The sequence below is a fragment of the Anticarsia gemmatalis genome, chromosome 23 (genome assembly GCF_050436995.1).
Source record: "Anticarsia gemmatalis isolate Benzon Research Colony breed Stoneville strain chromosome 23, ilAntGemm2 primary, whole genome shotgun sequence".
In the NCBI taxonomy this organism is placed as follows: Eukaryota; Metazoa; Arthropoda; class Insecta; order Lepidoptera; family Erebidae; genus Anticarsia; species Anticarsia gemmatalis.
The window spans coordinates 4,730,649-4,874,827 of NC_134767.1; the positions used below are offsets into that span (position 1 = coordinate 4,730,649).

At 34.1% G+C, this 144,179-nt stretch overlaps 8 protein-coding genes across 8 annotated transcripts; 3 read left to right on the forward strand and 5 right to left on the reverse strand.

The window, feature by feature from the left end:
- Nucleotides 1-8,550: 8,550 nt before the first annotated feature.
- On the reverse strand, nucleotides 8,551-13,503 carry Mat1 (CDK-activating kinase assembly factor). Its single transcript, XM_076130059.1, has 5 exons — nucleotides 13,212-13,503; nucleotides 12,669-12,965; nucleotides 12,193-12,425; nucleotides 11,637-11,812; nucleotides 8,551-11,249 (listed from the first exon to the last, which is right to left on the reverse strand). Exons 1-5 carry the CDS (start codon nucleotides 13,333-13,335, stop codon nucleotides 11,150-11,152), a joined length of 930 nt encoding a protein of 309 aa, XP_075986174.1. The 5' UTR covers nucleotides 13,336-13,503; the 3' UTR covers nucleotides 8,551-11,149.
- Nucleotides 13,504-13,821: 318 nt separating this feature from the next.
- On the forward strand, nucleotides 13,822-15,815 carry LOC142983192 (m-AAA protease-interacting protein 1, mitochondrial-like). Its single transcript, XM_076130081.1, has 4 exons — nucleotides 13,822-14,261; nucleotides 14,485-14,649; nucleotides 15,192-15,310; nucleotides 15,609-15,815. The coding sequence occupies exons 1-4, from the start codon at nucleotides 13,950-13,952 to the stop codon at nucleotides 15,742-15,744; spliced, it is 732 nt and encodes a 243-aa protein (XP_075986196.1). The 5' UTR covers nucleotides 13,822-13,949; the 3' UTR covers nucleotides 15,745-15,815.
- Nucleotides 15,815-18,577, reverse strand: LOC142983191 (uncharacterized). The gene is made up of 6 exons (XM_076130080.1): nucleotides 18,417-18,577; nucleotides 18,004-18,344; nucleotides 17,614-17,803; nucleotides 16,745-17,022; nucleotides 16,439-16,522; nucleotides 15,815-16,300 (listed from the first exon to the last, which is right to left on the reverse strand). Exons 1-6 carry the CDS (start codon nucleotides 18,512-18,514, stop codon nucleotides 16,227-16,229), a joined length of 1,065 nt encoding a protein of 354 aa, XP_075986195.1. The 5' UTR covers nucleotides 18,515-18,577; the 3' UTR covers nucleotides 15,815-16,226.
- A 92-nt stretch (nucleotides 18,578-18,669) lies between these two features.
- mus312 (mutagen-sensitive 312) lies at nucleotides 18,670-24,868 on the forward strand. Its single transcript, XM_076129904.1, has 6 exons — nucleotides 18,670-18,966; nucleotides 19,250-19,447; nucleotides 19,524-22,492; nucleotides 22,763-23,151; nucleotides 23,515-23,667; nucleotides 24,051-24,868. The coding sequence occupies exons 2-6, from the start codon at nucleotides 19,428-19,430 to the stop codon at nucleotides 24,123-24,125; spliced, it is 3,606 nt and encodes a 1,201-aa protein (XP_075986019.1). The 5' UTR covers nucleotides 18,670-18,966; nucleotides 19,250-19,427; the 3' UTR covers nucleotides 24,126-24,868.
- Nucleotides 24,869-25,055: 187 nt separating this feature from the next.
- On the reverse strand, nucleotides 25,056-29,632 carry LOC142983082 (protein IMPACT-A-like). Its single transcript, XM_076129905.1, has 6 exons — nucleotides 29,493-29,632; nucleotides 29,162-29,394; nucleotides 28,529-28,658; nucleotides 28,153-28,256; nucleotides 27,349-27,555; nucleotides 25,056-26,623 (listed from the first exon to the last, which is right to left on the reverse strand). The coding sequence occupies exons 1-6, from the start codon at nucleotides 29,517-29,519 to the stop codon at nucleotides 26,530-26,532; spliced, it is 795 nt and encodes a 264-aa protein (XP_075986020.1). The 5' UTR covers nucleotides 29,520-29,632; the 3' UTR covers nucleotides 25,056-26,529.
- Nucleotides 29,633-31,028: 1,396 nt separating this feature from the next.
- LOC142983090 (uncharacterized) lies at nucleotides 31,029-84,246 on the reverse strand. Its single transcript, XM_076129916.1, has 5 exons — nucleotides 83,980-84,246; nucleotides 65,906-65,935; nucleotides 53,202-53,422; nucleotides 33,430-33,631; nucleotides 31,029-32,604 (listed from the first exon to the last, which is right to left on the reverse strand). The coding sequence occupies exons 2-5, from the start codon at nucleotides 65,916-65,918 to the stop codon at nucleotides 31,928-31,930; spliced, it is 1,113 nt and encodes a 370-aa protein (XP_075986031.1). The 5' UTR covers nucleotides 65,919-65,935; nucleotides 83,980-84,246; the 3' UTR covers nucleotides 31,029-31,927.
- LOC142983216 (uncharacterized) lies at nucleotides 58,413-59,564 on the forward strand. The gene is made up of 2 exons (XM_076130115.1): nucleotides 58,413-58,614; nucleotides 59,099-59,564. Exons 1-2 carry the CDS (start codon nucleotides 58,515-58,517, stop codon nucleotides 59,299-59,301), a joined length of 303 nt encoding a protein of 100 aa, XP_075986230.1. The 5' UTR covers nucleotides 58,413-58,514; the 3' UTR covers nucleotides 59,302-59,564.
- Nucleotides 84,247-122,514: 38,268 nt separating the features above from the next.
- Vajk4 lies at nucleotides 122,515-129,756 on the reverse strand. The gene is made up of 2 exons (XM_076129806.1): nucleotides 129,626-129,756; nucleotides 122,515-124,163 (listed from the first exon to the last, which is right to left on the reverse strand). Exons 1-2 carry the CDS (start codon nucleotides 129,635-129,637, stop codon nucleotides 122,967-122,969), a joined length of 1,209 nt encoding a protein of 402 aa, XP_075985921.1. The 5' UTR covers nucleotides 129,638-129,756; the 3' UTR covers nucleotides 122,515-122,966.
- Between the last annotated feature and the right edge of the window lie 14,423 nt (nucleotides 129,757-144,179).

Here is a 144,179-nt window from a genome sequence, read left to right on the forward strand (position 1 = left end):
CGTGAGTGACTAGCGCGACGATATGTGAGACCAATGAACTTGTCATTAGGTGTGAGCTGTGCCGAAACGTCGAGCGAAAACCGAGGTACTATAGACAAAGATCGCAAATAACTAAGTAAGGTAGTCCGACATATTGATAATCGCATTTGCAGCGTCAAGGAATATTCCGTTTGTTGACAAAGGACAAGGTTTTATGAAACGTAATTAATCGCCAGGTAAATGCGACTTTCGGTAACTGAACCAGTGTTTACTCGATAGTTACAGTCGATGTATGTAAGTTACTTGTTAAAATTAGTATTTAAACTGCTCATCATTTACTGTCCGAATTTATTTATTAAAGTCAAATTACATAATATATTGTTTATCTCCTGCCAATCTTACACGCTGAATCTTAACCGAAATATTTCCTCTTTCATCACAATCTGACTCAACCAATTCGAAATAGAAATATGAAGAGCACTGCAAGAGTAAGCACAGTTTTATGTTATACAATGTTCACAAACACAAGTTTTACGGTGGCCTGCTTCATTGCTACGTATGGCCCAAATAATAACACGCCTCAGGTAAACGCCGGAGTTTACACTAAACTGATTTTTACGATAGTGTTGTGGCGATAGTCGATGGTTTGTCGATAATGTCGATGTTTTGCCATTACCTACTTTCATTTTATAGAGATTATTTTTTCAGTTATAGTTGTAAATGAGATTGAGTAGTAAAAAGTTGAGAAAGATTTTTGAACCTCGATATAAAATCTCATATTTCCCAAACACAAGTTAAGTTACCATACAAACATTGATGATTGATGTGTGATCGGTACTTGAAATTGTTTTTAATTTATGTTATAATATTTGTGTTTAGACATGTGTATAGAAAGAAAATATAACCTATGATAATAATAATATACCTGCACCGTAATTTTGCAATACAGTAACGTATTTTAAGTTAAATACTGATATTTATTCAGCATTTATAATGTAAGTAGTTAAGTACCATTAATTACTAGTTACGCGGGTCCATTAAGTTTACGTCACATGTAATCTAAGCTGTACAAAGTAATCCCTTTATTGCCTCAGTGATTTCACATACTATCATAAAGTTTACCAACATTTTATTGCATCTGAGCGTCTATGAAAGTTGCCAATTAATACTTAAATGTATTTCATGGTAATTAAAATATTTGCTGGCAAAATAGGTTAACGAATGGAATATTCTGTAGAAAGGTATCTTATTTTAATTACATATTTATTTCTAGTTGCTGTAATTGCTATCTTAGTGCATATGCAACTGTTTATAATCCTATTTTGCTTACACTATTTCCTTTTCGCAACTGTTGTAAAAATAAATAATAAAAACACTAGCGAAAACGCTGTCATATGTATATTATTCTTATTAAAAGAAATTGAATTCTAAAGTAAGAAGACAATAAATTCATCGATATCAAAGTCTGACGAGCGTAAATCATCGACTAAACGTTATCCATTTATTAATGACATAACACGTTATAGTTAAGATATAAATCATAAACTATCGACAAAATAATAAATCTGTTGGCGCGCTGCACTAAAGTGTATTTATTTATCAAAATACTGGCTTGTATCAGTGGTCAATCATCGGACTGTTTTCCTATCAATCAGCGCTCGGAGCCAGACCCATCCGTCTTTATAAAACACACGGGTAAACTTAAAGTGTATATTGTACGTTTTTACAGCCAATTAATATGTTTATCCTATAAAACCAAAGTAATTTACGGCTATAATAAAAGTCGTCGAGAATATGTTCGGCGGAATTTTTAGCTTTGTTTATTTTTTTGCGATGATTAGGATGACCTTATTAGTACCTTTGCTTACGTTGGTCTACGTATAGACTGCTTTGCGAGGAATTTGCGCGGGAAGATGGTACATTTGTGTTAATCAGATTTTTTATTTAACTGCAGAACTTTTTGTACTTACTATAAAGTAAGTATGTAGGTATTTGAAAGTATTGGCTTATATTTTAGTCGAAATTAACTTAGTTATAAATACGGAGTGTTAACTTAAAATCTACTCGACTCTACTTATGAACATGTCACACTTTTGTTCTTAAGTAGAGTCAAGATAAAAATGGTAAAGTAAGTCTTTAGCCTTTTCAGTAAAGTTAAAGGGGAGAAAGGGAACCGCTAAGATATTTTGTCGTTCTTTCATTTAATATTTAGTGTTGTTGTTACAACATACTTTCAGTAGACTTTTTAGCTGAATCTCTGTGCATGTATAGCCTTACTGCTTTAAATAAATCTCGTACTAAACACACTACCACAAATCATAGTGAGTTCGATTCTTGGTTATAACAACAAAGATCTCGATAAGTTAACCATATTCCCAATATAACACGTGAAATCCGATTTAATTTATACTTTAGTGGAAATGTATGACTAAGTCGCCTTCAGCCATCATTTAAATTTCAACGTCAGTCAAACGGTTTGTTTACTTGATAATGAAAAGTTCAGAAATATAGACTAAACAATACTAAAGTGAAGTTTCCGATGAATGAATGTTTGTTTACAAGAATATACGCTCTTTATCGCTTTTATATTATTAACTTCTATAGTTATCTAAAGTCCCCAATCCCCACTTGTCCAGTGTGGTGGAGTAAAGGCCTAACCCCTGCCTCATTACGGGAGAAAACCCTTGCCCAGAAGTGGGACAGTAATGGGTTAAATTTATTTATTTATGTAGTTATGAAAAGTAGAGTCACAGGCACAATCTTTAGTTTATTAATGAAGTCATTAAGAAATTATTAGCAGAGACTGTGTGTTAAATATGTATGTACATAGGTATGTATCACGAAAATCTTTTTTAACTAAGTATGAGTGTCAATTCTGCAACAGCCGATAATGGCCAAAAGTAGAGATGACGTGTCTACTGCTCCTTTAACTTTTGCACAAAGCAGGGTTAGTCCTTTGTGCAAAACTAAACGGAATCATTATTATAGCAATTTTATCACACACATATTATATACCTAAACCTTATTACGATCCAAGTGTAAATTATAGTAGTGATATACCTATAGTGATATGTAGAGACAGGTAGAAACTGCCAAAAAATAAATAAGGGAAGCCGTTATCACAATCTACCCGCATTCACGCCGTCTGCACCAAATAACCTACACAGTGACATCATTTCCTCATTATGTATGTTAAACTTGATAAAAAACGTAATATACTGGCTAGTAGGTCATTACCTTTTGTCATACAACCCTCGTAGCTTTCTAAAAATATGCAAACTGATTGCAAAAACATTGGTGTTAGTTTACGCCGGCTCCAAACGTTGGCCCCAATATAGGCCACAACACTATTCGTCTAAAGTGTGGACCTAGAAAATGGCATTGGTCCCAACGTTGGGCGGGCCGAGGGTTGGTAGTCGGCCGGATCGTGTCGGTTTCAGCAAAGGAATCTGCGCCAACGCTCGTGATCTGACGGGACACAATTAGTTTATTAGCCAAAGTGTGTACGCCTCACCGAGTTTGCAGTCCAACGTTGGTACGAGCGTTGGGACCAAGATGTGGAGCCCTTATAGTACACAAGAACTCTCGTCATTTATATAACCCACTGAATCATTCAATAACCCTCAACGCTAGTTAAAAGCAAATTCAAACAATAACGGCTCAGTCGGCCATGATGGTTCGATGACGTTTCCCGCCATTCTCCATCTTGTATCGCGTTGCACTGCACCACGACAACAAAGCACTTCGAGTTTCCGCACAATAGGACGGTAAAGTGATATGTATGTGCACTAATTTGATGGTTTGAAGACCACACACGCATAGGTACTAAGACAATGTGGTATGTAAACTCAAAAGCAACACAAAAATTGTAAGTAAGTATTTCAATAATTTCACAAGGATTGTAACTAAGGGTACTAGTTGTTTCCGATTACAAGAGCTGAGAGCGGATTGGTGTAAAACACCATCACAGGATGACGATTGTAGAGTCTTGGTCTAATAGGGTAAGATTTTCGCAAGTCTTAGTTTTATAAAAGTTATTGTCCTATCATACTGACCATAGTATGTATAACCGCTGAAACGTTAAGCAACCCAAGGTAAAATGCATGTCTGGACTAATTCTCGTTTAATACTTATTAGATAATAAACATGTATAAAGAAAGTTCTAATTAAATACTTAAACTTCGACTAATTCTTCTAATTAATAAATTAATGGCTATCGCTTCACTAAGGAACGTATGTATAAATTTAAACAAACCAACTTCGTGTTATAATTGGTTACCTAATTTGCGGAGCGTATCTAATAGAAACGTAACAACGGTTCCTTAATAAGGCAGAGTTAAGGATCTTAATGCGCACATGTAGGGAATGTTCGAGCACTTGGAGATAACGACGCAACAGGTACAAAACTTTGTCATTTATTTACCTCTTAGGTACAACGTCAAACCTCCTCCGGGAATATGTTGAGACGGCCACGTACCGGGAACAAATAGGTAGGTAATATTCATAGTTATATATCAAAGTTAATCATAGAACTATGTTTGGATTGATCAAAGTACCAAGGTACTTAACTTGATAAAGTTAATAACATATTTTACTCATAACCTTTTTAGACTTTCCTGATTCTTCCTTAATTACTTTTCTACTTTGTAGACAGTGGTTAGTAATTATCAAGAAAATTAAAGAAAACCACATTTAAAATATTGAATTTCGATTTTCTTAAAGCCAACCAACCACAAAAATACATTCGCATCAAAAATATGAAAACCAATATTTTCTCTCACAAACGATTATTACGAACAATGTAAACTTCAAAAACAAGCCAGGATGCAATTCAAGCATATTTACATCTTAACTTTCAGGTATGACGGCGAAACCTAACCTGAAAAGTTGTCATTAGATTGGTTGAAAGTTTGAGCCCGACATTAATAAAATACATAGGTTATTGTCCCGGACGTCCCTATCGGCGGTAACCCACCGCTCGGGCGGGCATTATCCGCGCAACACCCGTGCGATATCCGCATATCCGCGCGACCGCCGTAATAAGAAGTCAATATTAGTTGGGCGGGCGGATTTGTGGGTGCGTTGTGTGGAAACGGATTCTGTTTTGCATTGTTGTATTTTTAGTTACGTTTGTCATCGAAACGGTCTTTCTGTCGTATTATATATAACAAATTTCTAAAATTTACTTAATACTCTCTATTACCTCTATCAAAAATACAGTAAGTACGTGGGGATGTTTAAAGAGTACCCGCTAGTTTGTTGCCGGCTCAGTCGCCCTTACTTTCAAACGGATAAATTAATTTGCTGAAGATCCTCTGAAATCATAAAATAATATATAATATCTAAGGTAGTTATATTTTTTTACACAGTCAAATCGCGTAAAATTTCCTTATTTAAAATCTAGTACCTATCACACAACATACTACTACATACACCTTCTTACTCAAATAAAGAAAACGTAGTTACTGTTAATAATATTTGTTCCATAATCCTACTCCACACAATGTATTTCAGTGGCTCGCTCGAGGCACCCCGATAACAGGGCAAGTTTACACAGGGCCAATTAGACTGGGCCCGCGGCGCCACTGTTTTCACATGCTAATTGTATAGTACCCGGCTCCACCCGGCTACACCCGGCTTCACCCGGGTGCACCGAGACAATTTGTTTACCGGTTACAGGTATATTGCGTTTTACGGTTATTATTTATTTGTTTAATGGCTATTAGGGGTAAACTGAGAATGACGTCATTTAATCTTGAAACGTAGAAGCTGATTCATGATACTGCGTATTAATTAAGAATAATTAACTCTGGTTTTAACAAAAGTGGGACCATTTTCCATTGTTACAGATAAAGGAGGCTTACTCTTGGCGTTTGAAGGCACAAAAAGTAATAAAAAATCGAGACTTCGCTTCCAAGAAACACCCTAATTTTATGTATATAGAAACTATATATTGTAACTTAGGTTTGTTTTAGTAAGTAGGAAAGTACTTACGTTTAATGTTATGTCTCGCATGAAGTACACTTAGTATGACATCTAAGTAAGTATGGAGCCTTACCTATGCTCAATTATCAATTAATCCGTTAGTCTGACTTTAAGCTAGACCTAACTGTTCAAAACCTACTGTAACATTTCATAATACTAACAAAAGTCAGCACCCACTGAAAGTAATTCCTTCATACAAAGCTAACAAGTCGCCCAGCCGCAAGACAAGTGACGAAGCGAGTCTGTCGTCCGTAATACCGACAAAGCAAACATCGGCGTACTCGCACACAACTCGTTAGAATAAAGCTCGCTTGACTAGTATTTATTACAATACACAAAACGTTTCACGTCACTAGTTTAGTGTTTCATTTGTTTGTTTGCCGTATACTGGACATCAAAACTATTAATAACTTGGCCAAAATGTCCAGTATAATACATATACGCGTTTTTTTAAATTATTTTTTCGTATCCTAACTGTTCTTAGTGAAACAGAAATTATTTATTGTTTGCCGTCTTTTCTTAATGCCCTAGGAAGTTTTAAAACATGGATAATTCATTTGTTAGTTAGTATTAGGTATATGCGAATATTTTCAGTATGACCCTAATTTATAGGTATAGTTAGCAATTAATGAAAATACATTTTTGTTTTAACTGTTTTGAAATACTTAGTTGTTTTTAACTACAAAAGGTCTGATTACGATTTGGCATAAAATTGGGTCAACATTATTAGTTTATCGTCATAATTAATATTTATAATTGATGTCTAGAATAGAGCTTTATACAGATCTCTATACTTAGTTGATTGTGGTGTGGAGTAAACAGTAAGAGCCCTAACATTTAATTTTAGTATATCGATCGTTTAGCATCACCAAACATTTTCGGCATGTAGCTTATTGATCAAAAACATTCCCAAACATTAAAGCCGCACTATATTATAACAAGTGCACACACCACACAGTAATATAGATAACGTGTAAACCAAAATACACTCGCGTTTACTTGAAAGTGCATTTCTTTATATTTGTCATAGTTTAGTGCGTGTGTCGGCACTTTTACACTTTATCTGAACACCAATATTTGCTTATTCGCCCTCAGTGCACACAGCGGGCCGTGCTTTCGATTATGACCGTGTAAGTATACGTATTAGCTGTGGGCTTGTATAGAGTTATCGCTTTTAGGAATTTTAGATATAGGTAGGTAGTTACTTTGAAGTAAAAGTAGGTTTCGGTTGAGGAAAATTGGATAGATTTGGCAGACTAGTTTAAAGCTCGCACCTATGTGGCTATGTCCGTGTGTCCTTTCACGTAGTTACGGAATATATTTGTGTTTTTCTGAAAAGTGCAAGTATATTATATTGAAAGTGTAACTAATACTTTTTTATTTGCTGCATGGTCAGTCTGATGAGTTTAGATTGCAGCCGAAATAATAGTTATTTGTACCTATGACTTGCAAATTGACAAATAGATTAAAAATTTAGTTTGTGAGAAATATTGCTCCCGGCTCAAGTATCATCTTAATATACATAATTCTTCTGTAAGTGTGTATGTCACTGAACTTCTCCACGTTCACTGCCCGGGGGATTTTTACAGTGCCCACAGAAACCGACATTCGTACAGTGCCCCGGCCGCACTATTGTGTCCACGATTTTCCCTTGCTGTGTGCCCGAACCGCATATACGCGTTTGTAGAGCGTTTGCTATATGCCCTTGACGCGTCTGTGCGTTTGAACAAAACAAGCATAAAAATTAAAATAAGTATCCAAACTTAGGGTCTGTGCCCACTACAACGAACGTAATGAGTACAAATATCGATCTAAAGTAAGGATCTAAATATATGTATTTTTTTATTACTTTGCGACTCTGGTATCTCCTCTTCCCAAGTATAGCGGGACCTGTAGATATACGTTTCTACGAAAACATATCAGTTTACATATAAATATATTTTATATTTAAGTAATTGGCAAATGAAATAAATATATAATATATTTTAGCGAAATTAGAAATCGATCCTTAGTCTTAGAGTAATCGGGGAACATACATTTTTATGAATCCGACGAATTGAGAACGTCTTTTTTTAAGTCGAAGTAAGATTGTTTAGGTGAGCACAGACCGTTACTCATTATATGTATAACAAAATGTACCTAACTATGAATAGGTTGTCCGGAACAATAGACGCACAGTTGCGTCGGCGGCACTCGGTTATGGCAAGAGCAAAATGTATGAAACGCGCATATGCGTCGAGGGCACCTAGTGTTGCATTACGAAACGCACATAATTATACGCGTCGGGGGCAGTGAATGCGTAAACGACTGAACCGATTTTGGTGAATTTTTTTGTGTGTGTTCAAGGGGATCTGAGAATAGTTTAGATTCACAATTTTGTCCGCTGGACAATGTTTTTTTATTTAATTTTTATGGCAAAACAACGTTTGCCGGGTCAGCTAGTATTGTATAAAATATTTTTTGTTGTAAATAAATAATGACGGCGACATCTAGTATAAACAGGGGGCAACACTATTTACATTAGTGTTCCCTAGATGGCGTTAGTAAAGTATCTCTAAAAAAAAGGTTCACAGCTTCAAAATAAAATTCAAAATGCATACCCATTCACTTTAATAATACTATCACAAAACAACAGCCAATAACAATGTCTCTTACATACATACCGTACAAAGTATTTAAACTAGTACTTAAGTTAACAAATGTTCCACACTTATGTACATTTTATTTACATTTGCAACTCTTCAGAACACTTTCACATCGGGTTTTTCAGCATATATTTCTATTTTCTCCGGCTTTTTAAACTTAACAACAGTTACTGAAGGAAAAGAGCGTTATAGGACTAAATCGCTCTTAGGTTTTCTTTTCTCCTACGCTGGCACCGGTCGAACACACGATTAAACACAATGCTTTATGGTACACTGTGGATAGACTCCGACATCTGCGTGGGAGAAAAGAAAGCCTTACGACTTAGACAGACGTAAGCATAAGAAAATAATGACATAGTTAAAACGCTGTCTTATTTTAACTTGTTTTACGTAACTATTAACAAACTACGAATATAAAAGAAGGTATGCTCACAATTCTTCAACGGCGATTTCTACACAATTCTACATTCACACTTTATCCCTTCCATAGTCGGAATAGGGAATACCATCACAGATTCACCAATTAGGTAACGAAGTAACAATATAACTATGTCATTATTTCCTCAACCACATTTAATTACAACCAGCTACTTTTAAAGGCTTTTGATAACAATGAACTGACCTCCCGAAATTATAATAAATCGAAAAGCATTATGCCACTAAAGAAAGTACCATTTACTACATGTTTCAAAAGTGATTTTGTGCGCGTGAAAAGTAAAAAATATTTTCAAAGTAGCCAGTGTGTTTGTACTTGAACTGTTCATACAAAAACTATCAGCAGCGTTTCAAACATTCTGTCCTTTTCTACATTATATTAAATGCCCAACAAACGAAAGAGACGTCTAGTTCAAACGTCACAGTTATTCAAATTCGTGTTATTAGCGATACTGTATTGTATAAGCTGTTGTTCACACATACTGACACATTTTCTCAACAGGGTCCTACTGGCGGTAGTGTGTTCATAGCTTTGTCTTCAAATTCAACAGTTTATATGAGATTCTAAGGGATTTCACAGCTTTTAAATAAGTATAAGATACCTTATCCGATGGATAATGTGACAAATATTGACAATATTCCTTCTGATAAGCTAAAACCAAAACCTTATTTAAAACTGGTGAAACCCAGGATAAATAAGTAACAAAATACATATTAAGCTCTGTTCATATCTACAGACAAACATATAGATATAAAATTGCTGTGCATAAGTGCTATAATCACTCAAAGGATTGTCATACACAAACTTATAATCTGAAACGTTAATGATAATTCAATAATATAATATCCAACAATGGACACAAAATAAGACGCAGAATACTTGGATAATCCGAGATTTCCCGGCCCCGGACAACATACGTCTTTTTTTATAATAATATGCTGGTGACGTGACTGTAGATACGAACGGAGCAGTAACATACAGACAACGTGAATTGAAAACGACGAACAAAGCTCAACGTGAACTAATCTAATTTCTAAACGAACTTAGATATTTACAAGCTCTTAAAATCACATACTTTAACAACAATTCCTAAATTAGTATCACAACCTCTTTTATCCGAGACAGCGATGGAAAACAGTAAGGTTCTTCGTATATAAGGCTATGCAAATTTTCGACACAAATAAAAAAGTTTTCAAGGGACTACCACCATACAAATTCAGACGCAGGACAATTGTCGGCGACGCGATTCGTGTACGAACCACAATGAATTTGTATAGCGGTAGTCGCTTGGATACTAAAATCTTTCAATGTCGAAGATTTGCATAGCATTATGTACGAAGGACCTAAATTTACAACAATACTATCAACTAACTTATTCTTATAGAACAGAAATGTACCAAACATATAATTACACAATAGACAACAAATGTAACGAGAGAATACGACACAACACACTACTGCCGGTATATAATCCAAATCGTACAGGTATAAAACACTCACAAGTACTAGACAACGACATAAAGAAAAACTTCAAAATTGTTAAGTGTATCATATCTCGAAAGATAGACTTTAAAAGTAACTTGTTTTATAGAGCCTATTATTACCGTTTCATAGAATACTCGCGCTGATCTACAAGCGCTTAGCCTTTCAACCTTCGACATTGTCGGCTACGGCCTTTTTCGCCTAACTAGCATCGATATTAGCCGACAAGTACCGTAGGCTTGGGCTGACCTCCTATGCGACAAGCGTTCGAAGATTGGCCAAAGTAATTTGTGGTGTAAGATACCATCCACCAAAAAACAACGAACAACTACCAGTTACTGGTAGCTACTACAATCAGACATACATTATTTTGTACTAATGATGTAGTGACAAAACATAGATTTTTGACATTATGACTAAAATTTTCTCGTTTCTAATGTAATTTACCTACCCATAGATTCTGTAACCAGCGCACTAACCTGGGTTAGAGCTCTTTATAGATTGTTTATGCGCGTCCATTAGTCTATCCTGCGAATGTTATATACCATGTACAATACTGGATATTGTTAGACCCTGTACCTCAATCATCTAACTCAATAACAGTATCGCTTATATACAGCGGTCAACTGGCGTGGTAGAGGCCCGCCAGAGCGTCTTGAAGAGCACGCAGGCACGGCAGTGTGGACTTGTAGCCGCCAGCCTTCTCTGCATCGTTTTCTGCTCTGTGGAAGAGAAAAATAATATTAAATGTATGCATTTAGATCAAAAACATTTTATGTCCCAAGAACCTCCATTTGTTGACATAGATGTAGACTTCAAAATTCTTCTTTGTACTTAAAATATTCAATTAACTATTGCAAAATGCGTCAAATTTCTAAACATTTGAAATCTTCATTTAAACTGCTTGTGTAGTTTAAGTGAAACAATATTCTCTAATAGCAAATAGTTTATGTGAAATTTGGATCAAAACCAAATTGTATATAAGTACGTAAACATATTTCATTTTTAACAAAATTATAATGTGCAAAAAATTAGAGCAAAAAATTTTTTTCATATTATGTATGTGAAATTTGTTGCAAAAAGCAAACACTTCAGTCATAGGTACTAACCTGACATGCTGCAAATAGCCACAATTAATAATGTCTGCAATAGAAGGTGGGTCCGGACCACACCGGTCCGGTTGAACAGGCGGCTCATACTTATACAACGGACCTTCTTCTATGAGCAGTGTTTGTTGGTGTGATGCACCATGGTTGAATTTGATACCCGTTGAGAACTGAGTTACCTGAAAAGTGTAAACACAACATGATTATTTTGTCATGATCAAATTTGGGTGGATGGTACAAAGTGATAAAGAATATAATATATCAAAAGCATTTAGGTAAGAACTTTGGCCACTAATGAGACAGCACTGGAGAAACATTTACTTAACTTTCAGAGCAAGTAAATGGATTTTAGAGGATATGTGAAAGAAGTTCTTGTACCGCAAGGATATATTTCAATTCAAAAACTGTTAAATGGCAATTGGCTTTATTCTGTTTTATATTAAGAGTAAATGCAAATGCATAGGTACTCAAAGCTTACAATTGCTATTGTCTTTGTCAATTATAATAGAAAAATGCAATAATGTAAGATGTAACCTCAAAATATAAAAAGTTGAGTTACCTTTGGTACTGGAGGCAGGATCTCTTCAGGCTTATTAGCTTTGCTCTGTGCAAAAGTTGTAAGTATATCTTTGGCATCACCCTCTGCAAACATCAGCTCATCAATGAGAGCCTCCTTTTCCCTTATCTTCTGTTTCTTAGCTTCCTGCTCCATGCGAAGGACTTCCGATCTACGTAAATCCTCCATTTGTTTCTCAATTTCTAATATTTCTTCTAATTCTATTTCTTCCCTTCCTGAAAAAGTATTTTAATATTTAAATGAGTAGCCAATCTAGTTGGTTGTTGAATTATGGTGTAACATGAAGCTATTTGCTTTTGTTTGGTGCCTAGACATGTAATATATTTAATTCCAATCATAATGATCCTGGTTTCAGTGGCATAAATGATATTTATTTAATTTAAAATAATATTATTCAAGTTTTTAAATGTAGCTTTTTAAAAAGTATATGTGCATATGAACTATAACAAAAATATTACCTATTTTAGCCTTATTCTTCATAATAATCTCCTTATTATCTTTTTTGTACTGTTCTATCCTTTTATTTGTACCAACAATATCTATATTATTTGTTAAATTGTAGACAATTGTTTCTATCTCCTCCAAATAATCATTGTATTCTCTTAATGTGGCAAAGTCTTCCTCTTTCTTATTATAATCTTTTAGTACCCTTTTCCTAATGTCAATTTCTTTTTCTACCATAGAATCTTCAAAAAGTTGTACTCTAAAGTTGTTGCGGCGAAGAGGCACATTGCAATCTGGACACGATCCCGATCCTAGAGCAAAAACAAAAGTTTTATCATAACCTATTTACCTATTTACTTCTCAAACTTACTGTGATTAAGTTACAATGTTAAAACCAAACGAAGCAGTACTTTTGAGACGGCAGAACTAACTTTTTTAAAAGCGGGAAAGTATACAAAACATGGACCTCCAAAACAAAACTTTCGCATTCGTTCCAGTGTCTTTAATTGATAAGTTCTATACTGCTATAGATAAGATATAATATTATGTTATATTACCTTTTAAAAACAATAAGTCAACGCAGCTCTCACATAAAGCGTGGCCACATACATTTACCATCAACTTTAGTGATGGATTTCTATACTTTGTTGTTTTACACCGAGGACACGCTTGGTCATCCATGTTGCTGTGATGAAATATAACTATCAGACAAAATATCAAATACTTTTAAAACGAAATGCCACTAAAAACACTTAATACATCGCTATCGGCTAACTTTTCTCCAAATCAAAAGCCGATATCGATTTTTTTAGAATGACAGGTGGTCCGAAATGCTTTCCTGTCAGATTTATGCCACAGACAACGAAAAACTACGCTTAAGCATAGCTAAACCTGAGCATGGCCATTTACGACTATCTACGAAAACTAGAAAATTAAAGATCACTCCACCGTTTTTTCCTTATTTTTATATACCATGCTACAGTTACCTTAAACAACTATTTGTGAAAATCGTTGATAAAATTTTAGCTGTAACTGATTACCGAACGTAAACACTTTCATTTTTCCAATTTCATATTTTCTGGACTGTCAAAGATATTGCGAGGAACCAATAGGATTAAAGTAAACATTATTCATCAACCAATAAGAAAAACCAGAAATGACAGTTAATTATTTATCAGTTTTGTGAAGAGCAGAACGAAATATTTTTTGTGTTATTTGTCAAGTTATATATAAATGTTTTGCATTATATTTCTACATAGAATATAGCGTAGTTCGGTCAAAAAAAGATTATAAATATGAACTTAGCTTTAAGGCAAGTCTTTAGGTCGCAATCATTTAGATTATGTGACAGAATTTCCCATCGATATTTACCAAAACAAATTCCCATAACCTCAACATGTCCTGTTATACAATTTCGGAGTTATTGCGAAGAAAAAGTAGAGTCAAGGAAGTTGCTGCCACCACTTATGGAATTTCCGCCTATAGTATGGCCTTCCTTCTTCAAATTTGTAAAGAATTGGATGTTTGCTAACTTTATTATTAGACCGTACTTTGAACAAGAGTTTAGCTTGAACGAGTTCATTGAAGCTTCCAAACATGCTGTCCAGGTACAGAAAAACCCCTTCACTTGCGATTTATCAACATTTATACTAGCATTAAAAGTAGCTTCTTCATTTTTACTGATAACATCATTGTTCATAGTTATAGTTCACCTCTTTATTTTCCTACTTACAAGACAAACTCTTTGTTGTGATTATATCGTCATTCAGCCTATTTATGTTATTTTTTTCTTTTATTTTTTTAGGCATTGCCTCTAATGCCTACTGTTAGGTTGTTTCAGATGCGTTACACAATAGTGATTTCAAATCATTAGAAGGGATAGTTGAGAAAGATGCCATAGATGCTTTAAAGACTGCAGTATCAAAGCTATCAGTGTCACAAAGACAACTATTGTCTATTGAAAAAGATGATATATTTTATGCCTTCCCTTATCAGGTAAGTAAAATAATTTTTAGAGATTTATTTTATGAATAATAGAGAGATGCTCATTAATTAGATCTTTTTAAATGCTTCACAATTAAAGTTATTTTATATTGTCAAAAAGTTAAACCTTTTGATAAATATAATTACTAAACCACCGAGTGCAATACTGTAGTGTATTGCACATAATAAATCAACTGGTGACACCTCTGACCTCATTAAATGTGTTTCTTCCTGATAACATTGTTTTTTTCAAGACCTTTCACAGTATTGTGATAGGCATAAATCTTCAGATATATTTTAGATAGTCCATTTTTAATATTGGGCACTTACAATTATTGGCCCAAGTTCCATTACTCCTGAATAAATACTGGCCTATCAGGTGTATGATAGCTGTTTTATTGGTCATACAATTGGAGTTACCTTATCTATTTGATAGGCTATTCAACAGTTATCCATAAGTTGTGAAATTAGCTCTTACTTACATAATAAATAACAAGTATATAACTAAGGTACTCTTATGAAATATTCTAATTAGCTGTTTAACAATTTTCCAGGTTGGTGTGATGTTTGATGACTCAGATAAGAGATGGGTTGAGATTACAATGTGTTATCATGTCCTCAGAGGACTCAAACATATGAAGGATTCTGGTGATCTGCCTCCTATATCTTTAGGGTTTGTATATACTTTCTATTGGTTTTATGTGTTCAGTGGTTGCAGTGTTTATCTGCTTGTAGGCCTATTTGGTCATGAGCAAAGATGTTCTTTTGTTGGATGTATCCCCTAATCTGATGCCACCTAAATCATCTTCAATTAAAAGATACAGGACATTGGTGATGGTGATTATTTAAATGACATTCACTGATTAAGTTTAATACAAAAAAATTGTAGAACAACAAGAACTGCAATGCCCCTTTTTTGTTTGTTTGTCTTTGGTACTTACTAATTACAACTTGTCTTATTTTCACTACAGTGTACAGCCTGAATATCAAGACAAGATATTCATTCTAAACTACAGATTTATCAGAGAGTTCACTAAAGGAGTTGAAGACAGTTGGTGGGTGAACATAGTGAACCACTTCCAGCCACATACTTTAATGAAGAAATAATATGCCTATATTGCCATCGGTGTGATAAATGCTTCAGTCAACAGTAATAAAATCGCAGTTTATTGTTCATATATTATGTTTTATTATTATTTTTGTATAAAAATGATTTATAAAACTATTAGTAAGGCAAAAGTGTTTTGCATTACAGAGAAGCAATTTTCTGCTGCTATCAACAACCGGCTAGCTATAGACAATTCTTGAATAAAGTCATACTTTGCAAGAACTATTATTTTCCTATAGGACATTTTAAACGTCAAAAGCTCGCGAGTCGATTATAGCGACTGTAGATAATCGCGCTACAGATTTGTTCCCTATATCAACTGAGGGTATAAAAATACACTTATTCTTAACTACCACTTAGGTAAGGCACAACTGGTAATTACCACTACAGAGGTGTGGATTTGGCAAGATTTTCGCCTTTAAATAACTCTACATTTAGCACCAAACATCATCATGAATCCTAGTTCTTACACAATTAAATCTTAAAACACTGAACAGCTGTCTTGATAATCTTTTGTAGCTTCTCTCAATGTCTCTAAAAGAGCTATTGCATCTCCTGGAAATAAAACAAGCACAAATAAAACAGCTTTATGTATAATATCACCCACTAAACTTCTTACAAAATGACAACTAACAGCAAAAGAACCTTTCAAAATTCAACAAGTTTTACATAATTTTATATACTTATACATACCTTTAGGAGGATCATACAAAGATCTTTTCTCAACACCACATTGAATCTTTATTGGTCTTTGTTTCTTCAATGAATGTTCGATATCTGTAAAATCAAAATGAAATCATAATTAGTCTTAAATTGTCTTCAATTGCGAACCAGAAAGAAGAATGTAGAGTATTTAATTTTTGTGGCATTATGCTCTTCAGTATGAAAAGCTTTAATACTAATACATAGTCCTTATTATTGAAGGGTCCAGGATGCAAAGTTGTTTGCAAAGAATGGATATACGTAAACCTCCTATAGTACTCCTCAGGCCTTTCTTACCTTCATGAACTTTATCCAACATACTACTAACATCTAAATCGTCAGTGATTCTCGTACACAACACATTTACATACTGACTAGCGCCAGGCACTATTCTATCTGTATCTCCAGTCTTCAGTTCATATGTAACTTCATTGTCAATGGTTGTAGAACATTCTATCTGTAACACTTCATACGCAGATTGTGCTGACTGAGTTGAGTATGCAACAAGAAGGTTCTTGTGAATTGAATATTCTTCTATTGTATGGATAGAGGCGTATATTTGAGGGTTGGATTTCCTGAAAGTTAAAAAAAAATTACATAAGTAGTTGTGGACCTATGGTTGGGTGTTCATTGACTACTAACACTGGTAACAGAATTTTTACATCAACCAAATATATCTATAGTAATATTATAAAGCTGAAGAGTTTGTTTATTTGAACGCGCTAATCTCAGGAACTACTGGTCCGATTTGAAAAATTCTTTCAGTGTTAGATAGCCCATTTATCGAGGAAGGCTATAGGCTATATATCATCACGCTACGACCAATAGGAGCAGAGTACGAGTAAAAAATGTTACAAAAACGGGAAAAATTTTGACGCATTCTCTCTTATGTTGCAAGCGAAGTTGCGCGGGTCAGCTAGTAAAAAATAAATGTTTTGAAACTAGTCAATAATACATTTACATTGTAACTGATTTTTTTTAAAGCACATAAAGAAAATCTTATGGCCTCCTAAGGTTTAGCCTATTATTGACAAGCAAAAAAGATCTATCACCATAAAAGGCTCATACCTCAAGCCTGGGTCCGTATGCCCACAGCACATAGTGGAAAACCGACAGTGCCAGAGAAGTATACTCATAAATAATGTATTTTAATTCTCAATAGGTACCTGTCTAAGTATATTCTGCACATATCCATAATAAGAATACAAAGGTCTTGCTTGCTTCTTTCAGCCTCTTTCAAGATGAAGTTCTCAGTGACACAGTGTTCTAGCTGGATGTTCTCTGTAGGACAATCTATACCAAGCATGCACTTTGTGTTGCATAGCTGGCAGCCATGACCAGCATAGAAGAAGAAACCTGAAGAAAAACATTGTACAGTTATATAAAGTCCTACTACTGGAGGATTGCTGGAGGAAACGGGGACAGGGACCCAACAGTGTGACAGTAGCATAGATCAGTAAAAAATACAGAGTACAACATTACCACAGGATATTAATCAGTATGAATTTATAGGTTTCTTAATTATTCATAGTTATTAAGTATTACGACATACTCACAGTAAGAATTTTCCTCAAGCACATCAAAAATATCAGACAAAATACTTGTCAGCCTTCCACTTGTAGTATTTCTTATAATAATGACTGTAAACCCTAAGTTTTTCAGGTTTATGGCTATGGAATCACAATCTATAGATGGAGTGGCTAATTTAGATAAATATATGTATTTATCATTAGCTACTAATATGGCTACTTTTGACTGAGGTTTGTAGTAAGTGGTGATAACTTTTACGTTCTGTGATGTAGTCACAAGCTTCTTGTAATGTTCCGCAGAAAATCCCGCCCGGTCTAGCAATTTTAGGAGTTGCTCTCCCGGTTTCTTTGAATCAGAAAATGTAATACTGAAAAGAATAATAAGTTTTGTTATGTATTGAAAATATTTTACACTTAATATTGTAACTTAAAAAACTTACCTCAATTTAGCTAATTTTGCGATAACTTCACACTGTCGTAAACTGAAATCTAAACCTTTTTGATAATCTTTGTAATCCAAATTCTGGAGAAGAGACATTGCAAGATTTTATTTTGATTATGAGGAAAACAAACATCTAAATCCGTCAGCTGGGCTTGACGTTTCGTCTGCAGTAGTCAAATGCACTACTTGGCATGCGTTAAACTGAACGTCGTTACGGCGCGGCGGCGGCGGTCCCTTTTTAATTCTTTCAATATCTCTTCATACCAGTTTGCATATGTATAACGTGACAGCACTTTAAATAACTTACAAATATTTAAAAGAACGAAATAAATTAACTTGTTTGTGTTTTTTTTAATACATTAACAAAGTGGAAATCGGAACAAAATATTTAGCGTAAAATGGATAGGACAAAATTCAAAAATGGCTATCGGAGTTGATACGTCAAAATGGAAACCTAGAAAAATAAAAGGGACACCTGCAGCAACATTTAGAAATATACTTGGTGCAGGTATAATAGGCGTGGGATTAGTATGTGGCGTATTCTTCCAGTAAGTAGAACTTTATATTACACATTTGTATACCTAACAGGGCAGTTTTGAGGTTAAAACTTTTGAACCAACTTTAAGTTAATGTATATAATATGTATCGTATCCAGTTATGTTGAGCTCATTGTGTATTTTAAAAACCCTTGACAAACCAGATGAAGTAGATATCTTAGCGTAAAATGCTCTCAAAATGTATGTCGTAGATTATAACCTAAGTTTAATGTTTACATAAACATTGCTATATCTTGGACGTCGTTATATTTTAGTATCTTACTTTATTTTTTAGCTACACTTCAGTCACAAAGAATTTACGGGAGGCTGTTGAGGGATTATATGAAGATCCGATAGAAGAGGTAGAGAGGAAACTAATGATTGGCAGTGGTCTCCCTAACAGAACAGGAGATACGATCAGAAAACTTATAGAAGAAAGTGAACGACCTGACCTACCAAACAAATAAAATATTATGAGCATAGATAGTAATAGGTAAATCTTATTTTTTAAATTATGTAGTCAATAAACAAAGTTCAGTTTATAATTTGTTTTATTTTTCCCATTTCAGCCAATGTGTTAGAAGTAAATACTTTGCCGGGAAGACTGATATGGATGAGAGTCTTTCCGACTTTAAGGAGACTAAGCAGAACTGTAAGGGCCCTAAAACTACTCAAAAGGCAGTCAAACCTAAAGCTAGAAAGCCTACTAAGCGCATCAAAGGCCAAAAAGACATAAGAACAGCCTTAAAAGGAAAGAAAAATGAACTAGTATCTTATACTAAAGAGTTTGATACAGTCTGTAAAAAGTCTGGCCTTGATGTAGACTCTGAACAGCTGCAGCTTGCTATTGCATTGTCTAAATCACTACAATCAGAAACTTGTGATGATGCTTCTACTTCGCAAACTCCATCAACACAAGGGAGAATAGCAAGAATAAGAAAAACATTACAAGAATATGGTTTTAAAGTCCCAGAAAACAAAGTAACAGTTCCAAAAAAGAAGGTAAGAAGGTCTCGCAAGCATTACAAACTTCTAAACACTTGTGAAGAGGAAAGACATCAGAAAATAAGTAGTAAATATTCCCAAGTATTATTTGGGTGTCTTAGTCACTCTCAAGAAAGTAAACAAATCACTGATCAAGAAGTTGATACACCAATTTACAATATTGGTACTAATTTACAGTATGAGTACATGAGAGATAATAATATTTTTTACATTGAAAACTTAGTAGAAAAATCAACCACCTCAGGCTGTATGCTTAGAGATTGGTCAGACATTCCGGGAAGACCTGTAAGTCCAGTTCTATTTGAGACAAGTACAATGAATATTTCGGAAATCAAATGCTCACAAGATGAGCTTGATATCATTCTTAGTGGACCAATCAAATCTGCCAAAAGTGTCATAGCTAGTAAAAAAGTTGAACATGAAAGTAGGCAGGTCATTAATACTATACCTATGATTGAAGTAGATGATTGTAAAGAAAATGAAAATACAACAAATTTTGATAAACAGTCAATTCCTATAATACAAGAGAAATTAGATCTAACTATACCTACATCACCCAATAAAGAATATAATATGGATGAACCAGAATTGGTCAATGCAGAATCGAATAGTACTCTCTCAGTGCGAGAACAGTATAGAAGTGTATCTCCAGACATATTTGATGATGAAGTCTCATGTGTTATGGAGACATCTAAACCAATACTATCACAAGGACAGAAAACTAAACTATTCACAGAAGATACCAATTACATGGATTTAACAGAATGTGCTAATGTTCTTTCTCAAAACTCAGTTAAAAGTGTAGCTATCTCTCAAAATGTAACTAAAAGGAGATCAGATGATTTCATGGAGATGACCGAGTGTGCTGTTACAGCATCACAAGGTATCAAAGAAGATGTAAAAGAAATAGATCTTACACAAAGCCCAGAAGAAAATTCTGTAATATTGGGAAAGAAATACAACAATGTTGATCCTAATTTAAACTTTATTCCTGAAAGTCCTGATAACAGTTTCAGTCAGAATGATAATGAAATAATAATAGCAGGTCAAAAATCAAATGAAGACTTAGAACATGAGGACATTGACCTGACTCATTCAAATAAAGAAATTACAATAAGAGAAAATAGTCAAGATGTATACAAAGCTACAGATTTTTCAAAAGATAGCAGTGACTTACATATTCACAGACCTAATCAAAATGAATTTGATCTAACACAAAGTTCAAGTGAGGAAAATGAAAAATCAGTCATTATTGGAAGTCATAAAGCAAAAACATCAAACAACGATAGTGTAGACTGCGTAGATGGTAATGAATTATCAATAGTCAGCAATTTGCTAGATCCGAAAAATCATGTTGCTACTAGAAATGATATTGATCTTACACAAAGTTCAAATGAAGATACAGATAACCCCAGCTCATTAAAAAATAATACAATACCTAAAGAAACGGAATCCATGGATTTAACTCAGCTATCCAAGTCAAGTATTGACACAGACGAACTACCTGCAGTTAATATAGGTAATACACAACTTTCTCAATCAAATGCTGATGACACAATCATTCTTAATGAAGAAGAATATTTAGGTGCTAATGGGAAAGTCAAGAAGTCTACAGCAGTTCAGGATGATCAAGTATTTGATCTAACACAAGCAAATAAGGAATCTCCAGAATCTAGTAGTAATAAGAGCTATGTAGCGTGTAGTTCAAGTTTCTACGATGAATATATTCACAATCATTCAGACAGTAAAGAAAATTCAAGCAGTATTGAACCTTGTGTTGATGGTTATAGTGCTCATAACACAAGTAAAGAAAGTATTGACTTAGCAGAATCCGATTGTTCTGTGGAAGATTGCGTGTCGCCTAGACCAGTCACAGCTGTTGAGATCCCAAATAACAGTAGTCTTGGCAAAAAAGATGATGTTTCTATAGATTATGATGAAATTTGTGAATATAATAGCAATAAAGATACAACTAAAGAGAGTTGTGGTACTGTCACAGACAAGGAAAGTATCAAATATGATTCTTCGAAGTCCCAAGTTTGTAATGACAATGATTTAGTATCAAGCCAAACTTCTGAAGTATTTGATCTAACAGATAAAGAACTAGACTATTCTCTACATCAATCGAGATTCGAAGTACCATTGGATAATTACAACTATGATTTCGGCGGTATTTCTGTTGTGGATAATGATTCTAGCGTAAGAAGTTTCATGAGGTCTTTAGATCAAAGAAATTCAGTTTTACCTAAAAATGATACATTAGGAGACAGTTATCTACCTGAAGTTAACTTTAAAAAGAATGAAGAAAAAGTTGAAATTGTAGAAACTGATGTTAATAAACCAAATGCATTTAGTCCTAATAAAGTTGTTAGTGCTGGTGAAAGTGCTGTTCCTATAGTAACACCTAAAAATAGCGAATATATCGTCAAAACTGATGAAGTAACGCCAATGATGGATTACGCGTCAATGACAACACCTCAGAGAAATAAGGAGCTGGATAAATATGGACTGAAACCTTTTAAAAGAAAAAGAGGTAATTTATTTTACAAACTGATCTTTTATAATGTTTGTTCATTGATATACTAAATATAAAAACATTAAAATGCGAGTTGGACTCGCATACGAAGAGTTCCGTTATTGATAAAAACGGCAAAAAATCACATTTGTTGTATGAGTGCTCCCTTAAATATTTATTTTAATCGAGTTTTTAGTTAATTTGGTAAAATTTATACTGTCACACACTGGTAGCCTGATAAACAAACAGCTAAGTGTTGGTAAAACTAATAAATATTTTCAATTTCAGCCATACAAATCCTCACACATTTATACAACCAAACACATCCAATCGTCGAATCGTACTCCGAAGATGATCAAATTCAACCATCACCTTCTAAAAAGCCAAGACAAGACACCAACTTACCAACTCAAAGTAACCAACTATTAAATCCTGGAAAACATCAACCAAGTAATTTTACTTCACCAAATAAAGTGAAAATAGTAGGTAGTGTAATATCTCCGGGGAAATCAAAAGGCAGGAGTAAAAATACGAAGTCTCCAAGGAAAGATGTTGGTGCAGATAGTAGTAAGGAGAATGCAGTGTGGGCTTATGAAGTGAGCAGTAATGTGCCGGTTATAAGGAGTGTTGATTGCAGTCCTGATGATTGGGTGTTCCAGAAGAGAGAGAAGGCTAAGGTAAGAAAGAAATATTTTTTTTACTATAGTGTAATAACTTGCATGTGCATCTTACAGTAACAGCAGCTATTTGCATGGGCTATTCAGCTACATATTATGATCAACTACATAGCCAAATTTGAGACGCTAAATTGAAAACTAAATACAAACCCAAGCAACAAGGACAGTCAGTTTTATATATCCATTTTTTTATGTTGACAACCCCTACAAAAAAAATACTTATGAAAAAACCTGCAGCAGAAAATATAAGCAGTAGAATAGAAACATTAAGCAGCTCAATAGAATAAAGAACCTACACCAGTACACCCTACACCAGTTTCTTATAAAATCTGTCAAGTTTTAATCTAATCTTATACATTTTAGGTGCATTCCTGTCGAGTACCACTTCACATAGCATTCCATAACTACGTACTAAGTCGGCGAAATCTGCGAGAGGCTATACTCAAGTATGAACCAGTTAATATAGACGTTATACATAAGGATTTAGTCTCGTATGGACATCGATACGATCCTAAGGTAAACAAGAACTGTATAAAGCTAACTTAACTTTTGTTTATCACTCTTTTCTTGAAATAAAATCTAGATTTATTCTTCTAAATTGCTTAAGACAAAACTTGCTAGAGATATAAAACTACTTTGCTTTTATAATAATGGTATGGGTTTGTAAATAATTTGCGTATACGCTCGTCTACGTATAGTTGTTCAGCAAACATAACGTGTTTGTATACGCAAGTGTAGTGTAAACTCTTACAACAAATTGTAAACTTTATATCTTATTAAATAAAGTGCAAAATTATGCTTAATTTTACTGAAGAATGTTAGGGAATAATCCATTGAAACAAGAAAATGATTTGAGAAAAAAAAAGAAAATTGTTTTACTGTTTTTTTTTTTCTTACAGGATTTACTAAGATTCTTAGACAAAAAATGCATAACAGTTAAAACAACAGACAACAACGCGAGGAACAAAAGGTAGCACAAACAATAAATCATGTTTCATTGTAAATAATAAAGTATATAATATTTATATAATATTCGTTTTTGTTATAAAATAATATTCTTAATTCTAGAGATCTGTGCATCACATTATTAGAATAAAATAAGATTATTTTTGACTAGGCTGATTTTATAGTGAACTGTCTGAAGCGCGTAAAAGCGGCCAGTGTTTGTGTCAATAGTAAAAAGTGAAGGTGTCTATCGTCTTTGGAGAAGGACCGGCTATTTATACAGGTAGGAGTAACAAACTCGCCGCATGTTTAGTGATTTTGTTGTTTGAGTGTTCCTGCATTTGATCGTAACCTTCAAGACATTATTAGCGCGAGACATTATGATTTGAGGATGTCTTGAATTCGAATTTGTGATGAATTTCATAAAAATTGCAGCAATTAAATAATTTGCCAGATAATTAATGTGTCCTTTGGCAGTGATATCGACTTTTTTACATTAGTGTTATATATCAGCCCATTCTTTAAGTAAGATGCATAAATATTTAATTGTTAAACTAAATATGAACACTTTCGATTAAAAGTACAAAATGTACAATACAAAGGGCCAGTTCCACAGTTGAGGAATAAGTGCCAGATAACTTATCTACTAGATAAAGTGACTACATTTGCTGTCACTTTATGAACTAGTAAGCAGTGATAGCCGGGTGGTATAAGTTAGTACCTCCCACCCTAGTGCTCGAAGGTTCCAACTGGAAGAAACACTAACGACTTTTCTAAGTTATGTGTGTATAAGAAATAATAATCACGGTCAACGGTGAACAAAAACATCGCGATGAAACCTTGCATGCCTACAAATTGTTTAACACATTTCTTGAGGGCATGCAAAGTCCTCAACCCGCTGCTAGTGTGGTGGACTCAAGGCCTTACCCCTCCCTCGTTCGGGAGGAGTCCCGAACGAGGGAGGGGTAAGGCTTCGAGTCCACTGCGAGTATGACAGTAATGGGTTAAAAAATGTATGCACTGTCAAAATATCACTGATAAGTTATCTAACAGTTATCCAGAACTGGTAAAAACCGGTCCTTAATAACATGATGTCCACAATGCATCTAAAGATTTAAATTCAGATTAAGTTAACAGTCAATGTTTAATAAGGCTCAAGTTACAATATTATTACAACACCCTACTAGAAAGTCGTGTACAAAAGGCACTACTTGCCTTACAAAGACTATACAAGATCTATATAAAATAGATAATATTAAGGAAGAAACTAGCTTTACTTGATAATAGCTGCATTCCTATACTAGGTATAATAATATAACTATCCTTGAGCAATTAAATGTAGTTTACTGTCATTTAAAATAGAATAATATATTACCTATTACTAAATAGTAATATTACTAAATAAGGACTGCATATAATCTACTAGCTGACCCGCGCAACTTCGCTTGCGTCACATAAGAAAATCATAATTTTCCCCGTTTTTGTAACATTTTTCACTGGTACTCTGCTCCTATTGGTCGTAGCGTGATAATTTTTAGGTAGAATTTTTCAAATCGGACCAGTAGTTCCCGAGATTAGCGCGTTCAAACAAACAAACAAATAAACAAACAAACAAACTCTTCAGCTTTATAATATTAGTATAGATGATGAACTTTATCACCTAAAATGTTTAATTCATATATTTCGATTATTCATAATACATAACATTTCGAAAAGAATAGGCTATTCATAAGGTTAGATCTATATCTAGCCTCGATTTATATCTCTTTAATATCTGGTTAGAAATGTACAAGTTGTTAAGTTTGAAATAAGTTAAAAAACCCAATTTCAATCAAATTACATTCTTCTGAAAATCACTGGCAGCCTGCGACCACGGCCAGTACAACTTGCGCTGAAACGTCAGGCATTGTAAGGTAAAATGCGTGCTCACGTAAATTCCTGTATTCAAATCTATACTAATATTATAAAGCTGAAGAGTTTGTTTGTTTGTTTGTTTGAACGCGCTAATCTCAGGAACTACTGGTCCGATTTGAAAAATTCTTTATGTGTTAGATAGTCCATTTATCGAGGAAGGTTAAAGGCTATATATCATCACGCTACTACCAATAGGAGCAGAGTACGGGTGAAAAATGTTACAAAAACGGGGACAATTTTGACCCATTCTCTCTTATGTGACGCAAGCGAAGTTGCGCGGGTCAGCTAGTACATCATAAACATGCAACGCGAAAGTTTAAACTCTTTCGCTGCCAACAACTCATTGGTGAGTACAAAGTCAATGTGTAAACTGACTTGAGCACTAAAAGTGTTAAAAATTATGAAAATCACTAACATTTTCGCAGCAAAGTCAAAGGTTCTAAGTAAAGCTAGTTTCTCCCCTTATTCTATTATGAGACAGTCAACAACTAACAGTAAGGATAAAATTTAAGCTAATCGTCATTTCTTTAACAGTCCAGCTTGTTGTATAACCTGCCGTGTCGCGTTGTTAATGTGGCGGAAACGGTCCGGACCTAGTTGGATACCTCCATACCTGTAAAAGAAAAAACATTGTATTCAATAATGATCAAAACTAGGGCTTTTTGAGTGACAGAGAAAGAACTCTAACTTTAACATAAAGACATGATTAGCATAGAAGGCTAATGCAGTTAGGTTTTCTATTACACACATATTTGGTTCGGCAATATTCATCGAACAACAAAACCGACTCGAAACATTTACTGCGAGGCAAAGTTTTCCCCGTTTTTGTAACATTTTTACTGTTACTCTGCTCCTATAGGTCGTAGCGTGATGATATATAGCCTTATAGCCTTCCTCGATAAATGCGCTATCTAACACTAAAATAATTTTTCAAATCGGACCAGTTCCTGAGATAAGCGCGTTCAAACAAACAAACAAACTCTTCAGCTTTATAATATAAGTATAGATTTTCGAATGAAGACTGTTTTGAAATTATAATCGCCCTCTGACGCCATGCCCTAGTTATTCATATTATTCAAAATACATAAACTGACTCCTTGTTATTGTATTGTTGTTTGTGTGTCGTGAATATCTATGAAAATAGTATTCATCGATGTTGGAAGTTGGAAGACAATGTTACAGTTTTTTAAATAAATTATCCTATGTTTCTATTTTGTACGATATTAAAAAAAAGCTAGCTAAAAGTAGAGTGTGGCATAATTTTATTCTACAAAGAGAGGCATATACTCTTGGGCTACGACTTGGGCATAGTTTTAACTACTCTGATGTGTTACTCACCATCGCGACACAACTACAAGTGTATTTTTCTGGTCTAGTATCTGTAGTAGATGCAGCATCCTCCCACCAGCATGCGTCTCTCCATCATCATCACAATCCTGCAGTATACTCGTGCCCTTAGCCGTCTTGCGCTCTATACGATACGCGTACATGTTGTGTGTGGCGTTCAAGATCTTTTTGTTGAGCTTCAGTTTTGTGAGCACAGCACTGCAATAGATTGAAGATACATTAATTATTAGAATTGGGTAGTTGACTGTGTTAATACCTACCCAATTCTAATAATACAATTATTAATTTGTACTCGTAAAAGGGTCATCTTAAATGCTCAGGCTATGTAATTTTCCATAAATTTAATAATGTTGTAATTGTAAATAATACAGTACAGACTAAAACATTTTATTAGGCACTCGTTTGATACCAACGAAAATACGAAACTGTAACGTCACTATACCGTGTTTCTACAGTAAAATGTGTTTTTCACATTTCACAATGAGTAGCTGATTTAACAGAATTTATGGGTTTAGAATTTGTAAAGCAATATTATTTTAGGGAGAAAATTACATAACAAGACTGCTCTATCATTTTACCAAAGGGATTATCAGATAGTTCAAGGTCATAATGTGAAAAAACGATGTAACAAGTAAATAGGTAACTGAGATTTCAACATTTTTAGATATTAAAAAAACTCAATGTTACAGTTAAACAACAGAACCAAACCTGAAGAACTGGTAGCTCACCAAAATTTCAGTTAAGTGTAACTTATTTATTTAAAGGAATTGACTAAGCTATATAATGTTAACTTACGTGACGTCATCAAGACAGTGTACTTCAGCTGCATGTCCCTGGAATGAGCTCTTCCTGTCTTGTATCACCTCTCCATGTGTTATCTCTGGACAGTTTATGTCTAACTGTAAGGAAACAGGAACATTGTTTAAAATGAGTTAAGTTATATACTTCTATGTTAAACATTAATTCATTGAAAGATTTATAGTTCTGCGAGACCTCATTCAGTTTCCTGTTGCAATCTTAGCTGATGATAATTTGGTCTATAAAGGTTAAACTGTTTGAGAGATAAAAAAAAAATGAAATAAAAGCAACACATTTGTGAAATCAGTAAAGTTATTCTCAATACCACATGGGATTCATATAGTGGAAGAAAGAGAGTAAACAATATACTCACAAGTGCCAAGTCTAATGACTCCACAGCTTCAGGTTTTGGCTCTGGCTTCTTCTCTTCAGACTTAATGGCTTGAAGTACTTCCCTTATCTTTTCTACCCATTGAAACACCACCGTCTCTCCTATATTCTCTCTGAAAATATCATCACATGAATCTTACTTCAGTTTCATGACAGTGTGATATATGCAAGTTATAAAATAAGATAATGATCAGATTGTTTACTAAAATTGCACAATAATTTCAGCAATATTAAATAGTTTTTTGATGTATCACCAACCATTAAGATATAATAAATCTAACCTAAATTCTGAACATAATCATTCTAATGTCTTGATGGTTCTTTTGTATGTTGAATTAACAAATGAATATTACCAAATTCATTATACTTATTGATTAAATAGAATATAATTTAAGCATCGCCAGCATTATTACTTGTTTTGTAAAAATAGTAGCCTGTCTTTCTGCAAAATACAAATATTATACTGTTCGGTTCTGATCGATATGAACAAACGTCTAACAAAACGTAAAAAACATAATCTCACACATATAGATTAATGGTATAAAAAGTGAAAATTGCAATAAAGAATACACATTAATTTGTCACTGAAATTTCAAAGTTATCATCAAATACTTACAAATATACTTCGTCTAATTCTTTATGTAACTGTTCTTTAGCTTTTCTGTCCATCCAAGGAGCGGATAGTTCGTACTTTGGCGGCGATTGAGCCGGGTAGTCTTCAGGCATCGTCACATACAGTTTTACTTGGTTTTTATTATCCTCAATAGTAATGCTATAAGACCTTGTTGCTTCACTCTCTGTGACCCAATCTGAACCATAAATTGAGCTTAACGCCTCTACTTCCTCTGCCTAAAAGAGTAAATAATTAAAAAATGAAAAGAAAGTCCTTTCGCTTTGGATTTTAAAAATATCACGAATTAAAACAAACACTGTGAGACAAAGCATACCTGTTTGGTTAAATTATCTATATCCATTGTAAATTCGTTAGAAGAGACACCTGATTTACTTAGTTATTTTGAAATAAGGATAGAATTAATGTTCAAAACATTTACACGTTCAGAAAACTTCGTGATGACACTGGCTGACACTTGACAGTTGACTAGTATTGCCGACAGCAGAAACTTAAAAACCACTAACAAAAATTACCATAACGATACTAAAATACCTACTAATAACAAAAAAAAACTGGTCGAATTCCATCCAGAATCCGCCAGCTATCAAAAGCTGTATTCCCCTTGAAGTTACCTATATTTCGTTTTGAAAAGTGATCATATAGATGCTTGTCATCCAGAGATTTAGTGGTATTTCCACTAACTTGGTAACACTGGCAATGTCAGTTGCAGATTTAGTAATGTGACTATTTACTCCAAATTTTATTATAGGCAGGTATATCGAGAGCAACTAGAGTATCCGTCTGTTAGTATCGCTTACACGAATAAACGGGAGAACCGATTTAAATGAAATAATAATATTTAATAGATCTCTATCTAGTATTATGACCAGTCACAGAAAATATTTTTTGTAGGAATTGAACCTACGACCGCCGTGTGCAACTGGTGCACAGCATTGTGTGTAACATGCATTTCAACATACGTTCTTAGAAAAATAAACAAGCGTGTTCGAAATTCTCAAATTCATAATCATACTTACTAAAGTCTGTCGCATGTTAGTTTTACTTTTATAACTAAATTGCAGACAAGTAAATAAACGCTACTTAGAATTGAAACGTACACATGGAATTATTAATCTGATCTAATTCTGAATAAAAGTCGAAATATAAATATTAATGACTTCAATCACACAATAATCATGTAGCATTTGAAATTAAAATGAATCTTTGATAACAGGGCGCCTTCTCACTCCCTTGAAATGTCGCGTGAAATGACTAATTCAAGTGAAGCAAAACAAAATCTATGAAATTACCAAGTTTCCGGTCGACAGCGTATTTCCATAATACATCTATTACATACAATTTGCATACGACGGGGGTGATTACTACTGATTACGCATGGAATAATCTAAGCTAATGCTGCCAATGTGTGTCATTATTTCTTAGTCGATTTTAATTATTCCTAGTCGATATTCGTAAGACTTAAATAATAATTAAAGAAGTACCTACCGATAGCTTTATAATTACGCCGATTTATTAATTAAAGTTAATGCGTAGATCCGGTATTTAATACCAAGCTATGAGCATTCGACGACAAAGTCACGAAAGGAATATTACTCAACTAAAACCAGTTGCAGTAAATAGTAATGTCAGTATAAGTAATTGAGGGGAATGCCTGTATCTATTGGTTTAGCATAATCGAGTCTTCTTGTTTGATCTTGTTATTTTACATGCTAAAGCTCGGAAATCAGGAAAATGGTATAGACATTTGCTCTGCAGTGTAATGGCTGGCTTGCTACAAAAACCATATATTATCATACTTTAACTTATAGAAGCAATAAATAAAACTTCGTTTAATTTGTATTTGGTTTATTGTGCCATTTCATAAATAAACAACTACCGTGATTACCATACATACAATCAAAACTATAACTACAATACATAAACTACTGCTAAAATATTTAAGTAAAGGAATGATAATTCTTCAAGGAAATAGCTAAAACTAAAGTATACACATATCCTACGATATCACAGAATCATAATTACGTAATTATTGGGTTTAAAAGTGATTGCTCATACCTACATACACTAAACAGGAATATTTTTTAATAAGGACGATTTTAAATTATTTTCGGATTAGCCAACGATATACGCTCCCAATTAAAATTGTTTGAGTTTATTTGCAGGTTCAACTGTGTTTAATGGTGATGTGCAATCACTTTTCGTTATTTAATAATTATATATCAATTAATAAATGAATTTATAGATCTACTTACTCCTATTCTAAATTAAAGAACAACAAAATAATTTATTACAACATCATTACTTATTTCAAACTTAATTATTACGGTATATTATTATGGACACATACGTCATAATTTACAAAATATGGCAAATATTTAACATTATTATTGAATTATATTTATTTTTTACTTAAACTAGAGAATTTCAAACAGGGACTCCATTTTACAAATTATATATACTGGTTGTGTTTTACTATCGGTAGATGGCGTTACGATACATCGATAAGTATACTGCTATCCTAATGCAGTAGTGTCCAATGTTTTAAAATTGTTTATTAATGTATTATTTACAATGTCTTTTATTTTCATGATCTGTAATACCTAGTAGACATACAGAGTGAACTTTAGATCTGTTGATAAATCATTCAATATTTTTTTTTAGATCATGAGCAAAGATTTTATTAATTTTCGACCATATTATTTACAAATCTTATCCAAATACAGAGAATATTGGACTAGATTTTAGAGTCTAATTTCCCGCTTTAATTTCAGAGCTAGCTGATTCAGAGAAGCAATCATTTGAAACACCACTTTGAACGGAGCAGAAGCTTGCCGGTGAACTTCTATTGCTCAAGTCTTGGCTACTTTCGATCATACTGCCACTTGGTTGCCGGAGAAAATTCTGGAACCCGATAGGGTTTACATTCACCATCTTATCCGGTTTCTTCAAAAGCTCTTCTATTGAATAAGGATTCTTCTTCTTTTCTTTATCATGTGTCTTTTGTTCTTCGTCCACATCAGGTCGATCGGTGCTATCATCACTAGCTTCAACCGAAATATGTTCTGAATTCTCTGATTTCACTTCATCAGGATTTATTCTGTTTAGCAAATCGTTATGAAGATTCAAAGCGTAAGGGGAAAAGTTCTTAGTATCATGGTAGGGCATCATTATTCTTTGCCAAGGGTTAATAGGGTATGGTTTAAGGAGACCTTGTGCCTGAACTTGGTTTGCTAGAAGCCAAGATGTTGCTAGTCTTCTGTCGTAGAGTTGTGTGGGGTCTGTGTGCTGTGGAGGCGGGACCCTGACTGCTGAATGAGCGAAGTATGGAGGGCTCTGCTGCGTCGCCATCGGTGTTGGCGGTAGAGACGTCTTCAAAGACATGTACTCCATCATGTTTGGTGGCAGATCCGGTTGTTGGTAAGGCTCTGTAAAACAAACGAAAAAGCAAGATTTAGTCTTTATTCATGTCCAGAATTAATTCGCTTAAAATAATTTCAAGACTCAATTTTGACTTTACAATTCGAAAGAATCAATGGGTAAAGTAAACATTCTATAAAAAGTGGTTTAAAATGTCACCACAAAATAAGTCCAACGCCTACAAAGCTAGTGATTTAACGCGTGTTCTGTCCAATTATTTAAGTATAATTAAATAAAGAAAATAAACATATTTTATCACTATTTCCTGAGACCTGTCGCAGTAGGTGGCGACAATTTATGTGCGTCCGTACGTTTAATATGTCATTAATTGGTTAATGATTCAGTTTTTAATGCTGGCAACTCGCGTTCTTTATTTGAATTTGATGTTATGAATAACGATGCTTAAAGTCTGAAATGTTTTAAACTTCTAATGAAGTTGTGTTTTTAAATGAAGCGTTTTGGTCATTTGTTAGAAGATTAACACTGATATGATGGCTAAAAGGTTAAAAGCGAGTAGTATGGACGACTGACATTATATTTAGGTATTTAGAAATCATCTGATCCACCTATGAACTTCAAGATAGGTAGTTACTCATATAATAAACACAGGAGTTTGTGTCGCAGAGGTAAAAGCGATAACAAGAATGAGTATGATTTTTCTAGATAACAATTTCGGCCATAATAATGACAAACATATGCAACTTATACAAACGCATACAACCTTTATACTTACAACCATTCAAAACGTTTTACATTACGACCTAAGGCACGAACTTCTACAATCAACACTCAACAAAAACTTCAACGTAATATGCACAAAACAGTATCCTCACCATGTGCACTCCTAGTATCATCATCGCTCCACGCCAGGCCGCTGTTCCTCAGGATCCTGTTCACACTAGACACCGATGGTATGGAGTGAGGTTCACACACTCTCGCGCTGAGCAGTCTCTCGCGGATCTCCCACGCGAACATGCCAGGGTTCTCTTGTTTTAGACGGAGGATCTTCTTTACGACGGTCGGCGTTGCTACTTGCTGGAAAGAGAAGAAATTGTTAGTGATGATGTCGTTTTCTTAGAGAGCGAGTTGATTACTTTGGCTACTACTTCTTCATATTTTTTGTCCAGAAATTCGCTATTTACGAAAATGAATTCTAGGCATTTCCTTATTTAAAAACGGGAAAGATTAGAGTGTAGACTGATATTGATGTGATATTCTTTTTGTTGATATTTTAAATTTACTGCAAAAATAGTTCCTACGTCGGCGTTGATTCGATTTTCATACAATATGTCTCGATAGTTAGCCGGTTATCGATAGTCGATAATGGTAGAGAATCGCGCTACTGGTCTTCATTTCGTTTCATTATCAAAAGATCACATTAATTTTTCAACTGGTAGAGTCGTAGCAGCATATTTAAAACAACAAGTATGAATGTCTTAATTTTCATTTGTTTCAATCTTTTTATACTTTTTTAACTAACCTAACAAATACCTAAGTATGAAAACAAAATAGCAAAACGTTATGAAGCGCAGATTTCATAACAGGAACGACAAACAGTTAAAACAGTAGATGCGTGTAGGAAGCGGTGTGTAATGACGCCGTAATAACTCCGATGATACGACGTACGGGGAACTGCTATCATTTATATATCATTTATATGGTTTATACTGTGAAAGTCTCGTGTTTTGTGACAAGCGTGCTTATTTGACGTGGACGCTTGACGCTCGAGTCATGATGCTTGATCTTCGAAAGTATGTAACGTTACACTTTTATTGAGAGATATTTGTTGCAAGTTTTACTAATATTATCCAAATAGGTAGATAGACAATCAACTAATACTTTAAGGGATCGGTTTTCTTATTTTGAGGCTCAGAAACCTAAAGCAGTGATAGTCAAGCGGAACATTTGCCTTCAGCATGTGGTGAAAAGTTCAGGATACAAATCAATGCACAAATTACGTTCGTAAGTTACATATGTGTGAATAAAATAAATAATTATCACTAAATTATAAAGTCAAACAAAGCATCACGAGGAAACCTTATACAGCTGAGAACTGAGAGTCGTTTAGTACCGTAATTTGAAATTAAAAACAATTCATTGTAATGTAATAAACAAGATTACTTACAATAACTTGCAACGTTTATACGACTTTAAATAAAAATATTACTTAAAAGACTCAAGTGTTTATCCACACACAATGCTCAACAAGATAGGTAGCGTCGCACGCAATTAAAAGCAAAGCTTCGGTATTTTCAACATGACATTTGTTCTTATAATTGTTTTGTTAGACCACCCATGGATCAGACATTCTTTAGCCCAAAGTTGGAAAATCCACCATACAACAGCCTGTTCCGGTGTGGAATCTACAAAAGTATGTCACAACATGTAGGTTTACAGTCCAAATGACATTTTTTATGGCTTTTTGTTGGTTTTGTTCGGGATAAAATGGACAATCGAAGTTTTGGTAACTAAAGTAAGACAGCATTTGTAACAACATAAGAGCAGGTACAGTAATTAGTAGGTATAGGTATTAAATATATGGCATGTTGAATTTGAAGTTCTATTGAACGAATAGACGTTGCAATAAAACACCCTCATCCTTCTATATTGATTACTAGTGTAGAAGGCTAGACCTGAACGATTAGCTCCTCATTTACACCACGTCGTCTATGCATGTCATCAGTAGTTAGAAAGTTAAGTCGCCATAAACTATATTTCGCTATTATATCAATGTATCTATTTACTAGTTTCCCTATTCACCGGAAAGCTAACAAAAAAACAAAAGATAAGCATCATTTATTAACCGCCGAACCTCTCACGCTGGTGCAAAGATTAAACGCGATAGACCCCCGGTAGTCGAATCGAATCTGATATATCGAGCACTCGACAATCGACTAATGAGCAAAGCCATCGTACTAAGAGTCATTACTGCACACAGCTGAGTGTTCACACGGACTTTCATTTCGCTGATAGTCGGATAGTCGATATAGTGTTGTAATAAAAATTCCTACACTAATAAAGTTCGGTAGTGATGTTTGTTTATGGATGATGCGATAACGTCCTTAGAAATTGTTATGAGTCCTTGACTGTTGCCATTTTGGCATGGAAAATGCCCGGGATATTCTAGTTGCTTTTCATAATGGACGTGCACTTTCTAAGCATTTAGAAGATGTATTTAACGACCGCTTGATGATCAGAAGATAGGCTTCTAATATTTTAGTAAATAGCAGGCAAAAGCTCGATAATCATTAATAAATCATCAACTACTTTTGGTCTTCAAACCATATAGGTACTTTCTATAAGTTTCTATCGACCAGAAAGTTTCATCGAGTCCAGCATAATTTGCTATATAAACTGTCGCGAAATACACCGAAAAAGATTATTTTAAAGTCATAATGATACATTTTGAACTTACATTCTGCTAAAAGTTGTATTCTAAACACGCGCAAAAAAAAGCAAATTCGTTGCGCTTCAAAATCTGTTTCGCCTCAAGATTTGCAACAGACCTTTGATTGAATAATAGCTTACTATTAGCTGTAGGAATAGTGCGAAGTGTTCTTAATATTATGACAGAAGCATTTGAAACGCATCCTGTATAATTATAGGCGTTATAACGCACCCTGTGGTTAAACGCGCGCTTTTCAATAAAAAAAATAATTGCCGCCTTTTAACGGATTCCGGTATTGGAACTAACTTTGAATTATTGTTGTGTTCTATTTTGTTTAATGTATAAAAAAGTTGAAAAATAGATACAGCCACCGTTCCTGTACAATTTCCACAAGGACTAGGTATTACCTACTTACATACCGAAATATAGGCAAAATAACTTATTATGAGGACTTAATTATTAGTTATTAGCGCTAAAATATATATGTAGTGTAAGTATATAATTAAAAATTATGGTAAAAACACTAAAAATTTGTTTCCACTTTATACCAATTTTACAACAATTGACTTATTGCCATACATCTGAAACGAAAAAACGAACACCGTATTTTTAACGCAATTCTAAGTTTAAGCGTGCGTGCATTCGGAGTATAAAATCGATCGTTGAATAGGAATATCGATTGAGCTTCTAATGGCGTAATGATCGGTTTCCCCTTAAAATTGACGCCTTGCATTCAAGCGGAGTTCTTCGCCACACCTCTACGCCATAACCTACTATTTACACATTAACTTTGACAGCCTACTTAAAAGTCCTATAATTATTTTTTTAAACCACATGCGTGGATGTTGCGGTGAAAAAATAGAATAGAATTACGGTTTAATGGATTTCTGGTTCGAATTTAGATAATTGTTGAACTTATTGAATCGATTCAACAGATGCAGTGATGTTCCGGAAATTGACGTAATTATATTTTAAAAAAGGAGTTGATATAGAAATGTGCTACCTTATAATATGAATACATAAAACTACGCCCTTTTCCCATGGGGGGTGTTAAGTGTTCTTAGTAACTTATTTGGAAAATGTACTTTCAGTAGACATGTTACAAAGCCTCCGTGGCGCAGTGGTTAGGTCGCCACGCCGATACCACTGTGTCGGGAGGTCGTGGGTCCGATTCCCACACGGGACAATTATTTGTGCGATTCAGAAATAATTGTTTTGGGTCTGGTTGTGCTTTGTGTCCGTTATTTGTATGTTTGTAAAAGTCCCCGCAAAACAAGAGCAATTCCTAGTGCGGGAGTTTTTTTTGAAAAAAAAAAAAAGAACTTTCAGTAGGCGATTTCCTACTCATTAGAATAAGGTTCCAACAAAGTCATGTTAAATATCTTCTTAGATTTTCTATTGGCTTAACATTAGATACGTATGTATATACTGTGGTATCATCTCAAAGCATGATGAAAGGAAAAGGCACGCGCGCGTCTTCCTACATACTCGTAATATAGTAACAGTGACGGGAAATGCGTTATTTAATGGTATACGCTAACGATCAACTTCACATTGCGATATCCTCTATATTATAACACTCGTGCTATTGAACAAAAAAATATATCGATTTGATTCACGGTTTTTCATCTTCGTGTGTATATTATGTAAGTAGGTACCTAAATATTATTTAAATTTAACCTTTTTGGTAGGCCTAGCACACTGGCCACTATTTGTCAAAAAAATGTTTGGATGCCATTAGAGATTTCTTCTTAATATTTTTTCTTGTATATTAAATGGCTACTATTACAATTTTTTTGAGGTGTTTCAGCCGAAACTTAACTTTTTGAAATAAAACCTTTTTCGATTTAAAAACCGGTGTAATATAATATTTTCTGTGGAAACTGTGAAGCTCGAATCTAAAGTCGATGTAGAGACCCCAAACCTTTTTTGAATTGGTTCTAATCTAGATTTCTACGTCGGATTACAACTTTTATATTTTTATCTACCTTCTTATTTCTTTTGAACCTGAACCCTCTTATAATATGCATAAAATGGATCTTTATGATAATATGATTTGCAAAAAATGTGTAGTAGATCTGATATTATTGTGAGGCAATGAATACGTCAAGCCTTTAATTCGGTTGTCATGACCAACCTTGACTGCGGATAATTAAAGCTTAAATGATTTCCGGCGGATCATCCATCTTAATTCATGTGTGATTTATGATAACAGAGACATTTTTGCTACAGGCGAGGTATTTCCTATCATTTTACTAGTAACAAACTAAAAAATAAAACTGTCATTGAAGGGTAAAACTGTGCTACTGTTTTGTTTTAATCTAGGTACAAGTAATATCATAAAGGAATTTGAATTTGTATATCATTTGTTCACAACAATCGATCCACGATTTCTGAAAGCGTTATAAACGCAAGCACGACGAACAAATGAAGTGGATGAAGAGCGTGCAGTGCGCGCATGCGCATGCGAGCGCGGACGGCGGCGGCGGCGGGCGGCGCGGCGCGGGCGCATTCCCCGCCGCGTCACGGAGTGTTCCGTTCAACGCAGTTTTTGTCCTCTCTCGCACATCAATCATACCCTGACACATCCAATATAATGTTTTTGCACACCGCTACACGATGCCGCAACCAACCCAGTAACTGTCCAAGCCACGATTAGTGTTTCTTATTACCGATTTCTATTAGACTTTCCACATTTGATGGGGTGAAAGATAATTTACCGGGGCGTGAGACCCGTTGCTTTAATGGCACATTGATTTGATATTAATAAGAGGGAACACTGTTAATATTCGCTTAATGCAGCAGGTGTCTAGGAGTTGACAAGCGTTTTTTTTCTCGTGTAATAAATGGGTCACCGTAGTACTCATTAAGGTAGTATCCTATGAGGAACTAAGCCGTAATTATGGGGTATTGTACTTCAGAAGCTATCAGCTGCAATAGCGGTACTCAAGTAATCTATAAATCATTAGGTATTGTTTTTTGTGTGACGAATGGTGCGGGTAATGTTGCGAATAATTAATTTTGTAATGGACAGCTTGCTTGCGTGGAAGGAAATGTATTCGGTGTTTAAGACTTGCAACTGCTAAAGTTCGTAAACGTCTTAAATGATTCTGAAAACATTAAGACAAAGTTGGTTAAAAAGCGAGACGATGTTACGATAGAAAACAAGTTGGCTTGGTTTATGTTTGGCACTGGTATAACTAAAAATGGTATGCCAAAGGTCTTCTTCGATCGTTTTTTATACTATAGCAAAGTACATACACTACATACAGTTTTAATTCCATTATTGAAGTAAGCTTGGATGCGTTAAAATGTGTTGTCTTTTTCAAAACAGCTCAGAAACACAAATTAACTAAGTATTAGGTACTACATATCTAATCATAACTTACTCTACTTCTTATAATAAGGTAGTACGTGAGCGCACTCATTAATAACCGTAACAATATGATAATTACACACTCAAAACTATTTAAAAACTTCTAAACACTCAAACAAACGCACATTACCGCGTAATTGTCCGTGATTGCCAAGAACTTGTATTATTTCTTCAATGGCTTTCTATATACGACAAATACTGATCTCCTTTCTTGTAAACTAATTCTAAATGCAGTTGAAAGTGTCAAGAATGTTTATAACGAGCTCATTATCATATACGGATAGGTAAACTGTTTCATGCTTGAGATGGTTGGAGGAAAAAACCATATCCACACTCGGTGGAGAACGATTGCTATGTACGACGACTCCTGTTAAAGAATTTCCGTTTTGTTAGACAAGGTTCTAATTGAATAGGTAAAACTTGGACTCAACAAAAGAAAAGATTTATAGTTGATTGCCAAAACCCATGGCTTTGTAATATTATGTCGTGAGTTAAAAGTAAACTACACTGTGTTCTAACATATTTCAAACTCTATCTGTGTCTACTACTACTACTCTACTGAGGTCTTCCTCGTAGGAAAACCAAATTTGCCTAGATTCTTTATAAATATTTATATAATATTTCAAACTCCTTCTACATGAAATGGCTATTTTTTTAAAACATAAGTACTTTATACAAATGTGTTCACTTTTACTTTATCCTCATCGTACCAAAACAAATCGTACCTTTTACTCAGGGTAACGTGCTTGCCAAGGTTATGTGCCTTCACCAAGGTTGTGCAGATTGCAGCAGCCATCATTCAGTAATTATCAACTTAACGTGCCGTACCTCTTTAACGGAAACCCTTCGTAATTATCTTTTTTACGAGACATTAAAACAGCCATCTGATCTCCTTTGTGAATGAACTCTGGCGCCTAACTTCGTTGTTTATTTTTAAGTTTAAGGGATGTTGGCAACATTGCTGACAGGCATAATATAATTGAATTAAAAGATTGTAAAATAGAAATAAAAGTATTAATAGACAGTGGATACAGCTGGCGAAGAATAAAGTTAACGTATATTATCATATTTGTACAAGTAAAATGTGTTTAAATTTAAAATTATTAACTTGTGACGTGAAGCAAAACTTGTTAACAGTTTAACACGTGAAACTTTTACAAAGGATGAAGAAATGCTAGAGCTGATAAAATCTTTTTTTTCTTGTACATAAGTAAGGAACGTTACATGCTTGCAATGACTAATGCTTTAAAACATTGCGTAAATACAAAATTTAATTTATTGCCGATTCTACAACCAGAGAAAATCTCCCTTTTAAATGCGTATTCTTAAATAAACAAATTTATTTTTATATATCTATGTTTAAAAATAAAAATAATGTTTTTTAAGAAGGTACGTAACTGGCAGTGAATACTCTATGCCAATCGCAGTAGCCCTAACTATAGAGTTTCATATAAAAGGTTCGCTATCAGATAATAATTTATGGAGTGAGATTACGCGGATATAATCATGTCGCGCGAGTTTACTACTAGTCTATCGCGATTGCTTGTTTACAAGGAATCATAAATATAAGTACTTCTTATCGACTGTTGATTCTAGTTTCATTTCCCGAGTCAAATTTACTTTACCGTTGTTTGATAAAAGCTGCAAATGATGATGAATAACAACTCTGTTTGCAAGCGTTAACTATTTCGATTCTCAAGCTTTAGTTAAAGCGTTAAAACTACTTCAACTAAATACTATTTATTTTTATAGGGTAGAAAAGTCCATCTTCTAGTTTTTGTATGGTAAATGTCATAGTTGTTTACAACGCCCAACGTTAGTCAATATAATTAATAACAACCTAGATTAGGACTGACTTTTTAATGCACATCCTCAAGCGCGGAGATTATAAAGTTTTCAAAATCGGTTCGGTCCGGTCACAAATAGATTGTCCGAGGTGTAGAGACTTTTTTATCCTGAATAATCTATACTAATATTATAAAGCTGAAGAGTTTGTTTGTTTGTTTGTTTGTTTGTTTGTTTGTTTGTTTGTTTGTTTGTTTGTTTGTTTGAACGCGCTAATCTCAGGAACTACTGGTCCGATTTGAAAAATTCTTTCAGTGTTAGATAGCCCATTTATCGAGGAAGGCTATAGGCTATATATCATTACGCTACGAAAAATAGGAGCAGAGTACCAGTAAAAAATGTTACGAAAACGGGGAAAATTTTGTCTCATTCTCTCTTATGTGACGCAAGCGAAGTTGCGCGGGTCGGCTAGTTTCTCAATAAAATGTTAAACAAATAACAAAAGTCCATTCCCACAAAGCTAAGCATATTTTCAAACCATTTTATATTTCGCAGATCACGGAAAATTAGGTCTTCGTTGGGTTTACAGTTGTGCTGTCCTACTACGGAGACGTAGTTCCACAGGCTTACAGAATACATTTACATGAATGACTAATACCTAACGGTGCAGTATTAGTTGTAATCACATCGTTCAGTACATTGATATCTAAATCACATAACCTAACACCTGCGTGACTCGGCACATATAAGCTTTCATATTGAACAGGGTCCAAGTATAACGCGATGTGGACAATGTAAACTCATCTTTAATAAATTATGGAGAAAAGATCGATAAATTAAATTTAAAATTTGACTATTTGTATTACTTAGTTGCGGATGAAAATGGGTAAAATATATTGTTATAAATGAAGTACGTACTCTTTCTAATGGTTTGATAAATATTGTTAATGAACTATGATGACTATTAGTTATTTCACTGTACAACCTTTACTTTAGGCAGGTGACAAAATTTTATATGACTATTTTGTAGCGTTTTTTTCCGTTGCTAAATGTTTTACCAAAGGATTATTGCTAGATTTCTCAACAGCGACTGAAAGGCAGCAGTACAACGTCTTGGTTATTATATAAAGTCGTACACGGAGCCTCGCTACGCGTCTATACAAAGCTTGACTTCTACACCATACCCTAGTATTGAGTTGATCGTCAGGATTTTCGCAACTTAAGTCGGATTTGCACCGATAATATTCAGTTTATGGTTCGCTCCATGGATTACCCTGTCAATATTATTACTCGCCTCTTAATACCGTAAAGCTGGTTCATAAAACATATTGGAAATTATAGTCGATATGTCCACTTTATCATGCGGTTGAAATTGCCGCTTTTGTGTGCCACATGTATTTATTAGTGAGATGTCTTTATTCTGTGTGTGGGAGGCTTAGTGCCGATATTATACTGTTATTAGTTATAACGTCACTTTAAACTTCTAGTCATGTTGCTCAATCTTACTTTTGTAATCATTCAGCGGGCATAGTGTAGGATTTCTAGGCAGATTTTTTATCTTACGGTTAAGACTAGTTGATATGAAGATTTCATTAAATATTTTTTATAGTACAGAGTTAATTAATATCTACTCTATCGCTTAAAATCTATCACCAAAATTTTATCAACCTAAAAAAAAACCTAGCGATGAAACAAACAAACCAAAAAGCTTCAAATATCATCGCGTTAATACATTTCATACGACCAAATTCCCGTATCCTGTCCGTACTTCCACACGCGTGATTAAGGCTTTAACAGATAACAGTGGCGATAGTTTGACATCGGTTGACAGGTGCTCAGTCCCATGACCCGCTTGACCAATCGCACCATTATTGTTACAAATTACCCTTTGATCCGACCTCCGATTGTGTGCGGAAGACCTAATTACAACCAAGTATTTCGTGTAGTCGAATTTCGAACTTTTTTATTATCTGTCATTTTGTTAATCAGTATGTTTGATGTGTATCCGAACTAATAAAGTTGTAGCTGTCAATTTTTGGCGGGAATTGTTTTTAAAATGGAGGATTATTCACTGAATATTAATATAATGTTATTGGTTTTGTTTAATTGTTATAAATTTAGCAGAGTGTAAGTATGTTCAAAAAGCAATGAATTTAAACAAAACGAAACCAATATAATTAGATGAATGCGAGAGATAAAATGAATAAATGGAAATATATAGGTACCTACCCAAGTACCCACCGATTCCGAAATGAATTTTCTTTAAAAGGAAATAAAATAAGAGTAATTGCTTTACAAATCAAGACGTTTTCCTTATTCTGTCTTTTTATCAAAAGACCTTGACATTATCTTTCGGATTCAGAAGGATATCTTTGCCCATTTAGTTCGTGTCACTATCGAAGGCCGGAAAGGATTCAATATCATTTGTCACTTTTAATAAGTGGACAGTACTCCCGAAGAGGCGATTAGATAAAGGTTTTGCGTTTATCGAAAACCAATTTATGTAAGCGATATCTGCCTTCTGTTTTTTTATTAATTTGTCGTGGTTTTGTGAATTATTATAAAAAGGTTTTGACAAATCTTGGAAATTAATTATTTGGTTCTTTTGAGAGCTAATATAGGCTCTATATTTTTTTAATTTCATGTACTAGGAATTGCTACACGCTATATTCCACCTCGCTTTATCGATCGCAACGGCAATGTTTCGCATAAAAAACGTTTAGTTATTCTATGACGACATACGTTACACGGACATACATGCCTACATTAAATTACCTACATAACATGAACAGTTTTCCGAACAACTCTTTGGTGTTGCCAGATCAATTAAAAACACGTACGGGTAATGTGTTGCCATCGATGAATATTTAATATGGCCGCGTTATATTGTTTGACAAAGCTGTTAATGTCACTTTAGCATGTCATGGCGGTCAGGCGATGACTATCAGGTTTTTTTTCAATAATATACAATTATTATTAAGCAATTTAAATTCATAGAAATTGGACGGAATTCTAGTTAATCAGCTATTGTTGTTTACAAACTGTTTTCCGATATAATCAAACAATACAAGTCCAATAAAATATAAATATATTTTTTTAGTTGCGAATAGTTTTATGTAACAGAAATGATACCAAAGATTTAAATATACTCAGACGTAAAAAAGGTAGCCAATTTTCTGATGTAACCACATTTTACATCACCCGGGAATTTAATTGCAAACTTCCCGCTCCGCAATCAGATAACTAAATAGTCACTCAAATTGGCACATAAAAAATAATAATACGAATAAACTGGCAAAGTGACCATAAATAAAAAAGTAACAAAAAAAGAAGAATTAAAAAAGCAACAATCCCCATAGGTATTTCCGAGTATAGATCTAATAGAGATACCGCAAATGAGCGTTCACAAACCGCGCTCAGGTAAAAATTAACCCCCTGATCGCAATGGACGATGTATTAACATGTTATTAAGATAAACGGTGTCTCCCCTACCCCCGGATATTAGGGTTGATCGCTTGTATTGTATTTAATTGGTTCGTGAGGGTTGAATTTGTATAACGAACAATGTACTTTTGTAATACACGACACTTTTATAATCGATCTGCATTAATTACTACTTGGATTTACTATGGGAATATTGTAGGGCCGCTTTGTTTTAAGGGTTGTTTTGTAGGTTTATTAGATTTTATGGTTAATTAAATTAAACATAATGTTTGGAATAATCAGATGAGATACTCTACCATTAAATAAAACACATCCAAAAGAGGTAATATTTCAAAAAAATATTTTGTAATTGCTTAAGCACTTTATACTTTTACCTTCATTAAAGAGGCATTTTAAAAGAAAAAGACAGTGCAACACTTATTTCCAATTTTGAAGAAAAGGAGATAGCTTATTGAGAACGTTCAAAGTAACTAACTCTAAGAGGCTATACAGAAATAAAGACATAACTTAATTCTGCCAAGTGAAAACATTCGAAATCTGACGTTTCATATACAAGAGCAGTTGTAAACGTCAAGGCATAACGAAGTTCGCGAGTTTGCGAAAGCTTCCTAATTGGTCGTAAACAATAAAAGCAATGCACGTACTGCCATTACGAGTAACACTTCAACCGCAGTTCCCTATCTGTGGTTTATGATTAGAAATGGATGGAAACGAAGAAACATCGTGGGCGGATTTCAGACGGTAATTTTAAGTAGGAGGTGAATTGATTGTGTTGCTGTAAAACGGGAAGTTGGTGTTTATAACTTTAAAGAAACGAGAGGTAGAATGACTCTATACAGTTATTATTACAATTTGTTAATAAGTAAATTGACATTTAGGATTGTAAATGGATTCAGTACGTCGATTCTCTACCACTATCGACTACCGACAACCGGCTAGCTATCGAAATTTTGACATTTAGAATGTACTGCCAAAATATTTCCTACTAGCTGACCCGTGCGGCTCCGCTCGCGTGAATTTCGTACTGTTGCTTATTCGTTTGAGCACGCGAATTGCGAAGCACTCGATACATCTACACATAAAAATGCTAACAACTCTTTATCATCTAATGGTTATTTACGAAAGGGACACACAATGTGACACAGGCTCTGCCTGAGCCTGTGTCACATTGTGTGTCCCTTGGCCTTGTCCTGGCCTGATTTCCGGTGGTTACCTACCTTCTTTCCCTCTCTCGTCTGTATCCGTACCAGTTTACAGTGTAAAATATAATACCTTATTATAGACTGACCATTGCTTACCCGTCTGGATTCAGAATATTATTATAGCTACAGACAGACCTATCTGCGCCGGAGCTCTTCACACGCGTAATAATGTATACTTGCGTTGATACGTCCGAAACTGGGTAACCCGTAATTATTTTTTATATATCATCCGTTGTTTATTTTTTAAAACTTACCACATAGTCTGTTTCATAGCTATCCAATTTATTTCCTTAATGCAACCAATTAATTTGGTTATGTGTTACGAACTGAAACGCCATCTGTTAGTTGCGGCGAACAACGACAACAAACGAAATTACTCGGTTTGCCATCTAGGATATCCCGACCGCACCGGACCCACGTAAACCAACATTTTTGTGGAATATATCATGTATACAACATTTATGTTTGAAAATCTTATAAATGTATAGCCTGTTTCAAAGGTATTTTTTTTTACAATTGAGCCATCAAAATAAATTAATAAGGAAAAACATGCTTTGTCGCAAACTATAATGCCATCTATTGGTTGGTGTGACAACAGGTATCGATACGGCCGACGCCGCGTTCACTATGCGAATGTTGTGAAATGGATTGCAGCGCCATCTATGGTCTCTATAGGGAAACGCAGGTTCAAACGATTTCTACGTATTTTTTTCAATTTTCTAAAAATCTATGAAATTTTATGCGATAAAAAGTATCCTATAAGTTGCTCCACTACTTATTCTATGCATATACCAAATTTCAGTGCATTCTAATCGGTAGTTTTTACGTAGCAGCGTAACATACAGACAGGAAAAAATCTGACCTTGACCTCTCTACAGATTTATTATAAGTATAGACGACACCCACTAGAGGCGCTGATCAGATTTTCATACAAAATTTCTCGATGACAGTTCGGTTTTCGATAGTCGATAGTTGTAAAGAATCGAGGTACTGAATCCATTAACGATTAGTGTTAAATATGTCAGTTATTTTGTTTGGACGTAAAGGATTCAATTATAGCGACACAAAAATATTTTTTACCCTTCGACGTACGTCGTTTAACAAACCTTTGCTTAGAATTTGAGGAATGCATTGCTTACAAAGCACAAAACCTTCAGTATCCAGAAAGAATTTCCCAATTTGGCAATAACAGAATCACGGGAATTTTCAGTAATCCCTCATTTACTAAATTCTTTGAATTTAAATCAACAGTTGTAACTAATGTATTCTTTTGTTACATTTCTTCTTTTAAATACAACTTTGTTAGTAGGTTTTTGCTTGAACAGTTTTACAAAAGTTTCCTTTTCGTTAATCACGGAAAATGATTTACCTTATAGAGATTTTTCTCCATAAGGTAAATCTTTTTCTGTGATTAACATAACTAGCTAGTATACGTATTCACTGATTTAGACCAAAATAGATTTTTCTAGTTAGCCATTATTATAAAGTTATACATTTAAATCTCGACTGGGAACGGCTGGCGTTTCCAATCGAATATTGAAATCGTCTCATCTATTGGGAAAAAATAATGGACAATCGATTGAAATGTCTTGTCAGTGGCATTATCTTATAAGCTGTAAAGGAGGTGTGCACTCGCGAAAAGCGTATTCATCATATAAGTGTAACTCATATACCTCTTAAAGGTAGGTCTAGGTATAGGCATGATTTACTGAACCACATAAACATGTTGAAACCTCAAACCTTTCGATTCTTAGTCTAATAGGAACAGAAACATTTGCAGAACATTTGCGCAACGTCGATTCGTTACCATCACAGTGATCGGATTTCCATACAGTGTGTGGCAATGCTCTGTAAGACAAGGCCTCACATGGTTTGTATCGAGTAATAAATCTTTATGCACGTTAGATTTAGAACCCATCTTATTTTTATTTCATGTGTGTATTAATCTAGTTTTGTTGCTGATAGTTTGTTTGCATCCGTGTTTGAAAAAAAAACCATTATAGTCCTTTACTTAAATATAGAGTCGTTTTGGAAGTCCTAACGATAGATATTTGTTAGCCGATAGAGATTTGGAAAATATAAAATTCCGTATTTAATGAAAATCTTTTTAATGCTTACTTTTAAAAATGAACTTAACGATTGTGCTTTGATATAATTGACATCCTATAGTTTTTCTTCACCAGAGGTCGTTTCATCGCTTAAGTCTCAACGGTTCATGTCTATTACAAGTATTTCCCCACCCATACGCCCGCCAACGCAAAGCCAATCCAATATCCCTTCCATACAAGGCTCGTCTACCGTTTCAATTAAAATGTACCGCTAAACACCAAATCTTGAAGCAGAACAAATACAGTACCATATGAAACACTAAAAATTCAGTGTGAAAGCTTTGAATCGTTGCCGCTGCTATAAAGCGCGGTGGTGTCCGGCCCCTCTAATTACGGTCATTTGGCCATAAATACTGGCCATCGATCATAAAGGCCATAACTCGTGCTCGTAAACCTGATAGGGATATGTACTGTACATGCAAATCTTCAGTCATCCTAGCGAAGGGTTCACCTTACTTTTGGCACAGTTTTTCTCCTTTGGTGTGATGATGTTGAATTTATGTCTCTATAGCGATTGTAGATATATTTATTAAATCTTCGAAGGATTTTATGAAACGGCTATGCTTTTAGGTCATCACATCTTGTCGTACGTTGCATACGTACTCTACTGCGCTACCTAGTCTTCTTTAGTCGAGAATATACTTGTAGTCAAACAGAAGGGTGTATTTTCTCTTATTATTTCCTATGATGATAAAAATAAGCAATTGACACAGGTTTTATCGGAGAATACAAATATAATGAACTTCATAAGCACTAATTGTACTATTTTAGGAGGAAGATTAACGCGAACACGCATTTCATCCTGAAAACCTAATGTTTCGGCACAGCGTATATTCGCCGTAGTCGCATGCTGTTCCAAACTTATGATTTTTTAGAACTCAAATTATTACTAAGTTAAATTTCCGGTATCAAGCAAGAGTACAGCTTCCTTTTATATGACAAAACAGTTTTATTAATAGATAACAAAAAAGTCTCAAGATTTAAAGCCTCAAATGATTTATGCGGTTGATTTGGTTATTTTATGAGGGATTATCATAAGCCGCCGATCAGTGGCTTGATCACAACAATTAGTATTGATCCGAAACAGTCGCCTCCGCAATAAATGTGTAATACAAAAAATATGTTATAAATGTATTGAGTTGCTTTAAATTTAATTATTTTAAATGTCGTAGTTTATACTTTTTAGAGTGATCTTGTATTACAGCAACAGTAGGCTTTGGGCGATGTTTACTAGTTCTTTGCTAATGCGTGTTTTCAAACATTCGGAGTAATCGTTTTCGAAATTTTTAGCTGTAATAGAGTACGAAGAAGCCCTGTACATGGTTAATCAGAACAAGAGGATAATACGTAGGCAGTTGTCAATTTTTTAAATCAAAGTACGTACAATACATCATACATACAAAATAATCACCCATTGGAATATATTTTTTTAGATAGCGCAATTAAATACAAATTACTGCTTTACTTAATTACTTCCTTACTAATACACCGAAGCACATAAATTTAATATATGTAAAATTATAAATGAAATGGTGTGCCGTCAATTTAATACAGCCCTAAGCCTAAGCATAGACAATAAAAGGCACAACTCAAAAGCGATTCATTTGTTTACCATTTAGTATCCCGGGTCATTACCGATGGTAAAACTTTCGTGTTAAACCACAGTTAAGATTAACGAACGTTCGGAAACGGGTTGTAATCATTTTAATTTTAATTAAAAGTGGAAGCTAAACCGGCCGGTAAAACTTTAAAAATATGCTTCTGTAGTGATCAACAATTATTTTAGAAAAAGCGTATCATATTTTTATAATCGCTACACGGTATAATCGAGCATTTATCTCGAGTTTTCGCTATTCGTAACAGGTGTAATAACGGTAAATATTTGTTAGAAAAAATATCGTAAAAGCTAGCGTGTGTTCCCACACTAGTGGTTTGAATTGCTCAAATTAGTGGTAGTGTAGGATTTTGATATGTTTCACGTTTATGTTTAATGTTCTTACGTTTGAAGCAATTTGATGCTTGTACCAGTGGTGTTTGTATTTTATTGTTATGTACTGCGTGTAACATCACCGGTGAACACGTACCGTTCAAATAACACTTTGTTCTTTGATTGTTCTTATTTTTAAACATTGTAACGTAATTTATTTTTTACAAATGATTATTGTTCAGTTTCAGATGAGCCAGCTTTTAGAATATTATTTATATACAATTATATCTATAGCAACTTTTGTCACCCTGAAGATGTATTTCTTTTTTGGTATTATTAAAATGGATTTCCCTTTCGTCATCCTTAAAATAAAGTCTTGATAGCTTGAACCGAGGTTTTAACCTTTACCCAGAATTTAGGTTCATAGTAGTTCAAATAATTCAAGATCAGACCAATTAAAAAATCCTCAAATTAAAAGTGTAGGCAGCATGCACGTCGTTCTAATCAGTCAGAATGCTAAAATTCTTAATTATATCTGCAACCGCAAACAATTAATGCACCTCAATAATATTGACAGCGAAGTAACAAATAACACATCGAGATCTTTATTACTGTGATTCATTGAGGGATTGAAGGAAAACCGAATAAGAAATATGTTTATGATAAAAAATTGCCAAGGATTCGAGGAAATGTTTCTTTAAATGAAATAATTTTCGTTTTTAACCTTTATTTGATGATTGAAATGTCTTTGATCGATTGTAGGTGTATAGGTCAGATTTATAAGGGACATCTTAAATGGTACAGGACAAATTATATTCTTAGTAATGTCCGTTCAATCTGGCGGAATTACCGAGCAAATCAATGTCTATATCCTATAATATTCGAAAATTGTGTACAATTAAGATCTAAAGACCCTTCTTCATACTAAGAAAGAGAGTTACCTTTTACGTAATACTTTGCTATTAGGGTTAGATAGGATATAGAAAATGGAACGTTACACCCTCGGCTTCGCAGATAGCTAGCGTATAGAACCTTCCAGACGCCGTCTTGTATCAGTCGCGATTTATTCAAATGATTCCACGAACCTATTCTACATTAGGTACAAACAAAGTTATAAAATGTATTTTGAGATGAAAATAATTGACTATCATCCTAAATACGGTCTGCAATCCAAGGTGCCTTCGCCGATATTGTTTTAACCTTTAAGAACGAAGGTTGGGCTAATTGTCTAACGATCCAATCAAACGATTTTTCACAGAGAAATCGTTATTGTTTATACATACACCTTTGATTCAAATGTAGTGTTAATTGAGGTTATTGCACTGACGTAATGACTGTAGCGTAGTTTGGTAGACTATATTATTTTTGGGTTTTTTTCTGATGTCTGGTTCAAAAATAAAGTTTCAATTGCGATGTTTAACAGTTTAGTGCAATTAGCACGAATTAATAACTTATCTACATGACATCAAATAAGTATAATTTTTAATATTGATCAGAAAAATATTGTTTAGCAAGTATCGAAGTCTAAGTTCACCGGATGATAGTGACTTAATTATAGAAAATTAAGGGTTACTTGATACCTATTTGAAAGTCAAAGTAGGTATCCATAAAGTCCTACGTAAACGTGACTTTCATCTCAAAAATAAAAGAGCAAGAAGAGAAGTAAAGCCTGTTATATAATTTGCGTTAATTATTTATTACAAGTCTCCATTATGTAATGTGAAAGAAAGATAAATGCACTTAAATAATCAGTGCAAAGTTAAATGAGCACTTTCAATAGGCATGAAATATTATTTAGAATGTCCATGCAACCGAGTCTTGCAATTATCTCGGCATAAATTGTTACTTTATATAATAGATCTCATAAATTTACCGTTTACAATTCAATTTCCAAAGCAATTTTTAATTTAATTAATTGAACTTCCCAAAACGTTTCAGATATTTTTCCCACGTAATTAACATGTTTCGCCATTTTAAACATTTCTAAATGCTCGTGAAAGCATAGTTTTTTCACAATCGTCGGGACAATCAATTTTATATACAAATGATGATTTATAACTAAGAAACATTATAATAAAAAACTTTTAGAAAGTAAAAAATGTGGTCAAGTTTTTATACCACAGGAAAATAAATCGAAAATATGAGTAAAAGGCCACGCTATTATTTATTCAATCAACATATAAAACAGCAATATATAACCATAAAATAATCTGAAGAAACGCAAAAATATAATTACAAGACGAATGTTTTACATAATTCACAATCGGTGCGATGAGATCACTGTCGTATCGATACGATTCTCGATTATATATCGATGGAGTGAGTATCGAGTCGAACGTGACGATTGAGCACGTTGATTAGTAGTCAATTAAGTGTTCCCATAACACCGCCAATAAAAGTATTCGGTGATTTGGAAGTATTTTGTTGTAATCAATTTTTTGATGTCGGCGTCCGTTTGTGGAAGAACAAATGGTTGTTTTATTGGCGTACCGAATTTAGTGAGGTCGGTGTCGAATACGCTTACCGGACTTCGCTCTAGAGTACAGCAACTTGCGTCTAAAACGCTTACCCACGAAAATGGTACTAGTTACTCGTACATTTTGGGATAATCTTTCTTTTAGGGCTTAGGTAGAGTTAGTTTTTATGAAGCTAGACAATAAGCTTTTGCTTTTTAGTGAATTGTTTTCTAAATTTTTTTACTAAAAGAAACTAAATTTATCTTTAAAAATCACAATACAAAATCATCATTTCAACTAGGTATATCTGTAAAAGAACACATTTGCAAACATCGAAACCAAACTAAACAAAACTAATTTGTGCCATCATAAATATTCAAGACCTACTTTCCCGATAAGATCAAAAAGGCAACGATTTTCCTAAACCAATTAGCAGTGAAACCTTCAATCACAATCAAGTTTAATCTGCATACGGAACCCCGGTAAGGTTCCAATCACGCGGACCGCACCGTGTCGAAAGGCCATCTCAAGAAGCCGAAAGCCGGTGCCGGTAAAATTTTATAGTTTATAATTACTAGTGATTGCCGGCGTGACCTGTGATCCGCCAGATCGACTGTTGATTTACATTTTTTTGCCCCCAAACGTTTGCTAAAGGGTTAACATTTTTGAGAGATTTCTCGGATTTTTGTGTTCGATTTTTTATCTAGGACATGGGATAGTTTTGCTTGCTGTTTATCAATTCCAAACGTTTCAGAATACCTTTTAAACACTGCTAACATTTCCGAATAAATAAAGGAAAAATAATATACCTAATTCCACTGATACGTTAACCGTTTCCTTGCACTACAAATCTAAACAAGGTATATGCTGTCATTAAGAAAATATACTCTTGTGCTAAATAAATCCTTTACAAACTTACCTTAGTCTTACTCCCGCCGATAGAGCCAGGTCTAATCGACCCCGTCTCGTAGAACCTCGTGAGGATCTTGGAGACGCATCCATGGGAGACGAGCAGTTGCCTGCTGATGTCACAAGGCCGGACCCCCATGATGGCCAGCTCCACTATTCTCTTGCGGACCACGTCGGGGAGGGGACGCCCGTTCACGAACACTCCCCCCAGTTGGTTGACGCCGGCTTGGCCTGGAAAATATGAGTATTTGTTATTTGACATCGTATTTAAAGACATCTTATCCTCTTTTTCCTCTGTATGTGCGATGTACTTAGAGCGGTAAGGTTGACGTAGGTAGAGCTGCTTGCTCTATTAAAATAAAAAAATGGAGTATTGTACATAAAAACGTAGTATAATGTTATTTTGTATCTAACGCCTGTTGTATGTATGTACTTAAACCAAGACCTAAAAAATTGAACGTCTTTATTTACCCGCTCCGTTTATCTAAAAATCCTGCTTAATATTAAAGGCAAATCTTGCATATCTGACAAACATCAGCGCAAAAGGTATCTATAAATAGCACCCGAAAATCAAACGGCGAAACGATCATCAACGGTCTATGGGAAAAATCCTTTTGTTTTGATGTCGCCGGCGTTCAACACTCGCAAGATTTCAGTAGTCATTGAAATCTTAATGCTTGTAATAAACGTGAAGCCTCACTAATGGAACTTTGACAGCCACGGTAGTAATATGACACGCACGATAAGTGCTCATTACACGCTTGTATGAGAGAAAAATAATAGCTGACATGATAAACATATTTTGTTTTGTTGAAGACATATACTAATAACAATGAGAATTTATATTTAACAGAAAAACGTTTTCTTATTTTTTTATAATTAAAGAACATTATTATTTTCTGTCTGAACAATTTCGATAGCCAAGTGATTTCTCGGAAGAGGGGATTAGTTTTTCGTCTCAACAACTTAAAAATTTTGTCAATAGAAAAATGCACTTAAGTTTATAAGAATGAGTATTGAAGTAGATATGTGTCAGCTTAATATTATTAATTACAAGATAGTTTCTTGTGTCTAAAAGAAACCGCAGAATCTTCCATTTTGTTCAACTCAAACCATAACTTCATAATTACCAAACAAAAGTTACCATGCCCATAAATTGTTACAAACAAATAACGCAAAATGAAGCCATCAACTTGCAGTTAATCAGAAACAAACGTTTATATCTCAATTACGAGAACTTCCACCTGTCTTTCGACCTAATATTTATTTGATTGCCAAATTCATGTCACTCGAGCACTCCCCTAAAGACCGCTGCCCCTTAAGGCGCCATTTTGAAAAAAAAAAGCACCTTAGATATAAGATGTTGTCGTTGAAATTTATCGTCTATGTCGTTAATTAAAGAATAATGAGATGTGTTATCTATTTTTGTGTAATTATTAGATGTATAAAATGTCCTAATAGTTTTTGATGCGATAAAAAACTAAAGTTTTTCGAGCGTGTTTGTTTTATGACGGTTATTGGTTTTAATTTTACAATAATTTTGATCTTATCATACGTTTTTAATAATTAAGAGACATTAAAATTTTATTATGCACGTTCTTAGTGCTTTGCAAACTGTAAATCCTCTAAATTATCATTAAAAGTGTAAAGATTTGACTCTCTAATCTCTTTATTTTTATCAGAAGTATTATTTGATGGGATTGGAATGAGATATTGAGGAAGTTGGTACCGTATCATATTTCCACACCCATATGTTTCACAGTCATTTATCATCGAAGTATCCAATAATCTCTAGGAAATGGCTATCACTCAGTTATGCTATGATGAGCACGTTACCATATAAGGCAACTAATATGGAGATATAGTTTCACTACACATAAATAACAGATGCACGTTTGCGAAAACGTCTTCACACATCCATATCCGTCCGTAATCCGATTATAATAATGAAATCACACACTAATTCAGTAATAAAAACAACTTCCCGAACCATACATCACTAATGAGAAAAATCAATCACGTTTATACCAATCCCATTCTAGGCAACCGATTTAAATCCTGGCACCGACGTAACCGCTACTCTTGACTGACCATTATAAAGTAATAAAACAATTCGTCGGTGCCAAGCCGTTTACAATCTTAATGTACATAAAATTAGTGTTCTAATTTGTCTGCAGTAATTTGGGTTTATGACGTTTTGCTTTAAAGTGAGACACCGCACCCGCCTATACGCGATTTCACGGGTGTTGTCGCGTCGCCCGATCCACGGATGCAAATTACTTCCCTTGCTTTACGATTCCTCTTTCAGACGGCAACGTGTAATGATTATATCGGTTCAAGGGAAATTAGACTTTAGCGCTAACTATTAAACTTTAATTTTGTTCGGTAGGTAAAGCGTCATTAAAAGAAAAAAGTTGGAAAGTGGAGGTCTTCGCGATGGTCGATAGATGTCCGATGTTCTGCGAAACGGTTGGTTCTTGCTTCTAATCTCGTGTACACTGATTACTTGGCAATTGAAGGTGTTCGATACAAGAATTATTTAAAAGAAAAATTTCCTTTAGAAGAACTCAACATAGAAATCGTTAAGTCAATTTCTCAGCTTGCATTCTTGTCTAATTACTACATTTCGTTATTAAATTTACGATGTTATTTGGAATAACTTATTGCCACAACGTTTAATTTCTGATGCTTACTGGTTAATACAGCAAGCACGGCATCATTTAACTCATTATGATCGTATGGTGTTAAAATAGTTGTTAGTATCATAAAGTTTCAAAGCGTTACTCCGACATTTCTCTGTTTCACAGTCGGTGAGGTCTTGACGCACAAGAGAGTAAAAGTCTAAAAAAACATGCGCAGATAAAATCTCATTTAGTAAAGCGATCGTAAACATGTAAAAAGCGAAGCACACAGAGCGGAAAAACTGCTGATTTACCGATGACAAGAAAACTTTGACTGGTTTTTCTTTGAATTTAAGAGTTTCATTAGACTTTTGTAACATATATTATTGAACATCAAGAAAATTCGTTATTATAGGAACTTAAAATAGTGCAACCTCTTTTGAAATAAACATATAATCTCTTCCATATATTCTGCAAGCAATTTAAATTGTGTTAATACTAGTGAAAGCTCATAACAGAAAACGCATTACTGTATCAAAACTAACTATGTAAGTACCTACTTGTTCATAGAGATAATAGGTACTCAGCTTAATATTAAGTAGGTATGAGCAAACGGGAGCAACCAACCAAACATTTTTAAAGAAGCTACAATCAAGTCTTTCGTTAAACTTTTCTCGCATTTCAAACGTAAGTTCAGGCAGTTTTGTACCTCCGTGTGCGTTCTCCCCAAGCACACAATACCGGTAGCTTTCATTTCTCGCCAATCGAGCGCAGAGTCGGCCCTCAGAGGCTCGCCCGCCAACATTAATTGTATACTTTACAGTTCTGTTTTATTGCCAGTAGCTGAAGCAACACTTCACGTGTGAAAATTGATATTAAGGTTTCGTTTGATGGATGGACTTTTAGTGCTGGGTTTAGGTAATAAAAGGAAATGTTACTTTTTGAAATCAAAATTTTAAGCCACAATAATAACTGAGATATGAAGGGACTGCGTTACAAACTTAAAGTAGCGATCCAAAGTTTGATATCAAAGAAGTTATCAAAGATGTGATAAATAATACCTATAATTGAAAGTGAGGGATTATATTTAAGTAAATAATTTTTGAATATAGATTTTTCCATATTTTACCTATGTCTAAATCCTTATATTAAGTACGGTACTCAGTTATGTTGATTGGTGATAGGACCATTTTGAAGAAAAGAGATAAACAACTAAGAAAATACGAAAAAGTTTCAAATTGGCAATAAAATATTTTGATTGAAGTACTCTCATTACGCGTTAGTAAGATAACTTTTTTCTATAATTCCAAGAAAGTTCAAAATATTCTTTATTATTCGTATCGAGTAGATATTTTACGCTTAAGAGTTCAAAAGATGAAGCAAATTCTGTCCTTATAATTAAGCTCAACATAAGAAAAGCGTAAAGACTAAAACAAATTATTTATGTTATTTTTGCAGTTGTAAATAAAGTACGGTATCCATATTTGAACATTGCCAGGTCTATAAAAGGGAAGGAACCGAAGAAATGGCTCTATTTATATCGAAGTTAGAAATAATATCGTAAATGCTAAAGTAGGTTTATTTGAAACGGTTTTAATCCTTCAATAACTGCTACAGATAATATTTCATGAAGAATGCCATTTTTCCGGCTTAGGCTGTACTTTTTTTACTGTAACTGTAACTATCGGCAGTAACTAAGAAAGTAAGGCTTACCGGCACAAGCTTGTATATAATTTCAAACATTAATCATGTATTTCTTAAAACTCTTGAGTTTAGCCAAAAGTGGCCCAAAAAACGTTTTTGAAAGTACGAATCAAATGCACCTACCTCAGACAGTATAAGTTCAGTGAGTAGACTGTCAATATAATTCGCGAGTGAGCAGCGAAGAAGCGATCATTGGCCACGTTAAACCGCGCCACAAAACTAGCGTAATGTAAATTTCGTGGAACACATTTAAGATACGAATTGCACGCGTCTCGGGATCGCTATAACCTTAATGCTCCCAGTTTTACAATCGGTGGGTTGTAAAACTTCGCAGTTTTTTTGTTCGTATATCGTCAATATATCGTCCAAGTTATTGCTGCTTTTACAACTTGTGACTGATTTTACAACACCGCCGATTGGCTCGCGTTAGGCACAGAAGCCACGATTTTTCGCGTCATACTTTTAGTGTTGATGGCTATTTAGATGTCAGTGCCTTTAAGATACGCGTTAAAACTTTGTTTAGGCTGTAAACCTTGTACGTTGGCGCCTTCGGTAATTGCCTCGTGACTTTGTAGTTCGGTGCCTAGAAATTTGTCGTTCATTTGACAGGATTAAGATCCGAGGATGAAATCATAGCCCAATTATTTGTAAAAGAGTTTAAGTTTTAGTACTTGTCGATGTTTTGCTAGCTTGAGTGCGATACTGCGATTTGCGATAGTTTCTTTTACTTTTTTTTTCTTGGATGAAATATTGTAGTCTTACCACTTCTTAACCAAACGAAAACCGTTCAAAACAAAAACAGCCAAAAAGGCTTACCTACTGTTACCTCTTTGCCGCAGATAGACACCTATGTATTTACGTCCAAAATTAAAAAAGCTATATTCTGACAACCACGGTAACAACAAAGCCTGCCTGATTTTTGAAGTATTTACAATCATATTTATAAGTAACAATTATAGAAAAATTCAGTATATTTGGTGCAATTATAGCACTCGATCATGGACCGCTGTCGTTGCGAGGAATACGCGGCAGCTGTGAAAAAATTAAGGTTCTACACCGTCGGCACCCTGCGACCAGACATCATTGATAATTACGACAGTAAGTAGTGTTTAATGACTGTGTTTGTGGTCATTCTGATGTATTATTTAAGTTTGCTAAAAGCGCGCACAGTTTTTCTCATTAACGTATTAATGTGGTACTAAAAAGTGAGTTATATCGGTACACTTGGACTTACCTTACCGAAAAACGTGAAATGACTTTTTTCGGTAAGGCAAGTCATAGTATACACTAAACTGCAGTATGTTGTATTGACTGTAAGGCGGATTGAGAGGTTCTTTATTAATATTCGACTGAAAAGTTACGAAAGTTCATCGTCTGTTAAATAAAGCGAGCATCTTATTTTAATATCTCTGTTGCTGCTGTAAAAAATGTTGTGAAATATTTTGTAGCAGCTACGGGACAATTTAACCACTAAATTGATTAAACCACACACACAAAACAAAACCCGTCGAATTGAGAACTTCCTACTTATTTTAAAGTCGGTTAACAGTATGACCCGTATTAACACCTAACTCTTTTCTAGGATCCAATTTCGTGACTGGGTGGATAAAGAACGGTATCAGTCACGACGACAAAAGATTCTTGAAGCCTAAGGCGTGGCAGCGAGGCCTTATTCGCGAGGAACCCGAGAGCGCCAAGCGAAGGAAGAAGATCGAAGAGATGTGGTGTCGTTTCATGACGCCGTACAAACTAACCGTTTATGATACCTCTGATGATACCCCGTAATGTACTGGAAACACCGCGGAACTTACATATTTTTTATAGTAGAAGTTATAGAGATGTAGGATAGACACCATTGACTTTTAATATGAATATAATACATTGGGATCCTCAAGCAACCATCACCCCGTGGACGCGTGGTATGGTTTTTAATTTATTTCCAGCCCGTACCGTTTCACTTCAGGACGAGAGCCTACTTTTCTACATAAATTATTATATTGAATTTTATAATACAATAACAAACAAAATAAACTATTATTTGCTTTTAACTTTTATTTGACAGTTTTGATGTTTTTAGAAAATTAAAGGTGGCTAAACTGAAACCGATTTGTTTTTAAATTCAAGTCGTTTACTGATTCAAGAAAAGCGTACTATAACTCGATAATAAAGTCATATTATCAAAGGAATATTTGCCGATTTACAGACTGTCAGTAACAGTCGAACAGATACCTATTACATAACTATTTACAATCAAACTTACATTTAATCCTCATACGTATACCGTTAATACCTCGATAAACATCTTTATGGGCGAGCAGACAAGTTTGAAGCAATAATTAATGAACAATAATAAAAGGAAATAAACTTTATGATATAAAATTGTAACACAGTTGTAAACATCGAACTAGAAAATCGAATCTGATGTTTAGATTCATTTGATATAGACCGGGCAGTTAAGGTAAGACTTAGTATGGATGGGACCTTTAGTAACAAATGAAAATACTTTTAGTGACGTTTGGTTCCAAGAAACAAACCATTTTTTTAAAAGTAACTACACCTAATATAAGATTTTGATTTGCAATAATGGTTTGTAAAGTCATAGAACATTATGTTCTAATATCAATGCGTAGTTTCAGTTTCCTATTATATGGTGGTTGTGTTTGATATTTGAATGTTACTCTAGTAAAAATAAATAAAAATAAATTATTTATTTTATAATAAAAACAGTCGATTTCACCGCTTCAAGTGATGTGTTTGGCGCTACAATATCTACCTACAAATAAATTGGATTAATTAGTGTCCCGTGTTTTATAATTATGCCAAAATTATGCGTACAACACTATAAATAGTAAAACCTGTCCATCTTCATAAAATTTGAATAATTAAAGCCTCATTTGTATAAATCCTTGACATCTCATTAGACATGCTTCATTCCAGAACGAAGATTCAAAGAAATTATTCGTATTATAATTTATACACGTGCCAACTTCATCATTTTGTGTGCATTTTTTGTGCAATAGCTGATTATAATGAGTCAAACTTCAAAATGGTTTCCAATCTCGTTATAAGTTTTGTGACTATGATAATTGATTGTATGTTCTTGAATGTAAATAAGATAATTGAAAACATGACCTTCATTTTGTCCCAAGTTGAATTTTATTGTAAATTATTAAGTACGTATTTCGAATTACTTCATGGGTGGTTTCGTTTTACATTCAAATTACTTGTCATAATAATGTCCGCTAAACGCATTTCGGTTATTACAAAATAATTGAATATTAAATAATAATTATCTGTAAAGTTCAGATTGTTTGATGTATACGCTATTTGATTTATTTGAATGTTAATAAAATCAATCAAAAGCATAATTATTTAATATTACATATTCTATAAATCAGCATTTATTAATAATTATTTTGTAATAAACTATTCGTATTACTTCCCCAATGCGTTTTAAATTGATATGGAAACTTAAATAAACCTAAAAATGTCAGAAATAATTATTAAACGACTAATTTCTGTCGAATTAATTGTAAATTAAAAATGCAATGCATATACCCATGACTCTAGAGGTAGGTAGAAACTAGTTATACAATCCGCGTTGGAACTAAACTCAAAATTGCAGCATACAATTAAAAACCGAATCAGTACAAATACAGAAATATTTGAAATAAATTTATAATTTACAATTGAAGAGCGGGACCTCTAAGCACCGATATATCTTTTACTTTAAACAAGGGTTCTATCTAAGATTTACTGTAAAAGTTGTACGAGGTAAAGAATTATATTTTTTTAAATGTACCAAAAACATGACAATCCTATTTCGTGGCACACGATCGTTTATAAAATGTCGTTTAACACAAGGCGTATCCACAGTGTGCCATCCTTTCACCGGACCGCCCATGCCTCTGCCTGCCCAATAAGTTAATGTGGCGTCAATCTAGTCGACTTGTCGCGTTTCGACGTCCACCGGCGTCTGACGCCGACAGATCGACGATGATAACGAATAGGTGTCGCACTCGATGTGTTCAATTGATATCGATAATTTGATTAAGATGTACGCACGAAAATCCATCATGCGATTTGTCGGTTACTCATTACTGAATGCAGTTTGATAACCCACAATTTTTGGACTGTATAAGTGGTGTAGTGGTTAAGGTCACCACGCCGATACCATTGCGGGTTCGATTCCCACACGGAACAATTATTTGTGCGATCCACAGTTAAAAAAACTTACGAAACAAGTAATTCTATTATGTATTAATAAATACAAAGCTAAATATGGTTTCCCTCGGGAATTATTATCTACAGGCGGTAGAGATGATTATAATGTTATAAGTACATGAAAAGCAAAAGATAACAGTATGAAAAAGAATAAACTTCTGCTTAGACTTGTATTTCTGTTACTATGAAATCTATCCATGTTAGAAAAAGTATGGTATACAATGTCAGTGAAGCTTTCCATTGTCAAAGAACATATAATAAAACTAATAACCTAAACAAAATTGACTAATCTATACTAATAAATTTAACCCATTACTGTCCCACTGCTGGGCAAGGGTCTCCTCCCGTAATGAGGGAGGGGTTAGGCCTTGAGTCCACCACGCTGGCCAAGTGCGGGTTGGGGACTTTGCAAGCCCTCAATAAATGTATCAAACAAATTTTTAGGCATGCACGGTTTCCTCACGATGTTTTCCTTCACCGTTGGAGCACGTGACAATTATTTCTAATACACACATAACTTCGAAAAGTCATTGGTGTGTTGCCTCGGGTTCGAACCTGCGACCACTTGCGTAGGAGGTGTCAACTTATCTAAATTAACTACTATTACATAATACTATTAAATAACATTAAATCTATACTATAATATTATAAAGCTGAAGAGTTTGTTTGTTTGTTTGAACGCGCTAATCTCAGGAACTACGGGTCCGATTTGAAAAATTATTTCTGTGTTAGATAGCCTATTTATCGAGGAAGGCTATAGGCTATATATCATCACGCTACGGCCCATAGGAGCAGAGCAGGAGTAAAAAATGTTTAAAAAACGGGGAAAATTTTGAGCCATTCTCTCTTATGGGACGCAAGCGAAGTTGCGCGGGTCAGCTAGTACATTTATAAAATTATCTGAAAGTTATAAAATGTCTTTCATCTTGAGAGTAAAATTTACAAGTTTATTATATTCACTAATCCTACAACTTTGTATCAAACGATTACTGGTTTTTAATACTTTGCGTTAACTTCACGTAACTTATAAGTCTAGTCGTATATTAAAGGATTACTTTTGCATAAAATCCTTCGATAACTTGCGTTACTTACTAATTTTATCATCATATTACAATTTTATTCTAACCTCATATTTTTTTTCTTAATAGTAATTCCATATTGCAAAAGTAAGAATAAGGTACTACTAATTATCTGTTATATTGTAGATGAAATTATAGTTTATTCTAATTCTTTCAAATACAAATTCACGATAGATACAATTATAATTGCAAAAGGGTAATAAAACAATCGGAGACGAAACGTATAAACGAATTTTATGCGCTTGTTTGACTGGCACTTATAAATAATTAAAATAGATTCTAAATTAAATTAAAAACGGTACTTGTATACATTATGCACATTGACATAATAAATTAACATGTAACCGCGCGCCTAATAACTTGGTCCGAAATATTTCCAATCACATTTTCCGTAGAAACAACTTTGTCAAAATTATAACACGATTTTTTTTCTATTTCCAATAACTTTCCAACAATATATTGTATGACTGTTAATTAGAGAACTATTACACGATATTAAACGTTGTTTATATTCAAATTAGAAGCCGGAAACTTCGTGTGGGATCTTCAACAAAATACAAATCATTCTTATATGCTCTGATATCATCACGTTTAGTAGAAATTATTGCTGTATATGAGATATGTATCATGAAAATGATATTTTATTGCTAATAATCAGTGACGTTGATTGTTTAGAGTGTCTTATTGCGGGGGAATAAGGTTGAGATTGTGTTATAGAAGCGTGGGTGACATTGTGAACGGTCAATTCGGTGCGAGCAGATGTTAATAAGGAACTAATGTGAGCGGAGCATGTATAATGTATTAGAGTGGAGTGAGTGTTGATGCGGGTGGGCCGACTCGATACGGATCCGATTTTATCTCGATACGAGATTTGACTCTCGATTTTCTTAATTACCGTTAATGGTTGACGACGGTAGTAAGGTACCAGGGTTCATATGTTCGGCGTCTCTTTGAGACTGTCCTGTTGCTGATCACTACTGACGAGTTGGTTATTGCGCACTCAGTCTTAGCGCTTACTGAATTAGTAGGTGTATATTCTGTGTATAATGTACATAAACGGTATAGATTTTGAATACAGATTTTTATTTGAATTTAAACTCGCAAATAATTTAGGTTTCGTACTTTTTGAAAATAATGTCTTAGTAAATATAAAATGATTAGTAATTTGTAAGCTACATGTAACGTTTTTTAATGAGACTTGTACTTTTTTTTCATTGCTTTCAGAAATCTGAAAACTGAAAGTTCCTAAGCACAACAACAATTATAATTTCTTAGTAAAAAAATTATCTTTCAAGTCCAAATCACATAGGAAACTTATAAATGCTTTTAATAGAGTGTAAAGTAAACACAACTATGACACTGTAATAAAAACTTTGATTACATATAAAGTTTTAATGTCTCATCGTGGCAGTTAGAATCCGTAGCTATCAAAACACCATGGGGAAACCCATATAAATTATTTTCTTAAAAACTAGAGCTATTTTGTCAAGAGTGCTGTTTCATGGCTAAATGAGAATTAATGATGCGACGCTTCACCGCCGAGAAGTATTTTAAAACACATAAATTTATACGACATTAATGTTAGTGGTTAATAGAATATGATTTTTGAAGCAAGTTAGGTATATTGATGCTAAATGACAGATCTTTTAATTATTGACAGTTGTTTTTATTATTATAGCCCCAAAAGAATAAAATAGGGGATGAAAGTTTGTATGAAAATTCTGTCCTAAGTTACATACCACGCAAACGAAGTCGCGGGCAATAGCTAGTAATTGTATATGAATTTTCTTCAAGAAAATTAACTGTAAATACATAATAATATACCTTACAATTATTGACAGTGGTTTTTATTATAAAAGTACTAGTTTAATGCGAGTATTTAATTGTATAAAAACCATCATTGTTGTCGGTATAGAATAATACATAAATTACACGGTCTCGCAGTCTCTTCTTATAATTGAACTAACAGTTAATATTTAGCTTCAGATTGTGACTTTTATCAAACAAATACATTTTTTTTATATAATAGCAAACGGGAAATAACCCGAATACGTAACCAGTGGAACTTGCGCCGAATCGTCAGGCATTGCAAGGCCAATTTGAAATTATTTATTATGACGTTTTTTTACCACTACAAAATTAAACCCGACTAATAACTGTAACATAACTCCCCAAATAGAGTTAATGGACTGAACCCCAATAGAATCTAGTTTTTGCATCAAAGAATAATTTCAAATTAAAAGATTTACGTAACGTATCTTCATCACAGCTTTCAAGAATCTCTTCTCTCTCTACAAGAATCAAGCGTAAGACTTATCCACCGAACCAAAGAAATCCTGGCACCCGTATAAGTTCTTTGAAACGCTTATGATTTCAATGCGTGAGGTAAATTCCCTGCCGCGATAACGCAGCTCTCTTTCGGTTTCTTTAATGTTAACGCCGAGTTAATTAAGATCTGAGCATTGACCACCGGCACCCATTAAGCTACCTGCTTACTGATATATCGACGTACTTAGTACACTGATAACAGCTCAAAGATTATACCGATACAAAGTTTGCTCTTTTGAGTCTGTTTCGATAATGTTGTAAATTTCCGTTTATCTGGTATATTATAATATAGTTTTAGTGGGAAGGAAGTGTTCTGTGATAAGTTTGGTGGGGTGTTGATTGGTTGTTTTAGAGGATGTAGGTTCGTTCCCATCTATCGGTGTTCGTGTGAACTTGATGGTGGGGAAGTGTCGTGAATTGCTGTAGATATGTGATTCTAATCGGTAAGGAAGTTGCACTCTTATAGTTTTGTAATAGTTGCTCGAAATTTGTCGACTGGGCAATGAACAATTCTTTACTAGAATATGATCACAAAAGTAGCTATGCATAAATATTTGGTAATCTAAAATCACAAAAAAAGCGAATCAGAAAAGATAAAAAGCTTGTTTTTTTTCTACTTCGTACTACGTCAACAAACTGAACTTGGTAATTTAACCAAGAAGAGCGCAATATCGACGTTGTTTTTCCTTCTTAGACCTACGGCGTACACATCAAAAGCCTTCTAAATATTTACACATACAAAAAAAACTATACCATACCTGTATGCGGCATTCCGGACGGGACTATATCTGCAACAATAACACAATATATGAGATATATTCAATAAATAAACACGTTATAATTAATTAAGACTTTTATATAGACAGCTGCCTGCTCATAAGAATAGAATTTCGGAGTGATAGTTACAATAAGGTGTTGTTTGTTTTAGACAAACTAATTTAGCTCTACATATAGTATATCCAGTAAAAATAAAGGGCGTTGAAGCAAAGAAAGTAAAATGTATAATGTTTTTCTTTTTGTATAAATTCTTTAGTGTCAATATATTAAATATTCATATCGTGTTTGTTAAGGTTGTTTTATCAATTATTTCTTGTAAGTGAAGCGTGCAAAAGTATAACCATTTACAAATAGTTCTGTCGGTAAGTTTAAAGTCCTCATTATCATAATTTCTATAAGAGGGCATAGGTAAACCATATTATGCTTTTCGTTAAGTCAATTATTCTCGGCTATTGCGAAATAGAGAACCATGATAATCTTCATCTTAGTTCAGTGTATATTGCCAGTAATTTAACTTTATACACCTATTAACTTCTATAAACATAGTTGCTAAGCATCGCACACCAAACGTAGCAAGTACCAAGAGAGTCGTAAAAAAGCAGTTACAACAATAAATTCGTGATTTTATAACTGAAAAATGTCGCTCAAAATTTATACGGAACATAAATAATTTTAGTTGTATCGCGTAAACATGGTAATCTCATGAAATGATCGCTTGCGAGTTGAAATTAAGGCCCGTGACATCTTTATCGAGTTCTCGGCCGATAAGGAAATGACCTACCGTAGTAAGGGTTACGCAGTTAATAACAGAATATTAGACTTTTGTTTTTAGTTTTACCTGGTAATGTTATAAATAAAATAGCGTGCTACAATTAAAAATTAATTAAGCTACTTTAAAGTTACGCTAGTGAACATGTGCACACAGAATGCGCCACAATATTACCTAATGTATGATATTGCGTTGTGGGGAGACCAAAATAGGAAAGTAACTTCCATGAAATGTATTCATCAATGCATTCCTGTCTAGTACGAGTAGGTATGAGTGACTGTCTCTTTGGTTCAAGCGAGCGTCTATGCGAATGCGGATTACAATGTCTCGGTTTATATGATACAATGTAGGTACTAAAATTGGTCTATTAAGTGTAGCTTTAAGGTCGAAGCAAGAGCAGTGGCTTAGGCATATTTAGCTTAAATTAAAAAACCAAAAGAAAACGGACAGAGTCAAACCCTGAAGTGCAATATAGGTGACGTTGACGACTATAAATATTTTTGTAAGTAGGTAATTGTATTTCAAAAGAGACGAAACCAACCTATAAAAGAAAGCCACACAACATTCATACAAAAAAACACATGTAACATTTCCCCACAAATTAACAACAACTTGGAAACCACAGCGGCCGTGACAAAACAAAACCATGCTTACGAACCGCCCATTATACGATAACTCCCTTAAATAATAATTTATTCAAATTAAAAATACTTATCAAAATATGATGCGGTAGTAAATCTTGAATTAAGTGAGTCGGTGCGTGTTAGAAGTAAAATCGATGGTATCATGGTGGTCGATCACCGTGAAAATACAAAAAAATTACCCACTGTAAGACGTGGCGCGTGGGCGCACGCAAATATCACTTTAAAGTGCTGTCGCTTTGAAAGGGTTCTTTTAGGAATGTCTCTTCAGGTAGCTTTTTGTCTTGGTTAATATTTTTTTATAAAGGCTATTTAGTATCAGCTAATCTCGTCAATGAAAGGAATATTCTTTCATACGTAAATTTATGTATAGTATTCAGTAAGAGGTGTCACAGATTGGTTTGCCATACAAGTATTTCGTGTGATGATGAGTCCTTGCCACGTGTGTATGTGTGTGAGGTATATTTTGCCATACATCACAACGTAATATGATGTCGTAATGCTATAAATTTTAATAGATCCATATAGATTTATATAATTGAGAAATCTAGAGTAGTATATTGAAATCTGAGCGTTTATTGGCAATCGTTTTATGGTTGCTAGTCGTTATCGAGATCATAGTTCCGAAGTTTGAGCACCTCATAAAGAAAAGAAGTTCGCCATATTCAAATAACCTACTCGGGTGCAAAATGAGTACCCCAGGTATAAACCTGTTTCATCATTTGTAGTTAGAATGTCAAACTCAGAAATAAAAAAAAAAATGTATAACAAGTTAGTATACTAAAAAGCTCTACGAAACTTTAAACGAATCAATATTTTTTAAAGAGATAGAAAAACAACCTTTTAATACATTGTACACATCTATACAGTACTCTATATCTAGACCTCTCCTGTGCCCAGCCTAAGACAACAAGCGGAATTGTGAACCCAACACTAAGCTGCACAGTAACACAATAGGTCCCAACAGTAATTCACATCCATTACACCCACTGCTTCCACAGTAGAGCCAATGAACAATTTAGTAATTTATAATTATTTTGTCCGTAAATAATTGTGGCCACGCTCAACGCGGGCTCGGGATCAGATAATGTTCGCCTTCTGTTTTGCATAACAACATTGTTTAGTGACGCACTTGGTGTTTGTCGATGGAAAGGCTCTGTGCGTAGGCTTTGATGGCATGTTTTTTATTATTATTACATGAGTTTTGATTGTAATTAACTCAATAGTCAATAGATAATATTACGTTTCATAGTTACAGTATCAAATTTTCAATAGCGTTCCTAATCCTAAAATGTTATAAATCTAAGTCTAAAATGTTATAAATGCAAAAGCAAGCATATTATTTTTTATTTTCACACCAAAGTGACGGAACCGATTTTGGTACATCTTTTCAAGTGCTAATCAAAATAGTGCGCACGAAGCCGAAGGCACAATGGTAAAATCAAAGTGCAACAATAATACGAACGTAAAACAAAATCTAAGAAGATAAAATGAGTATTTAATTAAAATGTAGTTGAATATCGAAATCATTTATATCTTTTGAAAGTGTTCAAGCACCTCCTGAGAAAATTTACACGACACGTAAATGAAGTTTCGCTACGAAATGTATGTTCAAAACATTTACAAGCCACGAAAGGTCAAGATGTGCAACAACATCGATAAATTAGACGGACATCGATAAAGTCGCATCACTATTGCACCCAAGTGTCACGCCAACCTACGAAAATGCTCGTTCACACAAGGGGCCGCATTTTGAAACTTAATTAATTATAAATTGATCGTATATTATGTTTATTCAGCTCTTAGCATGTATCTAGTTCAAGTATTGATTATATTGCCGTCTGTGACATACGACATCCTGTTTCTGATATTGTTGATTTGATCCAATGATAAAGTCGGATGTAACACAATGGTGGAATTTATTATTTTCTTTTTCAAATTAATTTAGATCTTGTTTTGTAATCTTTAGAATTCGAGTCTCGCATTTTATTGGAATCATTTAGCAAGTGGTTTTTAAGAACATTACATAACGAATTTTAGCATTTATTAATAAAAAAGAAAATGGAATCAACTTTACTCTAATTTTAGTTTTAATAAAGAACAACAAAAAATTATACACATTAGAAAACTAAAAGCCTAAACGTTTTCCTTAAAAACAATTTCCTTACAACCTAACATTTCGAACAGAACAACATTAACAATATCATAAAACTCAGAGTCCTGACCTGGGCGAGGAAGGGCCAGCGTATCAAAAATATTATGAAAACTATTAGCATAATGGCGTACGACAAAATGCTTAAATTACAAGTGTGCGTTAAGACCGACACGCTATACGTGGAGCAATAAATGACCGTATTGTACCGACAAATGACCAAATTTGACGGTACCTGTTTTTGTTCGGTAATATTGATATGATTTATACGTACTTATTTCACTATATACGTGTAACGATCAGTCAGGTAATAACGACTGAAGGTTTAAAGTTGGGTGGCCGAGTAGGTTAGTTAGGAATATTGGTGTTTTGGAAAAAGCACTGGTAGTTGACTGGTGATTTGAATCACTTTGATATTAGGTTTATAAATTTCCACACAAAAAAGAGAAGCTATAAGAGACACATAATAGGAGATCCTCTGCGAACAGCGAAGTCTAATCGATGAAAATTTCGTTTGAATCGAACTTTCCTTCTCATGAATGATTTAATAGATTAACCCTCGGTTTCTGAGTACATTCAAAAGGTAGTTTATCTATTCGTTAGCGTTTTTTTTATATGAGTTTTGACACTATTGAATAGATAAACTACCGCTAAATGTACCTCAGAAACCGGGGGTAATAGATGTTTAGATAAGATTTGTTATATTAAAACATTTTGTCAGTTAATAGATTGACTGAAATATTCATAATTGCGAGGCTAGAGCCCTAAATTGTAAACCTAACCATACCTATTTGTTAAATTGGCGTCGGTTAAAAACCTAACATAATAATAAACGTCTACAAAACCTATATTTCGATCTGTTGCTCGCAGCAACAGTAGTCGCCACGTTCATATTAAGCCATTTAAAATCCTAAACTATTGTCGACTACTTAAAAACGCGTGACCGACGCGATTTCATAAACTATCCGTATCAAAGCACAAAGGTTTCGCGTGAACGCTCTGTGCGTGTTATTAATAATTTGTGCATATTTTACACTTTAATATTTCTTTATCGCGGCAACCCTAAGATCGTAGGTTTTTATGTTTATTACGTGTTCAGTCAGTCAAGGTTTCGGTTCAGGGTTAACACAAGATGGGACGTCTCTAATTGTTATTGGTGATTCTGTTTTATGTGTTCCAATGGATTTGTTTTGTTGTTGTTACGTAATGTTTTGGAATAACTAGGATTTCAAGTAATGAAACTTGAGGTCAATATTTTAGAATATTTTTATGATAAAAGCCGCTTCTATGATAAAAATCATTATCAGCATTCACCGTTTTACTCTACTCTGACTATAAAATTCATTATTTGGTTTTGTGACGCTCTCGTCCAGGTACCCTCCATATAGGTACTAAACTATCATATTGACTGATATTGCTAATTGCAGTTTCACGAAATAAAACAGAACCAAATGAAACACAACGCCGAATGATATATTCAAACAACTAAACAAACATATCTCATAGATTCAAAAGGCTAGCCATCCACACCAGACATCATTCATGGTATCATCCGTTCTGGGAAGTTACTAGGTGTTTATAAGAGCTGTCATCGAGTGCGACCAAACGACGGTATGTGGACTAATGTGGAGCGAACACTGAATTATAGGCTACCGATACTTAGCTTTATACCTGTGGGTTCTGTATTGTGAATAGCCCTTTAATGTTTAGATACATTTTCTTTTGAAGTTTTTGGTAAATATCAATTTGATGCAAACGTTCAGCGACTGGTGGATGAAAAACTTAAATTATCTGAATTTAAAAGGTAAAGGTTTGCAAATAATATGTTCATTGTTAACATAATTGATAACCTTGTATTAAAACAAATGACCAAATTGACCAACAACTTAAATAATATAAACTGAAATTTAAAACAACTATAAAAAAACCTATTTGTATAGTGCACCTATCTCTATCCTTCAAACCAAAACCAAAAACCGTTTCAAAACGTAAAATCAATCAACAAAATACCAAAACCAAACCGAATTAACACAACACTGGCTTTAAAAAAGGAACTAAAAACGAGTAAAACCGACGACGATTCCGGTGGCGATTGTGCTTTAAAAAACAAACTGCTTGAATTGATTAGCATAAACCGACGCCTTTGGGACCCCCCACGGCTTGCCTCTCAATTAAGCCACTTGTCTTTTAGCTCGGTGTGGTAACGCCCTTATCGCGATCCAGTGCTCACTTTATTTTATGCTGAATTTTATACTAGACGCCTCCGGTGCGAGTTTTGCTTTTCTTTTGTACTAATGGCTTGGTGACGTCACATACTGGTTGTTATCTTTTTAAGTCTATGATTTAAATGCTGCCAGCATTAAGCATGAGGATATTAAGCGTTTTAGTCAAGTTTGTACTGCTGATTAGCGCTGCTATTTTGTACATAGACTTATATGAAGTACGTATATTTCCTCAGCCATTAACGGAATTATATCGCTCAGAAAAATATCTTAAATAGGAATGTTAGAGATTAATTAATTAAATCGCTTCAGAAAAACTTATTCCGGAAACGGACTGACATAAATGTGATATTTTTTCTACTTTTCAATATCTTTCGAGAAATGATGTATCTAGATCGTATTTGGTGCTCACTGATTAGGCTATCTCAATCGTCTCCGATCTTATCCGGTCTGTTGTGAGTCGAAGAGAAAAACTTAATGATCTTGACAGTACACTGATGGAATAAATTGTTACTAATTAATCAATTGGTTACTTCACAAGGTTGCGACTGCGATGTATGAGAGGCATCCTTAATCAGACCTTAAACGTCGCAAGAACCTCCCGCCGGTATATAAGATATCCAAGTCTACATTACCAACATACTTTATAGATAAACTTGTTCTAATATCATGTTGTATGCCGCCTACTAGTAGGGGGTGTATTTTGCTAGCAAATGATAGTTAATGTAATAATGGTTGAGGTAGATATAAAACAAGCTATATTGGGGTCCGGGTTAAATGAGAATTTCATGATCGGTATGTGATATAACTTTGGACTTTATGGTAGTCTAATATCGTAACATATCGTGATAAAATAGTCATACCAAAACAAATGTCAATATTCTTGTAAATTTTTGTCACTTTGCATGTCTTTGAATAGGTACAAGTCGCAAATGTCGGAACCTTAATATAAAAGCTAATCTTGACGGTAACAGCTTCTTGACGTCGTTTTATTGCGAATGTATCACGGTACAACCTTGAGTCGTAACGGAACAGAACACGTTCACTCCACATCGAACCTAAACAAAACAAAAGACGGAATCCCCACATTTTCGATTTCCACCGAAATACTCAATGAAGAATCTGTACAAAAAGTATTTTTAGTTCGTGCGACGAAACAAATGAATTTGCGTTACCTGATTGGTAATCAAGGACCGTACGGACTGCGAGGACTTTGAAAAACATTTTTAAATGTGGGCAGGTTACTTGTATAATTTATGTAAACCCCCACTTTCAGTGCAACCATATTTGATGATACGCCTTTTTCAACTCCGCCTCGACAAAATATAACTTAGTTGTTTGAAAAAAAATTCAATTCAAAACCTGATAAATGTTTGGCGCTTGTTAATTAGTCAAATTGTTATCAAAGGCTATGAATATGAGATTCTGTTTTAAAAGTGCTTTTTACTTGTCTCTTCTTGAAAATTCGTTGATGATGTTTAAGATATGCATATTATATGCAAAAGAGTTTGCATGTTTGTCTAAAAAGGCAGCCCGAATACCTTAAGAATAATATTTTTTTTGTTCAGGTTTTTGTCAGGCAGTATTGGCGTCACATCTTGATAACTTTGCGGTTATAGAGTTGAGAGCCCTTGTTAATCGCGAGTTTCAAACGTTTTATATGATGAACAAAGGAATTTGAGATTTTCGGTACATTCGACGTTTTCGAGATTCGAGAATACCTACATCTTAGTTAGTGCGCGAAGCTTAATGCATATCTACACAGTAAATGGTTTACACATATTAGGGATCCTTAAATAAGCAAGGGAGTAATATTTCCCAACTAAATACGTTCAAGAGTTCTTTGAAGTTATTCCTTGAACTTACAAGTACCAATTAAAAACAACAACAAAACATTTTTTTTAAACTCTAAAATTGGTATAAAATAAAATAGTTTAATACTAAACGGTGTAATTATAACATGTTATGTTAATTACTTATTTTATAAAAGTTCAGTTACACACTGGTCGTAATTTTTTCATTTCTAATTAAGGACTCCGGCCACATATTTAGTAGATCGTTTAGCAGTTACTGTGGAATATATCTTCATTATACGATACTAGTAATGCGGACGCCTTCCATGGCACGGCTGCATTCACACCGTAATGTAATTTCAAGGTTGTCACTCTGAATCGACTAGTAAGACAGATAAAGAAAAAATTAAACAAAGTGTCCTTATTTAAACAAAATGAAAGAGTCATCGTAATGAAAAAATAGCAATTTATTTGCAAGATAATATTTCTATCGTTGCAAATATCAATAATTTATCAGTCACACGCAGGAATATGGTCAAGCCATAAATATTCTTAAATAAAGTAGCAGATACATCCATGTTATTCTGTCACCTACTTGTTTCCCAAGAGAACAAGGCACGATATAACATATAGACGTTAATGACAAAGTTTATAATGCAATTACAAAGAGATGATAAATATTGAATTAGCCGCGTCACACGTCTTCGACTAATATGGGGCGGGCTCAGCGGGGGGCACCACGCACTTCACTTAACGCTTGTCCGGACTGCGCCGTCACATACCTTTGCTTTGTTGTATAGCTACTGTCTACATTAATAAAGACATTATTTGTTTTATTTGTTCTTCTTAATCGTGTATACAATCACAAGAGAATTAACATGAAATGAAAGATGCATTTTAAAGAACACAGGATTAATTCAATCATATGTGTCTTTCTTAATTTTCCGTAGAATAAGTAGTCTCTCTAAATTCTGGTTTCGCGGGAACCCTTAACAACTATTAGTGAATCTCGTTAACTAACAAATCGATTTACTGGTAGAGCTAGAATGGCGTATAACGCTAATCATTGCAAAATAAGTCTGATCAGAATTAAGTGCGTTTCTTTGAAATAGTAAACAGAAGCAAAATGCACTTCATTATTATCCAGCAAGTTCAATCTGGGTACTAATGAAGCAATCAGTCAGTTCCGTAACATTACAGGTTGGTGGCACACGCGGCCCATGTGTCGCAGATACAGATAGCGCGACAACGAGCGACACCGCGCCGTATTTGCATTTTGTGCCACACAGAGAGACCACCGGCCAATTTTCACCTCTTTTAGCGCGAGTGTGAGGTCATTTTTACGCTTCAAGTATTTTATCTGATAGATTTCTTTGCGTTTTATGTGAAAGCTGGAAAGATCTATCAAGGAAGATGTTAGATTTTCACAAGAGTATTAATAGAACCAAGTATAATTATTGCTTAAAGGTTTTTATTCGCCTTTATTTTGTGAAATTTGTTTCAATTGCCGTTGCACCATTTCATGTTTGGAATATTTTGTTTTAATGAGGGCATATGTTTTGTTTGTGCTTAAAAAACAACACACTACTTTCTCTATGACGCAAGTACTGTAATTCTAATAATATATAATGTTTAAAACTTTAATTATTTCACCTACACCTTCATTACAAACTGCACAACAAAATTCAGCACTCAGAAATTTATCAAAATAAGCCAAAGTTCTAATTAAGCGGCAAACAGCGAAGCTTGATGAAAAAAGCCACTCATTATTTAGTTTGACATAAGGAAAACTGTGCACTACATTTGCATTTTCGTGTCGCATGAAACTTCTTGATACGGGTGCGGTTAAAACACTAAATTTTTTAATGAATTCGCACAGAATTTACATGCTCACGGTAAGGCGCTCCAATTTTATAATTAATACGGTACTGTCGGAAACAAAGTGTTTTATACCTGATTTATAATAGTGTTGGAACAAAAATATTCGTTTAGAGGTTAGTTTTTTGTGCGCCACGTCCGGTGTAGTGTTTGTTAGTTAAGGCTTGTTTTGGAGAGAAACTATGTGTCAGATTATACTGAATGTTGTTTGGTTATTTTAAGTAGAAGTAATCGGTAATGTCACATGAAAAGTCATGGAAATGTGAGGTGAAAGACGTGTGTTGAGACTGCGGTCACGAATTATTTACTGCTCTAATATCGAGTCTCCATTGACAAATTTTATACGAAATCTTGATCATGGATGCTAGCGTATGTCAAAAGAACTGGTTCAAACTCACGACACGACGGCATCGAAAAGATCTTTATCTCAGTTAGTTCAAAGCGTTTCAAAGGGTACTTTTTAATTATATTTCCTTAATTTAAAATGCAAACTGAAATATATTTTTGAATGAGAAATAAACACATTGGTTTTTGAAATTATCGATCCGATTAAATATAACATCAATCGCTAATAATAAGGTATTTCAAAAAGCAATTGAATCGAAGCCTCTTGTCCGAATGCTTCCCTACGGGCACAAGTCAGAACTGACCAATTATTTAAACAAGACTCTGAACAATTACAATTTGCCAGTAGCCAAAGTAACGTTACTTTTAGTGGCGTCTTTATTAAAATCATCTTTGTTTTTGTACAAGTTAATTATGTTATTGATAGAGGCGCTTGTAATATAATAGCTGTTTTTAATTAATAATATAGGATGGCTTCCGTGGCGCAGTGGTTAAGGTCGCCACGCCTTTAGTATTAGATCGAGAGGTCGTGGTTTCGATTGCCATACGGAACAAATTTATTTGATTTGTATGTTAGCGGCTCGATCTAGTGTTTAAGCTAATAAAAATGTTTTTTTAAATCTTAGTAATAGGAGTCACGAGTATGTAAGAATGTTGTAAAAAAATTATAAATATGAAAGCGATACGTATTTAAAAGCAAATGTATTTGTGTACCTTAATACATTTACGAAAAATTATGTTAAGACATTTATATGTACAAAACGATAAATAGACTGGTTAATGTATTTACCCTTATAAGTAAATAGGCATTCAAGGCCCAATTAAGGCGTAGGGCGTGAACCAAGAGGTCGTGAGATAAGATTCTATCCCGTTAACAACTGAGATGAACTTCACCTATGTTTGCTTGCATTGTTAGAGACATTTTAAAGATTAATACCTAATAGTCAATCTAGTTTAGAACTCATTATAACTAAAACTTAGGAATTAAATATTATATCTACTATTTAAATAATGCTAATATATATCACATTTCTCTGCGATGGAAAATGCTAGAAGATACGAAGAAGAACTACGCCTTTTCCCCAGAGGTAGGCACAGACAAAAAATAAAATACTATTGAGTGCATTTGCAAATATTATTCATTGTCGTTTCTTTACTGAAGTATCGTCTAGCAGTATAAAACTATAGTGAGTGTGTAGTGTTGTAACCATTCGAATAGTACGAATATTGTACCTATTTACTGAAAGTGTAAAGAAATACAAGTGAAATGTTCGATTGTAAATAAATATGAAAATTTTCACCCCTTTCTTGGTCGAACTAATGTATGGTCAGAGTTAACCCAATACATATCTAACGGTAAATATTAATAGCATTACAAGACTAAACGTTCGAAATTCTGTTCCCACAGAGTCAAAGTTGGTCAATACAGAAATTGGTCAAATTATATCTAATTGGCCAAAAGTTGCAGAAGCTAAAAATTGACTGATTAGAATCAATATTGCGGTATTCGGTTTCATATTAATTGTTTGAGAAAAATTAAATTGATCCTTTCTATTCTATTAATATTTGAAATTGAATCTATTTAAACTGTTTATTTCCTAATTAAATACTTTTTTAATGATGCTAGGTTTTATAAGTTTTAAGGTTTTTTTTTACATTTTTATAGCTTTCCTCAAACACTGCTGAATCGTACATATAGGTATTATGTTATGAATCAGAAAATCCATTTTTAAGGAACGGTTTATGCGACAGAATTAGTATAACTTGGCTGTAAAGTTCAGTCAAATCCATAAGATTCTTGTCCCGTACCTACTAATAAATAGTTTGAAGATCAAATTAAAACTACTAATATTACCTTTTCATTTATGAAATTAATTATTAAGAAAATTGTGTGAGACTTAACCATGCCTTTAAAAATAGTTGCACATTTTTTTATACAGGAATATACATTATAAATTGTATACTATTTTACAGTGAAGATTTAACACAAATACAAGATGAACTACACATTTACTTGAAATTTTCTCACGTTTGAAATATATGAAGCGTTGTGTTCTCGAGCGTACATCTAACTTATTACACGAACAATAAGTTTGATACGTTCATATGCATATTTAGCATTGAGCTATATTATAACAAAGAATTTGTACTCATACTAATAACTTAACTTTTATTATTTCAACCACTTTATAGTTGTTCAGTAAATTTTCAAGTCGAATGTTGTATTGTGTATTATAAGATTACTAATTCTAACTTTATTCGACGATAATCATTATAAAAATTATTTGAGATTTACTTAAATAATGCGGCCATTTACGTATAACTTAACAGACAATTCAATTGGTGAATTTTATCTAACGCCGATTTTTCTTTCGTTATAACTTTCAAAACCAAGTTATGTTACAAGAAGTTAACGCTGCTTCATTTCTCATAGAAGAATATATGTATTTCAGATACCTACACTTGTCAAACTGATCCGACGGTTAAAAATGCTATTCAGAAAATCACACTTTATACGAAACTTTCCACGTGATATCCAGTAGTCGTTCCTTTAAAGCTTCACTTATATGGACGTATAAACTAATTGCAGCTCTTTACGCCGTGATTTTCATTTACAGCACAGACCAATAAAATTAAGCACAAATTAGATTGCACGTAATAACACTGTGCCTTAAAATACATCCCAGTGGCAGCTGTTAACTTTTAATATTACTTAATAACTGTAAGAAATATAATCTTGTGTCAGTAGCGTTGAAACGCCTGAAGGTTTGCGCGGTAATTTCCACACTGAACCGACTCTTCGTATGACTTTAACGCTGTGATTTTGGTTCTTTTCGCAATTTGACAATCACTCTTGTTAGTTGACACCCGCCGATCTGCCGACGGCTTTCGCCTGCAGCCATTCTTAAACCAACTTAATCGTGCAGTTGTGAAACAACCCACTTCAAAGATAAGCTACAGTAAAGTCGTATTCTCGACGGTAAATCGCAAGTTTGTCGGACAAATTCCAAATGCTCTTGCTTTCGTCAAATTTGGGGTGAGAAGCCGTAATGCCAATGGACTTGGAATCATTTAAGGTGTTTTACCTCATATTTGGCGCTAATTGCGCGGAATTACAGGGCGTCGTGCGTCGAAAGTGCGAAGATTGGGTGCTAAAAGTACGAGAGGCTCATTTTAGGCTCGTTATGTCAGAGCAGTGTGAAGAACACGCGACCGTCAGAGCCATCTTTGATTACAGTCGCACGGCTATCGGAATACCATGAAGGTGTTACTTAGTAACACTACTTTTTTGAAGTTCACTTTTCTTTTTCACCGTGTTCGCTAATGTAGCATAAATATTTTGTAATGAGCAGTGTGCTCGCGCGTGTGCCGCGGTGAGTTGCTCGCTTTTTACTATTACTGCACCTGGTGTCTTGAATTCGATTACAACATAGATCAAATATTTACTGATGGTTTGTTACAATTTTCTAGTTCATTTTCGGAGCAAAAGGTGTATTTTTAATAACATAATCCCACAAAGTTTTACTAGATATGGCTTGTTGAACTACTACTAAATATATGTCGAGTAGAATTTCAAATAAGTTGTTTATACATTAATATGCTAGACTTTTAGTACCTTAATAGTAGAGTGACTCCTAAAAAGGTAATTATCTGTTTAAATGTGCAACCATTCACAAACGTTGAAAGCCTGCGAATTCCACTGGTTTGCTCTTAATATTTCGTTTCAGCCTTGTCAATATATTGGTGTATTAATCAATTGGTTACACAACGAAGCCGCAAAGGTTAAGACAGGTGAATATTTACAAAAACTCATACTTTTCTGTATCTTAAAGAGAATGGAAAGCCGGCGGTACCGAGTATTAAGAATGATAGTCCGTATAATGCAATATTGTTTTGTTTTTCTGACCGACTACTGTTTAAGTAAAGAGTTAGTTAGAACCCTATTTATTTACCACAGAAAAGTTTATGTGGGCAGTGACTCATATAAAAGCTCGACTTTGAAACTTAACTGTAGCGTTTCATAATTACGAGCTATCAAACCTTATAAAGTCTAGCAATGGATGAAAACAGACTACAAATAATTATCTAACAATACGAAGAAATAATTTGTCGCATGATCGTTTTAATTGCATAAGCCGCTAATTTTGCTAATACAACATTAAACTAGAAAAATTACAAAGTCTATTCTGGAAGCTTCGTCAAATAGACCACCGAAGTAGAAAACTCAGTTATAACAACTATAGAAAAGGTTAAATTCATTTGTAACAGTAGTATTATGATGGTGGACGATAAACGGTCTCAACCAACCCCTGGTCGTAAAGCTAAGTGAATGCGTCGTAAAAATATCAGTTGATTGTATGAGTTGTCCTAGCGGTACTATGTGGATCAAAGGTCCGTTTGATTGTTATTGGTTATTTGGTTTTTTTAGAATGTTTTAATGAGTGTGTGGATGGGATAAATGAAATATGGATGTTAAGGTTCTAGATCACTGCTTCATGTTGTTTTGATAATAGATCGAAGTCTTTAGAAATAGTATGAAATTTTGCAAAATTTGCGTAAGCGAAATATAATTGAATTGATACCCGTATAACTAACTAACTTTACGCGCGGCATGATCTTGTTGTTAAAAACGCTATTATGATCAGCGGTCTGATTTGCATCACATTTTTTTAAATACTTTTCAATTAAGCTGTGTCTAGGAACTATTTATATCAGTATGAATTGACATCAGTATCTTCCCTAATCATAGAAAATGGAAAGGGTAGAAGCATGTAATAAACATTCCAAATTAAATAAGCATCCAGTATGATAAGAAAAATAGTTGGTCTACCCCTTTCAGGAAGACTATGTGTGACGTCGCGTTAATTTCACGTTCATTGACACAGGCATGCGTGATTACCGGCGGTGTTGTGTTCTTTGTGGGAACATTGTTAGATATCAAAGCATGCAAAGCATAAATTCGCGTATATCCACTTCGAATTAAACAGCGGTTTGATCAAAGTTAGCGCTGCTGTTTGATGTGTGGTACAAGTCAAAAGAGTTTAGAATTTTGTGTTTAAATATTTAAGAAATTATAACTTTTAAACTCTCGCGTTGCATGTTTAATGTATAATAGAATACGGGAATTAACGGGAACATGTCAGCCTGGGACCACGGCGAGTGCAACCTGCGCCGAAACGTTAGGCATTTTAAGGTAAAAAGCGTGGTCGCGTTAATTCCCGTATTCTATTATACATTTAAGAAATTAGTTGAGAGACGCATAAAAGCCGTCAACTCAACTTGAGTTTTAGCATTATTTCATTTATTTGGTGTATTCTATTAAACTCGATCTTCTTAACACTTCAAAATAAATTAGAGTATATTTTCTACACCCTCACGATAAGTAAACAATGCAAGGAGAGAACACCACTAATTAAAAGTATTTTGCATAAAAAAATAAAGAAAAGCATTCATAATAACTTGTAGGTTTTACAAACAAACTAAATAATATAATCAACTAGAGCTGTCTCATCATTTCTAACGCAAGATACTGAAAACAACAGCGCAAGTACATCGCTCACGCTCCCGCTACCGCCTATACCTTGCACCTCAACATTAGTTAAACATTAATAGCGCGACTTACGCTTATAAAAGTGTGTAACAATGTCTGTGATAGACAATCCCACGTTGTGTGACACCGTGACCGTTCATACATGTTTGAATATGTATGGTAACAGTTTCAGACTCTTACTGTTAGAAACATTCACACAGCATTTATGGAATATTTGGTGAATCATCTAAATTCTTTGGAGGTTTCAATTTTTAGGGGACATTTAGGAGTATTCCTTTTACAGCACTTCAGCTATTCTTTATTTTTGAAAATATTGAAATTGCTTTTCCTTCTTTCAATAGTATTTTATAACAATACTTGCTAATTAGTAATATTATAGCAATATTTGCTGAAATGGGAATACGTCAAAAAAGGAGGAGGTTATTTTTATGTAGAGTTTTCTGTTTTGTTTTAGTGATTAGTCTGTTGAGTTTTTAGCCTAGCTAGTCTAATGTTTGCGCTCACAAAAATTAAGGTGGTACGCTAAAACTGAAAGAGGTTCGTAATTTTTAGAAACGCATAGAACAATTATTGTTTGTCTGGATTAATGTACGAAAATGATATTTAGTCACAGCGATACGAAGATAAAATAAGGCTATTTTTTGGGACCAGCAGGGGTCCAAAGGTAACTTTAGAAGTCATATTCTGATATTTTAAAATAACAGTTTAGTCCCACGCTATGCAGTAGCGTGACGACATTTATGTTACAAAACTTAAGGAATTACTAGCTCAGATCACGATAATGAGAATAGTATTGAATCTGATTATTCGAATAATTTAAAACGTAAAGTATATCCACGGTAATACACAGCTAGTTCTAAGGATTTATAACCAAATATTGCAATTAATTATTCGTTTTTTTTTCTGTTCACAATTTCCTCTATAATTTTTTTCCGTGTCATCCTAGTGGTTTATAAAGATAAGTGTATGTAAGAGTTTGGGGATATATTATGTATATTTTTTGGAGGTTGCACGTAGATCTGAATTGTCTAAATAATAGTTGTCATAGTCTTGAACGTGGCAAATAAGTAGTGTGTGTTCAGACTTAATTTGATTGTGTTTATTTATAACAGTGAACAATGAAATTGTTTCGATAAATAATTAACTCAATTAAGAATATTTTACAACAATATTTTGTAATTTGCAAACTGATCTTAATAATCAAAATTGTTTGCAAGATTTAATAAAATGTACCTAATCTTTATATAAATGAAAATTTTATACTTTTCACAGGCTAACTAGATTTTTTTATATTTAAGTATAATTATTATAAGATGTTTTGTGTATTTGCAATATATAAAGCCGTCGGCATCTGGAATAATATCTGAAAACTTTAGTCTTCATGAAGAAACGACAGATAAAAGCTAAATACTTTAATGATGAATTTGAAGAAAAGATCATTGTGTGGTATATTATTGAAATACATTATCTACTTATGATTGTAATCTCTACAATTTTAATATCACATTTTTGGACTAATGTGTTATTTCAAAATCTTTCCATGGATGAAATATGAAAATATTTTTAGATACATAGTTTCCATTATTCTCTATGCTGAATTTTATCAAATTCGATTCAGCGGTTTCAGTACAAAAGACTCTCACATTAATAAAATTAAGTATCAATTAACTTCAGCTGTCTTCATGTAGTTTAATTAAAATAAACACATCTGTTCATTTATTGAGATACAGTTAACTACTAGAGCCTTTATTTATAGAACAACAAAACAAGGAGTTTGCTCCATTCTACTTATATGTTTTGATCTCTACATATTAAAGTATTTAATTGCAATCATTACTGTATTTACTGAAATACTTTAGCTATTACATGGTATGTACTTTATTTATTTATTCTCGTAGATGGATAATGTCACTGTCTGGTATAAATTATAAATTGAAAAAAAGTAATAGTCAATTTCTCTCGGTTTACGAAATATATCAGTATAAATATGAATCTTTTATATATTTTTTTTATCTAATAATATATTTATTATTTAGTTTCAACGTAGAAATATAGAGAAAACATATAATAATTATTAACAATTTCATCTCAACAAATGTGATATGCCAATCATTTCTTTTATAAAATGCGTTTTTGATGTTACATGGAGACTTGTGAAATATATTACTTCGGGAGTAATCAATGATTATTGTATGTATTTTATATCGTTTCTACTGTAAAAAATACATTATTCGTTTACCAAATCATCTATCAATCGATAATAATTAAAATACACAAGTGTTTATGGGTCGTATAAACAAAATTCATGAATAAAAAGTAGTTCACAAGTAATCTTATCGGAATCTAATCTTATACCGATGTAAAGGGCGCGCGTTGATGTCTTTTCTTGATAAGAAAATATCATTGAAATAGACAAGCGAAATTTACAGGATTAATACGAAAAATACTTGTACGTATTGTATTTTTTTAATGTACTGTATGTATAGTGGGTTATTGGTTTTATAATACACAGATTTAAATGTCATATTAGTATACATTATGCGTAATAAGATTCGTGCTTAAGTAAATAAATAAAATAAAATAATATTGGATTAAAATGATAACAGTTAGCTAAACCTACAGAATATTACAGCTGATAATTCAAACAATGTGTAAATAATAATATAAATATATTTCTTAAATATAATTAGAGTTAATAACTTACCTTTACTTGAAAACAAACAGTTTCAGTTCTTGACTGCAAACCAAAAGTCCATTATTCAAACGAAATACTACACTCCTAATAAAGTAACCCTAATTAAAAGTCCAAAAAGTTTATACTCAAACTAAACTAGCACACAACAATTAAAAATAAAAAGAGAATTAAATTCTAAATTCGAACAGTCACTTGAATTAAAAAGTCAAAACACCAAAAAGGATCGGCTTCCGAGTTTAAAAAGCGTGCGTTCCGTTGCAAGCTTTGCGCGTAAGCTCGGCGCGATGCGTGGAGTGCTTGTAACGGCCGGACCGTGTCCGTGGCCCCGCCTACCGCGGAACGGAACGGTGGGGATACACCTCTTAGCGTCTTCACACTTCCCTCATACCTACTAGAACGACCAAACAAACAAGACCTCCCCCGCCCCCTCGCTTTCAAACATAATTTGATTCGACAGACGTTAGTGTTGTATCTTTTGGGATCTTTGTATTCTGGACGATGTTTGTAACGGATTAATAAGATAGTGTAAACGATTTTGAGTCTTATTGTGTGGATGTTAGAGGTGTTTTGAGTGATGTTTCTGGGTGGTTAGTGAATGTCTGGTATTCCGCGGGGCGGAGAGCTAAAGACTGTTAAATAGATAATATTGCATATACGTAGATATGTTGAGTGAACGGTTACACCGTGCTAATGTAGAGGATCGCTTTTAGAATTCATTGATGCACCAAAGTAAGAAGCGGCAATTAGAAAAGGATTTAAAATAGCAATTCTATTGAGATATTTGAAGCAATAGAACTTTGAGAAAATTATGTGTCAGATATGGTATAATTTATGGTGTCAGAATTTTAATATAATCGGTAATGATATTCGATATTTATAATATTTTGCGTAGAAATAATATTTTTCTTTACCTTGCTACTTCTTTGCATTTTGAATAGATTTTATAGTTATAGATATTTTTCATACTAAGAGGAAAAGTTATACCAAAAGCACAATAAGAGTGACTTTAACATTGTAATTATGTCAAATCATTATTAAATTAAACAAAAAGTTTACAGATTCTTGCTCTAATTATCCAAATAAAGTAAAACATTGTGTTATAAATCTCATTACATGGCACAGATATATCGAGTGTAGCGTTTATATTTGCTAGTCCAACACGCGTCACGCCTCTGTCTGCCTACTGCGTAGATGGTACAAGTGATAGACTGATAGCGAGTTTGTATTTCTAACCTATTTTGTATTCTTTAAAACACTTACGAGTATTATAGCGATAGAAGGCTTTCAACAACAAGAACTAAAATTGATTTTCACTGTCAATAAATTTCTTTAACTAGGTTTAGTGTAGATTATATGATAAACAATTAATTACTTAACGATTAAGAAAGGGGCATACCTACTACATTTTCACTGCTGTGCATGGGTTTCCATATGGGTAGAGTAGAGGGGGCCTTAAGTACATCAATCTAAGAGCGGGATGGGGTTTCTGCGAATTTGAATTTGAGTTCTACACGACTTTAAAAAAAAACTCTCAATTTGTTCTCACCCGAAGATATAAATGACTATTATTTTGCATTTAATAATATCCTCTTCTCCGTAACACCGCATATGACAGGACACGGCGACAACAGTCACGGTGTTTAAACACGCGCAGTGGCTCGTCACGCGGCATTTCTCGGTACTCACACTGCCCTCTCACGCATTTCCACGTCTACATCGTTACCGTCCGTCGCCACACATCACGGCTGTAATTACTCTTGTAATATATTGAATAGATGGCAAGATAACAACTAATTGGATTTTCTGAAAAGTATATACGAGTGTTATTGTTTTGTGTGAAAGATGTGTTTTAATGGTACTGGGAATCACTGTGTGCGGTATGATGCGACTGTAACCTTGTATTTTTGTTATTCCCTTTGTGTTAGTACTTATTACTGTCCCTTATATTGACAGTTGTCCTTGGAGTGAATAACAGAGAGGTGCAATGGGTCTGATATTTCGCAGGCAATAATTTTGTTTGTCAATTAAAACTTTATCTATTCTTACGACTAACGCAATTTACTTTACCTTTTCATGCAATCAGTGGGTTAGGTAAAGGCATTTTTATTTAAGTTTAAATCGTACATTTATTATCTGCGTAATATACCTAACGAAAATCTTGACTGTACATACTCCAACTAGAATAAATACATTTTATTTTGTGGTTTAGTATTACAATTATAGTAAGCATGGAAACGAATACTCAACATATCAATCAACACAACTAAAGCCCGCTATTATCTTCACAGAAAGTAAACCACAACGAACGGCCATCTCGTGACCATATCTTGCCCATCTACAAGCCATGTCAGCAATTCAAACACGACATCAAGTCGCACGCACATCTCAATTTCCTGAAACTTTGTAACGGCCCTTTGTAAAAGGAAACTAAAAATTAATGTCATAAAGAAAGCGAGGTTTTCCAGGTGTAAGCAATTAGTGCACCAAAGTGTTTGACGCAAACCAGTGGGCTCTGTCTGAGGAACAATCTGCGTTGCGGCCACCCTCAAATTATAGGGGAATTACTGGACATTGAGTACGCAACACGAAAACTACGGAGTTTTGGGTGCTCAAACATTTTTATAAATTGACTTTTTAATTGAGTAGATTTATGAAAATACGATAGCTTGGAAATATAGATGTGTAATTTATTTGACACTAGCCTCTCTCAGCGACTTCGCGAGAAAACATTTCCCGGGGTAAAATCCTATGTGTTAATACAGGTTACAAGCTATCAGTGTAGTAGTATTATTAAAATTCGTCCAACTATTTTTAACACTAATTAAAAATAATAAAATCTCGGGAAAAGTGCTAATAGAACTCTAGGTTTTAAATTGTATTAAATTAGGTTGCATAATAGCTTTGTATCAGAGCCCTTGAAAAAAATTGCCTTGGTGCACCAAAAAATTTAACTTACTTTATAATAAATCCACATTATTCTCATTAAAGTTTCCCCAAGTCCGTACTCACGGCAGTCAAAGTGGACAGAACACGTAATATTTGAAACGTAGTCACACGCATCTGCCTTCCGTCTTGAGGTACCAATTACACACAAATAACAAGAACATAGCCATTTTAACAACTCCTCGTGCGAACGGGCGCGAGCGGGTGCAAGCGGGCGCAAGCGAGTGCAACTGAGTCCAACCCAAGCCGTATTAACGTCAAAATATTACACTAAATGAGTTATTCCTTGAACGTCTCTGTTTTGGCAGATGTTTACGTTTTAATGGTGAAAATAAATATTAGTTTCGTTTAAATATGTCTTTTTAAAAAGACTTTAAATAAGAAAAATCCATTTTTGTTTTTTGAAATTATATACTTTTTGAAATTAAGATTGCTATCGTGCCGAATATAGCGTATTAACAATCTTGTTAACTCCTCCAATTGAATTCTGAGGCTCGTGACAAAAAATTACTCTCGTCACTCACAACGCGTAAAATCCCCTTGCTTTCATTGCAGCGGTTCAAACTAGACAAAAGTACCTACTTTAAATTTATTTCTATAACACAGGCTTTAAAACTCGTAATTAGTAGTAATTTTTCGCTCTGAGTAAATAAGCAGAACATGTTTTAATAACGAAGGTAATTAAAACAACAATTTATTATAGAAATTATACCTATAGGACACTTAACAAGGTACTCAGTAGAACAAAAATCAAAATGAACGAAAACCTCTCCTAATTATTTAATTTTAACACTGTTTAAAACTTAATTATCTAATCTCATTAAAACATTAGCACTCGTTACGTAAAATAAATCGTCAACAAAAGCTCAAAACTACCATTCATTTAAAGCTTACATTAATCAAACAAACTATCCACTTACGTCTTTATTCAATTCTGTCGTATCTATTCAACGGGAAAGGGACAGATCATTTTGAATTCACGCGAGAGAGTGAGATGGGTATGTGTCTGTAGCTGCGTTGTATAAAAAGGCGTGTCTAAATAGATAAGTTGGTGACGTAGGGCCCGCATCCAAACGTGTTTTTATTTACATACGTTACGGTCGAATAGAAAAACGTCGCTAATTATCTCGTGGCTTCAGTAGGTACTCTTATTGATTGATGGTTTTTGTTTTTGTTCATTATTATTTGTATTGTATGTAAAAATTAATATTATCATATAATTTATTTAATTGACTGTCCCATCGGGTTAATGGTTTGATACGCAATAGTAGATAGCGTAAACCGGAGTTATTTTTTTGCTTAGACTTTTTATACGTCAAGTAATTCATAGTAGAGAACGTGAAAAAAAACATAGGTTGAGAAAACTAATAACAAGGATGACCAAGTAACATAAGACTCTTCTGCCTATACCTTCAAGAGAATCTATGTATTATATTATGGAAGCTTTTAATTGAATAAATTACTTGGTTCATTAAATAATGACGGCGTTAAAACCGGTCTCATATTTAGACTCAGTGGATAAAGATTAAATTGATTATGTTAATATCAGATGAAATGTATTTAATCCCTATAATCCCTCTTTTATTAGTACTAATAACATCGAAATTATTTTATTAATGGAAAAACGATGAACTTGGAAAGCGATTACTTTCAATTTATGTTCGTATTCTTTCGATAGATACCTACAACTAAATCTATATCCGTAGCTATATTATTCATACATGGACACTTTTAAAACAGTAACGCTAGATAAGGTGATAAGAGGTCTTTTCTATTTTCGGGTAAAATTACTTTCTTGTCTGAAATGTACTTAATTTTAGAGTACCGGCTTTATATGTCTTTTGCAAAGAGCTCGGAAGGCAGTTTCTCCTACAAAAAATAGCTATTCGTCAGTGATAAAATGGCAAAGAAATGCTAAAACCAGTCCCAACTCGAAAATTAGTAGCGTACCCCAAGGCTACCCAAGAGTGTCTATCTCTCATCCCCTATTATTTAGAACCGAACAGCATAACCGACGACATTTTCCACCACCTTAATAATAGTCACACAGTTACTAAAAAAAACCTTGCAAGATTTCAAAACCTAGCATCAGATTTTTGTAAAATAAACTAGTCTTAAGAACTAACTAGATATACAGACTAAAAAACCTCAGTACACAGTTCATTCATCACTACATTACTCTATTATTTTTTGTCTAGAGCGTCGTCATCCGTTTTTTCTTCAGCCACGTGCTGTTGACAAAAACACCACATTAGCTGCGCACCTTGATACCGGTCGCGCTAATTGATTATAAATTACGTACTTTTGATAACATTTTCTTACCCTGGGTGCCTTAGGGGATGTGATCTGTGAAAAGAAGATTTTTTTTGTGTATTGTAACGGTTAGTCTTCATTAGATGATAGCTGGTTTTCTTTAGAGATATTGTATGTATTTATTTCGGACTAATGCAGTTCACTGCTGCACTTATACTTTTTAAAGTAAATTTCACAATTATTTGTTGCATAATTGAAGGTAATTATAAGACGACTAATCGTTGGGTTTTTTTAACAAAGTAATCGGCAATGAAGAGTTAAACAATAATAAATTTAAATGTGCAATTTTAATACATTCTCTCTCTCTTCCTGGCTATTCGTCCCATATGGTTGTGGGGTCAGCCTTCCTTACACCTTTCCTTACACCTTTTAATTTTAATACATTGAAGACATAAAAACATTTAGTAATTATGTTGAATTAGTTTATCTTGCAAATTAATCGGGAATGAATCCAAGATTTTTGTCAGCGTTGGATATCCTTTTTCGTAACGAATAATTCAATAGAACGAAAATTGCAAAATGACAATTATAATATATATTGACTCTTTGCAAAATGGTCTTTTAAACAGAAGTTACCAGCATAATATCCCTACAATAAATATGAAACAATCGCTCCTAATACACGATGCAACGTCCTAATAGCGCTTCAGTCTCAATTTACTGATTTACTTCTTTGTTTCCCAGGATGATGGGTTCGGAGCTCGTTAGATACAAAAATCGACATCTCTGTAACAAGAAACCTAAATAAATTCAATATTCACTTTCATAAGTCCCACAAGAAATGACTATTCAAAAATATTTGCGAAACTGGCCAATTTGACAGATTTTTTTGCAATCCAAATACGTCCTAAGGCTTTCAAATCAATGCACAGTGGCCTGTAAAAACAATTTTGGATCATCTGTCAAGAGTCACCTGTCAAATTAGCCTTCGAGACATTTTAATTTGATGTTTTTAGCGTTTGTAAGCTCATAACTTTGGCGAGGAGTTTAAATATCTGTTTTATTGCTGAATGATTGGTTATATTAAAGCTAATTAAAATGTTCAGGAGCACCTGTTGTGTTTATATTGGTATGGTGCTTCAGTTATGTTGTTCAGCGTTTGTTTTTGTTTGTTTCTCGCTTTGATAGTAATTGTTGGATTCTTGGCACAGTCACGCGTACGAATTTGAGCGAAAAAAATTAAGATAAGTATGACAATTAACCATAGCTGTGCAAAGGTTAATTTATTTGAATTAACTTGTAAATGCATAAATATTCGATTGGCGCTATAATTGTACACGTATAATGTCTTCTGCGATCAAATAAGCAACCCTAGAATGAGAGTTGTTACGTAAAAAGGGAAGGCAAAAAGGACTATACTTTAAAGCTTTCAGAGAGCAAAATAACTCGGTCACAGTATGCAATTACTGAGAAACACTGAACAAAAACTAATAAGCAGAGGACATCAGGAACACGGCATATAACGACGGTGCGCGGGCGCCACGCGCTCGGCGCACGGTGCTGCCTCAAGCGCACGCACCCACTGCGCGAGCTGCGTCTGTTCAATTAAGCTTAATGCCGCTGTGAGGTAATAAATTACCTGCCTATACCCTGTTTCACAGCGTCGCCCGCGTCTAATTATCTTGATAGATCGTCGCCAATTTTATTACAATGAAGTTTTCTTGTGTGGTTTTTAATATTGAAAGTAAAATACTTGTAAAAAATCAATCATGACCACAATCGACTAGAGTGCTGGGCGCACCACTACATTGAGAGTGTGTCTATAGTTCAAGCAGGCTGCGTGCTGTGCTGCCCCGTCAGGAGAGCGATGCTCTGATCGCAGTATTTTACAGTTTGACTTATGCCAAACTTTGACATAGGTTCACATTTTTACAATTAATGTATAGGTCCCATATAATTAATACGCAAAATAAGGAACTACTTGTTCCTTTTGAAGTCAATAGGCGTGATTCTATATAAATATTTGGATGACAGTCGTTTCGAGTTTGAGGCTACGAGTGCATGAGGGATAAATATGCGTTTACTTTATTTTTTAAATATGATTGCTTGTAATTTAATTTCGCAAAATATCAACTGCCATTTTAAAGAAAACCTAATAGAAAAGCAGCTTACTTTTTATTTCATACTTTAAAGTAATAATGTGTAACATTCTACAAGCAACGTTAGACGCAGGTGGTATCGATCGAATCTTATTTAAATACTTAATTGAAATAAGTATTTTCAATATTTTATTGAAAGTTATTCAAATAGTTTTAATTTTGTAAAACGTAACATGCGTTTTTAATCAGTTTACCTTGTAATAAAGTATGAAGTTAAATTCTATTACACAAATAATTGAAGAGGAAGTTTCAATAGACGGTGTAGTAAGTGAGCTTATTTATGCGGTCTTTTAAACTCTGTTATTGAAATAATAATTAATTAATTAATTGGAAAACAACTCCTGAAAGTTTCAGCTCGATTAACGCGTAAGAACACGTTTGTTACTTACTCAACTAAATATAAAGGAAGTTAAAAAAAAAGTTGATTGAATACTTTTTATTATCACACTAATATTATCTAAAGCCATTCTTTGTAAGTTCTTTGATGACCGCCATAAGTCGATTTTTCATGCAAAAAACTTACTAAACAGTAGTTACTGAAATAACAATGTTACAAATTAGTCACACTTTTAGGTAGCAGTACGTTCAACTCCATCCTTAAAAAATCTAGTTCACAATGGCAATACGGCAAGTGAATCGTCTGGAGCGAAGACAGGACGCGAAACAGGTTTGCCACCTACCGAACAGGAATTTACGAGAGGACATTACATCAAATTATAGAATTGGGCAGAGGCACACAATCATTCAGCCAAATTGCCCAAGTTATTTATTATTTTATTGCGGAGCCGATGCCAGCGAGTTGCTGCCTCATTTATTAATGAGCGGAAGCGAAGAGTGCGGCCTTTTTAAACAGCTCTCGTGTTCTGTCGCCGTGTATGAAATTATAAGTATCAATATCGGTGAGTTCGATTACTGATTATTCTTATTTCTTTTGTGTTCTCTTTTATTGAGTTTGATGAGAAAGGAGTGGGATTGTAAAATAATTAAACGTAACATATAAATTATTAAAAAAGCCGTTTTTATGAAATATTGTATTTTTTACAGACAAAACTGAAGATCTCCAACAATATTATTAATTAACCTCAATAAACTTCTTCAAAGAAAATCGACTTATGAAATTTTGTAAGAATTACATTTTATAATGTTAATGTGGTATAGATACGCTTCGATTTAATAATAAGTGTTTAGTCAGACAAGTATTTACAGCAATTACAAGACCCACTTACACCATACATCATGGTCTATTACATAGCTGACTACACAAATAAACCGTCCTACTTAATTATTCAAATGAAAGGCCACAAACATCGCTGACAATTTAAATTAGCTAGTATTTCACTAATAGTAATACAATTAAGGTAACCACAGACATGTGTCGGCGCGGCAAGCGGCGCGTGCGCAGGTGCGATCGCCTCTTTCCGATAATGTGCGGTTTGGGCGATGGGCGCTTTTCGCTGTGGGCGCCCTGCCCTAATGGCTCATTGGACATCAGCTGATCATTCAACGAGATTACTGGTGACAGTTTTTTGTAATGAATACCTATGTAGTGTAATTCGAAGTTTTGATAACACTAATTAAGTACCCAAGATAATATAGACAGACGCCGATATCCAAATTACTATATAGTTCCTGTACATTAGGTACCAGGATTGGGTGGATTATTTATTAACTTTTTACACGTTAAATGTACCTAAGTACATAGAAATTGAAAGCAGTGGTTCTATATTAGTATTTGCCAAAAGTGCGGGATAGCTTACTCTACCGTAGAACTACACATAACAGAAATAAACCCTAAAAGAGTAAATATATTTCGTTATAAACTAAATATATTTCCCACGCACCACAGATTCACTTTAACCACAAAACAAGTACTAAAGGATCATCTTTGATATTTATCAATTTCAATTACTCGCACACTCCTCTTAAATAATAATCAACAAATCAGTGTGATGTAATTGTGACTGGTATCAGTTAACACTCTGTCAATGGCCCGGCCGGACGGCACGGCGCAAGGGATGGGGTGAAATGATAATATTCTGAAGGGAGTTGGGCTCGATTGTTATCTGCTAGTGAGAGTTTTGCTCTAAGGATGGTTTAGTTATTGGGATTGGTGTTTATAGGAGTGTTACGTAGTGATGAGCGGAGAATATAACTTTTGGTACAAATCATTAAAGATTTAGTCAGATGTACGAGAGGAGACCACCTTTAGAACAAAATCGCATTGAATTAGTATATTTCCTATAAATGACAACAAGGTAAACTTAGTTCCTAAAAATTACATATGCAATATTTTGTTAAAAAAGTAACTGACATCCACGACTGCCGGTGGAATGCGTATTTCAGGCATCGAACCTAATCCTCGTCATCTTTAACAAGCCTAACAACAGCATTTTCACAAAAAACCACTAACCGTTCCTTCAATTCTAGTTCTAAGCTTAACCAAACATAATTCAAGTCAGTACAAGGCTGAGTATTACGCAAACATTTTTTACGCTACTTTTTGTTGAGCATTACTCAGTCGATCGCTCTCGTAACTCGCACTAGGTGATAAAGCCCATGCTTTTTGCGCCGCCGAGCAGAAAATCCGGCGAGCGTCACAGTGACAAGTGACAACTGTCTGTTTGTACGTCACGCGTGTGACAGGAGGCGGGACACTATAGCCGTGGGATAGGAACTTACTAGGCATAAAATAGTTTGTAATTATTTTATGAGAGAATAAGTAGTGGTAAATTTAATATCGTTTATTGCGTAGATACAGATACGCTAAGCGCCAGCGCTACGTCGCATGATACTCGTAAATAATTCAAAATTTCAATATACTAGGGGAAAAAACAATATTGTGTTATTGCTGTATGTCATCGAGTATTTCTATGTGTATGATTTGGGCAACTCTCACTTGCAGAAAATTATATGACAAGACCGTATATTATGAGCAAAAATGTGGCCAAAAAACACTTTTTTTTTGGAAACTAATTAATTAAATATCTGTTACTCACAACACGGTCAGAAGTCATAGACCAGTTATTGATTTATTCATACATAAGTAAATAAATTAAACGAATTCCTTTCATATCAACAATATCGTCACGTTTCTTCGCACAAAATGTCACCATTTATTTAGAGGTTCTAAACAAAAACCCGCGGTGGACCGGTCATGAGCCTCGCGGAATATTTATGTGAATATCTCCAAGATCGCATCAAACTGATCGAGTATGTGGGACCGACACGTTACGCGTTCAGAACTTGCCAAGTTATTCCAATAAATAACAGAGGAATGAGGATTCAAGTTAAAGGAAAGTAAGGTGGTAGATAGTTTAAGTATTAATAAGTAGTAGTAAATTATTATTCTGATTCTATTGATGTTCAAATAAAGTAGGTATAACATATTATGTAGATCAGGGGCTCCCAACCTTTTCTTAGTCCGGGACCACTTTTAAATTATTCTTGCTAGTAGAGACCACTATGTGAGTATAATAAAAAAAAGTGTAATAATCAAACCTGAAAATTTTAAAATCATTCGCGGACCATATTTTGACTTCCATGGACCACTGGTGGTCCGCGGACCACTGGTTGGGAACCATTGATGTAGATACTTGGATAATATAAGCAATCTATGTACAGGAATGCCAGATAGAAGTAGGCTGTTGAGTGTAAGCTTATTCGTTAACAAGATAGTACCTATTACTTATAATTATGAAAAAACAGAAGAAGAAATATAAGAGTCCAAGACGGTTTGGTTTTCACGCAATGTAATTTTGAACTTTTTTATGTGACAGCAAATCTCTAACATTACCTAACGAAATTCGATACTAAATTCCCGTGGACAGGCTACCTTAGCTCACCATATATGATCAGAACATACCTAATATTTTATTTTGTTTCCACTTGGTAATTACGTGCTCTGGAAAACTAAAACAAACAAGCATTACATGATAGGTAGTTATACGAGTATCGATCATCATGCATCGATACATCGACATCCCCGAGGCGTAATGTACAAAAATGTATTAAAATTGCCTTTATCGATTATTCGAGACATCGCATCGAAACGACGGGAGGTGATTTGTTTAACGCGCCACAAACATGTTGTTTACTTATATCATTAAATCAATTTTGATGTAAATGGTTATTAAGTATCGTTTATGTTAATGTTTGGCCATGAATGAAGTGCTTTCCTTTGATATTTTTATTAAAATATAAATTTTTCGATCATTTCATTCAAGAATTTTGTCGTAATGTGTTAATTTATATGCCTATTTGCGGTAAAAACTAAAGAAGTTAGTCAGATGTCATCGTGCTTTAATGAACACAAATGGCATATTTTATAGATTTTGCGATCGAGTCGCTGAATGGAGTTTAAATACCTACTTTAAGATGGAATAACATGTTTGCGTATAGCGATCAGTAGCCCGTAAGTAGGGAGTGCCGTTGATACTCAAGAATTATCGAAATCGAAATAAGAGATCTCATATTGAGTGTACTTAATAAACAGCACCCAGAAAATGTACTTACTTAAGTGAAATTACCTGCACATTATTTAGAACTCAGGAAATAATTTGAAAATATCTCGAAGGACACGAAACAAGCGTTTAAGGCTAAATTATTCTAAAGAAGCAATTAAATTTTGGGTAAAAACAGCCGTCCGGTTGACCACCCCGTATAATTAGTTGATAATTTTTGTGTTGGCAGCACTGCCGCCCGCGGCGTGGTGCCCGCGCACGCGACTGGCGCGCGCCCATTACGCGCATGCGATTGGTCCACAACATCTTCAATTTCGAATAGGATAAGTTAAAATTATAATAATAGACACGATTAATCTGTTCACACTTTAAGATAAGCGTTTTTGTAGCAGATGGATTCGATGATTCGGTAGCAATTTGAAACCGTACTATTAAATTAAAAACACTGTCAGTTAGTCTTTATCTTATTATAAACTTTTTCAGTGTCTGAAGAAGGTGAGAGTCTCGCGACGAATTAAATCAGACATAAGAACATTATCTAATATTTTTTCCTCAAAACATAAACTTTATCACATGCAATAATTTTTAAGATAGACAACATTCTGACAAAAAAAATACATAACATCAAAGATTCTGCGGAACTTTTAACTATCACTTTGTAATCTGTACGTCGCCTCTTCAATTTCTTTCAAGAAGTTGTTCTTAAATTACGTTCAGTGTGTATGTGGTCGCGTGGCAAGACACGGACCACACCACAATTTAGCTGCTGCCAATTTAGTGGTCACCAAACTGCGTGACCACACTGTCAGGACGTGAAACAAGCTCTCGTAATTCTTAAGTGTAGCAGATAAAAGATGATTCGGTATTTTCACCTGTAATTTTCTTCTGGTAACCCTATTTTAAAGCTTTATACCTATAATAAATGCTCTTTGATGTTTTCCGTGCCAAATATTGATGGGTTTACTGACTTTTTTATATCCACATTTAAGCCTAAAAATGGGTTTTACGAAATAATTTAAAAAAATGTAAGCCAGGGATACAAGCCTTGGATACAAATTTGTGGAGTCACGGTTGTGATGAGTATTTGCAATTTTGATTTATTAAATAATATTAGTAAAAAGTTATCAACAGCTTTCCATAAGAGTTTCAAATTTCTTCTGATAGCCACTCTGGATGCTGGTGGCAGGCGGATTTCAGGAACAATCCTGTGAAAAGGCAGATTTATTAGATAATGATTTCCTGAAAAGTTAAGTTGTATTCAGACTTTTTGAGGATATTCTAAACTTGCCTAATTATACTAGAGAACAAACTTAAAAAAAACCTTTATAAGTTAGGTGCTAATGCAGAGATCGTCACAAATGGTGTCCACAAGATGCTGCCGAAGAAAAAGGCGTTGTACTTACTATGGACCTGCAAATTTTAAAACCATTATTACAAGTAAAGAAACCAACTACCATAAGAGATGTCAATATATATAAAAAAAATAAAAAAAGAGCATTCTGCAAGCGTCAAACAATCTGGCACTTAACTCTAAATGTAGCAGTTTAGGCAACAGGTGTGAAGTTCACGAGACACGCGAGCACAGCTGTTTCACACATTGTACCGTCACAAGATCGCTTCTAAATCAATACCTCTTGAAACAAGCTGATCTTGTTCGTGAGAAGATCCATTAGCAGCCTAGATAATTAAGCATCTTTTTGGAGGAAAACTGTTACCTTTTTCGAAAATCACGCCTATCTTTTCTTTGAAGAGGTGTTTGATTTGACAGCACGCACATTACGCAAAATATTTTATGAATATCTAATAATTTAAGACAATTCGAGCCGAATCTGGGTTTCCCGTTTAGCCAAACGGGATACTGCATACACTTTCTATAGGTAGATCTTGTGATGATGTTGTCGTGTAACTTTGAGCTGAGATTAGAGCATATGAAGTGCCATTGATTGTACTTTTGTGTTACCCGATCTTGTTTTATTGACCATCTGCTATCATAACTTACCTACCACACTGCAGCATATACCCATAGCCGTATTTTTAGACCAGTAAACAAAATGCAGCCCAATCGCATAACTTAACGGCTAAAAGAATGCTTGGATGAAATTAAAATATCTAATCTCAAATGGATGCAGGAGTTAAACTGCTAATCAAGCAATGATTATTCAACCACTCAATTAAATCAAAGACAAGTAAAAAGTTTTACGATTTACAATGAAGAGGTTTCAGATTCGAATCCTAAGTCGGGCAAAAAACATGTTACTCAGTTCCGCCGCAAAGAAAGTCTTAAGGAGTTTCCAGAATGTGGAAGTTACGGTCACAGACTCTATGAGGTAGAGTATGTTAAACTATTGTTTATGCGGTCACCGTTACATTAAGCTATGAGAACGATGGATTGCAAATAAATAAATAAATACCTTATAAGTTATCCAAAGTAATAAATTACACAGAGCCTAACCGAATTTAGAAGAGCTTTATACACTTAGATATTGTTTGAATGCCTATCTGGATGGTTCACGAGGTGACAAGTAGTATTTTGTAATATCTAATGTATCATATAAAATACTCTGGATGGCTGAAAACTTTACAAACATACAAATAACGAACACGAGTGTGAATTTCAATGCTTCTTGCAGTGAAATAACAAAGCAACATCAGAACCATTAACGTTTCCATACAAAGAGTAGAGAATTTACCGCTTATTACAGCGCTTTGAATTTCACACGTAATCACTTGTAAGGATCCGTTTACACTGCAAGTTTGGTACGAGATTTATACATAAAATACGCAGGATTGCGTAGCGTCAGACATTGGCATGATATTCTCCAGGCATGGCACGTTCATCGTAATTTGTATTCAACGTCAAAATATACGATCACATTAAAAAATAACCAGAATAATGTAAGCAAACTAGAACATAATTATTGGTTAATTCTTAAGAGAGGATCATGAAAAGACATAACACAAGAAAAATAAATTAGAAAAGAGACAGGTAAGACCTACTCTCATTTAAGCTCAAGGAGCATTTTTTATGTGATTTTTGTTCAATTTTGCCTTAAAATACAATGCTACTGTACACCAAGTAACGCTTTCCGACCTGTGTATACGAACCTCAAGTTTTACATAGGCCTATTGCCAAATATCGTGATGTAATATTTTTACGTTATGTTTACTACAACTCGTAGTTTTTATGTTCGTAGTAAATTGTTTAGTGGCTCTAATTGACTGTGATTTACTTCGAGGTCATGACTGTAACAGTTAAATCGACAACCATTTTACTTGTACAAGTGTATCTACTGAAAACAAACTGGATTTCATCTCGTATGTGCATAGAAAGTATAACAAAGAAAATAGAGTGACTTTTCTTTGCAAACGTCACGCGTTTAGTTTATATTTTTGTCTCGCTAAAATAAGGATGATGGCAGAATTATTAATTTATCAATGTTCGTTGTACTTCGTTCGAACACCGTGGAAGAAGACTCAAGATCTGCAATTATAAAAGGAAAAGGGAGAGGCCAATACCTAGCACAGGGACACTAACAAAGGTATAGTTAAGTAGACTAAATCTTATCACAATCTCAACGCATATCGAAATCCCATTTAGCGAAGTGTAAATCGTAGTACATAAAGCCGCGAAGCTCACTTGACACCAAGTTCCTTTCTCAATCGTACATCGTCGCAGTTTTTACCGCAACCACCACAATCGGTATCAACGTTACAAAAACGACCGAATCAAAATTCCCAGCTCCCATCTTTTATTGATGCCCAACGTTTCGACTAACAGGCGTAATTTTTTCCGGTAAACAATCACTTTTGCCAGAAAAATGCGAGACGGGAAGAACTCATAAAAACTTTGGTTGTATTGTCGTCGATATTTTTTAGCTTCTGCGAATACTGAAACTCATAAATATCGAGATATGATTGGCGACGGCTGCGGTGGAATGACCGATGCGCCGACGTGACGGATACTAACGACCTAAATGTATTTGAATTACAATTTGGGAATATAATTATGAGCTGATTGGAATACATCATAACTTGAAACTAAACGCTCGTATAAAATCAGGTCTACTATTCCCCTTTTTACTCCTGTTGTAAAATAAAAGGTTTATTTATACATATGTAACTTTTACTTATGCCCAGAAATTATATCAATTTTTTTCAAGTCTACGTCTTATCTGAGAGTATGCTATCACTCAGATAGCATTCTCCCAGACAAATAATGACTTCTCTGTGAACCAACAAATGGTCAGCTGAAAAAGTATATATCTTTGAGCGCAGATAGTCGAATTAACCTCACGAAAATTAGCAAATAAACAGTATTATCGAGTTTCAAACCAATAGTATACCACCACCTCGAAGTATTTTACTTACTGCGTTGTTTTAGAAAAAGCCTTTGTCGATTGTCTCCGTTTGGCCTCAAACATGGTCATAGCGGGTGTGGGAATGACCGGAGCCTAGGTAAAAACTAATGCCTTACATGTGAAAATCTCGAGAAATTCGAAAATCTGTATGTTTTGTAGATTTTCGGTTCTTTTGTACGACAGTAGGCAAGATATTTTTTTATGTAGATCATAGTATTATTTGTTGAATAAATACAAGTCTATAAAGTTGGTTCAGTTTAATTTTTTATAGCTTTTCTTTAACATTTTTGTCTACTAATACCTACTCCATTTAGTCATTCAAGTTGAATTATTTGACAACGTTAATATTGACATAATGTATTCTATCAAAATTTTGCTATGAATAGATCAAAAGTTTGTCAAAAATAGGAATCCAAAATTTCCCCGCTCAATATGAACAAAATCAATAACCAAGAAAAAGGGCAACATGAAGTCATAATAAAATACCTCGGCCTCATCAAAATACCAATCAAAATATCGCATTACGATGGACACGGTATATGTCTGTGATACGTTCGTACCGGTCCGCGCAAGAACAGCGTGGAATATTGCCGTACTCGCTAATGACGTGCGTTTCTGCGCTTTAATTGCGATCAAACAGACAAACCAACAACTAACAACTATCAACTACAACCCTATTACTACAACACTAAAGTTTAAAATCATTCGTAGTTATGTAACTGTAAATTTGCAGCCAATGTTTTGCCACATACACCATATGAAAAATGTATGAATGCTCATCTCGGTGGTTGAGTAAAAAGTTCCGTATTGAAGTCGATTTTGATCGGCGTAGTGTTCGGCTGAAGGTGTATCATAACATCCATAACTGGTCTCTAACAATGACACATAGATTGTTTTGGAGATAAGTCTGTGAAGAACTCATATGTTGGACCGCTGGTATGAGGAGCGAGATCTCACGTAATGATTGAAATATGGACTATGAAAGGTATTGCCTAATTGGTTTTATAATTTCTTCGCAATTTTTTCTGCAAGAATACATTTCTGAAGTACGTTATACATACAACAGAGAAATATTCCAGCGCAGTACAGACTTTTCGAAAGTCTAAATTTCGGAATTATCAGTAGCTTAAATCAACCTAACCTCGACGATGTATTTCGTAAATAAATGTCCGTAACATACTTGAAGGATATTCAGTACAGGATTACCGTTAAATAAAACAATTGAATTGATATTCAAAATCAAAACCTTGACGCTACAAAGTAACATCATCATATCATTAATAATCCGTACTTGGTTAGTTCCAAATGATTGAGTTTGTCACTAATAGGTACCTAAGTCCACTAATACGAGGGCAGTTATTTTGGTGTCCTCTCGTTGCTTCATCATTATGAATTAGTTCCACGCGCGAGAGCCTCTAGCGACTGTTTTGTTAACAATATTGTGGAACAGGACTCTGTTTATGAGAGAATAGGAGGTAGAACTTTATTTCTGTGATTTTTAGCTTCTGTGTTACAAGCATCCCCTGGTATCGCTTAAAGAGATTCGGTGCTATGTAAAAAGGAACGACATTTTTTCTGTAAAGGTTAGAAAAATCAGAAATAAGCCAATCCCGAGAAATCGTTGTTGTCAGTTACGCTGCTTCTACTAATTGCGTTTAGCTCCTTAAGCTAATAAAACAAATAAGTTAAACAAATGATGCAAAAGTGGGCGTTTTTATCTTAATACATAGAAGGCAAAAAACACACTGAGTTATTTTTCATAATAAGGCCTTTAAACTTAGTCCCTTCTTCTATTGCCAGTTTATCATCACGCGGGAGTTCCTATAAACTTTAAACTTCTGCATCAATATTTCTACCAAACCCCTCTCCATGCAAGCTCACCTCACAAAAATCCGCACCAATTCATTGTCTCCTTACTTAGTCTTATTAATCACAAGAGCCCGTGGGTGTCCGAACTGTTCGACCCTGTGATCAGACCGTTTACCGACGTTGGTATTTTGTACCTAATTGTATGTGGTTACGCTAACTTGCCTTGTTCTTAACCGGTGCCGCAGTAAATAGAGGGAATTTATGCGTATGACGTGTAATTGTGGCTCTTGCAAGTTTGGGTAGTGCAAAGGAGCAATTGGATGACCACTTAGATATATTACGCACTGTCGACAGTCGCGAGCTTGGTTCCCATCGTACTAACATCGTCGCAAAGCAAAGGTTTCTAAAAACTAGCTCAGAAGGAAAATTATTGTGTCACCCAATCATACACCAATTTTTAACTCAACTTTTTAACTAGCTCACTTGATACAATTTTTTAAACAACTAATTCACTGACTACTAAACTGGACAACACAGAATGCCTGCCTAGGTCATTATTTTACCGCCGATACTAGGTTTTATCATAGAATTTATCCCACGCCGAGAAGAGTAGGCTTTCTTCTCCTATTCATTTTATTCTACCATCAGCTTTCCGAAATTTCCACACCTCAGTCTTACTAAAATTCTTACCCGATCTTAACTTTTACAGACGATGCGTCTGAGTTGCGTGGCTTTAGTAGACTGTGCGTGCTAACTCTTAAGGTGGAGCTGGATGTCTACTTAGATAATTACAAGCCGTTGTACAAACTGGTAGCACTAATTTGACGCCTAAGGATACGGCAATTGAAATTTAAATATAGTTTTTACTTTTAAGGACAACTCCCGCAATAACAATTAAATAAAATACAGAAGTCATTTAAAATCATTCATTTATTTCTTTTTGATAATAACCACTTTGTAACCTCAATAAACTGTTGCTCGACTCTCTACTACTATCGACTACCGGCAACCGGCTAGCTATTGAGAAATTTTGTATGAAAATCTGATCAGCGCCTCTGAAAAGCGTCGTAGGAATTATTTTGGCAGAACACTTTAAATGTCAACCTTAAATACTCGACAGTACCAACTGTAGAACATCGCGCTTCTGGTTGCATAAGAGAAACTCATTTTGTTTTCATTGTCTCACGTAAATCCGTTTCAAACAAACCTCAATAATAACACCGGCTTCTTATTAATCTGCACAAATCAGTACTTACATTTATGATATCATACATTTTGTATAATACCATTGTTACACCCGAAATCCAACAATACGTGTTGGAAATAATGACAGAGCGGTGAATGAATTGTTCATTACAGGCCAATATGGCGGCCTGTAGGTCGGGAGCTCGGGGCCCACGATCGAACAATATAGATAATGCAATAATTCGTATAAAAACTCTTTGGAACATTTCGGTGATGCGCAATATTGTTTGGAAATGGAATGCCCTTTGGAATAATATTTAGGCTTGATTAGCTGTTCAAGTTATGTTTTTGATGTGATGTCAAAAGTTTAATAATAATATGATTTTAGACAGGTATAAAATGTGCGTGAGATTGTATTCTATAAATATTCTTTATTTGTGTTATCATAAATAAAAAGAAACAAGCTCTGTGACCTTCCTCTTTCGAGGAGTATATTGAGTAGACTCTACCTTTTTTAAATTATTTGAGACCTTATCTCATCTCAGGACTTTTATTTAACTAGAAAATAAAGATCAGTTGTATTATTTTATTTCCCACAGCTGGGCAAGGGTGTTTTCCCGGAACGAGAAAGGGGTTAGGCCTTGAGTCCACCTCGGTGGCCAAGTGCGGGTTGGGTTATGATGGTTTCCATTTACACAGCTATTTTAGTATAAATCTGCAGTAGCTATATTCAAGTGCCCCACTCTTGCCCTACAATATTATCTGATAGCAGCAATCATTCAATAAACATTTTGGTAATCTTACTCAATAAAATTAACGTTCATTTGCTTCCAACATCATAATATAAACACCCTAAACTTACATACAATGTCGTGGACTGTCCTCACGTGTTTTATAAACATAATGACTGTCTTTATTGTGTACTCTACCAGCTGAATATTTTACAGGAAGCAAGGTTTAAGTGGTTTCAGACATGTTATAATTTTTGTTTAATGTACACTTGATCTTTACAGTGCCTACAGCATTGTTTTTAAAAAATGTATGTTATAAGGAGAAGTAGATCAATTTTACAGATACTACGCTGAATAATAATGTAAACGACTCTTAAAGATAGATTTACATATACACATAAAATTACGCTTTTCTTTTTCACTTAGATAGATGATATTGTAATCAGCTTGCGATAAATGTTATACTTCTTTTTCACACAAATTAATTACACTTAAGCCCGGTTTCTAAGGCACATTTAGCGGTAGTTAATCTATTCAAATTGCTCTTTTATATGAGTTTAAACGCTATTGAATAGATAAACTACCGCTAAATATACCTCAGAAACCAGGGGTTAGACACCTAAATATACGTAAGACACAGTTAAATTCTGTTTTTCATTGGGATGTTATCTGAGCTACATCGTCTTTAAAAAAATATGGAAACCATTCCAAAATCAGTGACCACAATTCACATAATAACGACCCAATACAAATATTATTACATCACTAACATTAAATCTAAATTCGATAAACACTAACCCTGCACCCTTCAACCTGTCAGTGTCGCCGTGGGGTGTAACCCTCCGATGCGACTGGGGTCCTACAGACCACCCATGGGACATTATCTAATCCGAATTAACTATTATAAAAACTTTAGCGAATGCTGAGGACGATAGCGGTATCATCGATGGGGATTACATGAAGTTAATTTGGTCGCGTGGCGGATTTGAACCGTAGTTTTGTGTTTTTGTGCGTCTGAAAGACGTTGTCAGTCAAGAGCGGTGGTGTGGAAGTATTTGGAGGCAGATGGGAAATGTTTTATGGGTTAATACGTTTATTTAATTATAGATAGCATTATGTGATTCGTTTCCTTTTTACTATGTGTAACAAACGATACAAAAATTGGAAAACCTATGCATAGATAATGTTATATTTTTAACTGAAGAAAATTCTATTACGACTTTTTTTGCTGCATATGTTATGCTATTATATTTTTCTTAATTAGATTTTATAGCTATTAGTCTAAACTTTACTATCCCAAATGGATTAGAAAAATATCTCTTTTCATCAAATTACAGTCTATAATTATTTATTTAATATCGAACTTATTGTTACTTCTTCACAATGTCACGGCATATTTTCGTTCCGCAACACCATAACAAACTCCTCTCAAAAATCATTAATCTTTAATCTTCCAAATCAAAAACCGAACAGAACTCAAGATCATTATTCGCACATTTGCGAACCTCGTAAACAGATAAACACATTAACCACAATAGAATACACTGCGTTACTTGTCAACACATCTGTACTAACCATTAATTAGACAACCAGTATAACAAGAGCTCTATCACCCTCAGAAATAATACAAAAATACTCAGAACTTCATACATCGAGGGGTCTGACAGACTGGTCGGTAAATTGCAAGTGTTGGTAGAAATACAGTGTGTGTCAAATGACTTGTCACACATAAATAATCACGTAATTGAGTCGCTGTGGTCTCGTAGACCCTAGTGGTAAATATTTGGGGTTATAGTAACGATATGGACGGTTTTGAACATATGGATCATAGGTTAACAAGTGTGAAGAGTTTCAATGGCAAATGAACAAGTGTGTTAGTAAACAATGCGAATTGCTGATTCGATCATTTATTTACCGAATATACTGATTCATGCGCATACGTAACATTGAGTATGGTTTCAGGTAATGCTTGTCATAATACAAGCTCTAGCTCCGCTTGGCTTTGAATAAGATTGTGAATCGGATTGTTCAGAAATATTTCAATATGTAGGTTAAGATATTCGTTTTAATCATGTTACAATTAATGTTTACTGTTGCCTAGTGTATTTTTAATTAAGTGACATATAATTCGTGGGTATTAAATCACATAAAGGTAGTATTAATTACCATAGAGTCAAGGTTCTTTCCAGCGCCATTTCGTACTCCTTTGACTGCGCAACTAATTGCAATTTAAACTTGAACAACATCATAATGCAATATTCGCAAGGGTTTTATGACATACTAAACGTTTAACAAAAAAGAGGAACCAGCTTTTTCTCGTCCCAGAAAAAACCTTAATTCGTTTTTTGCGAGACGCAAGAGGCGAAGTGTCATAAATCTAAGAAAAACAAAAGACCCAATGAAAAGAGACGTGCGATGAACGTGGAACTAAATTATTTCGTCGTGTTATCGCGCAGTAGCGCCCCCTGCGGGGAAGACGACTCACTTAGTTTTTGTGCTCACAAGTATTTTATGTTTTCGGCTTTCGAGGGTTATTATATGGTCTTAATGTGCATGTAATAATATTTTTATTTCAAACGGGTGCCTTTTGTTTGGGAAAAAAGATGCGCTTGGATGCAACCCGGCGCCTAGTTAATTTATAACTTTATTAGATTAGTTTTTACCCATGACTACAGGACAAGGGTCTCCAGTAGTCTCCACCCAAACGAAGACGGGTTCAGGCCTTAGTCTCCGACAGCATCTTATTTAGACCTTGCAAATAATGTAAGTACTGAACTTTGCTTTTAATTAGAACAGTTCTTGATGATCATGAAGACCATGAAGTTCACCATACATATATACTTACAGTCATTCGAAGAACAAGTTGAAGATCAAGACAGAAACTATCAGCCTAATAGGAACCTAAAATCGAAAACAATAATATCATTAAGAATCTTTCTTATTTTCCCATCAGAAAACCAAATCAAATAATTTCCGACCTCCAACACAGTGGCGCCATCTAATAAACCACTACTTCATTCAAACGTATCGATAACCTACTTAGATATAACGTACCGCTGCCACTAATCGGCAATGATCACATATTTTTTCAAACTACCCATAAAATGTCAAAAGCTAAAATACACCGACCCCCGTACTCGAAGGGTGGTTTAGGGTGAGTCGCTCAGCGGGTAGCAGGCATTGTATGGGACCTCAGTAGGAGCTATCATCGATGTTTTGTTATGTTAATACTGACGAGACTATCTGATACTTAGCCATGTTTTATTGCTAGTTTTTGTGCAAGATTTATTGTAATATGGTTTGTTTAAGACAATAGGATATCTTAATTATATTTCTGTTACAAAAAGCGGGTTCTTAAAAGTTGCGAGAGAATTTCCTTTAAGGTTTAGTTTTAATGAGAAACAAAATGCCTTGCAAATTGCAATTAGCAATACGTAGCTCTAAACAACGCTTTGATAACTGCAAACGGCTTCAAACGAAGAGTTGTTTCAATAAGTAATATTTAAAAAACGTGTACAATGTTTTCTACCGCCTTTAAAAGAAGGAGATTCTCAATTCGATCGTACTTTTCTCTTAGGTAATGACTGTAATAAATAAATCAAAAATTAAAGCAGTTGCTAAAACCCTTACAAATGTTAGGTTTCATACATATTTGAATACAATAAGAGAACAGCAAACTACAAAGATTGGATACCGTCACCCACACACAAAACTAATATCACCCAAAAACTATTAAAACCGAAGAATGTCATCGGCCATTAAGAGATAAGAGCAAAAAAATTGTCGCCAATCGTTATCAGTCGCAAATCGACTCGTTTGTTTCTAAAGGCACCGCCGAATCAGGTTGTGTTACATAGGTTACGCTTCATTTGATCTGAAAGAAAAAACAATAAAAAAATATCAGATAAATAAGACAAAGGACGTTTTTGTGAAGTTCGGAAATGATAGCGACGGAAACATTTAAGGATCATTTGAAATATCGATTAGATTAGATCAACTGACTTGTTTCTTGTGGCCCTTTTGAGACTACAGCCGTGCCGCTTAAATATCTTTTATTAGAAATATTTTATCAGTTATTGTTTATATATCAGTTTGAGTAAACTTTCTTTCTTTTGTCCTAATTTTTAATGATTGTCTATGATGACTATTGTATGATTACGGCAAAGTCGCGACCGAACGAAAAGTTTTACGGAGAAAACTAGTAATTCTATTTTTTTTTCTTCGTTTAACGATGTAAAACAATATGAAATGGAACTGTTTTAGACACATTTAGCAAATCATTAACGATCTTCTAATTTACAAATTATCTTTAGTAGCTTATTAATAAACAATCGTAAGAACAAGTCAACAATCTTAGTATAACAGCGATTTGAATTAACCAAACTTTCCTAAAATCAAAACCGGATCGCATTTAAATCAGGCTCCAAAAGTTATTCCCACCTACGGTATCTGATGATAAAAATCAAAACAGTAGCCAAAAAAATACTAAATCGACCATCAGAAAGTTATGGGACCGAGACATTCTTAAAATACCTACTTGGTAACATTCAAACAGATTATTATCGAAGTGCTTTAATAGTGGACTCTTGAAGCGTGAATGAAGTAAAATGTGGGACGTTAGGACCTTTATTGATCACTAATTGGCGGGAAAGGGTGACATTTTATTTTACAAATAAAAGTTCTAATACTTTGTCGTGGTGTCAAACTGGAATTTTCTCAAGTCGACCGTACCGAGCGCTTGATAAAATTAGTCATAAAATTACTTTTATAAAAACACCGCGTTTTTATTGTGGCTGTTTAAAAATCGTTATGTTTTCTGGTTAACGTGAAGTATTCTTACTTTTAAGAGCTAATTTAAGTTAAAAGGCGAGATTGTGTCATAAGATAACTCAAATGAGAAATATTTACAGAAGTCTCTTTAAACCATAATTTTAAAGACAGTTCTTGAACAATGATGCAAAAGTTCGCAGGGCCGGTAATAAACAGTGCAGTGCCCAAAGCTTTTTTATAACTTAAGAAAACATATTAAGTAATACTTTAACCATAACTATTGACGTATAGATAGTCCCAAAATTATATCTCAAGCTAGCGCCTTAAAAAATAATGTTAGCAACAAACCGCGTCGCGATTATTGCAATTACTTTTCAATCAGGCGAACACCTGTATCATTTATTTAAACATTCGTTAAACAAGCTTATAAACCCGTAAATACAAAACAAACACGCTAAAAAACCATCGGAGCTAATTTACAGATGATTTACAGCATAATTGAAAGTTTTTAGTCGTTGTTTAGTGGCGGTATAAAGTAATAGGGATAGTAATGAAATAATACGAGCCGGGCATTCTTTGAGGTCGACTGATAAGGATCGCGATACAATTCCGTCTAATGCTGTCGAATGTTCACTAAATGTGGTCATGTGAAACATTCAACGAGCATAGACCCAGGAATAGAGCAGAATAGACTTACAAATAAAGGTACTTTTTCTGACACAAGTACATAATTCTATTTAGTAATATTTATTCACATAGTTTTTGCTTCAAATTCCCCAGACGGCTTATAATATTTTTTGACAATCAAAACCTAGTAACTTCTTTCTTACTGATCCAACATAAATAATAGCAATTTGCATATTTGCACAAATGTGTCGTATAGTGGTAAGTGGTTTAAGAAACAAAACTCATGATCAAAACTTAATTTTTTTTTAAAGTTTACTCCATTATAACTTTAGATTAAAAGAACTAAATATGATTTTAGAGATTATGTCATGGAAAAAAGTATGAAGATTAAATTTCTATTAATCTATATATAATATAATTTCCATTTCTAAATATTATTAAGCCTTAGATGCAACCCAACAGGTGCTAGTTATTAACAACATACATATTAGTTCATAGCACTACCACTAGATGGCGCACGTACCCCAAACACAATAGTTTTGTACTTACAAATGTAATATCACGATAATTGGAATATTTTAATTATATTTTACTATGAGAATCGTTTTTATTTGAGATTTATTATCATAGGTTAGTTTTTACTAAAATTGACTGTTTTGAGTTAAAGACGCGAATACTTAGGGCATTTAAATTACTATTACTACAGAAAACTGTTGATAATCTAAACTAACTGATACTTATTAGAAGTAAGTTTTAACTGTTATCAATAACGGCAAGTATTATAATAATAACATATTAAACCCAACAATCCGCCGCGCCGTCCCACTGCTGGGAAAGAGTTTCCTTCCAGAATTTAGCAAAAGTTAATTATGGGTATAGGCAAGTGCCAGTTAAGTGCAAGTTACAAAACTAAGAACCCTTCAAATAACGCAAACGAATACAATAATAATGAAAACTTATAAAAATAAAACCACCAACCAACCTAAGACCTTTCCGTGATAAAATTATCAATAAAATATTATCACTCACGATCAAACAGTAAAACATTTTCAACCTTTATCTACATATTTAATCAAAACGATTACCGGGGGTTGTAACAAGCCCTCGTTTAGGGGATGAACAAATAAAAGGTTTTATTCACCTGTTTGATACAAGATTGAGTTATTCGTTTCCAATTATTGCGATTAGTCGTAAGTGGTTGCGACTTGTCGTTTAGTGAACGATTGCCTAATTTGTTAACCCTTTGTTAAAGGATGTGGGGTTATCGGGTTATCAGCTGTTCGCTCTCCCACAATTTGTTTGTAGGTTTTTGTTGAGGATTGTGAGAAACAAACCTTTGTAAAGTATTATTGATTGCAGACAAAACCAGGTAATTATATAATGTAATTATGGACAAACTATTTCAAGCAAGTGTAATTATCTTCATTTAAGATTTTGAGAAAATTAAATTTAAGTCCTATGCCAAGTTCATCTCATTTAGACGTTATTTACTTGTAATATTATTACATACTATATCTGCTAAGGCATTTCCTTTTGCGTATTCTCTGATGATAGAGCTAACCACCTATTTTGAAAAGTGGTTCCGTTACTATCACTCCAACGTGTCTAAACCTTGAACAGCCTAGATGCATAAAATGTTTTATTTGTATTATTTCAATTACATTTAAAGCCCTTAGGTGCAGTGTTAAGAGTATTACTCCAATACATAACCAATTCTGCACAATATAAATTGATACCTAATTTCTTAACGATTTTTAAGTCAACTCTCGCGCTAAAACTTACTCCTGTACCGCGGAGGTTTTTACAAACATACAAACAACGGACACAAAGTACAACTAGACTCGAAACTACTTTTTGTGGATCGCACAAATATTTATTCCGCGAAGAAATTGAACTCATTACCTCCCATGGTAGTGGCGTGGAGACCTTAACCACTGCGCCAAGGTTTAAAACTACCAGTAGCTTGACAAACAAAACTTTAGCTTATTATCTAACCTACATCAGCACCATAGTCACGTATACCTTCTAACTTGAATAATAAACCGTTTAAAATTGTCTCACCTCACTTCATTATGTAAAACACATGTAAACATGGACATCACATACAGATGGAGGCACATACAAACTAAATCGCGCTCTTACTTACTTCCATATCAATTTGTTGTTATTTCCAATGATTAAACTTTTTTTTCACGTGTGTTCTCTTTACTAATCCGTGTATAAAATACAATTGAAATTTAACCTTAATATTTGTGAAGTAAAGTCTAATTTAGTTTGATCTCTAAGAGTTATAATTGTGTAACACGCTCATAGTAAAATAAGCTTTGTTTTTTAAAAGATAGGGTTGATTTTTACTTTGTTCTTATCTTCTGCAACCTTAATTTCTAATGAGACGTGTGCTGTCTTTTGTTTTATTTAGATTTCTAAACTGTAGTACAGAGTTATGTAATATACATATAGTTTTGTTTTCATCTCGACGTGCGGCTACTATTAACTGTGGGTTCCGGATAAAAAGATTACTTGTTATTGCAAAGGTTTTTGCAATTATACTGTCAGTTCATTTCGCATATAGAATCATTACAATTTTGTAAACGGAAATGCGGATGTTGCATTAAGTGAAATTGAATTAAGCTTAGTATAAACTATATCGTTTTTTAAAATTATCGCATTATCACCCGACTTTTCTTTAGTCATGACGCATTTAGGTAGTTACTAGACGTACAATAGGTATACACGTTTTTCTGATTATAGTAGAAAAAGAAACCCACAAAATAGGTATTATATTTTTAGTGAAAAGCTGCTCAAAACGGCCGAGCTTTGAAAACCTTAGTATTTCACATCCTGACTTTTATTTTTTTTTATTTATTTAAACTAATTTAAAGGTAAATACAACAGGTATAATATACTTATGAATAAAAAAAAGACTAATAAAATAGATTCAAATCTTATATAAAATACCCAGTGTTACCAAAAAAACAGCATAAAATATACTTTGCCATAAAATAATAAATTTTAGTAGAAAATTATTTATTTGGCAATAGTTTTCCTATGCTTACTGCCCAGTGGGCGTAAGAAAACTGTTTCCACATCGACACGGTGCCATGTTGTTTCTGCACTCTGTGTGATAATTTCAAGTTATTTATGTCTAATAAATATTCATTTTCATAGCGCAATGACGTAAAATAAGTGACTTTAAAAGGCAATAAGTATGACAGTCGTTCTCGGATTAGCTGATTATCTACAGTTGTGTTTTATGTTGCTTTTTCCCCTGACTTCGGCGGTTAACTGAATTTCAATTAAAGTGGGTACTTCTTCCTGCAACTGGCTGACCCCAGCTGTTCGTTTACGTACATTCATCCATTCACATCACCTTTCGGAGAAAAGCGTTGCCTATTTTTGGTAACGGGTGTTAAAGTAGGTATCTTCATAATATAATAATTATAAAATCGTTTCAACGACTTACTTGCTAAAGCGCAGTGGATTATACTGACAATCTTTCTATTTCTTTAACAAATAACCTTTAACCTCTTGCACTTTTCTGTTAGGTAGACAATAATAGTAGTTTTTGTAACTAATTATATTGTTAGCTTAAAAAAATGCCAGCAATTTATTCATATACCTGTATAATAAGAAATTTGTACCGTTCATATTATTATAACGCAAAGGAGTCTATGAGATATTAGAAGGAGAGAGTATTGCTTACATAATTTCTTCAAAACATAATATTATATCTTTTAAAAGATCTGTCGCAAATGTACTTTATTACGGGATATTATATTAGTATTAGGGTCTTTATAACCGCAGTGCTTCAGGTCCCGTGTAACGTTACTTACTTCCTTCATTAACTATACCAATGATGTAATGATTTGTGCTTACATATCAACTATAACTTAACGATTTTCTTCCTAGATCTTTATTAAACTCATTCTGCCTTGATTACAATTCTGCTTCTGATTACGACCCTTTTGATTTTACACTTTCTACCAACATTTCTTCCTTTGCAACACACTATGGTGTACGTCATTTAACTTTGCATATTTGAATATAGCAGCAAACTCCTGTGAGATAAGCAAAAAATATGACAAAAACAAGAGACGTAGGAAGGATGTGCTGAGTGCGGATAATGAAATGACAAAATATTACTCTCCATTGTCATCCACACCTCTCCTTTGTTGCTTGTTTTAATTTTTCTCTTCTAGCATGATGACAGACGATAATATGTGCCAAAAGATAGGGCTGACTATGGTAAATAATACGAGGTATGTTACTGTTACTTGCAAATCATGACTAACTTTACAATGTATGTTCTCAGCTATATAAAACAAGAATCTTTTTAAAGATATCAATGCATGAGTGCGTAGGTACTACATTGTTGCCAATCCGTCCTTCAATTTAGTACAGAACTAGTGCGGAAAGATAACGCACAATTATTCTAGAATGAACTTGAGATTGTTTCGACATTTACGTTTTAAGTTACTAAATTGCTAGTGATAATATATGGTTATAATATACTGTTAGTCATTTCTCTTATAACATTACACGTCTATCTTTGAGGGGGTAAGTACACATTAACCGCATTTGTTGGGCCCAATGGTGATGCACTTAGAATATCATGATATTCCTCCAATACATTATCTTGTCAACCAGAAATAACCACTAAACCTTATTCATAAACACACTATAAACCTTTTTTAGAGAAACGACTACTAAAATATGTTTTCTCTCTTTCATTTAGCTAAGGAGTGAAAAAAACAAAACACTTTATAAGCCTTTCATAACTTCATGTATTTTTATGAATAAGAGTACCCTCTTATTCATAAAAATACATGAAGTTATGAATCATTTATTAGCTCAGTAGATATCATTTATTAGCTCTATTTGTTTTTAATTACTATCAACGCTGAGGCATACTTACACTCAATCATGGACGACCATACATTTACTCTTCACAAAAAAAGAGATCCCTGTGCATCAAGAAAACAGTTTTAAAGTTATCAGATACAACCGACAAAGCTTTTTTTTTTCTTCCGGAAAATGCATTACTGCGTGTCCCGCTCCAGGGAGGAAGCGGGGGTCTGTAGGGCTCTCCCGCCGGCAAAGTGATCCGGCTTTAAATTTGGGCATACCGACTAAAAACCTGACGGTGTTCCTTCAACAATCACCATAAAGTGGCCAGGATGCGGTACCTCCAATTGAATACTCCGCGTCCCAAACCGACTAAGTCTAGCCAGTTGACCATGTTACACCATATACCTAGTATAATATAACACATGGGAAGTTCGCATCAATCGACACAACATCGGTAGGTAGGTACTTGCAGTAATGCTCACGTACAATTACACACAGGTATGTGTTACAGTAACGCACTGCTGGAGTTTTGTCATCGTGCGCCTAATTACCGGTTACGTGTCAAGTGGACTATGGTTGCTGTCGTCAAGACTATGTGCTGTTTGACAACACTGAGTTATATATTCTTTTACTGATGATTGTTGTTGCTTGTCTAAGCGTTCTTCTTACTCTGTGCCTGAAAATCACGAATTTATGATAAACATAACTAATTGATTGGTGTTTTTCACACACCACTGCCTACATTGATGACGTGATATATTATGTATGTATGTGCAAATTGATAATGTAATTTTACGGTTAAAAAAATAAATCAACTCTTAACTTTAAATAACATTGTAGATATCTAACAATACTTTACGAAGTGTATGTAGTAGTGTGGGAAGACTGCTGCTTACTAGAGGGTCTCTTTAGGAAGCAATAGTCATTACGTAACAAAAAAAATAGAAATTAAAACTGAATTGAAGATATCAGTACTGGACATATTCCAACGAATTATGGATTCACCTGAATAAAATAGCAAATTACTAAAGAACTAATCAAATTAGAAAGAGCAAAGCAGCTTCCATAAGCAGCAGATATTATAATGGTTAAAGAAAATAATAATCTTTGTATTCATTTTTATCTATACTAATATTATAAAGTTGAAGAGTTTGTTTGTTTGTTTGTTTGTTTGTTTGAACGCGCTAATCTCAGGAACTACTGGTCCGATTTGAAAAATTCTTTCAGTGTTAGATAGCCCATTCATCGAGGAAGGCTATAGGCTATATATCATCACGATACGACCAATAGGAGCGGGGAAAATTATGACGCATTATCTCTTATAGCTGACCCGCGCAACTTCGCTTGCGTCACATAAGAGAGAATGAGTAAAAATTTCCCCCGTTTTTGTAACATTTTTTGCTGCTGCTCTGCTCCTATTAGTCGTAGCGTGATGATATATAGCCTATAACCTTTCTCGGTAAACGGGCTATCTAACACTGAAAGAATTTTTCAAATCGGATCAGTAGTTCCTGAGATTAGCACGTTCAAACAAACAAACAAACAAACAATCAAACAAACAAACAAACAAACTCTTCAGCTTTATAATATTAGTATAGATGTGACGCAAGCGAAGTTGCGCGGGTCAGCTAGTATAAAATATTGTGTTAAGCCTCTCTAACTCCGTAACAATGCATAATCTCGTTAATTTTAACTAAATATTTAAATATCTAAAGTTTTCTCTACATTAAAATTCAGTAAAAGTGACGAGTCATAGAGTTTCACTATTCTTAAACTACAAGTCGGAATAATACCAGTGTTAGTTAACCACCGATTTAACTTTGGACTAGTTCAATTAGCACCACTTAATATAAAAATAATAACTGCAATATTTTTTTCAACTTGTTCACCACATTTTTTAAATAATTTACCGTCTGAAAATTTTTACATCTTTTTTCTGGTGGTATCCCACTTGAACTGCGATCACTAAAGGCTGCTCGATCGGATTGAGAATGTTTAAACTGTGTACGTCTTACCCTGATAGCTAATCCTCAAGTTTGTCACTGAAAATGACGTTTAACGCTTGACGCTTAAACTACACAGTGAGACTGCTTAAAATTTTTACGCACATATTTATCTTTTTTATTTGGTAATTGGTACGAGATCAAACCTGGACTGAAATGGTACTTGGTAATAACTACGTTTAGGTTCGACAAAGCTTGGCCTTTTGGTAATCAAAATACGTCAAACTCGGAAATAATATAGGTATTGATCCAAAAGTCTATACATCTATATATCTATCACCGTACGTAACTTAAGTGCATAACATGTTGCAACGGTGTTAGCACATAATTTCTGAGTAATTACAGCGATAACGCACTGGTAGCATCATAGCCCACTCAGGGTTGACCTGGCTGATGGAATCCGTCTAGTTTGCTGTACCACTCAACCGGAGAATCAGAACTGCGATTAAAATTTTGTTGCATTTAAAATTTATACTGATACTAGCTTTGAACCGGGACTTCGTCTACATAGTGTAGTGACTTAGGGCACAATTTCTGTGCAACAGTGTGTACCCTTTTCGATCAAAAATTAGTTTTTTCTCAAGGTTAACTCTAAATTTGTACCAAATTTTGTTAAAGTTGGGTCAGTGGTTTAGACGTGAAAGCGAAATAAACAGACAGACTGAGTTACTTTTGGCCGTTAAAATATTAGAATAATATGAAATATTTTAATAATAATCAATAAAATGATTTTAGTTACATAGTTATAACAAAACAATTTTTGAAAAAAATAGTTTAAAAGGGCGATGTATTCATAGGGCGCACTCAGGTTCTTCAAAATCTAGAGAGTGAAAAGCCTTCAGTATTTGTAAAGCACACATAAAGTATCTTAGACTAGCGGACCCGCGCAACTTCGCTTGCGTCACTTAAGTTAATCATGATTTTCCCCGTTTTTGTAACATTTTTCACTGTTACTCTGCTCCTATTGGTCGTAGCGTGATGATATATAGCCTATAGCCTTCCTCGATAAATGGGCTATCTAACACTGAAATATTTTTTCAAATCGGACCAGTAGTTCCTGAGATTAGCGCGTTCAAACAAACAATCAAACATACAAAAAAACTCTTCAGCTTTATAATATTAGTATAGATAATACATTACCCACCTACACACATTACCAAACATAGCAAAAGAACGATTGACCTAAAATTTTGTTCCGAACCTTAAATCCAACCTTCAACCATTCACCATAAAATTTCATTCATCAACTGAATTATTGCCACTCAATGTATCACTTAAAGTATTAACATTTCTTAGCGTGAACTTTTAAGTATTGCACTTTCAAGTATATGTGCAATCGTTTCTCTAAGTCGATCAAATGTGCGCTGGACACGAGTACAGTATTTAATATTATAGCTGTATGTCTGAATATAGCAAGCCGCTGAAGGCGTAAAGTAAAAATAATAAAACGGCCAAGTACGAGATGGACTCGCGCACAAAGGTTCCATACCATTATTTAGAAACGTCAAAAATTACGATTGTCATATGGGAACCCGCATAAATATTTATTATGCTATGTTTTTTTATATTTGTTGATATAGCTGCAACAGAAATACATCACCTGTGAATATTTCAGCTGTCTTACTATCACGGTCCTTGAGTTACAGCCTGGTGACAGACACACATACAGGCAGACAGACGGACAAACGGACGGCCCAGACAGAGAGAAAGCGAAGTCTCAGTAAAAGGGCCCCGTTTTTACCCTTTCGGTTTGGTACCCTTAAATCGTAAGAACCTCTCCTACATCACTTGTTTTTTCTTTTCGTGCGTGTAACGGAGGCGCAAGGACGACGGAGTCCTTTCATTCCTTCACTCGCACTTCTTGCTTTCATCTTTTGTATTTAATTTTCGCCTTACACGCAACTATTTGTTGCTATATTCAGACAATCAAAGTTAAGAGGCAAGTAATAACAAAGCTATGTGCATGCATTTGACCTCAATTTGAGAATTGACAACATCATCACTTGAACGCGAATTTTCTGACAATTGAAGTGTAATCAACACTGCTATGAGTATGAAATCTTGTGTAGGTAAGTGTGTTTTGTCAATAATCATCTTAGATTTCATCAATGTGATGATTGTAAATTAACCCCACTCAGGTTCACTTGATTATTACGATAAAATAAAGAGGAATTTAAACTACCAGTTCTAACCATTAGCTTTTCCAACTATTACTAGCATGTGTTAATAATTAACTTTAATTTTACCTTTGACCGTATTTATTTCGATTCTTCGGTTTTATATTTAAAAAGAATTATGAGTAATTAAACTGCAGTAGGTTAGTGCTGTAATATGCTTGAAATTAAACAACAACAGCAGAACACACTTGCATAAAACGTAGAATAATCGCAAACATCGTGAACTAAACGGCTAGAATGCAAAATTACATTGATTTGTGACTGGTAGAGCTTTTTTAACTTTAGCCGTATTATTTTGTACGGAGAGAGTGTAGAACAATTTATAGCAAGTACCTTCCGGAAGAGATATAATATTTGTTCCAGTTTCTTATGTTTCGTAACAACCGAAGATATTATTAAGTAGCCACAATTACAGTGTCCAGTATTCTAATAACAAATATTATAGAACAATGAACTAAGACTTGTAACTCGGCTTATCCAATCAACATAACTTTCTAATCCCTATCAATAAATGCGAATGTAATGCTGTCTATCTCATCTTCAGGTCTGAACCACTGAACAGATCTGGATGACATTTTGTACCAAGTTAATATAAGACCTGAGAAAGGACATAGAATAGTTTTTAGCCCGGATATCTCACGGAAACGGGAACAATGCGGGTAATCTAAATATACATATCTCAAAGGTAACTGACTGACATAGTGATCTATCAACGCACAGCCCAAACCACTGGACGGGTCGGACTCAAATTTGGCGTGCAGGTAGATATTATGACGTAAACATCCGCTAAGAAAAGCTTTTGATCAATTCTACCCCCAAGGTGATGAAATAGAGGATGAAAGAAATGTATGAAAATTCCGTCCTAAGTACGCGGACGAAGTCGCGAGCAAAACCTAGTCTAGCTAGATCTATATATACATCCTCATAGTAACATTATGATAAATATTTATACTGCATGTTCGACAATAAATAAATAAAAATATAGCTATAGCAAAAAGCAAGGCATAAATATGAAAGGGATAGGTTGAAATCCAAATGCCTTATGTAAAAGGATATTATAAGCACATTTATTGCATTTCCTTTCGCAGTTTTAAAACCTGAATGTTTTACGGAGTGGTTTTTATTAACGGATTGATTAGTAGAGTATGCGATTCAGTTATACAGGAAATCATTGGTTTGATTTCGTTTCCGAGAAAATATTTACTAAATATTTTACGATTATATTTTCTGTTCTATAAGTATATCTATACTTAAATATCTGTGTTCCTTCTATATGTTTCCAACCTAAAGTTTGTACCTTAATATGACCGAGGAGGCTGGAAATCCAATCCCTTGTTTAGCAATGGGACACGTTTGTCAAAGAATAAGTTATTTGTTTTTCGTAAAAAGCAGAATTACAGCAATGTTACATACTTTTACCGCGAACATTAAGTGGCATAACAAAAACCACAAACGAAACTGTATGTTTGCAATCGTGCATTAAAATCCTCGCATCATATATTAAATGAATTGTGAAACTTAAATAAAAGTATAAAGAAACACCGCTTGATGTAATTGAATAAATAAAACAGCGTAATCAAGTAACCTTCTTCAAAATAAAATATAACGGAGCAAAAACTGTAGCACTGTGAAAGAATTTATGAGTAGTTCGCTTAGTTATTGGTGATATTCATTTAATAAAAGTACCTACTTTTAAATAACGATACTATCAAACAAGTATTTTATATGGTTCTGGATGCATACAAACTTCCTGACAGCATCTGTGCACTGCGAAGTCTGGAATTCGAAACCTGAACATGGAATCTTGGACTCACTACGTGCTTCGTAGAGCACGAAAACCTACAATCAACCTCAAGCCTATCGTATCGGTTGTTCACAAAAAAGAGTATTTTAATTAATTTATTAACACATTTTTGTACACGAGATAAATCATAAGTAAAATCAATAAGGAAAAAAACACCATATAAAATGATTTTGAAGAAAGTTGTTATTTATATCGATAAGCTTACATGCAATCTTTGATAAACACGTTGCAATATGTATTGGCCTATAAAATAAGATGTGTGTAACATGTCCAAGTAATTACTGAAGGAAAATATTGACAAACTAATAATTTCATATCTTAGTACATAAGATAATTAACTAGTAATATACAAGACAAGTTTTGAAACTGCGTGTGTCTACACGCGCTGCACACACTTCGACCGAGAAATAATATAGACTGGCAAGAAAACAGCACACACTTTGACCAATAAATTATAATATAGACTGCCGAAAAATTACACAGAATATTTTCATAAGAAGTTTATTTATTTATTGCCTACATAAATTTGCCAAAAGTGTAGCAACGTAGATAATTTACAGTTATATGTAACAATAAAATAACACACTAGAGTCTTGATTACTACAAAGATTTGAAAAAACCTAAGCCACCCATTTGTTTGAATCAAAATGTTATATTGCAATTTGTACGTGTGAATGTTACAACATAATTACTTATAACAGACAGCAGAAAAGATAATAATCTACAGTTGTCAATAATACACTTTGAGCAACACAACACAAGATTTATACACTACATTCCACACCCGACTTTGTCTGCTTTTAAGGCCCGTATTTTTAGACTGGTATCACTGTGGAACCATGGTTTTAAGAACCAATTTGACATGCTAGAAAAGGTTCTTCAAACTATGCTTACAGTTTATATCAGTCTATTAATATAGACCTAAGAATTTCTCGGGAGAAAAAGTATTTAATGCTTGAATCCAAAGTACTAACTATGTATTAAAGTCGATTAAGATATTTGGTAAATTTACTTGAAAAAGCCCCAAACAGACATCCGTACATACATTAGCATATAATAGTAGTGGGACTAAATAAACGCGATTGACGGCTTTACCCAATAATAGACCTTTATCTATTAACCCACATACACACGAGTAATCTTTACTTATCTTCATTCAGTCTAAATTGCGTTGATGCGACCATCAGCGCAAAACATCCATATCAAGATCTCTACGCCCCAATTACCTTAAAAGTGCAATACAGTATTGCGAAACCTTACATACGGTACGGAATTTTTATACTTAACGAACATAATCTATTCTAATATTATAAAGCAAAAGAGTTTGTTTGTTAGTTTGTTTGTTTGAACGCGCTAATCTGAAGAACTACTGGTTCAAATTGAAAAACTATTTTTGTGTTGAATAGACCATTTATCGAGGAAGGCTTTAGGCTATATAACATCACGGCCATTAGGAGCGAAGAAGTAACGAAAAATGTTACAAAAAACTGGGAAAATTATGACCCATTCTCTCTTATTATTCTCTCTTTGAAGTTGCGCGGGTCAGTTAGTGATAACTATAAAATTATAAGTCTTGATTGGTATTGGTAGAGTTTATTGAAAGCTTAAGTGCTTCTGTTGCATAATACTTATTGGATTGTCATTAATATATTCTGTTTCGATTTGTTCGTGACTGCATCGTATTTGTCATGTGTATTATCCAGGTAGACCTTGCGAAGTGTGAAAGGTTCTTAACTATCATTTATTGCTTTTACTTGGCGGTTCTATAGATTTGCATTTGCATTATTAGTTTCTATTGGCTTAGTACCTTTTAACGCAGGTTTCTTCGATAAAATCGTTAGGTATAACTTGATACAGAAGGAAGACTTTCTACATTTTTCTTTGCTTTGACATTACTATTTTACTTTGTTTTTGATGTTCAAGTAATTGCTCTAAATATTTCATTTGTAATGTGCAGAAAATAAAACAAAACGCAAACAGATTATCATCGCAACGACCTCCAGTAAATATTAATAAATTCTTTAATATCTATTTCAATAATCTTTATAACAAAGCTATTCATATCGGCATTAAAATCTTTCATTCTATTGCTACCTGTTGTAACTTTCTCTACATTTTCAAAGTCATATTTGGCAACAAATCTAAAATCAATTGAAATTGTATCAATTGTATTGTTCTAGTTCTAATTCGAATAGTTTTATTGTTAGAAATATATGTCGTAAAAATATATTGTAATTACTTAATGATATTATTGTTTTATGTTTCGCATTGATAGCGAAAGCTGTAGTTTCTTTGGACGGCTATATTGTCCAAGAAATTTATTGGTAGAGAAAATCACTGTTAGAAATCGCAGAGCTGAGTAATCTTTTTGTTGTGTTCTACGGGTAATGATGTGTGAGAGTATTGAAACAAACATGAACGTTCATTTTTTTATTAAATCAGCCTCAACTCAAAGTACACGTACTTTGTCAAGTTACATTATAACAAAGCATATAAAAGCTAAACAAGTAATAACAGATTATTATCTACAGCTATCCGCGCATCTGTTACAATGCTATGCGGCACTCAATCAGTTTCAACTACAAGAACAATTCTTTAAATTCGCCATTGTTGGTCAAGTTGATGGAGATTTTGGTAATAGTAATGAAATCCATGCATAGTCGACAGTTTTAAATCTCGTTCGTAATTTTCTAGCATCACAACGCGTAGGCGACCATTAGACAAACACTATTTGAACAGTGCGTGTGAACGGCACCAAGATATTCATACAATTTAGCAAATACATATTTATATACACTAAAAATACTAAATGATCACATTTCTGAACTTAACCTACAAGGTACTGGTGTGAGACCTAACCTAAAAGAGCTCAATGCCAACCGTGATGGTGTTCATGACCGTGGTGGCCGTGGTGCTCCTCCTCCTTCTTGAGGTACACGGGAACGTGCACCTTCACGGGGTAAGGAACTTCCTTGACCAGGGGAACTGGCACCTCCTTGTACACGGGGTAAGGCTTGTCGATGGGGACCTTCACTTCATAAGGCACCTTCTTCTCGACGGTGTATGGGATCTTCTTGTACACATCATAAGGTTTGGGCACTGGCACTTTAACGTGGACGGGGTAGGGCTTCTCAACCTCAACCTTGTAGGGCCTGTCGACTGGGACCTTGACTTCATAGGGCACGGGCTTGTGGACGGTCACTGGGTAAGGCTTCTCGACGGGGACGGGGTAAGGCTTGGGCACGTATACGTTGTAGGGCTTGTCAACGGGCACTTTAACTTCATAAGGCACCTTCTTGATGACTTCGTAAGGCTGGGGCACTTTAACTTCGTATTTGACGGGGACGGGGTACTTCTTCTCAACGGTGTAGGGCTGGGGAACGGGGACCTTGACTTCATAGGGCACCTTCTTTTCGACGGTGTAAGGAGTGGGCACTTTCACTTTCACTTCGTAAGGCTTGTCGACGGGGACCTTGACTTCATAGGGGACCTTCTTCTCAACGGTGTAGGGCTCAGGAACGTACACAGGGTATTTGACGTACTCCTTGACGGTGACTGGGACTTTCTTTTCGACAGTGTAGGGCTGGGGCACGGGGACCTTGACTTCATAAGGCACTTTCTTCTCAACGGTGTAAGGAACGTGCTTCTCAACGGTGTAGGGGACGGGGACCTTCTTGACGACCTCGATGGTCTTGACGTGTTCAACGTGGTGGTGGTGGTGGTGGTGTCCCTCATCGGAGGAGATGGGTTTCCAGCCGCCGCCGCTGCCGCCGCCGAACTCAGAATGGCCGCCGTAGTCACCGCCACCGCCGCCGAGGCTCAGACCCTCATGACCGTGTCCTCCGAGGCTCAGGCCTTCGCCGCCGTGTCCGAAGCTCTCGTGACCTCCGAAGCTGCCACCCTCGCCGCCGAAGCTATGACCGCCATATCCGCCTTCGCTGCCGCCGTAGTGACCGATATCATAGATGCCTCTCTTCTCCTGCTTCTTGTCTTCGGCAGCTGCCTGTTTTGGCGCAGCCTTATCGTCGGCAAAGGCCACAACGGCCAGAGAAGCCACCAATACAACCTGATAACAAAATTGAGTGTTATTAGTATACTGATCAACCACTATTTTGGCAATACTAAAAGTGTTCAATTTAATTAAATTATATTTCTACTATCATTCAATAAAATGTGCCAAGTCGAGAATTTAATTTGACCTTTGAAAGAGCTTTGTCATATCGTGATGATGTCAAACTTCCTGAGGTGTTAAGTAATCACTTAGATTAGAATCCTAATCCTATTCTTAGAATACGCAATAAAGTAAAAGTTGCATCGAACCAGTTTACGCTCATATCGATCCGGAATACTAAAATTCACACTTTCTCTCGATTTTATAAGACTCTCGTTTCCCAAAGAGCATTGTCTAACATTGTTACTAAAAAATGTTCGTATCGAGTTGTTTTACTTCCCCGGCTATTAATGTTCTCAACAATCAGGCATTATACAAAAGATTTAAAAGAAAAAAACACGTGTAATCGTTTATGTAATTATATTTTTTATGTATTTCTTTAATAAGCTAACGTTTTAGCACTACTAAAGCTAAAGTAACATAATAATTGCTAGCGTTTTACTAATAATGTTTTATATTTTTGTTACGTATAAGTTTCATTTTCGAAGCAATCGATATAATTGCTTTGCGTACTTAATCGTAGTTCGAAAACATTTTTAGTAATCAACTTTCTAAGCTCATGGAATGTATATTACTATACTATATACACGTATACTGCATTGATTTCATAACTGAATTATATCACATTGTGCAACGGCCCTCAATTAGACGATAATATCAGTGTTACTTTTGTTTAAAGTTTCGCAACACGTTTTTGTAATTATAAAACCAGATTATCGCATAAGTATTGTTTTACAATATGTAGGTTAAGAGTAAATGCTTTAACTTTTATTATTTTGGTCCAGAAACTGTGAACATAATTTAAATGTTATGATACATTTAAGATCAATAAACTTCAAAAAACAGGTTTATTAATTATTTGTTTTTGTCAACATTACTGACCTAGAATGTAGAGCAATAAATCAAGTTTTGTAAGGTAAAAGGTCACAGGTACGCATACTTTACACACATTTTTTATCCATCTTTGAATAGTTAGCGAAATTTATATTATTATACGAAATGAAACAATTTCTAGAAAACTTTCAAGAAATTATGAGCTCATCACTTTATGTGAATTTAATTTTCATAAATTAAAACAGTGAAATAATAATTACGTAACAATGAGAAGCATATTATATTCTTTATTTTAATCATATTTGCATTTATTTCCTTAAACGGACATTTAAGCATCGTCACTGCATACATAATTGAATTAGAAACGATGACATCGTGAAACGAGTCTATAAAACTCTATAATAGTATACGTAAAATGGTCAGATGTAAAACAAGGTAGCGACATAACATAGATGAATACATATTATTAGAGTTATGTCATATAGAAACAGTATGGCAGCCATGGCCTAGTAATATACTATGTATTGAAACCAAGTGATGCTTTCGCTTTGGTAACATATTGATTCAATGATTTAATCTTATGAAATTGGGTAAAACTATTTTTAAACTTATGAGTTGACTGTATAATTAATAAAAAGGTTTTATTTACTCAACCTCTCAAAATGATCGAAAAGAGGTAACTTTAGTCCGAAATGTAATTGCGACGCTACTTTAAAAACTCGAAATCATTGTTAGTCGTGACACTAATGAGTTTTCCTTATTCAAACAAGAATCTTTCCTCTAGCTAGTTGTGATTAAAAAATCTGGTCTTAGTAAGTAATAGTTTGAAGTGTATTACGCAGCTCAGAAGTGCATGCTAAAGATTGCACGACAGTTTCTTGCAGGAAGTGATTATTTACTTGAGAATAATTTGCACATAGACGAGTGGAAGTGGTGCAATATTATATTAATATTAGAAATCGTAGGTAGTTATTTACTAACAGTAATGTTTTACAGAGCCTTTTGTAGCTAATTATGAAAATTTGAACCATTAATCCTTGTTTTCACTAACGAATATAGGTTTGCATGAGTTAAAATGTACCCGATCTAAAATTCGTAGCTGTCTCAAAATAGGTGGAATAAAAGCACTAATTATACACTAGGCACTAATATACCTTAGTAAAACAATGCATTAAAACAGAAAACAACACTAATTATTGATGAGATTGATCATAGCTTTTAAAGATCTCTATTTTGACAGTCGAACTCGTAATCTAAAACTTACATTTTACGAGAAAAACTACAAAACAATGAGTCATCTATGCAAATATACAAGTATGTTCTCATTGAGGCATCAATAACGAGTGTGTTCTCGTTGTGCACTTGCCGTTATTAATTACAACATACATTGTGGGTGAAAGTTGTATGGTGGATTTACACGTAACGTAACAACTGGCGGTCGCGAGTCTGTGAGCGAGAATTATGTGACAATTCTGCGACTTGTGGTAGTGGTTTACCACTTTAAGGTTGAATAATGTGGTAGCAGAACGAAATAATGATGTGATTGTCTTTAGAAATAAATTTTGTTTCGTCTTATATGTTATTAATATCTTAATCAAACATAATATTCATCGAGAGTTAATTTATAATGCTATAGAGAAATAGAAATGCTAATGGCATTCATAAAGTAAAAACACAGTAATTATCAAGTAAAGATTAGAACAAAGACTTTCGCAAATCGCAATATTAATGAACAGTTTCCTACAAAATAACTTTCGAAGCGAAATCGAAACGTGTGTTCATAGTAATTGTATCCGCCGTTTACTCAGATCGAGTTTCCAGTGTCAATGCTCTCGCTAAACCAGTTTGTGTGATCAGAATTCACAAATGCATGTGAGATTTAACGCGAAACGGCAAAAACAGAAACCTCCGTCCATGCTAATGATTCACACTTGTAATTCAAAGTTACGAATTGGACTCAACTTACGAAAATTTACATCGATTAGAGTTTAAATCGAGATCCATGGCAACAAATAATAACAGAATTTGATACACTCGGATGTAAGAACAATTAAGGATTTATTTTAAAAGGAATATAAGAAAAATACTATATTTAATAGTAAAGAGAGGTCTACTCTACAACAAAATTAACGTAACTACGAAAGCGCGTGATTCGAGGTTCAACTATCCGCATGTAAACAAAGCTATAGTTAAATTTCACGGTACCATTTGAAAGTAGAGACTCTTAAATTGTCTAAATTATACCGTAACTAACTCGATTTTAGAATAATTGGACTACAAGAAATCGTGTGCAATCTTTGAGGCATTGTTTTTATTTTTTAAAGTACGCATAGAATAGGCCTTGTGTGATTAGTATAGACTTTTTTACTCTGCACTTTTTATTGACGTAATAAGTATGTGTGCCAGTGCTATTGCTCAATAAAAAAAAATAACTTGTCATTAATTATGGCGCCAAATCAAGCTAACAAATTTGTTATGACATAACGATGTTTATAATTTGAATAAATAAATATAATGTATGGATGAGATCAAGTCACATGAGATAACCGCATACGTTACACGTAATTAAGCAGTGTGATTATAAATTTATCAACAGATGCATCCGCGTATTTCATAATATAATGCTACATAATGGCGGCGCGGGATGCGCATGCGCGGTGCATGACGTTTATGTAATTAGTCGATTATCCGTGTTACGCACTAGTGTTAAGAATTAGAGCTGATCGATGATGCATGTTTTTAATCGATTCAGCATTTTGCGTACAATTATCTGGTGATAATTTCATGGACTGAAAATTATACATTAATATAGATATGATATAGAGAAAAATTATAGCGCATAAAATTCTTTAATAATTGTGACGTCAATTTTTTCAAATGAATAAACTTTCTTTGATTCGATCAAACTGTTTTGAATTGAGCTATTAAAATTGATGATTTATTATTATAATGGATATTTCTAAATTACATAAAGCCTTATTTATTATTCATAATTGAGTTTTTAGATTCGTTTTACATATTTTTACTTTCTTTCCATAAATACATTTTGTATAACAAATCTATTTAAGAATTAGTTTAAACAAAACTGAAACTATACTGTAAGTTCCAAAGGCGCTGTAAACTTATTCCTGGAAATTAAGCATTAGTCGAGGAACCTACAGAGAAAAAGATTTTACAAAGCCTTTTGTTGGAAATATCGATATCTATTTGCCAATCGCGACACGACACAGTAGATTATTTCTTAAACTGCAACTTACACTCAAACGCGGAAAACTTTATGTCGTGCTGTCGTTCTCATTTCATAATAACCATTTACGAGCTAAAATTATTGAGAAAATTACTTTATTACCGTGATTTGCATGTCTGTGTCGTGAAATGTATGCATTTCTATTTCGCAACCAGACATATTGTTATGGATTAAAATAAAGAAAAATACTTTCTTTCCTTTTAGCTTAAGACTTAATGATTTTTTTACTGCTTTATCGTAGTCACAGAGGCTATTTTTCCACCGTGTGATGGGTAAAACTTTTAGTAATAAAATTGATTTGTCATTACAGTTGGACTTAGGCTCTACTTTAGTCGAATTGAGTTATATTATATCGTTTCTTCGAACAGTTGGATGACGATTATGCATGTCAGTAATTTGTATCTATACAGCGTGTCTCCAAACGTACAATTTTCGATACTTTCTAGTTTTATTGGAAAGTCGAATGAAAATTGCCCGAGCGAGTTCTTTGAGGAAGAAAATAGTTTTAAAACGGAACCACTAATGTTATGCACTTGTCGCAATTAGTTACGGAAGTGAAGTTAATGCTTGGTTTTCTCAAGTATTCATAATGATGGTGGTTTTGCTTTCATCGCGTATGAAAATATCGTGATGTAAAAGGTGTTTTTGCGAGTAAAAACCAGATATTTTTTAACAATTCTAAAAAAGTGGTATGAATTTAAAATTAAACAGAATTTTTGATTAATTGATTGGGACAGCCTTGAAAAATATATATGTTGTTAACCTAGGCTTGTATTATTCTTGTTATTTATTTGTATTTTGAGCTTCGTCTAAGCTTTAACCGCGAAGCTTTCTATTAAAACCGCAACAGGTTGAACGGTTGATTTTATAAAGAAGTATTAGGTTTATGCTTGTTATGTTTTAAAAAAAATATTATCTTTCTATTATTTTAGTATGCCAAAATTCATATACAATTGACTCCTTTGTTTCATAAAATCAACCATTCACTTACGCTATTCCCGTGCTATTTTGCTCTGAATCGTAATTTAAACGTTCCAAATCAGGTTACTAGGAATAATCGCGTACTGTAATTAGTCGATTCGTATCTCGATCCATTTACGTATTCTATACGCTTCAAAATAACCGAACTAATGACAGCGATTTAAAAAATATTTAACTTCAAAACCGGCCGCACTTAACTTTCTATTTTGAAAAAAAACGCGAATCCTAAAATTGTTTTTATTTATTCTCACTTTTTGGCACAAACACTTGCACTGCACTATTTGTATAAACTCACCAATAACTTCATGTTGCTGTGTGTCTTCGTTCGTTCGCCGAAGACTGGTTGTGTGGTCGCACTATGTTACCATCATGTTATATAGCGTCCCTCCCACTTTTTGAACGGCGCTAAGATACAGCCAAAGAAGGGTGAACGCTTGGGCTCGATAATGACATGTATTAATTGTAACTTGCACTTATTATCTCGTATTCCATTTTAAAACTAGAGCACTCGAATATTCTACGGCGACTAGAGAATCGATCTAATTAGTCGATTATTGAAATCTTCTTGGCAATGTTTAACATTGAACTACATAAAGGTAATTAAAAAGAAAATTGTTCATTAAAATTTACATATCCAAATAATGCTGTGGTTTGGTTTGGATTCTATTTGCATAACTATGCCTACTGTATTTGTTAAGATTTGAGCAACTTTGGTAGAGATAAACATACAATGCAGTATCCGATGCTCCCTCAAGGATGTTTAAAGTATGTCATGTTAGTGCATGGGAGAACCGGTTGTATCGTCTGGCTGTCATAAGTTACATTTGATATTTATTATATTGAAATGGCTATCTACTTTTAATAGTTCTATTGTGAGAGTAGAATTAAACTTGTTTAGATAGATTTGCTGAACAGAGCTCCTGTTATAACAATGCTAATGGTTTAAAGATGTAGATAGTACCTAACTATTACGTCTCATACTCTTGTTTTGGTCAACTACATTAAGACTTCTTCATATTGGAAAGGATATCCCTATTTTCATATATCCTGTGTAACCTTGCCACTGGACTATCTTTAAGTTAAATTTAAAAGATTTTTCAAATTAGTGTGATGTAGATAATGTTATTCTACGGACCGAATCTACAAATCTCGTCTGCTCTACGCATGTCACATTGATTACGTTAATTGATTCTAAATTGCAGGATTAAGCAAATTTAGCGTGACTGCCTGCAGAGATGAACTCATATTTTTTCTCTTTTGAGAATGCTACCGAAAATTTGGACAGATTTTGCAAATTTTTACCCACTATAGGATCTTTATGTTCTGGTCTCTATGAATCGTTACTAAATATACTCCTGTATGATACCAAACTGAATTTCACTACTTTTACTCAAAGAGAAGAAGAAATGTAGATAACCTAATTACTTATATAAAGTACAAGTACAAAAAAGCCGTGTGGAATAAAACATTATTGGTTTTGGTACAACAGTGGTTAACAATATATCAGCTCTGTTTATCTTCAAGATCGACACATCCTGGAAACTGCACTCTATTCATTCATCAATTGCTTGCATAAGCAATTCATATTTACTGCGTTAGTAATTCTAAAAGGCGTATCTTATATCTAGGTTTACGAAGCATTGTATCTTCATTAAAGATACACGTAACGCGACCGCATACTTTCCTAATTATCTTTAGAAATAACATACATACTCAACTGTTGCTAAATTAGATTAGAATTAAATTCAAACTTATTTTGTTGCAAACCAAAACTGTTACAAAAACAAAAAGCAAAAGATATACATTTTAAAATGTCTTAGCTTTCACAAATAAATACCATCCACTTTGAAACAGTGAATAATCCGATTATAAATTATGTAACATGACGATGTAATGTTAGTTAAATAAAGCAAGTTAGACTACTTTTCATTTTGCAGTCAAAACCAACGTACTAACGATGATACCTAATATTATGTGTAACACTTTAATAAACGCTTTCTGTCAATCACTACTTGACTTACGTTACGTTGTAATAAACAAGTTAATCCAGAATAAAAAAGAAACGATTCTGTAAAACAAAAACTTTTAATTTTGCCGACAGTTGAAATCTAATTGAAACTACTAGTTTAAAATGGGTCTTGACTGGACAAGTAAATATATGTACTACATGCACCAATAGCGATTCTACAATGGGAACTATCCAGTATCGAGGGTTAATTAAACATGTACAAAAATATAAAATCATTTTCATACTAAATTTTGATAGTAAAAAGACCGTTTAACGGTTGGATTGGAGGATTGGCTCCGACTGTCCTAGGAATATGAACATACAACATTACAGATTTATATCCAGGTCATTGTACATTTCAAAGTAACAGAGTAATCTATATATAATATAGTAATCTGTAAATGATAAATACTTACATAGGCTTCGTAAAAAATTGTAATATACTGACTTTAGTGACCTTTATAAATCGACTAAAATATTTAGTATGGTTTAACGTAAGTCGCCGTTCAAAACTAGGCCACATTTTACAAAATCTGTAAAAAAAGGTTTATAGTTAGAGCATACCGTTAGATAAAATATTTTGTAATACTTAAATACTATTACGAAGTCCCGTAAATGTCTTTAAAGACTAATTTGAATACTAATCCTTGATTGCTAAGGTTTATGCAACTATAGGTAGTAATCGATATACTTGTAAATCGACTAAGCACCGTTATCTCGCTTACTAAACTTTGATTAGTGATGTAATATAATTGTACTTAACGACACCGTTAAAACTAAAATGTAATGTTGGCTATAGATTATTTTAAATTGATTTAAACATTATGACAGTTTTCATTATAAACGAAACTTGCATAGGTAATGAAATAACTAGCCGACCCGCGCGGGCCTTGAAGTGTAAAATTTTCGGAAAACGTATGCTTTGTTTTCACGCGACAAGGCATAATCGTTTCGTTTGTCAAAGCGTAAGCTGACAAACATACAGATTTTCGCTTTTCTTTCTTTTTCTTTCTAAAAAACAACTCCCGTACTAATAATTGCTCTTGTGTCGCGGGGACTTTTACAAACAACGGACACAAAATACAACCAGACCCAAAACAATAATTTGTGGCTCGCACAAATAATTGTCCTGTGTGAGAATCGAATCCACAACCTCCCGACGCAATGATAGCGGCGTGGTGACCTAAACCATTGCGCCACGGAGACAGTCGAAAGTGCTAGTCTTTGAAAAGTACGTAGGTATCGATGTTAAGTCGTGATGGAATCAAACCTAACTTTTCGGACTATCGATAACATTTTCAGCAGTACTTCTCTATTTCGTTTAACATTGACAGCATATTTCCGTTTTTAGCTCATTACGAAAGATTACAACATGATTCTGTACTGGCGTAAATAATTGTATTGTTTGATATAACCTTTTTATGTATGAATGTAAGTCATACACCCATTGATATGATTCATTCATTACATTGGCTAATAATACGAACGTTATTACTACTTCATAATATTATTTAGGCTGTCTCACTGTTATCCACGAATCTCTGGTGGATAGATAATTAAAAGACTAAACCTTGAGTCCACATTGCGCCTTAATCGTAAAAAAGGACTTCACATTCCTTCAAGAAATAATTAAATATCTCTGAGGTATGCAAGGTACGAAAAATTTTCCTTTACCTTTATGAAAAACTAGCTGACCCGCGCAACTTCGCTTGCGTCACATAAGAGAATCATAATTTTCCCCGTTTTTGTAACATTTTTCACTGGTACTCTGCTCCGATTAGTCGTAGCGTGATGATATATAGCCTATAGCCTTCCTCGATAAATGGGCTATCTAACACTGAAAGAATTTTTCAAATCGGATCAGTAGTTCCCGAGATTAGCGCGTTCAAACAAACAAACAAACAAACAAACAAACAAACAAACAAACAAACAAACTCTTCAGCTTTATAATATTTATGAAAAATATAAATAAATCAAATATAATATCTAAAATTTGAACTTCTGACCTTCGGAGACAAATACTTATACAACTCGACTATCACTGCTCATGGGAAAAGCTCATGGGCTAGTTTCACAAATAGACCACGCACGAGGATCCGCGGGTAAATCATAGTTTCCTCATAATTTTGTTCAGAAAGACATGTAATTTGCATCCATTCTTTCCCAGTTGTTTACGTGTAAGCTTGCACGATGTAATACAGAACGAGTTACAATTGATGAACTATCATCAATTCATTACTAACAGTTACATTACACATTTTCCCATGCACCATTCGATTAAAAACGGCAAACAATTAAACTCATTTACAAGTACAGGTATGAGCAAAAATATGTAGACTAGGCATTATTTTAAGATACTGTCTATGGAAATAACAAAGCCAATCTCTGCTACCTGAGAGTTTCTTTAAAAGTTAGGGGATATAAAGTTCCCCACATTCTCTAGGCTATCGTAGTAAACTCAAGGTCTAATTCTAATCAATTCCGGGAGGAGATGGTAGCCAAGTAATGGCACAGTTTAGAAGTATTCCTTGAGGCAAATTTAGCAATATTTATTAATAATATTATACTACAATACTGATATAAACTTACACTTCTTCTTAGATTTATTTTGTTGTCAACAAACTGCAGTATATTTTTGTTTTATTGATAAAAAAATGGGGTTAAAATGTGACATTGTATTTTCCTCATAACTGTACAGTTATAAACACAAAGCTTAATGGCAGTTAATAAATGTTTCGCGATATTTCATTGGACACGGTGCTATTGTGAAATTATCACACGTTATTGGCACATTACGTCGCTGCACCAATATTATAGCATGTAACTGTTAGCTAGGCTTTACACCTTATTTTACTTGCTCTTGATAAACTGAGTATTGACAAACAAATAGATAGGTGTCACAGTGCAATTAATTGCGTAGTGTTGACAATTTAAATTCACAACCTTTTGTGAACCTTGTGTAAATATTATATACTTACTAAGGTTTACTTTTAGGTCCACTCGGCTAATGAACACCTAATGGGGAGGTAGCACAAATCGATTTTTATTTTGGTTTACAGAAGTGTATTTGGTGTACAAAATTTAGATGGTTTGTTTCTTATCAACTGCAAGCACCGGAATAACCCCCGGTTTCTAAGGTTCATTAAGCGGTAGTTTATCTGTTCAATAGTGTCAAAACTCATATAAAAAACGCTATTGAATCGATAAACTACCGCTAAATGTACTCAGAAACCGAGGGTAAGTGAATTGATTTTAGAGTTGCTAGATGCCCCTAGATTTATAGGTCAAAGTAACTGGGGAATTAAGAGACAGGCTAGCGTTGAGCTAGCTCTAATGCTGTGCTAAGTTAGAAATTATAATTCGCGTAAGATAGACCCATTAAGTGTACAAAATTATTGGTATTCATGTAGAAAACCTGCAATTGACACGAAAAAATTGTTCTGTTTGCACAATACGCATTTTTAAGAGTCATTGCAAGTAATAATAATCGCAATTGAGCGACATATTTCTAAACTTATTGTGAAAACAGACAAACAAATTGGTCTCCAGATATATATTTATATGATGTAACACAAAAACTTATTCACGTGTATATTTTCTGTCATATTATAACAATTCTGCAATCGGGAAATGCAACTCATAATCCGTTTCTTAAAATATTTTGGTTTAAACTGTGTCAAAAATATTTACACATGCAAAATGTTTTGGTTTTATTTATTTTATTCGTTTGTTATCACTTCATAATGCTTTGTGTTACTAAAATATAATTCCATTATGCATAGCGAGTAAGCATATTATAATAGATAATCTTTACTCAGACTTTCTGCTTAGATTTTTTTTAGGTATAACCAGACTCAAGAATTAGTCATAAAGCCAAAATATGCCATGTATGGCCATGCAATGTGCTGGGTACCCAATTTCTGTCAAAATGTTCTCAAGGTGCTGTTGCTGGACTTCAGTACACCCTCTGTCTATCCCTTCTATAACAATCGAAACACAGTATCCACAAGAACATAAAAAAATATTTTTTTTTACTAACTAAGTTACAAGTAAGTAGAAAACATAATGCATGATAAGAAAAACCATTTTAATAATCTATTACATACTAGAACATATAAATTATAAGATTAATTCGTTTAGCAACACATGATGTACGATATTGTACAATTTAATGGCGGAACTAAATAACACTCAATGAACCGAATCATCATCGATTATGATTTAACACGGTTTATTATACACGATTAACTATATTTTTTTCTGATTATAAGTGTCTATATTTTCTGCATATTATTAGGAGACTGCTTTTTTTAAAATGAAGTGTTTAAACTCAATCAAACGCTGAACACGTGAAAAGCTTTATTATAAGCGGGCTTATCATGTAGATCACTTGACAACTAGCCACTCGTCAATAGATTGCACTGACGCGACGTAACGTGTTAATGTAGAAAACAATGTAAAGTAAAGTGGCTTTCAAATAGTTGCCAACTGGGGTACGTGATAGCCACAGATGATCCAATTCTGGTATTCATGATAACTATTTATCATGAATACCAGAGGTTGGGTTAATATTCCTGATTAATTTATGAGAGACCTCGAACGAAAAAAAAACCGTGTAACTTGAGACATTTTAAGCAAACAGAACCTTAGGCAAAATCTAATCAATTTCAAAGAAAAAAATATCTAATCAATTACCATACATATCGACTGAATAAATCAAAGTGCCACGTAACGAATTACAAGGAATTACATGATGTTATAGGTGAATGAAAAACTGCGTTACTGTCGATTGAGTCATCGATCAGACGTTAATTTCTGAGTTTATTGCAGCCCGTAGACCGTGGCGGTACTATTTGATGAACTGATTATACTTAATCTATGTACGTATGTATGTGCATACTTAAGCAATTCAACTCGTAATAGAAAATCTTAAAGGGCTTCTCTCTTGATACCCTTTTGATTTTACACATGTAATAATGACGCAATAAGCTTTTCCTTGCGTCTCAAAAGCGTTGAAGAGAGACTTATACGTGATAGTTTCCTTAATAACGTTTCCGTAATAGAGATAACGAAATCACTGAATGATAAATTCTGTTACTGGCTTATAAGATCGTCTTAAGAATGCCTATCATCCATTATAGGGAAACGCTTCATCCTAAAGAAAGACTTCAATTGACAACGAATACAGTTTGCTCAACTTACTTCCTTTTATATTTGGGCATGTCAATATTAACTTTTTTTATTAATCACCACCAAACAGCAGTTTAGCTGCATTAAGCCACCTTAAAAGCCTTTTAGCTTGGTTTACTGTGTGTCAACATTTCATAGGTCCAATAAAGAAAAAAGAAAACTCAAGATCAGAGGCATTTCAAAACAGTTTGACCTCACACTCGTTATGTGTAAGTGATTGTGAAGCTATCACTGAAATTTAACGGTCGGAACAACCTTGACATTAAGCCATTACACTCGAGTTTACATAATATCACTTGTATTTGTCTGTCCATGTATGTTGTATCATCTGGGTGCGTTTTTCTAGTCTGCTCTATAAACTAGCGTTGTATATTAATTTAAAAAAAACAGTCCTTGCTCCTCTATCGTTTGCCAAATGTGAAATACTACAATACAAAATTTCGTCCTTCTTTTCTTCTGCCGATTTCTTGATAAAGGCACATCATAAAGAAATTGTTCTTTATTTTAAGCAAAACAAAAGCTTTTGGTAACATTTTTCAAGATTTAGCGAAAAGCTTTTGGTAACATCTTACAATATTTATTATTTGTAAACTTGTGTTTGGTCAATAGTTATTAATTCAACAGTTACTGTTTTCTTATTACTACTTAGTCACAGCTATTTAAATAACAGTATAAATACACTATTAAAATCATCTGCAGATTTCTAGATTTCTTTAAATGAATGCAGATTATTATCTCATCTAACGAGCAAATTATTCATAAACAAAACAAATAATTAACTAAATTTATTATTCAATTCCGTTTACTCATCTTAGTGAATGTGTGAATCGTAACATCATAACAGTCATTTTATACAATTACTAGTTTTTCCCGCGACTTCGTCCGCGTGGTTTGTGACTTAGGACAGAATTTTCATCCCCTATTTAATGCTCTTGGGGTAGCATTGATCAAAACCCTTTATAAGCAGATGCCTACATCATAACATCTACCTGCATGCCAAATTTCAGCCCGATCCGTCTAGAGGTTTAGGCTATGCCTTGATAAATCACTATGTCAGTCAGTTTGTATATATTTAGATTACTTATTAATAAAGTAGTTCAGAAAGATGAAACCGAATTTCAAGATGGTGTCGCTACTAAATATTGTAATAACTAGTTTTAGTACATTTCTTCACGTTAGAAGGAGAGTAAATAATATGGTAGGTACACTGCGTGCAGTTCAGGAAGCAATGCAAGTGGAATCGGGGACAGTTTCCAAATATACTACATGATACTATTGCAGTAGACTAGTTTCAGTATCGTTCTCTCTTTCTCATCAGTTAGAAAAGAGTGGGATAGAGTTTTCTTACTATCTTAATGTTCAATATTTGCACTAGATTCAATTACGAATGTGAAATATTTTGTTTGTCTGAAATACCTATCCTGAAGAGGTTAGTTTAATAAGTTTATTCTGCAAAAAAAAGGTAGAAGTCAATTAATTTGATTAAAATTTAATTATTGTATGTTTTTTTTAAGTGCAATCAGCATTTCAAATGTTAAAATAAAGTATCAGCTCTCGAATATAACAACTTCCGAATATTTTGAAAAAATAGTTTCAAAATACCAAACAGGTGTGGGAGTTCGAATTTTTTTTCTTTAATCCATTGTAGAGTATTCCAGCATTCGAAATCCTTGAACAGCCAGTCACATTAGAATAAGGTATTGGGTAATATTTTGATATCGATTTAAATGAATCTCGATGCAGTGATGATTGATGCATTCGTTTGAACTATCAATTACACAATACTTTTGTGCAAGGATTTGATGATCTATTACATTATTTTTGTATAAGTAGTTGAGATTATTTATTATCACAGTCTAATGAGGTATTTGCTTAAGTAAAACACTTATCGTACATACTTACATAGACGTACTTTGGGCTATAATGCATACAACTACTGAACACGAAATTCTGGTTTGATTTCGGTTCAGGCAATGTACTTTTTGAGTTTCCCTATTAATAGCGATTTTCAGTACCTTGAAATTTGGTTTCTTACCGGTATATAGCAACAGGCTCGTCCCCTATTACATGGGACTACCATTATAAATAGCAAAACGTGGGTATATTTCATTCCTCCACCTACCAAGACGGCATAACAGGCGTGATTTATTTAAAATAAACTTAATTAGTAATTAAATAACAGTACAGACTCAGTCTACTAAAACCAAATGTCTAGGCTATATCTAGCCAGTACACTGCTCAGGCATTCGGGTTATCTAACAGCCATAAAATCCATTCACCATATATAAATGTAACCAGTACCAATGACTTAACGGTCTCAAGTAAAACAGAATTCTACGTATATAAGATCAAGATAATTAAGTCCTATAAGGTGTTAGCAAATGTTTAATGTTTATCATCAATCAAAACAGCAATCTCGCCCACATTCTCTACAAAGATCTCTGGTGCAAATTGCTGATAAAATCTAACTGCGGTTGAATCAAGTTGTCCTACTAGCTTTTGCTCGCGATTTCGCGTGAAAAGACTACTCGGGATTAAAAGTATAATATGTCCATATCCATGTTATGTACTATCAAATTGTGTACCAAATTTCATCAAAATTTGTTTATTCGTTTTGCGTGCAGAAGCTAGGTCACCTTTAAGTTACATTATAGAGCTAAATATTCAATAAGTTTGCGCAGTTTTATTTCACAATTGAACGTCACTTTCTAACTAAAACAGTTAAAAATATTTCACAATATAGACCCCAAATGTTAAAATAACATTGTGCAATTGATATTTTACAATATTATTGATTATTCTAGACCAGTGGTTCCCAACCAGTGGTCCGTGGGAGGCAAAATATGGTCCGCGAATGATTTTAAAATTTTCAGGTTATTACACTTTATTTTTAACATACTTACATAGTGGTCCCTGCTAACAAGAATAAAGAAAGTGGTCCCGGACTAAGAAAAGGTTGGGAACCCCTGTTCTAGACAATGTGGTGTTCTAACCAATAGAGGTATATGAAAACACCTTAACTCTAGCATTTATAATATAAGCAAAATATGTAGATATCGTAGATAGTATAGATAACTGGTTTATTTAAAACGTTACTGCAATCCTAATAATCGTTAATTTAAGTATTTATTCAAGATCTTTATAAGATAAAGTTTTCAAAGTCAAAGTCTACATTTAGCCGTTGTTGTGGAATTTAGAATGGCGGCTCCTATCAGGTCAGAGACGTTTTTTGACCTTAAACTCTTAATGTGATAAGGATCAATGCTGTTCTCGAATGTCAACTTGACCCCTGACTAAACTGATGCTCTTGAAAAAGGATAAAGTTCCGATGTTTCGCCAAAAAAAAATGGTTGACAATATAGGTACTGCGTATTTTTTTTCCAGTGACGTATATTTTGGCATTAGACAGTTAGATACATAATATCACGCTTTTTTCCAATAGGTATGAGCAGAAATCAAAAAACACCAATATATTTAAAAACGTATAAAATACTTTAACAAAAGAAAGACAAAAAGAATATTTAAAATCGATTTTTTGCTGAACATATTATACCACGCAACGAACACTTTCCTTTCACACCTCTTGGTTTATAATAAACTTCATAGTTTAACTAGCTCCTTCGGTACCCTAAATACTATTGTTGCTATGCAAGCAAACATCTTTCGGAAGACAACTTAAGCGATGACCTCTCTCAATCAGACGCAAAAATAATGTCAAAGGAACAATTACATGCATTTATGCAGCGATTAGATAACGTCTCATAAATTAACATGGTAATGGCTCATCAGATTAAATAATACTTTCTAAATAAATAACAACACAGCTTACACGTGTAAAGACTTGTATCAATCAAAAATGTTAATATTAGCATACATTTTAGCGCATCTCCTCTGAAAGATATATTGCGATTCAAGCATTCGTAGATGTAACATATTTCTTGAGGGCATGCAAATTCTCCAACCTGCACTGGGCCAGCGTGGTTGGCTCAAGGTCTAACCCCTCCTTCAATTCGGAAGAAAATCCTCAGTAAAATTACAGTGATATGGTTTAAAATTGTAGCTTCGATGAAATACATACGTAATGACGATAGATGACGCAGGTAAAAGTGACATAAGATGCAAAATCTCTACCTTATGTTTTATGCAGGCAGATTGTAACCTAAACAACAACCTAAATGTATAATTTAACGGCCATATTTTCATATTATGGCTAACTGTGAGTTATCAGCATTCATCACTTCCAATCACTTCCATTTACTTTTTAGACAAATTACGACTCTGCTCTCCTAAACAATTCTTTAAAAGTTCACTTCTCGAAATGACTTGCTAGAATTTTGGATTTATGAATTCTTCAAAATTTTCTTTAAAAACAACACCAAAGCGCTATTTAAACCATCCGAATAAATTCACCAGCCCTGGCCCTAATAAGCGACCACACACACTAACACAATTGCAGTTCTATATTCTAAATCACAATACTTTTTCTACAATCCATTACGCTACTGTGCGTAGTGTGTTTTAATGTGAACAGAGCACTATTCTTCATTATCCAATGTACATTACGAAAGCCTAACAGCAAGTTGTCGATAGCATCTGAAAGTAATATTTAAAGCCAGTGATCGATGCATTCGCGTTCAGTTGCAGTAAAACATTGCACTTAATGCATAGTTTATCAACTAGTCCTGTGAGAAAGCCGGTGTAGAAATAACGGGCAATAGTCGCTGATCGGTAACGTCCGGCGGTTTAGTAATATTTGTCTGCGTGCCATAATATTTATGTTTGCAGAAACATCTTAAATGTCTATAATGTAATAGCTAAACGAGTTCAACGGATCTTTAAAAGTACGATTCTGCTCAAACATTATGTTTCTGTTTGAATGCAACGCAAACAAGGGTATAGTGGTTAGCTATAATACAAATATTTTTGTGAAATAATGTTATTCTGACCATTAGGTGTGTGTCCGGATCACTATGAATGGGTATCCATGGAAAATAACTCCTCTTAGATAATACTTATGCCCGGTTTCTGAGGTACATTTTGCTGTAGTTTATCTGTTCAATAGCGTTTAAACTCATATAACAGTTTGAATAGATAAACTATATTATTTATCTATTCAAACTTAAAAAATATATATATTATACGCTGTATAAATGTGCCTCAGAAACTGTGCATTAGTTATCTTCCTAAAGAGTTGTTCGAGAAACTTGAAATCTCTATAAATAAAGCTGTTAACTGTATCCGTTTAACTTCAATTAATATAACCAAAACAAACGCGATAATCGTTATCAAAGGTTCAATTTGTCCGTCTACGTATAAACAGTTGTAGATTTTCCTAAGCACGCATAACATCTAAGATAACTTGCACCGTAATATTCTAGTAATAAAAAAACCCGTTAGCGGATGCATACACATTACACATATACGCAAATACATAATATATAGGCACGGAAGCGCGAAGGAAGAGGGTTATTATATCAGCCTGATAGCCGGTTAGCTAACTGTCAAGTAACACAACTTGTATCAATTTGTAATCATGTTCTTTACTCGTTCATAAGTGAGCTTTGATGTAGATGTGATGTGAAGGTACAAACCAGTTGTAGTACTTAATCTACTATGAAGTTAAGGGTAATGTAGAATGTAGACGTTCCTTACACATAAATAAATCGATTAAAGTGTTACAAGTGAAACTGAAGAAAAAATGTTCTCGCTTTTCCGATTCAACACAATACTTTGAACAGCATCTCTCAGCTCTGTAAACTTAGATGGTTTTGCTTTATATTTTTTATTTTCATTTAATTTTCTATTCACTAAGTTAATAGCTTTCTATTATAATTGACTATAGCATACGTCTTAAATACTTATAGGTCTTTATTATAATCATATATATGAGTCTTAATCTCTGTGGTTTACTGTTAACTTAATTTATAATGAGTTAGTTTTAATATACGATCAATTAATTAATCAACATTAATTCGCACCGAAAGGAAATTGCTCTATTTTTTCAACCATACCTTTTCAATAGTAAGTCTATCGCCCACTTCCTTAATATACGGGAAATCCTAATCGGATAGTGGAAAAATGTCAGCTATAGAACTTCCCTTGTAAGTGAAACTAGTCTCACTAAGTATGGGCCGTGTATGTTATGCTTATGACAGGTTCAAACTATGAAAGTGGTCATTTTGAGTGACTATCGATATATTTTCCGTTAAGGTCAGTCACCGGGGGCATTGACTGGGAACAATGCTAGGTCTTAGACGTTAAATACAATAATTTAATGGCTGGCGTAAGTTTGAAGAAAGTTATTGGCAAAAGGTGACAGGTTAACTAAAGCTTAGCTGCTAAGATATATGTTGACTGAAGAAATCCCATCTCTTTCTACTAAAGTGACCTTTTGATACTTTCTGTGAAGGCTTAAACCAATATCTAATATATAAAATTCTCACGTCACAGTTTTCGTTACCATACTCCTCCGAAACGGCTTGACCGATTCTCATGAAATTTTGTGAGCATATTGAGTAGGACTGAGAATCGGCCAACATCTATTTTTCATGCCCCTAAGTGACACTTGTTTTTTAATTTTTATGGCAAAACGACGTTTGCTGGGTCAGCTAGTATTATTATATAAAACTCTTCCCTTACTGAGTGACTGACTGACTGATGGACAACGCACAGCCGAAACTACTGCCCGTAAAAGAATAACAATTATTATGAATATTTTTTAGGAAGTGTACAGGAGTACTAAGATGATTTTTGAAAGATCAGCAATAAAAATGCTGTAAAAACGGAAAAACCAAAGTCCACGCAGAGTACAGTCCAGTAAATAACGTAATGATGCTTTGTAGCAGTCACTACTTAAATGCTCCAAATACACACATGCATTCTGCAATAAACATTTCAAAATTGATTTCTCAAACAATAACATCTCATAATTAATATTATAGCGAGCATTAATTGATAGGAGATGTATTTAAACAGTCGGTGTCACGAATTCGCTCCACATTCTACATGGATACTTAATACATTGTAGTTTGGACTGGTGTTACGTAACACGTGGTTATGACATAGTGGAACGCGGAAGCGGCTAGCGGAGCGATTCATTAGAACTGAAATGTGATATTTCTCCTAATGTGGTTGTGATTGATACATACTAATAAACTAGTCGGCCCATGCGACACCGCTTTGTTAAAAACTTAGCTTATGTATAAATTCAGTAGCGTAATTCTTTACAGTCGGTACTGCCGAGTATCGAGAGCTTGCCATTTAAAATGTACCTACTGCAAAAATAGTTCCTTCGAAGCCCGCTCGAATTGATGATCAGTTTTTCATACAAAATTTGTCGATAGCTAGCTGTTTGTCGATAACGGTATAGAATGCTTAATTTCCTTAAAATCATTTAGGGGATTAGTAAAGAAGGTAACAGACTTTCGCATTTAAAACGTAGTGATGCGTTATGGGATAAATTAGATGTATAATAATGCGATATTTGGTCTGTCTGCAACAACTTTACTATAAAACAAATGTTTCAATTAGTTGAAGATTAACGCCAGGCGTAGATTATAATTTATCTTTCAAAATTTAACATACTACTACGTGTTGTTGTATAGAAGTGAAATATTAACTGTTATTTATCTTATTCAATTTATATTACAAG

What these genes read in the sequence shown, in the direction of transcription:
- LOC142983082 (XM_076129905.1), bottom strand. Translation starts at nt 29,519, where the DNA reads ATGGATATAGATAATTTAACCAAACAG. An exon ending in AGTCATTAGACTTGGCACTT is followed by an intron (nt 28,257 to 28,528) that starts GTGAGTATATTG and finishes GTTTCCTTACAG; the next exon opens with TTAGACATAAACTGTCCAGA. An exon ending in CTTGTAGTTGTGTCGCGATG is followed by an intron (nt 26,624 to 27,348) that starts GTGAGTAACACA and finishes TTTCTTTTACAG; the next exon opens with GTATGGAGGTATCCAACTAG.
- LOC142983192 (XM_076130081.1), top strand. Translation starts at nt 13,950, where the DNA reads ATGAACTTAGCTTTAAGGCAAGTCTTTAGGTCGCAATCATTTAGATTA. An exon ending in CTTCCAAACATGCTGTCCAG is followed by an intron (nt 14,262 to 14,484) that starts GTACAGAAAAAC and finishes GCCTACTGTTAG; the next exon opens with GTTGTTTCAGATGCGTTACA. An exon ending in TTTATGCCTTCCCTTATCAG is followed by an intron (nt 14,650 to 15,191) that starts GTAAGTAAAATA and finishes ACAATTTTCCAG; the next exon opens with GTTGGTGTGATGTTTGATGA.
- mus312 (XM_076129904.1), top strand. Translation starts at nt 19,428, where the DNA reads ATGAGCATAGATAGTAATAG. An exon ending in ATGAGCATAGATAGTAATAG is followed by an intron (nt 19,448 to 19,523) that starts GTAAATCTTATT and finishes TTCCCATTTCAG; the next exon opens with CCAATGTGTTAGAAGTAAAT. An exon ending in ACCTTTTAAAAGAAAAAGAG is followed by an intron (nt 22,493 to 22,762) that starts GTAATTTATTTT and finishes TTTCAATTTCAG; the next exon opens with CCATACAAATCCTCACACAT.
- LOC142983216 (XM_076130115.1), top strand. Translation starts at nt 58,515, where the DNA reads ATGGACCGCTGTCGTTGCGAGGAATACGCGGCAGCTGTGAAAAAATTA. An exon ending in CATCATTGATAATTACGACA is followed by an intron (nt 58,615 to 59,098) that starts GTAAGTAGTGTT and finishes ACTCTTTTCTAG; the next exon opens with GATCCAATTTCGTGACTGGG.
- LOC142983191 (XM_076130080.1), bottom strand. Translation starts at nt 18,514, where the DNA reads ATGTCTCTTCTCCAGAATTTGGATTACAAAGATTATCAAAAAGGTTTA. An exon ending in GCTTGAGGAAAATTCTTACT is followed by an intron (nt 17,804 to 18,003) that starts GTGAGTATGTCG and finishes GTTTTTCTTCAG; the next exon opens with GTTTCTTCTTCTATGCTGGT. An exon ending in GTTGGATAAAGTTCATGAAG is followed by an intron (nt 16,523 to 16,744) that starts GTAAGAAAGGCC and finishes TTGATTTTACAG; the next exon opens with ATATCGAACATTCATTGAAG.
- LOC142983090 (XM_076129916.1), bottom strand. An exon ending in TCGGCGGGAGTAAGACTAAG is followed by an intron (nt 33,632 to 53,201) that starts GTAAGTTTGTAA and finishes TTCTCTTTCCAG; the next exon opens with CAAGTAGCAACGCCGACCGT. An exon ending in TGATACTAGGAGTGCACATG is followed by an intron (nt 32,605 to 33,429) that starts GTGAGGATACTG and finishes TTTGTTTTACAG; the next exon opens with AGCCTTACCAACAACCGGAT.
- Mat1 (XM_076130059.1), bottom strand. Translation starts at nt 13,335, where the DNA reads ATGGATGACCAAGCGTGTCCTCGGTGTAAAACAACAAAGTATAGAAAT. An exon ending in GAAGAATAAGGCTAAAATAG is followed by an intron (nt 12,426 to 12,668) that starts GTAATATTTTTG and finishes ATACTTTTTCAG; the next exon opens with GAAGGGAAGAAATAGAATTA. An exon ending in TCCTGCCTCCAGTACCAAAG is followed by an intron (nt 11,813 to 12,192) that starts GTAACTCAACTT and finishes TACACTTTTCAG; the next exon opens with GTAACTCAGTTCTCAACGGG.